Source organism: Nuphar pumila, chromosome 13, assembly GCF_984573655.1.
Source record: "Nuphar pumila chromosome 13, dmNupPumi1.hap1.1, whole genome shotgun sequence".
Lineage (NCBI taxonomy): Eukaryota > Viridiplantae > Streptophyta > Magnoliopsida > Nymphaeales > Nymphaeaceae > Nuphar > Nuphar pumila.
Window position 1 is genome coordinate 95,056,145 of NC_143261.1, and position 144,179 is coordinate 95,200,323.

General features: G+C 37.5%; 5 protein-coding genes and 2 pseudogenes across 10 annotated transcripts in view; 5 read left to right on the forward strand and 2 right to left on the reverse strand.

Moving 5' to 3' along the window:
* LOC149819290 (uncharacterized) overlaps positions 1-431 on the reverse strand; it is a 4,766-nt gene extending 4,335 nt beyond the window's left edge. For all 3 annotated transcript variants that reach the window (XR_016427228.1, XM_089984908.1, XM_089984907.1), the window contains exon 1: positions 1-431. This exon is cut by the window's left edge and continues 414 nt beyond it. The gene's annotated coding sequence lies outside the window, so the exon portion shown is untranslated.
* A 16,155-nt stretch (positions 432-16,586) lies between these two features.
* LOC149819291 (U1 small nuclear ribonucleoprotein 70 kDa-like) lies at positions 16,587-30,417 on the forward strand. Of its 3 annotated transcripts, XM_089983959.1 has the most exons (13): positions 16,598-16,708; positions 17,097-17,121; positions 17,207-17,343; positions 17,456-17,570; positions 17,970-18,049; positions 21,357-21,432; positions 21,537-21,601; positions 21,712-21,774; positions 22,484-22,565; positions 22,676-22,838; positions 29,194-29,268; positions 29,359-30,058; positions 30,141-30,417. In XM_089983959.1, exons 3-12 carry the CDS (start codon positions 17,245-17,247, stop codon positions 29,951-29,953), a joined length of 1,413 nt encoding a protein of 470 aa, XP_089840085.1. In that variant the 5' UTR covers positions 16,598-16,708; positions 17,097-17,121; positions 17,207-17,244; the 3' UTR covers positions 29,954-30,058; positions 30,141-30,417. The 3 variants fall into 3 exon arrangements, with proteins under 3 accessions (XP_089840083.1, XP_089840084.1, XP_089840085.1); XM_089983957.1 differs by having other exon boundaries at positions 16,587-16,708; positions 17,073-17,343; XM_089983958.1 differs by having other exon boundaries at positions 16,587-16,708; positions 17,097-17,343.
* A 15,437-nt stretch (positions 30,418-45,854) lies between these two features.
* Positions 45,855-73,716, forward strand: LOC149819292 (pleiotropic drug resistance protein 3-like). 2 transcript variants are annotated; one of them, XM_089983961.1, is made up of 24 exons: positions 45,855-46,216; positions 46,365-46,488; positions 47,303-47,388; positions 59,279-59,363; positions 59,446-59,605; positions 59,702-59,778; positions 59,888-59,941; positions 60,278-60,368; positions 61,073-61,374; positions 61,606-61,884; positions 62,604-62,917; positions 63,900-64,060; positions 64,405-64,508; positions 64,596-64,749; positions 64,996-65,113; positions 65,180-65,264; positions 65,464-65,796; positions 66,032-66,322; positions 66,426-66,509; positions 70,463-70,596; positions 70,842-71,069; positions 71,403-71,574; positions 71,708-71,962; positions 73,362-73,716. In XM_089983961.1, the coding sequence occupies exons 1-24, from the start codon at positions 45,855-45,857 to the stop codon at positions 73,626-73,628; spliced, it is 4,320 nt and encodes a 1,439-aa protein (XP_089840087.1). In that variant the 3' UTR covers positions 73,629-73,716. The 2 variants fall into 2 exon arrangements, with proteins under 2 accessions (XP_089840087.1, XP_089840086.1); XM_089983960.1 differs by having other exon boundaries at positions 64,996-65,264.
* A 14,766-nt stretch (positions 73,717-88,482) lies between these two features.
* On the forward strand, positions 88,483-120,560 carry LOC149819293 (uncharacterized). The gene is made up of 9 exons (XM_089985746.1): positions 88,483-88,643; positions 89,680-91,406; positions 113,605-114,289; positions 114,383-114,475; positions 116,506-116,697; positions 118,187-118,281; positions 119,743-119,842; positions 119,964-120,059; positions 120,158-120,560. The coding sequence occupies exons 1-9, from the start codon at positions 88,566-88,568 to the stop codon at positions 120,224-120,226; spliced, it is 3,135 nt and encodes a 1,044-aa protein (XP_089841872.1). The 5' UTR covers positions 88,483-88,565; the 3' UTR covers positions 120,227-120,560.
* Positions 120,561-122,853: 2,293 nt separating this feature from the next.
* LOC149819294 (carbamoyl phosphate synthase small chain, chloroplastic-like) lies at positions 122,854-131,701 on the forward strand (annotated as a pseudogene).
* LOC149819295 (glyceraldehyde-3-phosphate dehydrogenase GAPCP2, chloroplastic-like) lies at positions 131,540-134,194 on the reverse strand. Its single transcript, XM_089985747.1, has 4 exons — positions 134,056-134,194; positions 133,288-133,371; positions 132,719-132,808; positions 131,540-132,028 (listed from the first exon to the last, which is right to left on the reverse strand). Exons 1-4 carry the CDS (start codon positions 134,151-134,153, stop codon positions 131,971-131,973), a joined length of 330 nt encoding a protein of 109 aa, XP_089841873.1. The 5' UTR covers positions 134,154-134,194; the 3' UTR covers positions 131,540-131,970.
* Positions 134,195-134,379: 185 nt separating this feature from the next.
* LOC149819296 (riboflavin synthase pseudogene) lies at positions 134,380-135,223 on the forward strand (annotated as a pseudogene).
* The last annotated feature ends 8,956 nt before the right edge of the window (positions 135,224-144,179 follow it).

The window sequence follows — 144,179 nt, forward strand, 5'->3', positions numbered from 1 at the left end:
AACCCCAGAAATCGGAATGGGGAGGCGAAAATCGAAGTGGGTATCGAAGAATCGGCAGGAAGATGTGATCTTTCCGAAGAGCATCGCACAACTGGAAAGAGAATAGCGGTTTTTTTCCTTCCACAGAAAAGGGAAAGAGAAAACGGGAAAAAACAAGATGGTTTTAAAATTTTAATTTCTGGGTTTCGAAGATCTCGATCTAGCAAGATGTAATAATAGGCTATGAAAGACGAGTCCGTGTAGCTGAAGCCTATTGTTTACAGCAATTTGTATCCCCCTTATAATCGGAAATGCCCCGGATGGAGAACGGTGGGGACATGAAGGGCCCTAAGGCATCTTGGACTTGGGATCGGGGGAGTCTTCAGGTTCCAAGGTGAGAGACTCTGGAGGATCGTGAGCAATAGGCAAAGGCGACACCCTCGTCAGATGTGGTCGCACTGGGAAATCAACGGGAGTTACTTCTTTGAAGGTGATAACGCAGGATATTGATGCATACGGCTTTTAACTACTTCAGATTTGGGAATCGGTAGCATGGTATTTGGGTTGTACTAGGGACTATAAAATAGGCCCTTAGCTTGGCCTATATATGTGATGTAATGTATACATATATAATGTGTTATATACATAATATATATATATATATATATATGAAAATTTAGGATTTACTGAGGTAAAATTTTATTGTTTATTGAGGTAAAATACAAAAATATAAGATTTACCGAGGTAAATTGGATAAAAATTTTGAACCATTGAAAATTTAGGAACCTACCAGAATCCTTGTAATTCAAGGAATTGCAAATACCTCTATCTTTTTAAGAGGAGTTCAAATGAGTATTTTGAAGGAGTTGGAGTTGGCTGTTTCTCAGCCTAAAATATCTACTACCTCCAACTCCTCCCAAACAACAGCTAAATCGGTGAGATGAGTGCCACATAAGATAATCATCTATGATTACACTACAAATACTTCGGTAACATGCATTAAAGAATTTGGTGTTAAAATTGGAAAAATAGCTTGATGTTTAATCACCGCTTTTTTTTTTGGTTAGAGAATAAGATATGCATTTAAATGATAAAACGATACAGATTTGGTGAGTGATGAGGTATCATGCTTAGGCCGAGGGGCAGAAGAAAAAATAAAATATCCCCAAAAACAAAATAATTAAAAAATGTCAACAAAACAAAATGGCAACAGGTCTAGCAGATAATTCTGTTTGATTGATCCAAAGAATAGATTGGTCAGGCGACTTCCTACGTGCCCTGCAAGTGAGATCCCATCTTAGTTGCTCGAGGATGTGATCCGGGTTGCTGCTGATACTTACGAAAATACGATGGTTCTGCTCCATCCATACTAATTTTCAAGCCGACAAAACCACAAAAATACGATGGTTCTGCTCCATCCATACTAAAAATCTCATGAAATCACAGTCTCAAAAAATGTGTTGGGTCTATTTCTCGCTTCTATGGCATGGGGAACATCTTCTTAACAATTGAAAACCCAATTGCTTAAGTTTGATTTCTATTTTCATTTTTTCCTGCAGAATGATCTATCCTGTTAATGAACCTTGCAAAAGTAACCCACCTTCTTCCCATGGGCAGTCATTGCATTGTAGGTACTGATAATGTAGTGTCAAACGAGGATGTGAAAAAGACTCCATCCTTTGATTACATCCAAAGTAGTTGGTCAGTAGTTCTCTGTGTCAATGTCAAGGAGGAGCTAGCTAATTCATCAATGAGAAGGGTCCATTGTTGAAAGACATCATCAGTTGGATCTCTTCTTAATACTATCTCTCATTCATTGGTGGATGATGACAAGTTTTCATGCACTCTGCAATATTTTTACTAGCAGCATGGTATATAAGAAGATATGCCTCCTTTTGTGATCGCTCTCTCATCCATACATCATGCCAAAAGAGGGTGCTACTTCCATTAGCAACAATGATTTTCAGGAAACAACAAAACTCAATAACCATCATCCAACCCTTCCATATACCCAAACCCCAATTCCATCTTATACGTTTTCACCCCATTCCACTAAATCGTATTTTTTTTTGAAAATATTGTGGACAACCTTCCTTCCTTCCATTTTGTAAACAACCCACAACCATTTTGCAAGAAGGTGGTGCAGCCCAAGGCCACCAACATCCACACATTGCGCAATGACATCCCCAATGAACTAAAGTAGACCACCCTTTCATGTTGCCATTCCAAATAAAATTTTGAAACATGTACACCTAGTTGGTTGATAACTAATTTTAACCTTATGCCCTATAGTTTTGTGATAATCTTGAAACATGTGTCCACCAAAGAAATGGTTCAAAATCTACTAATGTCTTTCGCTTGTGGCTCTTTGGGTATGAGAATAAGGGCAGATCTACATACCCACGATGCCCGATATCTTTGCATTTGAGTAAAACTCTCGAAGCATTTGTAATAAGTCTTCTTTTATATATTCCTAATTGAATCTGAAAAAAATTCAATTGCAAAACCATCCAAGCTCAAGGATTTGCCAATCGGTAAGGACCAAACTGCGTTCTTAATATCCTCCAACTTGAAATGAGATTCCAAACCATTCCCACCAGCATCGCTAAGTCTCATGAAACCATACCCTGCCATGTCATTGGGTGTCAAAATGAAGGAACCAAAATAGTTTTTGAAATAATTGGAAGCCCCAAGAGTATTTCGTCGTATCGTCGTCCTTTAATCGTCAACCACAGTTGAGTTTTGAAGGCATAATTTCTTTTTGCTCAGCTTGTGGTTCAATTTATCATAAAGAAGGGGTCTGTCTTAAATACCATAATAAACCTTAAATGCAGACTAATAAGAGTAAGAATGATTGGTAGACGATACAACAAAAGATTTAGAAGCAGAGGGAGTCCCTTGTTGATCAACATAGAATATCCAATAGATTTCATGTGTTGGATAATGATGTGATCGATATCCATAATACAAAAGACAATGAAGAGCTAGACGGTGTTCAAGTAGAAGAGGAGGTTTTGCAGATAAACAATTGCAAGCAAAGGAGGCTATTTCACAACCAAACCAAGGTGACATGCCTTCAAACAAGAGTAAGAACGTGGAGATTACTGGTGACATAGGAGGCATAGGGGACCTGAGCAATGCCATGGAGTTGTCAGTTTTAGACATTAACAAGTTGGTCAGAGCTATGGTTATTTTTTTATAGTAATTCAAGTTTTAGGAAGCTAACTCCCGAATTTGTCATCTCATTTGGATTTAGGCATCAAAGTTGGAACTCTTGAATGTAAGTTTACTTTTCAAGCTTGAGCTCCCTCGCAAAAAAAGAGCTCCCTCGCAAAAAAAGAGAGCTCCCTCGCAAAAAGAGAGCTCCCTCGCAAAAAGAGGTTTTAATCAAGTGGGTAAGGTGTTGGTGATTTGTGTTTGACGTATATGGTTCAAATCTCACCAGTTATGCTTGCATTCCAATAATTTTTTAGCCCCAAAGGCGTTTGGCATAGTGGGATGGGGCCTAGGCCGCTAGGCAGGCGGTCTATGTTCAAATCTCATGGGTGTCACCTCTTGCACAAACCGAAGCATGGCGACTCCTTGGGGGCAAGGGGTAAGCCGACGTAGTTTTACGATGTCAGGTCAATGACTGTAAGTACGACAAGCAGAGCCAGTGTGACTAGGTTTTTTTTGGGGGCATTTTCTCTGTGTAAATAAAAAAATTTGAAGCTCCATCAAATGTAGGGAATGCCCAACAAGGAAATATTGATTTCATGTCCAACCATGCAATATTTATGAATAACATGTCCATAAATCGAGATCCGGTGGGCTGACCCAATCAATCTATTGAACTTGATGCTAACTCAATTTTGGAGCTTGTTGGAAACGAAGCTCACAAGTGAGGTATGAAAAAAAATCAAATGTGATTTCAAAAACTATCAATTCCTAGGCAATTTGGAATGGATATGGACATAACTTTTGGAATTTGGATCACATCTAGTGTGTTTGGATAGATGAAGATTAGGATTTTTGTGCTTGCAGCATTGCTCAATGGAATTTTATGGAACAAGATAGTGTATGGAAAGACAAACCTTGAGACTTTGCCTGATATGTAACTATTCTCTACTCATTATACTCTCCTATGGGTCTGACTAACCCCAACTTATGCAACCCATATTTTTAGAGGAATAGGATTCCTCCATTTATGGAATTCAATTCCTCTGGAAAAAACTGCAGTAGGAGCAAGTTTTGGTCAAATGGGAAGAGTTGAAACGGATATCATGATTCAAAATTTCAAGCAGGTTGGATGATTGGATCTAGAAAAACTTAGTAGGAGCCTCGTTGAAGTTGGTTTGGATGTCAGGACTTTGGAGCCCTCCAAAATTAAGAAAGGAAGGCAAGGCAAGAAAAATACAGTTTGGTTACATAACTCATATGGTAAAGGCATCTTGTGAATGTCACCAAGTTGATGAGTTTTTACAAGTTCGAAACTCATGGTCGACATCCCTTACTGCAAGGTCGAAGCTGGGTGTATTCTGCTGTGGGTAAGGAGACCTCAAGAGTTTTACCAACTGAAGACCACCATGTGTGGTCGGTGATAGAAAAGGCTTTCCCCTTATATTATGGTTTTTTTCTTTGGATTATCTAAACAAAAAATAACCATATTGTAGGACAAAAATGACACATTTCTTGAAAAGCCTTAAAAAAATTTAAATGTTTGTTGTCCAAATTCGCAAATACAAATATTTTTTGACCTTTTTAGCTTCACACCTATCATTTTCGATGTGAATTTCTTCCATATGTGAATTTCTTCTGTCTCCACCGAAAACTCCAACCTCGCAAATACCTGAGTTATTACGCATTAATAATTTACCAAATCCATATAAAATAAGTGCGAGCAAACTTTCTTTTAAACTAGAAACAACAAACATCACAAATACTTGAGTTACTTCACATAAAAAATTTCTAAATTCTCATAAAAAATCTGTGAAGTTTTTTTTTAACTCGAACCGCCAAACATCATAAATACTTGAGTTACCTCACATAAAAAATGTAATAACGTCGGATAAAAAAATCTATGTGTTTTTTTTTAACTCGAACTTACAAACATCACAAATACTTGAGTTATGTTGCATAAAAATGTAATAACATTGCATAAAAAATCTATAATTTTTTTTAACTCTAACCTGCAAACATCATAAATAATTGACATACCTCGCATAAAAAATGTAATAATGTTGCATAAAAAATTTGTGGATTTTTTTTTAACTTAAACTGTCAAACCTCACAAATACTTGTGTTACCTCTCATAAAAATGTAATAATGCCGCATAAAATATGTGCAAGCAAACTTTCTTTTAAACTCAAACCTTCAAACATCGCAAATACTTGAGTTACTTCACATAAAAATACATGAATTCATATAAAAAAATCTGTGAAATTTCTTTTAAACTCGAACTGAGAAACTACACAAATACCTAAGTTACTTCGCATACAAAATGAAATAATGTCATAAAAAATCTACGAATGTGTTTTAAATTTTAAAATGTGCATTTTTTCCTGCGTTTAAGATGTTGGTACCAGATCTAGATCAGGGTTATTTTTGCTTTGGGTTATTTTTGACCTGGTACCAACATCTTAAAAATTTTGTTTCTTTTTAAGAACAAAATCTAGGGTTCTTCGTGGTCCCCAACCTGAGGTCCCCAAAATATCCTATGCGCAATTTTTTAGTTTTTCTTATCTCTAATGACTTTTCTGGTGATTTCGATGAGGCTACATTATTCTTTCCATCGACTTCTCTTGTTAGATTGAAATGTGAGTTCTTTGTGGTCCCCAACCTATGGACCCCAAAATTCCTGCCTCACATATAGTTTAGGGGTTTTTTTTCTTGAAAGAATATAATATTTTTGTTTTGAAGATCTGTGTTTACTTTAAAGATGCTTTATCCATAAAAATTAATATTGTCGCTTCTTTGAAGATGCTTGTCTATTATTATATGATTTTTTATTTTTTTGTATATGTATTGAGGCTTGTGTTGACCGTGCATAAGGTGTTAATATGAGTAGTTGGTTTTGTAGAGTGGTTGTTGTATGCATTTTATTCTCAATAGATATCGTATATTTCATGTGTTAGTGTAGGTAGTTAAAATGACTTCAATATTTGCTAAAGTGTACTATCGTGTCATTGATGATCATAGTTGAAGATCTTTAGTGGTCCCAAAAACATTAGCTTTAATGAATTAGTGCCTAGGTTGTCTAAAAAATAGGATTGAGTGAAGAGTAAATCAGCCTTCGGTATATATATTCATTGTTCATAGGTGATGAAGCAAGATGAGTAGATGTTTTTGACGATGATGATGTAGAAATGATGTTATTTAGTGGTGTCGTTTACTTACTAGTTCGCATAGTGCAACAAGAAGTAGTTGAAAGGGATGTAGAATAATCTATCGAGGTCAATGTATTGTCCAACATCAAACTGTCCCAAATAATGAATGATGTTGATTAACCAAACATGCAATTGTCCCAAGTAATAAATGATAGTAATGTTGTACAAGTAGAGAACATGCAATTGTCCAAACTGATTATGAATATAGATGTTGGACCTGCAGACAATGAAGAACTTTCATAAACAGTTGAGGGTGTACATCAACAGAGGATCACTAGAGAGGACGTGGCACCACTTGGGCACCCTAGTTATATTGATTTGCATCCCAGCAATGGTGCACAAATGACTTCTAAGAAGCCCACACATTGTTATATTGTGTGAGTTTTGAGAGCATTGGTTGATCTTTAAAAATATTTTAGGTTTATATGCTAATGTTTAGGGTTTACCAGGTTCCCGATGGATATGTTCTCTTTCATGAAAGAGCAATTAGCATTCTTTGATGCAGAGGCATATCATTTGTATGAACAACTGCATCAGGAAAGACTTGACAATTGTAAACAATTTCAGTGGCTGTCAACAAAGTCCAATGATTGAGAAATTGCTTTCGACAAAAGGTTTAATGATGTTGGTCATTGCCATAAATTTTTAAAAGATCATGTGACGAGGAACAACTATAAAACAAAATTCAAGAAGCGCTACAATAATAAAGTAATTGTCGTATGCACACAAAAGAACCTGCAAACTAAAATTGATTGCACCTGGAGGATCAATTGTACTAAGGTGCGGGGAGCAATGTTCTTTCAAGTGAAGAAGTATCAAAGCGAGCATACATGCAGTGGATCATTGGGCAACCTAGTAGTGAAAAACATGTCTTCCAAGTGGGTTTCACATGTTATTCACAGACGATTGCACGATAAGCCGAAGATGACTCCAAGAGAAATCATGAATGCCATAAGTCATGAGGAATATGTGGAGCCTAGTTATAAACACGCATGGCGTCTACAAGAAGTAGGCAGGGTGGAGGTATATGGTTCATTTGAAGACTCTTTCATGATGCTTTTTGCCTATTGCTATCATTTAAAGATGATTAGCCGAGGATCGAAGGCGGTCATTGAGACTAATACACAAAATTGATTTATGTGCATGTTCTTATCTTTCTATCTATGTATTGATGGGTTTATTAAATAATTCCCTTCAGTTCTTCTGCTAGATGACACATTCTTAAAAGAAAAATGCATGAGTATATTGTTGTTGACCCATAATATTGATCCTTGTAGTCAAATATTTTTTGTTGCCTTTGCAGTTGTAGATAGGGAGTTGAAGGACTCATGGGCATGATTTTTGTCGCACGTAAAGTGATAAATAGATCACTACAATGTTGAGAACCCTAAAGCTAAACAATGGTTGACACTCATCTCAGATAGATACATAAGGCTACAATATGATATCCCCCTCGTATGACCTAATTGTCATGTTGGATATTGCATGAAGCACTTGACGAACAACTTTAAAACTGTTTTTGGTCTATCACTTGTACCACTTTGGTGGAGTTCAGCTAGAGCAACCACGACAACTTAGTGCATATGCTTTCTTGACAAGATCGATGAGCAATGTGGAGATACACACATATATGTTACAAAAGATGTTGCAAAGAAACATTGAGATAAGAGTGGGTTTCCAGCTAAAAGGTACGGGTGCTTAACCTCTAATGTAATAGAGAGTTTCAATGCGTGGTTTCTCATAATGTGTGACAAGCCCTTGATTCCTCTTATTGAAAAGCTTCATCTCATGTAGTTGAAACTTTATGAACAAATAAGGAATTTTTGTGGTGCCCAACGTAAAAAAAAAGCTTGAGAGAGGTAAGAAAGATGCACAAAGACTATGTGTGCAATAGTGCATTGCCTCGAGCACTGATATAAAGCTCACGATCAAGATTTTGGTTACGTTGTTAATCTCACGAGTCAAAAGTGCAGATGTAGAGAGTGGTAGGTTAGCGAGATTTCATGCAAACATGTGATCACACGTATTATGTACGAAGGCAACTAATCAAATGAATACTACAATAAATGGTACACTATTGATTCGTATCATGCTACTTATAATAGTTATCCAATCATGTTGATGGCAGATAATGTGCCTTTGAACCCTACTCCCCCTTACCACCAAATGTGGGTTCTAAACCAGGGTGCCCTAAGAAAAAGTTATGGATAACAGACAAGGATGTGGTGTCATAAAAGTGCAGTATTTTTTGTGAGCTTGGTCACAACAGGCGGAAACACATTAAATCATACATTTATTTGTTAGTTTATTATGCCATTTGTATTCATTAGTTTTCCTTTGCATTTATGTAGTCTTTGTTAATGAACAACTCTAATGTCTTATATGTTGTATGTATATCTTAGGTAGTTCACAATGAATACAAGGACAACAAAAGGAAAAGGGAGACATGACATACATCAACCCTATAAAGCCCCATCCTCAGCGCCAGCTGTTATGCTTAAGATACATGATATGCAGTGTGTGGAGGAGACTGGCAAGGATAAAAAAATTGATTTTGATGAAGAAACTTGGATGGAAAGTGATGTAAGTGTGAAGTTTGCACGTTTGCTCATTTGTTCTTTTGTATATATACTCATTTCAATATAACATATATGTACTACATATGTAGTATTTAACAAGATTCAAAAAAAGACTTCAAGTAAAACACAATCGCTTCACGAGAAAGGGAGAAAATATGCCAAAGACGATTTACCTTAATCCTTATTTCTTTGTGAGTAAGTGCAACCTTTTGTTTCTGTTGTAGTACTACTCAAAATAAAAATGCTAACTTGTCTATGTTGACCGGTCACAACAATTGCTCACAACTCCCATGCATGAGGGAACAATTACATGCTTGGACGATGAATCCTTGCTTTACATTTTGTTTGAAGTTGACAAGGTATCTCCAAACTGAAATTATGGGTGCCCAAGTTGTTTTTTAATCTTGATTTATTTTAAAGCTTTGATTTTCTGACAACTGATTGGGTTCTTTGGCAAATGGACCTGAAAGCAAAAATTTTTACACTATACAATTCACTTCACACTATAACTTGCACACTTGATAATGTCATCAACATAGTAAGTTATCATTACCTAGTTAACAATAATAAGATTGTTTTCTTGTACTCAGTAGGTTTAATGTTTTGTTATAGAGTCATTTTTATACAGGATTTATGAACTACGTCTATTTCACCAATTAGGCGGTCATACTTGCAGATGATATCCCTCAACAAGATAACAAGTACTTTGCTTATATGTTTATTAATTAAATTATTTTTTTTACATGTTGTTGACTTGGATTATAATTGTTACAAGAAAGATTGTGGTCTTTTTGTGATCGCCTATATGTCACTCTTAGGGCAGGGAACATGGGAGAATTTTACCCAAGTACGTGTTTAAATGTTTTGTTTATGATAAGCATCAAAAGGCTGATAGTTGTTTTTATAACGAACATAAACCCTTTTGTCAGGCTGATATCAGAAACGATAGAAAACAAATGATTGCTTACTACAAGCAAGTTATGAAATTTGAATCGCCGAAGTGGAAAAGGCAATGACCAAAGCAAAAAAGGCAATGAAAACTACAATAGCATAGTCAACCAGATCAAACACTGCTAAGTTATATTAAACCACAATAGCACAACCAATGGAAAATATAGGGCTATTAGAATCGCTAAAAGAATACACTCCGTTGGTGGCAAAGGTCGTACAAACAAAAGCTTTGCAGTTGGGAAAGGCAAAGGAAGTGCAAATTGATTTTATGATAGTAACATTCACACAAAAGAGAGCGACAATGTTCGAAACAAAAAAAAAAGCTACAACTAAGGAGGCAGATAATGACGAACCGTGGGGTGAATTTGATAATATTTTCAGATGAAGATATTGAGATGAATGTATGAATGTTATTTTATTTCTGGATGATGTTTTAAATTTAAATTTGACAGATTTTATGATAATTTTATGATTTTTTTAGACTCAAAACTCAAAACCTCATAAATACTTAAGTTACTTTACATAAAAAAAGGTGAAATTTGCATAAAAATATGTAAACTTTCTTTCAAACTCGAACCTCAAAACTTCACAAATATTAGAGTTACTTCGCATAAAAAACTGCAAAATTTCTTTTAGACTCGAACCTTAAAACCTTGCAAATACTTGAGTTATTTCACATAAAAAATACAATAACTTTGCATAAAAAAACTACAAAATTTCTTTTAGACTCAAATCTCAAAACCTCACAAATACTTGAGTTACTTTGCATAAAAAAATTATGAAATTTCTTTTAAACTCGTACCTCAAAACCTCGCAAATACTTGAGTTACTTTGCATAAAAAATATAAAAACTTTACATACAAAAATTATGAAATTTCTTTTAGACTCGAACCTCAAAACCTTGCAAATACTTAAGTTATTTTGCATGAAAAATGTAATAACTTTGCATAAATTATAAACTGCAAAATTTCTTTTAAACTCAAACTTCAAAATGATAGGTATGAGGTATCAATTATAACTTCATTTCAATGATTTACAAAACAATAAAAAACAAAAATCACTGCCCTAAATCTCTCAGTTGTACTTGTAGTCGCACATCTTGACGTAGTTTTCTATTATTGCAACTTAATGTTGTATAATGGCCAGAGATATTGCAGGAATTGTTTCCTTCAACATACTCATTTCGGTCTCCTTTGTAGCAAGTGTTTTCTTCAACAAACTCATTTCGGTCTCTTTTGCAGCAAGTGTATCCTTCAGTTGCCTGATCTCTATCAGTGCAAGAGCCAACTGAGTATCTACTCCACTTGCATTTTTATGATCGGTTAGACACACTCCTTCTCCTCCTCCTTGACTCTACTTTCGAAGGGACTGCCTGCATCATGATAAAAAGTTGTGTCTTCATCATCACTAACTATTATCAGTGAGGACAAGCAAATGTCTTGGCTGCCCTTGCACCAGTCTGCAAGTTCCAATTGGAATAGGGTGGGGTAATTCTTTGACTTATCCTTAATTATCTTAAGGACAACTTCGCTAACTGCACCAGGGCAATCTCTTCATTGATGAACATAGCCAAATTGCTAGACCACTCGATTGACTATTTGGCGATCCACTTTGTTTATGTTGTGCAACCAAATGTCCTTCCTTGCCATAGCATTTTCTTGCATAATGACATCTTGGTTCAACTCCTTCTCAACCACATCTTCATAGGGGCACCACTTTACCTATGTAATGAAGTTTCATTTATGGTTAGTCCAATATTGCATTACTTAAAAACACATATGACATGTTAATATATATATATATATATATATATATATATATATATATATATATATATATATATATATATATATATATATATATATATATATATATATATGGTCATCTTTTGCAATTTCTTGAAGTACTGGTCACAACCCATATGATGACGAGACTTCCTTCCATGAGGTGCATCTTCGTTGATATTTCATCTCCATATTGTGAGCCATGGAAATTTATTGACAAGCTGACCTCTCAGAGGCCTTCCAACAAATTTGTGCTCTCATAACCAAACCTACAAGAATTTATACAAGGATTAACACATAACAACACAATAAATTACATAAAAAATATAAAATATAACTAAATAACTAATATTTTAGCTTAAATCAACAATTTAAGTACAATGAAGGAGTAACTACCTCTAACAAGACCAGCATGCCAGTCAAGTTTACTTTTTCGACCTTCATGCTAGTCAAAAAGGTGTGCAAGCACTGCTGCTCTCATGCTTATTCATCGACGTGATTCAAGATTGCCACCAGATTAACATATGAACTATGGATCAACTTTCCACCATTGTCGATGAATAAGCATATACCGAAGAAGTAAAGAAATAATGCGCTTAGATCCTTCTTCTAGGTACTATTGGTTTTCCTTCTAGCACACGATAGTTTGTCCTTTTTTCTTCTCACCGTTGTGGGGTCATGGTAATTCATTAACCATGCTAACTTCAACCTTTCTCTTTCGAAGGCACCATTCGTCGCTTCTAAAATCATAGTAGCCAACTGCTTGTGATTTTCTCACCACTGACCACTCACTGGCACCCCGTGATACTTCAATTCGGTGATTTGTGTTACATCCTCCAACATGATGGTCATTTCTATATCTCCAAACCAAAAGATGTTGCTTTTTGGTTCTCAAAACTTTACCATGGCCTCTAAGAGGGATCAGTGATCTTCCATGGTGAGATCTTGAAGAAACTTCAAAAATGCATACCATCAAGTATTTTCTTCATGTCTTTCGGGAGAGCTTGAAACCACTTCGTGCTTGGAACCAATAGAAGCGGTGCATGTGGCTCATCATACCTTCTTCCACTCTTTGAGAAAATCATTGGAGCTTGTACTTTCTTCTCGATATCCCCCCCTTGCTGTAAGGTCTCTAGACCTTGATGAGCGGTCTTCTCTCCTTGTTGAGAAGCATCCTTCTGTTGCACAATTGCATCCAACCCCGACTGAAAAACATTCGATCATTGTGCAACTCGGTCCTTCCCTTGTTGAGGTTCATCCTCTACCCTTCTATCATCTACATTCATAACAAGAGGAAGAGGCAACTCAGGTATATCTCCAACAACCTTTGAGTGAGCGCATGTCTCAAACAAATGCTCCATCGCTGAGCCCCCCCCCCTCCTTGGATGCTTCAAAAATATAAGACATCATTGTGATAACTACCCCTTCATCCATTTTCTTGGCTAGTGTTTGTGGTTGCTTTTTACGGAGTATCAAAAATTTCAGCTTGCATTTTTCATGGTAAACGTCTGAAGACCTTTATTTTGACCACAATTGAGGCAAAAACGGTATGGGTGTCACCTCCTCCAAATTTAATAACGTTCACATACTTTATGGTACAATAATTAAAGGATAACATAGTTTATGGACACAATTATTAGTCACCATAACGCCAAAAAAAGATCATCAGTACTTCAAAAATAACTACCTGATTATTTTGGTGGGGACTACAAAGAAAACATTAGATTATGCAAGAATAATGCTAAAATGTGAGCCCTAGAATATGCAATGTCTTGGCTACTAGTATTTATATCACACAGAGGAGCCCAAGAATTGGTTTGAGTTTAAAAGACAGTTCATATACTTTTTATATGAATTGCATATATTTTTTTATGTGAAGTCATGTATTTGTGATGTTTTGAGATTCAAGTTTAAAAGAAAGTTTGTTCACACATATTTTATGCAAATTTAGTAAATTTTTTATATGAGATAACTCAACTATTTATCATGTTTGAAGCTTCGAGTTTAAAAGAAATTTTGAAGTTTTTTATGCGTATTTCTAATTTTTTTATGTGAAGTAACTCAAGTATTTACGCAGTTTGAAGTTTCGAGTTTGAAAGATATTTCACAGATTTTTTATGCGATGTTGTTACATTTTTTATCTGAAGTAACTTAGGTATTTGTGCAATTTGTTGGTTCATGTTTAAAAAAAAGTTTACAAATTTATTATGCGAATTTAGTAACTTTTTTATACAAAGTAACTCAAGTAGTTACGATATTTTGAGGTTCGAGTTTAAAAGAAAGTTCACATATTATCTATGTAAATTTAGTAAATCTTTTATGCGAAGTAACTCAAGTATTTGCGAAGTTTTGAAGTTCAAGTTTATAAGAAAATTCACTTTTTTTTAATGCAAGTTCGCGCATTTTTATGCAAATTTCATAAATTTTATTGATGAAGTAAATCACATATTAATAGCTTGCAATTAGGTTTGTAATTTTTTATGTATAAATTATGAAGTAAATCATGTATTAATATTTTGTATGCATAAACTGTGAATATTGTAGGTTTGCAATTTTTACCTTTTAATAGTTTATGTGAATAAAAAAATGACAGTAAATATAGTTTATAAATAGATCGAATTAACAGTGAATGAAAGTTACAATGAATAAAAAAATGACAGTGAATCAAATTTATAATGAATAAAAAAACACATTGAATCAAATTTACAATGAATAAAATTGATTCCATTTATTAACAAATGAACCTGCTCATACAGTCATTCATTCCATTAATTTGTCAATGTATCAAATTTATAATAAATCAATTTTATTTCATTCATTAACAAATGAACATGCTCAAACAATCATCCATTTTAATGACCTAGTGAAGTGATGTTATCTCCTTTGAACTTGCATCAACAAGTTTAGGAGAAGTTAAGTTTCCGTTGTCCTGTGACTTTTCTCATATAAAGTATGATTTCCATAGTACATTAGCATTAGATACTCCTCCAATTTTTAGAGCGAGTTGCTTTAAACTGTGTAGACGGTTTGCGGTGAAAAAAAAGTTAACCAAAAAGCACCAACACATTCCAGGCAAAAGCCTGGTTTGAGAATAACTGTAATGAGACTGACTGCTCAAACCAGCCCTTTGTTTGTAATGTGTTGATATTTTTTCGTTAACTTTCTTCTTCTTTTTCTTTCACTGCAGACCATCTATACAGTTCAAACCAGCTCACTCTGAAAATTGGGAGAGTATCTGATTAAACGCATTGTAGAAATCAATTTATGTATAAGAAGAGTCACAAGAGAACACAAGCTTAACTTCAAAACTTGTTGATGTAAGTTCAAAGGTGACAACAACACCTCACAAGGGCATCACTACCAGTATTTGACTACCGCCCTTCACTCCGACACACAGTAGCCTCTCCTTCACCTCCTCACAAACTTGTATACAGATGATGTCCAATTAGAGAGAGAACAATGAACATTCCAATCGATTCAATTTATTGTCTTATGTTAACATTGATAGCCCCCTCTTATAAGCCAAGGGAGGCTACATAAAAGCTTAATAAATTACAAAATATTTCGTAAATGAAATTGCAAAGTTTCAAGAGACTCAACCCTTATTTTGGTTAGGGCATTGAAATGGGAAGGTCGACCAGTCGACCTTATCTCCTTGTACACATCCACCTAGGGCATTAAAGATTCTTGTAAGAATATTTGATCTAGATCTGTTTGACGAACTTTATAACTTTTAAATTCGAACATCCGAACATCACAAATATTTAAGTTACTTCAAAAATAAAATGTAATAGCGTCACATAAAAAAATGCAAAATTTCGTTTAAACTCGAACTTTAAAATCTCAAAATACTTTAGTTACTTCATATTAAAATTTTCAAAAAACATGCATTTTTTTTAAACTCGAACTGACAAACTGCGTAAATACCCGAGTTACTTTGCATAAAAAAATTATGAAATTTCTTTTAAACTTGAACATCAAAACATCACATATAAAAGAAATTCACACAAAAAATGATAAGTGTGAGGACTAAAAAGGTCAAAAAAATAATAGTATTTACGATTTTAGACAACAAACATATTTAAAAAAATGTTAAGGCTTTTCAGGAAACATGTCATTTTGGTCCTACAGTTTGGTCATTTCTCGTTATCTAAAAGAAAGGGTTTACACTCGCATCAACTATAAATTGGACGTACAGGGTTAGACCCAACACACTCTGGCTTTGAACGATCCAGTCCAAGACCTTGTTCAGTTTGCTTATTTCATTGACCAGCTTTTGCTAGGGATGGCAGTGGACCGGGGGACAACAGGGCTCCGCCCCTCCTCGCCCCGTTTGGACTGGGGATGAAGGGCATGGAATGAGGATGGAGGCGGGGATGAAGGTTAAAATCTATCCCCGTGCGGGGATGGAGGAGGGGATGGACTTAAGCTTTTCCCCGCCCCGTCCCAATCCCCGCCTAACCCCACCCCGCCCCGCCCCCAATCCTTTAAGGGATGACTATGGACTAAGCGGAAACGGCCCCCGCCTCGCCTCGCCCCCGTTTGGACCGGGGATGGAGGTTCGGATTTTGAAACGGGGCGGGGGTGGAGACCTTGTCCCCCACCCTCACCCCCTCCCCGGTCCACTGCCATCCCTATTTCGCAGCAAGTTATCGACCCTAACTGGAACCAGGCTTCTATTCGAGTTGCGGTGTCATGCCAAGTCTGGATCCAAGTGGGTCCATCCCAAACCCAGCTTAGCCGGACACTTTGGCCGCTGCCATTTAGAAAAAGACTGGATCCTGGGTCCGGTGGAGTCCAGAAAAATACCAGGTTCCAGTTGAAATATGTGGGTCCTGTAAGGCTGTCGGGTCGGATATTGTAGATCCATCTTCAAGTTGGTCCGAGTCTAAACCTTATTTATTCAATATAACGATACGCAGGATTTTAACGACGTATTTCAACCACGCGGGACGCCCCCCTCTGGTTTCGATTTTGGGTTAGGGTTTTCCATCGATAGTTCGTCCAGGCGTCGCCGGTGCCGGAATCGCGACGGATCATCACTGGACCGGTCTCTCTCTCCTATATATATGAATGAATGTCTTTTTCTTCCTATCGTCGACTGAAATAGCGAATCGATTGCATGTACTATCCGGACTATTGTAGAAAATTCGTGGTTTTAGATGTGATTAGGCTTTTTCGAATTTTCGTTTGATGATGGTGCTCAGAATGGTATCACACGCGCATGTGAAAGTGATTCTTTGTTCTGTCTTTAGATTTGCATGATGAGATTTAGATTATATTGTCTCAGATTTTTTGTGGTTCTAATCGAGAGATTTGGAGGTTAGGTGCCAGTTATATATTTTCTTTTTCTTTTAAAAAATGATTTCCTTTTTGTTCTGATTTTTTTTTGGTTGTCTGATTTTTAAATTCAGAAATTTGGTTATTGATCAACTCAGGTCCTGTGTTTTGATACACACAAAGGTGATATGATCTCTCCTTGCAGCAGTCACGAGGAATAGTTGGCTGGGAAAGAATCGCCGTTTACTTGTTCTTTTTTTGGTATTAGACTGTCGTTTCCATTTCGAATATCTCTTCCTTCGGATCATGGGGGATTACAATGATGCCTTCATGCGAGGGAAGGATGCGGCGGTTCAGGCTCGGACCAAGGCGCAGAACCGTGCAACAGTATTGCAGCTGAAACTTGTACGTTGTTTTCAGCAAACCACAATCTTTTGCTGTTCCTTTTTCTCGTTGGTTGCTTTGTTTCTGTTCCTGAGGATTGATGATTCGTTGGCCTTTTCATGTGTGTTCATAGATCGGACAAAGTCATCCGACAGGCCTCACATCCAATCTTCTGAAGCTTTTCGAACCAAGGCCACCTTTGGAATATAAGCCACCGCCTGAGAAACGGAAATGCCCTCCATATTCAGGTAGCCTTATTTCGGGGTTTTAGGTTTGGAAATGATGGTTTGACATGAACATCTTTCTTTGCTTTTTATCTTCATCAAATCCTTCTATCATTCTTTTCTATTGCTGAATGATGGTTTGGTTAGTTCTTGTGCATTAAGCCACCATTATTTTGTTGTTGGTTTTGTTCCTCTTGTATAATCAGGAGTTGTTAGTCCTTTTTATTTCTTTGTTTATCACTTATTCAAAGATTCTAAAAAGAAAAATTTCTACTATGCTACTTGTTGATGAAGGTAATCTTGCTCTATTTCTTCTTTCTTTGGTTCTTTGTTTTCCTTTTTCTTCTCTTGTTGCGGTGAAATTTTATTACGGTATGTTGCTGTCACGTGGATGCTGAAACCACATTCTTTCTTCATTGTCAGGCATTGCACAATTCGTAAGTGAGTTTGCTAAACCAGGGGAACCCGAGTATGCCCCACCTGTGGTGAAAGCTGAAACACCAGTAAGACACTTTTCTTTCAGACCATGTCTTCTGTATCTGGTTAATTGCATAACTGGAACTTATGCTAAGTTGGTAATAGCTAATCTGGATGCTTGGTTGGTTCCTGTTTGTTTCTTGCTCTATTATTTGTCTGCTGGTGAGGAGGGTACATCGTGCATATATTTACAAGTCATTGTTCTCACGTGCTTCTAGAATTGGGTCATTACCAGTTTGTCTTTGGCATGGTTCTGCTTCCCTTTCTGAGCTTGTAATTAACTTCTATAATTATTATTATATAATGCATTCTTATTTTTTCCCTCCGAAATTTATATCACTGGTTAGCTGAAATTTTCTGTTTGTGTGTTGATTTGTTAGGTTGGTTGTGGTTTTGAGAAATTCTGCTGAAATGCACTTGAACCATCCGACACATCTCTATCTGTATTTGAGTGGCAAGAATTTGAGAAGTATGAGTTATTGTTTGTTTCTTTATGTTTTTTGCCTTTTTTTATTTTAACCTTCATCTTCACAACTGGGAACATGTAGACTACACACACATATTTGTTTACTTATTTTATTTTGCTTACTCATGATTTTTTCGATGTAAGCCTTTGATATCTTGCTGATGAATATAATAAACTTGTTAATAACGAATTGGAAAGTAAAGGTTGTCTCATAATTACCAAATGTGAAGAAAATGCAAATGCGATAAGTGTTCTTTTTACCATTGTATTCATTAGATGGCTTAGAAGATTTTATCTCGTCTTGATTTCAATGTATGCCATGGTTGTCATTCTTGGAACTCTTGAATTGGCCACACACCGACTCAGTCACTCTGTCAAGTATAAAAATATATTTTGTAAAACACATTTTTATGTAATATAATATAATATCATATATTATAAGAGCTGGCTGGCTCAGCTGAGTAAATGTCGTGACCGGTCAAGTTCGGTGCTAACCGAGTCAAGCTCATTTCCTAATTCGGTTTAGCTGCCGATGCAAGGCAATTCAGCCAAGTTACACATTGACTCACTGTGTTTTCCAACTATGATGTATGGACCACAAATTATGAAAATGGCCTATGATCTTCAGTGCATTTTTTTGACTGCTGTACTGGATATTGTGTTCTTGTTTTTTCCTATTGATTCAGTTTGGCTACTCTTGAAAACCAATTTGATAGGTATTAACAGAAACCTTGCAAATGAAGCAGTCAGAGGAAAGGTTGTAAGTATCATATCGTTACCTGTATCGGTCGGGGCCAAAGTAATACCGTATCGGATCGTATCATAAAATACCATAATATTTTAATAAAATATTATGGTATTTTATCATATCGTTATCATATCGTTACCTATTGATTCAGTTTGGCTACTCTTGAAAACCAATTTGATAGGTATTAACAGAAACCTTGCAAATGAAGCAGTCAGAGGAAAGGTTGTAAGTATCATATCGTTACCTGTATCGGTCGGGGCCAAAGTAATACCGTATCGGATCGTATCATAAAATACCATAATATTTTAATAAAAAATTTCCAAAAATTCAAAAAAACCAGAAAAAATTCTAAAAAAATCATATCACATGAAACAATGACGAATTTCACAAAATATGACAATAAAATCACATATGAAGCATTTATGTCTCCATGAGCTGCTATGAATGCTATGTTACCTGTCGACACGGGTACTGGTACCTGGACACGGCATTTTCCATGTCCTATATTATATTATATATTATATTTTCAATATATAATGTATTTTTTAGATGTATAATACATATTTTCAGTATATATTTTAGATATATGATATATATTTTTTAGTACATATTTAGCCATGTCCTCATACCCACATTTTTTGGAATTGCCGTGCCGCACCTGTACCCGTATGCTTTCCCGCACCTGTACCGAGGTGACATAGTATGAGTGTCATGCATATCTCATAAGAAAAATGTAAATTGTGAAATAATAAACAACACTAAGCTAACAAGTCGCAAGATCCATAACAGGGCATGTTGTTTTTTTTTAAGTTCAAACAAAAAATGAAGACTTCTTCTTTCAAGAAATCAAGCCTTAAATCACTCTCAAATTCTTTAGGAGTGAACACAAACTAACCTTAAGGAGTCTTCTTATCTATGTCACATAGGTGCGGGTGCGGCACTTTAAAAAAACTTGGGTGCGGGGGTGCAGGAGGTTTTATATATATATATTTATTTAATTTTATATTTTAATATATGCATATATAAAACTTATCCATAAAATAATCTCTCAATTAAAAAAATCTGTTTTTCACCAAAAACAATAAAAAATTTAAAAGTATTGCTTAATCAAATTTGGATTTATATACATTTGATACAAAAGTCCATTCCAATGCAGTTTTCACTTTTTTTATTAATGCATTTAATACAAAAGTTTGACCTACTCGGTTATCCCCATTTAATACAAAAGTACATTTAATACAACATCCAACCTACTCGTTTTTCCCCATTTAATATAGAAATTCATTCCAATGCAATTTTCACTTTTTCTATTAATGCATGACAAAACTCTATAGAAATTATAAAAGAATGTAATGGCTCAACTTTTTATGACAAAACTTTTTAAAAACAGTAAAAGAGTAAAAGAATGTACGTGGCTCAAAACATTTAATGTACAACGTTTCAAACTTTCAAAGCTTTGTATATGGGACAAAACTTTAAATAATTAGATTTGTTTATTTAGTGTAACTATTTTTGGACAAAAATAACCTTGGGTGCGGGTTGACCGCACCCAGGGTCACATTGACCGCACCTGCACCCACATCGCGTTGACGCGGGTGCAGCGACCTCTACGTCGAGTCCTTGTGACATAGCTTCTTATATATTTCAAAAAAAGAAAAAGAAAAAGAAACAAATTGAGTGCAACATAAAATGCACTAATTGCGTATCATAAGATACACCCTGTATCGGGGTGTACCGTACAATACACCCGATACAGGTACGATACACACCCGTACCTCGATATGAGTGTGTATCGTATCAATTTGGCCCAAAGTAATGATACGTATCGTACCGTATCAATACGGTATAATACTTACAATAGTTGTAAGAAGGATTTCATTTTGACAGAAGTCGCTAAAACTGAGTTGGATTTCATATTCATGTAACTAGGGATGTTTACCATGCCATTGAATCTCCTGTTTGTGTGCTACATGGCATTACCTGAAGCTGTTGGTCTTGTGGAAATCGGTTGTATGTATTGCATAAATGGCATGGTAAAAAATTGCATGCATCTAGGTAGACAAGCTGTAGCTTGTAATATTACGTCTAGACATTTAATGTCGACTTTCTTGTTGAATAGGCACAAAGAAGAGCAAGAATCCATAGACAGAGATTGGAAAAGGGCGCCCTAAAGGCTTCTACAGAGCTTCAAAAATGTAAATGGTGTACATTTGTTATATTTTTTCATGATGCTTTAACTTTAAGTAGACCTAACCCAACTGTGTATTTAACTTTTTTTTTCAATCTTCCTCTAATATAGATGATCCGTCGAAGGACCCCAATATCTCAGGCGATCCTTACAAGACATTGTTTGTGGCTAGGCTTGTAAGTTCTTTACTGCTGCTTGAAGTATTCATGTCACATTTTTTAACTTTTAACTTGTTTGTTAAATTTGAATATGCAATTTTAATTGTTCTTGTGTGTTTGCTATCCAGAGCTATGAGACGACTGAGCATCGTATCAAAAGGGAGTTTGAGGCCTATGGGCCAATTAAACGGGTAGGTATTATGAGCAATCCCGAGGGGCTCGGGTGTTTGCTCTTGACTTGGGTAAGAGGTTCAGCGAACATTCTTTCATTTTGGCCTTTTTAAAAGATCTAAATATTCTAAACCTTTCTCTCTATCTTCAAGCTTTGAAAAGAGACTACTCAACCATCTTCCCATTTTAAAATGTCTTCATGGTGGGTAAACATGCAAGGGGTAAGATAGAATAATTTTCCTTTTCTTTTGCCACTAATGGCATTGTGGGTGTGTTTAATCTCAGTTCCTCCTGCAAAATTCTATTTGATTTCCGAGGCCAATAGAAATCTGTTTCCACATCCAGAGGTATTATGGTATTGCTAGATTTCTTGTCATATTTCTTTTTGCTCTTTTAAGAAATATCCCTGGTAAGGGGGTGGTTATTTTGATCCACATCTGGTAAATCGATCACATGCCTCGATATTTCTTCCAACTCAATTACAATGATGGTGACACATCCTGCCTGGCGAAGCTGTACACCTTAAAAGGTGAGCACGGCTAGTGAGGCATAGTGCCTGTCTGCCGTGCCATTTAGGTCTTAGAGTTTTGAACATGTTTTAGGTTGTAAAAGTTAAAAGAATTTTAAATGGATGGAATTGCTTTGTTTTGTTATTTTCCTTTTTCCTTTACTCGTGTGTTTGATGAATAATTATGAATATTTTGATTTTGCTTGTCCTCACTGTCTCAGGTCCGTGTGGTTACTGACAAAGAGACGAACAAGCCTCGAGGCTATGGCTTCATTGAATATGCACACACTCGGGACATGAAAAGTATGTTATCATTAGGGGAAAATGGCCCCTCACCTTTACATATGTGGAAGAACAATGAAATCATCCACTAATGAGAAAATGGTGTGCTTACGAAACTTTTTGCTATGCAGCTGCATATAAACAAGCAGATGGGCGAAAAATTGATAATAGAAGAGTCCTTGTGGATGTAGAACGTGGTAGAACAGTTCCAAATTGGCGTCCTCGTAGACTTGGTGGAGGACTAGGGTCGACCAGAATTGGAGGTGAAGAGGTGAATCAGAAGTATTCTGGCAGGTGATGGTATTTCTGATCTTGTGCATGATTCAGTAAGGTTGTGTGGTGTACCTTGGTCTCAGATCTATGTCTTGTATCTTTCGTATGTCTAATGCTGATATCCAAGGTGAACAAATGCTGAATCTCAGATCCACCCCAAAGTAAGGGTTGGTCGAGATATGCGTGTAGCAGATGGCCCATGAACTGTTTTTTTAAGTTCTTGGACCTTTCTGCTGCATCTGTTAAATCGTTCATAAGATATTATGTCTATGCATGGGCTAAAAAAATTGCTTATAAGGAAGCTTCCTGTTGCAGTAGAATTGCTTCATAGCTGTAAATCATTGTTGTTGCATACATATGTAACAATCTTACTAGTTATCTGGGGAGGGCAGAACCGATGCAAAGCACATGCCACTACGGGGTTGAAACTTGAAAACATACATGAAATTTATTCTTGTGGCTTCATAATATTAAATATCAAGTATGAGGTGGGTTCATACTAATTTGAAATGTAATGTTTTGGATTGATAAATTATTATAATACGCTACTATTGGGATGACGTGATATACCATCGATATAAAAATCAAGCATATCATAGCATGTCAACCTATACTGTATGATAGTTGAGGTCTCTTGCAGGAATTTATTTTTTTTTTGCACACAGTTTTCTCTCTAGTTTTTTTAAAAAGCAAGGTTGTTTTCGCTCCAATTTTGCACAAAAATATGATAGAAATAGCCTCCATCCTTCCTAGATTTCTAGGATTTTTCTTGATTTGCCCTAATTCACCACAAATATGTCAAATTATTTGGGGAAGCTCAATCCATGCTACATTCTGACATTTAAACTTCAAAAATCTTGTGGGGAAGCTTGGTCCATGCTCGTCCTATGTCACCTGGGTATGGGTACGGAGGATATGACACGACAATTTAAAAAAATGAGGGTATGTATATATATATATAGATAGATAGATAGATAGATAGATAGATAGATAGAGAGAGAGAGAGAGAGAGAGAGAGAGAGAGAGAGAGAGAGAGAGAGAGAGAGAGAGAGAATCAAGGGTTTTGGGGGGTGGGGAGTTTTTTTTTTTTTGAGATTCGGGTACCAGGCGTACCTGCACTGCGCCTGATACCCATACCCGTGTTGACACTGGTACGACAGCTAAAGTGCTGGGTTTCTCACTTTTTCCTCTTTACAATAACAACAACAACTACGCCTTCATCCCAAAACAATTGGGGTCGGCGATATGAACCAAAAAAGAAAATCATTCTCGGTCTTCCACATAAATCCTTCTCCTTCAATCATTTTTATCCAATGCCATGTCCTCGGTGAGGTTCAAAGCATTCATATCCTTTCCTATCATCTCCATCCATGTCTTCCTAGGCCTACCTCAACCTCTTTTAACTAATATATTTTCCCATTTCTCCATCCTTCTAACTGGAGCATCATTAGGCCTTCACCGAATATGTCCAAACCACTGTAAACGATTCTCTCTCATCTTATTTTCAATGGGTGCAACGCCTACCTTCTTACCTATATCCTCGTTCTGAATCTTATCTTTTATTGTATTTCCACACATCCATCTAAGCATACACATCTGAGCTACACTCATTTTTTGAATATGATGTCTCTTGGCAGCCCAACATTCCGTACCATATAGTAAAGCGGGCCTAATAGTCATCCTATAAAACTTTGCCTTCAACCGCAATGGCATTCTACGATCGCACAACACTCCACTTGCACTTTTCCATTTCATCCACCCAACCTTTATCCTATGATTTACATCTCCATCAATTTCTCAATACTTTTGAATGATAGATCCCAAACTATGTCACATGGGTGTGGGTGCGGGGATTCGGCACTTCCAAAAAACCTGGGTGCGGGGGTGCGACAGGGGCAAAGATGTAATATATATATATATATATATATATATATATATATATATATATATATATATATATATATATATATATATAAGGGGGTCTTTGGGGTTCCCCCCGGCGCGGGTCCATTTCATAGGGCACCCACACTCTTCCCACATTCCCCCACCAAACAATAATTCTTTGTCGAAGAATACCTTACTGATGTAATCTCCTCCCCACCCCTACTGCTTTACCTTACTACTATTATTATATTATTCATGTCCCTTAATTTAATAATAACCAAGAGTCAAATTACTAAGAATAATTTTTTTTTTCCTTGTAATACTTTATACATAAAAGGTTAATGTTGGTCTTTCTGTAACTACATGAGAGGGCTAAGGGCTAAGGCCTAAGGGCTGTTTTGCATGTTTTTATGACAGTCTGCATCAAGTTGTGGAGGTGAAAGCGACCTTACAATGTGCTTTGGATGCTCGTCAATCATGAATGCGCCCTTGGGTCTCGAACCGTTCAAGTCAAATCCCTCATCCGTCCCACCTCCTCCTCGTCAACATAGAGCCCTTCACGGAAGGCCCTCGATTAAATGGTCACGTGAACATGATCACTATTTTGAAGGGGCTTTCAGTTGCCCATGTGACTGGGGGCCCACACCTCTGCAGAAACCATTATTATAAAACTCTTTGGGGTTTCCCACACACTTATTAGGGTGTCAGATTTATGTTGACGTATCTGCATTCGATTGAGAAGCTTGATGAAGAGTCGTCTTACGTGACGACGCACATTGGTTCCGTTAAGAAATTTTTTTTAAAATTCCGCAGCCCATTTCATAGGGCAAAATTTAAAAATAAAAATAAAAAAATAGACCAAAATGACTCTGGCTGCGTTGACCACACCCAGGGTCAGGTTGACCGCACCGGGTGCAGCACCCGCATCCGCGTCGCGTCGCGTCGACGCGGGTGCAACACATGTCTGACCAAATCCCTGTGACACAGATCCCAAATATTTGAAACAATCATCCACCGGTATTTCTTGCTCACCAAGCTTCACTACGCTCCCATCACTACTTCGTTGCTTACTAAACCGACATTCCATATATTCTGTCTTACTCTTACTCAACTTAAAACCTCTTGCTTCTAATGTCTGTCTCCATAATTCTAACTTAGCATTAACCCCAGCTCTAGACTCATCAATCAAAACAATATCATCAGCAAACAACATACACCACGGCACATTTTCTTGAATTGATCTCGTAAGCTCATCCATCACTATAGCAAATAGGAAAGGGCTTAAAGAAGATCCTTGATGTAACCCAACCGTTATAGGAAAATTTGTTGTCACCCCTCCACAAGTGTGAACATTGGTTACTACTCTTTCATACATATATTTAATTATACTAATGTACTTGAGAAAAACACATTTCTTCATCATTGTTCACTAGAGAACGTCCCTAGGTACTCTATTGTATGCCTTCTCCAAATCAATAAATATCATATGCAAATCTTTGTTCCTCTCTCTATATCTTTCAATAAGTTGTCTAAGAAGATATATAGCTTCCATAGTTGATCTTTCAGGCATAAAACCAAATCGATTCTCCGATATCATGACAACCTTCCTCAACCTAGACTCAATCACCCTCTCCAAAAGTTTCATAGTATGACTCATGAGTTTTATACCACGATAGTTTGTGCAATCTTGTATATCACCCTTATTCTTATATAGAGGCACCAAAGTACTCTTCCTCCACTCATTAGGCATCTTATTTGTTTGCCAAATCTTGTTAAAAAGATTTATCAACCATTCTAAACCTTTCTCTCCCAAGCATTTTCAAGCCTCGATAGGTATACCATCTGGGCCAACTGCCCTTTTTTATTTCATTTTCTTCAAAGCCTCTGCAATTTCTTTCTTTTGAATCTTATGCATGAAGTCACGATTCATCTCATGAAAAAGAATGGAGAAGTCTCCAAGATCCTGAGCATGACTTTCATTAAATAGCTTATCAAAATAATCTTTTCATCTCTCCTTAATCTCCTCATCTTTGACTAAAACCCTTTCTGTTTCATCTTTGATACATCTAACCATACATAGATCCCTCGATTTTCTATCTCTCATCTTTGCAAGCCTATAAATATCCTTCTCGCCCTCTTTGGTATCCAACTTGTCATAAACTTCCTTATATATCTTATCCTTTGCGTTTCGAACTACTTTTTTAGCTTCTTTCTTTGCTATCATATACTTCTCCAAATTCTCATTATCACGACTCTTAGATTTTTATGACACTCTCTTTTAACCTTAATAGCTAATTTGACATCCTCGTTCCACTATGATGTATCCTTACCTAGCGGTGCACCGCCTTTATACTCACCCAATACCTCCTTAGTCACCTTTCTCATGCCACCCACTATCTTATTCCACATTGATTCTGAATCCTCTTCGAGACACCAATCAGTTTCTTTAACTACCTGCTCTACAAACATTCTTTGTTTAGCTCCTTTTAGTGCCCCACCACTTAATTCTATGATCTATCCTATGTCTATCCCTTTTGCGGCATTGTCTAATTCTAAGATCTAAAATTAAGACTCTATGTTGTGTAGCTACACTTTCTCCTAGTATAACCTTACAATCGATGCAACAACCCTTATCTCTTTTTCTAAGTAGGAAAAAATCTATCTGACTCGTATTAACCCCACTTTTAAATGTTACTAGGTGAGGCTCTCTCTTCATAAACCAAGTGTTTGCTAAGATCATATCATAGGACAAACCAAAATCTAAAATCCTTTCTTCACTTTCGTTTCTTTCTCCTATACCATAGCCTCCATGGATACTCTCAAATCCATCCCTACTAATGCCTACATGTCCATTAAGGTCACCGCCGATGAAAAACTTTTCTCCATAAGATACCCATTGTCCTACTCCATCTAAATCTTTCCAAAATTGACGCTTAATAAAATCATCTAAACCTACTTGAGGTGCATAAACACTAATAATATTAATAATATCCGTACCTAATACTAATTTAATACGTAAAATCATATCACCCTTCCTACGGACCTCAACTACATTATCTATAAACTCACAACTCATAATAATCCCTGCTCCATTTCTATTCCTATTTATTCATCTATACCAAATCTTATATCCCAAAGGTTCTATCACTTTTGCTTTCTCACCTACTCATTTGGTCTCTTATAGACATAAAATATCAATCTTTCTCTTACACATAACATTTACTAACTCTACCAACTTACCAGTTGAAGACCCTATGTTCCAAGTGGCTAACCTAATTTTATGGTCTTGGACTAACTTCTTTACCCCCACCCGTCCAACAAAGTGAGGGAACCCTTGCCTATTTGACACCACACCCGGGCGCCGGTGTGACGCGTCGCTTCTGGGCGACGACTTAGCAACCCTTGCCCATTTATAACTGCCTCCGGGCCTATAGAGTACAGCGCGTCGCTTAGTAAGGAATGCCCCCAACGAAATTCTCAAATTGGTTCATATTCATAGGGTATGACTAAGTTTTTATGCTGGCTGTCACTGGCCTACCGCAACCCTCCTCCTTTTTCCGCTTTCCAAATGCAAAAATTGGCTGATAGATTATAACACTGGCAGCAATTTTTCATCATGCAAGATCCTATCAGGGGTGCGCTCTGACCTTTTATGTGATGATTCTGTCTAAAACCATGGGATTCCAGTTCAGAGGGTGACCTTGCATCGACTGGATGAATGTTGCTGCTAGCTAAGGGTGGGCAACGGGCCAGGCTCCGCTAAATGGAGCGTGCCGATTGGGTTGTTGACCAGGCTGGCCCGGTCAAAGCCCGACCTGTCAATTCTGGCCTTTAGCCCATTGGGTAAACCCCGACCCACACCCCACCCATGAGGCCTAAACGGGCTGGTCTGAATATATATATATATATACATAAAAGTTCACACACACATATATTCGGGATGGGCTGGGGCCAAGCCAGGGCCAAATTTATTGTCCCAGGCCGGGCCCATGGCGGGCTGTCCCAGGCCGGGCCCAGTGCTCACCTGTACTGCTAGCTTTCCTTTTTGGTCATTCATGAAATTTTGATTGGTTTTCCTAATTTAGGTTGATATTCTTAGTTGGATATCTAGTTCAGCCTGATATAGCCTGATATTGATTATAACTTGGACCTCTCTCTCTCTCTCTCTCTCTCGTGTTTGCTCACACACACACACATTGGTGCTGCAATTCCTAAAATCATGCATAATAATTCTTTGCATTAGACAGTTCTTTTTCATAATTTAGTATTTTTTCTGCTGCAATTTCTAAATAAATTTTTGTGTTATTCTTTTCTTAGCACATCCATAAAACTTCTTCGGCCTTTTTTTATATCTGGTTGATTCAATTCAGTAATTCAGTTTAGGCTTCTTCTTATGGAAATGATATTATGCTCGTTTGAGAGGAAGACAATGTACAATTTATTATTTGTGCACGTTGTTTGAGATGAGTATATAACTTGAGTTAATAAACAGGGAGCCTCAACAGATATCAGCCGGACCTCGGCCATCAGAGGAGCCCAGAGCTCGAGAAGATCGCCACTTGGATAGGTGAACCATGATTTCTTTTTACTTCTTGCAGTCGTTTTATTTTGTGATGATAATTGTATTTTGATTGCTAATGATTTCGAAAACAATCAGGGAGAGGGAAATGTCTCGTGAAAAAGGGAGGGATAGATTGCGAGAAAGGGAGAAGTCTCGTGAGCGCTCGCATGAGAGGGGTAGAGATCGTGATGTGAGGGAAGATAGGCATCTCAGAGATCGTGACCGTAGAGACAGGGAGCGAGAGAGGGATCGTGGCCGTGATCATGATCGTGAATGGGATCGTTCCCACCGTGGTCGTGACCATGACCGTGGACGTGATAGGGATAGGGATCAAGACCGAGTACATGATCGTGAGCGAGACCATGATCGTGGTCCTGAACGAGGACGCCATCGAGAGAGGGACAGGGAATATGAGCATGGTGAGCTTGATCCTGATTATGAGCGATCCAGGTCGAGGGAAAATGATTACGGGCAGCACACAGAGCCGGAGCATGCGTATGAGAGGGAGATGGAGCACAAGAATGTTGATCATGAACATGGACATGTCCTGCCTGTTGAGAGGTACGATCTTGTTGATAATGAGCGTGGGCGTGAACGCTATGAGCATGCTGAGCCTGGCCATGCTGATGCGCATTACGGCCATGATCATGATCATGATCATGAAAGATATGAGCAAGGGGAGTTAAAATAACATGAACGAGAGCGCTCTCGTGATATAGAACAAGAATACGACCTTGCTGACCGACCAGATTATGACTGCTAATTGGAAATTCTTTGGCATTTATGCTTGCTGTTGGTAAGTTCAATATCTCTGTTTCTCTCTGGCTGTGGCTCATGCTAAGTGTGTTCATCTTGTGCTTACGGTCTATTCGTTTCAGGTACATCAGAATGTACTTGACAACTGGTTCTGATAAAGAAGAGATGGTTATTTTTCTTTCTCTGGTTTGATCCATGTTTTGGAGGACGGAATGTGATAGGGGACTTCTATTACCTTTTTTAGGGTCATATGCGTACTGTCCGTTTTGACTGTTTATCTTGCGATACTGTATGTGTTGCTGTTGTCTACTTTCCTGCTGAACGGAAACATAATACATGTTGGCTATCATGATTTTTTTGGTCCTTGCTAATAATACTATGCAGGGATGGGAACATAAAGCCCATATGCGCTATTATGCTGTGGCCTGTGGGATATAAGTGAAAGTATTGATGATGACACGTGTATTTTTGGTTGTGTGTTGGGGGCGGTTATAGTCTTAAAGGGAAAAATCCCTGCCACCCACCAAGGGGGGGGGGGGGGGGGCTCCGCTTGTTTGGGAGGAGCTGTTAGTGCACGTTACCATGTGTTGGGACGTTGCAAGTTCAAAACCGGATGGTATGCTGTGTCACTGGTGGGGGTCTGCCTAATCCCCCTGCTTGCCTATAAAAAAAAATCTCTGCCACCTGTGGGTTTTGAACTTGTGTCGTCCGGTCAACTTGGTGAGATTTAAGCATATTGCATTGAGAAATTCTTACCGTAGCAGCTGGTAAGATTTCCATTTTTTACTTGTTATTTTAGTCTGTCATGCTATCCAAATTTCGTTCTGTTATTATTATTAATTTAAAAAAAAAATCACTGGTGACCTAGGAATTCTAAAATGTGAAACTAATCTTTGCTGTGTTTTATTGTTGCGTTTTCCAGTTACTATGCTGTGTGTGTGTGTGATGGCAAAGAGTTTCTTCTTAGGAACTGAAACTTTCGTGCAAGCTATTGGACAAGAATATACATACTAATTTATTAGCATTTAACAAACCAAGATGTTCAAGCATTAGGTAAGGATTGGAAGAAGGTGCAAACCATGGTACCAAGACAGAGCAAGAACATCTTTTTTGACTTAGGGTGCCTTTGATATTCGGAAAAAAAAAATAAAATTCTGGCCACATTTTGATCCAAAATGCCGTGAGCTCCGATGGAGATGTGCTCCGGCCATCAACTCCCGCCCCCATCCCATGGGTAAGTAGAGGCATGATGCCCGGGGGACTCCCTTCAGCAATCTCTATGTCTATCTTGGGCCATCATCGTGGGGGGCTCTGATCCTTCAGCGTCGGTGTCAAAGGCTGTAATGGTTCAGCATGGGGAATCTCTTTAATTAGATGTCCAGAGAGACCGTCATGAAGAGATGATTCCATTTGAATGGACGGCTCTGTCTGGATTCTTTGGAGGAAACTCACAGAAGCACAGAGTATCAGTTCACGTTATAAGAACTGCTTGTGTTGTGGAAATTTCCCTCGGTGAATGTCGTGTTTGTTTACCAAGGATTGTTTATGATGCGTTTTAGTAACATGGAGGACATGTCTCGTGTTCTCCCTGGGGGCCCATGAAAAGTGGCAGGCTGAATATTGGTGGCGCACCAATGGAACTGGACATGGAGTTGAAGCTTCAAATCGAGTTCCCCTTTAAATTGATGACTACACGCGGGCTTATCTGCGTAGTGCTGGACGAAAGATGTGTTTGAAGGCATTGTTGTGTATCTTCAGGGACATCTTCATATTGATGACTACACACGAGCCGTGGATCAATGTGCTTTTGCTAGAATTTGTGTGATGGTGTAGCTAAATTTCTCTCCCAAATCACATCGAGATTGCGATTTACAATCGGCGCACCTTTCAACAAGAAATTGTTTACAAATATAAGATTCAATTCTGTTCTCAGTGTGGGTCGACCAATCACCTAACCTCTAATTGTGTCCGGCTCATAAAGCAAATCTTGTGGCGGGTAATTTTCAATCGGACCAGTTTGTTTGTTGTGCCACGCAAAATGGGTTGGGTTGTCACCAATCTTCGTGATGCCCAGAGAGTCTAAAAATTGATTAAAATTCATCTGCACCTACATGAAAAGATGTTGAGCCCCGTCGTTCTGATACACTAGTTGTGACATTCCAGTCATTTAACACTAGCCAAGGAACTTCCACAAATGGTTTAGAAGCTTATTCCATAGGGAGCTACGGTCAAGATAGGAATTATGACCATAGATTATAGAGTTGATAAGTATGTTTTATCTTCCACCATTACTGATAGAGTTTGATCCGAACACCGCATCACGTCTACACGGATCTCTTGCGACTTCCATAAACATAATATGGCTCATTGGAGATGCTTCAAAATTTCCAACAATATTTTATATGGTGAAACTTAGTTTAATAGAATGAAGCCCCCCTTTAGAAATCTTTGTTTTGAGGAAGAAAGACGCATCTGGTTGATGGTGGCGAAGCACATCGGCAATGTGCCGCCGAGCCCAGCTCCTACCTAGGCCTCATACATTCCAACTCAATACTTTCAGAAGACTTGGAAGAAAAAACCTGATTCTTGGCAGTCACCTTGGCCTTTGTAGGAGCGGTTGACCCACTGTCACCATCTATGCTTGTTGTGAAGCTACTGTTCTACTTGGAATCCGCTTTGGAATTAGAGGTGGAAAGGAGGAGCACCCGTTGTCCTACGTTTTTGAAGATGCTTGGATCGGACAAGCTTCCCAACAGAAAGCTGTTCTCGATGAGAGATCTCCGATGGGTCGAAAGCATCCAGCTTGTATTTGGGACTAGAACAGGATGATTGTAGTCTTTGAACACAGAAAGAGTCGCCCTCTCCAGTCGGGGGAACGTTTTCCTTTTCGCCAGAGTTCATGGCTTTGAACAAGAAACTCGTTGGAGAGGGGTTCTGCAGTGAAGGGTCTTTGCAACACGGCTCCTCGTTGTGGCCATTTTGATCTGCAGACTTGGCTTGTTGGTCCACGTATTCTGGAGAGGAGTCTGATGTGTCAGACGAGTTCCCACGGTGGACAAAAACTGATTGGAGTGGCCTCGTAAGCTGTTAGGAAACTGCTTGAGCGCTTTCTGGTTACCAGTCACCGGAGGTCGGCCACATTCCGCCGTTTTTAGGCATCGCTAAAACTGATTGGAGTGGCCTCATAAGCTGTTAGGAAACTGCTTGAGTGCTTTCTCGTTACCAGTCGCCGGAGGTTGGCAACATTATGTAGGAGCAGAACAAAGGAGAAGATAGATTTTGTAGACAACCTTCTTCACGAGGGGTTATACTTCCTCAGGTTAGCTTCATTCAAGCAAGCTCTTGATTAAGCCCTCTCTCTTTAAATAAGAGAGAAACATGGGATGGAGATTTGCACAGCGTACGTGGGAGTTATCGATTTTCTCTCTAATCAGAGAAAATCGGCAAACATTTCACTGCTATGAGCTTATCCAAATGAAGTAAAGCCCTAGTTTAGGCAATTTCACACGTCAGAGAGACAGTGAGCTCACATCTCTCCTCAACACTTGAGACTCTTCATGAAACATGGAAAAGGTGATCACCTATAACCAACATCTTTCTGGCCATATGAAACTAATTATGATGCAGGATTTTACCTCTCACTATTGAAGTATTTTACTTGCATCAACATTCCTAGAATGAGTTATATACTTTAGTTTTTATTCCAACTATATGTTTTTATTAGACATATCTTAAAATCTCATACATGATACATGTTTTGAGAATATTTTCTCAGATATGCCCTTTGTCAAATGATCAACAATCATATCAGATGCAGGTAAGTAACTGACTTTGATTTCATTCAATTCAATTATATCATGAATATAATGGTACTTTACCATTATATGTTTACTTTTAAAATTGTTTGCTTTACTATTTATAAGAAAAATGTCATCCTGGTTATCACAATAAATATGGACTGACCCGTTGATTATATCCTGCTTCAAGTCATTAATGAAGTAGCTTATCCAAACGACAAATATAGCAGCTGCATTGCATGCAATATATTCTACTTTCTGAGTATACTGAGCTACACAATCTTGTTTCTTATAAGATCAGAAAACTGCTTCTCCTTCGAGGAGAAAAAACATATCCAAAAGTAGATTTACTATCATCTCTACTGCTTGCAAAGTCAACATCACAATACTCAGTTAATTCTAAAGTATCAACTTGAAAACATAATTTTAAGTTTATAATTCTTTTTAAATATTGAAACATTCTTTTTATTGTTTGTCAGTGAGGCCAACCAGGATTACTTTGGTAGTGATTAACGAGACCAATAACAAAGTTGATATCAGACATTGTGCAAAGCATAACATACATCAAGCTTCCAACAACTTGTGCATAAGGGTCATTCAATCTTTTTTGTCCATCATCAGGACTATCATTCTTACTCGGTTTGACACCTTTTACCACAGGTGTCCCAACATGCTTTGCTATCACTCATTTTAAATTTCTTGAGTATATGATTTATATACCTTTTTTGACTCAAGCTTAAAAGCTTTGAGTTCTTATCTCGAGTGATTTTAATTTCAAGAACATAAGATGCTCCTCTCATGTTTTTCATTTTGAACTGAGAATTCAACCATGACTTGATTTTGATAATTATCTTGTTGTCGTTTCTAGTCAAAAGAATATGATCTACATAAAGTAAGAGAATGACAAATTTACCCCCACTTTTTCAGACATAAACACAATGGTCAAATTTATTTGCTACAAACCTTAATGATGTAATTGCCTTATAAAACTTTAAGTACCACTGATGTGGTGATTTCTTGAGTCTGTATAGAGATTTTTTTAACCTATATACTTTATCTTCTTTGCCTTTTATTATATAGCCTTCAGGTTGATTCATGAATATAGTTTCTTTAAGCTCACCATTAAGAATGACAGTTTTAACATCCATTTGATGTAAATCTCGATCGTAGTAAGCTATAATAGCGAGTATTATCCAAATCAAGGTGAATTTTACAACAGGTGAATATGTGTCAACATAATCTAATCTTGTTTCTGAGAAAAATCTTTAGTAGCTAATTTTGTTTTAAATTTATCAATACTACCATCGGACTTGAATTTCTTCTTTAAAATCCATTTACATTCAATGACTTTTCTTTTTTCAGGTAAATCAGTCAATTCTCAGTCTGTTTTTCTCAATGGACTCAATTTTCTCATCCATGGCTTTTACCCAATCTGTTGACTCTCGTGAATTTATTGCTTCATTATATGACAAATTATCTTTCATGTCATCCATGTCTTAAGTGTAATACAGTTCTTCTAACAGATAGACATAATAGTCATCTAAGTAAGACGAAAGAGCTCTACACCTTTTGTGCCCAACCTGAGATTGATTAGAAGAAGATGGAGAGTTTGCAGGGGGTTCTTTATTACTTAAATGTTCTTGCAAGTCATCAGAGTCGTAATACACATCAAAAGATCATCTCTACTTATTTCAAAAATAATTTCTTTCATATTTTGATCTTCCATAAAGATATCTCTACTTTCGATTAAACTCTTATCTGGGTGGTAAAATTTATAACCTTTGGACTTTGGGATATCCAATAAAGATAAACCTTATAAATCTGGTATCAAGTTTATCTCTAGATCGCTCTATGACCTTTATATGAGTTACTGAACCCCATCTACGAAGGTGACTTAAACCAGGTTTTCTTTCAGCCATGATTCATAAGGTGTAGAGACAATAGCTTTACAATGAACACTATTTAAAACATATGTTACTGTATGCATTGCTTCTCCACAAAATACTTTGGTTTATAAAGCATTAGATAACATGCATCTAACCAGATCAAGGAGAGTCATATTAAATCTTTCAGTCATACCATTTTGTTGAGGTGTGCCAGGAGTTATAGTTTGATGTATGATCCTATTAACCTTGTAATATTCAAAAAATTCATTTGAGGTGTATTCTCCTCCTCGATCAGACAGTAAAACTTTAATTTTTCTACCAAGCTGGTTTTCAACTTCTTGACGATATTCTTTAAATTTGTCTAATGCTTCATACTTATAAGTTATAAGATATACATAACTGTATCTAGAAAAATTATCAATAAAAGATAAAAAATATTCCATTCCTTTATGAGTTTGAGTCCTGAAGGAACCACAAATATCAGAATGTATGATTTTTAATAATTCAAATGCTTTAATTACATTATGTAAAAAATATTTTCTTATCATTTTTCCATAAATATAAGGTTTACATCTATGAAATAAAGATTTATTAAAGTGAGGTATTAGATTTAATTCAATAAGTTTCTTCATTTTCTTTAAGTTAATGTGTCCAAGTCTTTGATGCTAGACATTTACATCTACATTAAAGACAATGTTAATATAAGCAGAAATCAAAAGAATTTTATTCATATCAGAATCATCAATTTTAAACAATCCATGATGTTGATCAAAAAACCCATCAAATAGCACTCAACCATGTTTCCTCATAGTAACTTTTCATGGTAGAAATCTAACTTCAAAATCCTTGGCAACCAAGGTTGGGATATATACTAAATTATATCTCATGGACGGTACAAACATGACATTAGACAATAATACATTATTTCTAGAAGTTTAAATGTGATAAGTCCCGACAGACATAACATTAGAGTAGGTGTTATTGCCCATGTACACTCGATGCTCACCAGACTTATACTCGACCATGTCCACCATTCCTTCCTTGCTCATTGCTATATGACATGTCACCGTAGAGTCTACTCACCATCCAGAAAGAGCATGGTCCACATAAGAGCATTCTGATATCACACAGATTATATCTCACCACTCCTTTTGCTGGCCATTCTTGTTGTTCCTATCATTGTTGTTGTTTGTCCGACTCAATTAATCCTTCTTGAAGTGTCTAAGTTTTCTACACTTGAAGTACTTGACTTGGGAGGCGGCTGCCTGCAGCTTGCGGAATGTTGGACCTTTCCTCTTATCAAATTCACCATTACCATTAAAAAAATTCTTCTTAAAATGCGAATGTCTAGCAGGGCTATAACTGTGGTTGGGAGTATCCTTCACGAAGTGTAATTTGCTTTTTCTATATTGTTACATATATTGCTGCTCAATTTTCAATTGAGCTGGAAGCTCGTCTAGGGTTAGATTTTTTGAGTTCAGTCTAAGAGTAGTTTGCACCATTTTCTATGAAGATGAGAGACTATACAGAATAGTGGATATATGCATACAGTCAGGGATTATATTCCCAACTATCGCTATGTCCTTTGCCATAACAAGCATTTTGTTCATATGATCAACAACGTTATCATTTTCTTACATCCAACACGAATTATATTGTTCTAGGGTTAGATTTTTTGAGTTCAGTCTAAGAGTAGTTTGCACCATTTTCTATGAAGATGAGAGACTATACAGAATAGTGGATATATGCATACAGTCAGGGATTATATTCCCAACTATCGCTATGTCCTTTGCCATAACAAGCATTTTGTTCATATGATCAACAACGTTATCATTTTCTTACATCCAACACGAATTATATTGTTCTAGGAGTAATTGTATGTGTTTCAGAAGTAGTATCATACTTCTTTGAAATGACATCAAACATATACATAGCTGTAAAGTAATATTCAAACACCCTAATAAGGTCGTCATTCGTATAGGTGAGCATGATGGTTTTAGCCAACATGTTTTTTTTATATTTTAGAAAAGTTGATTTGACCTCTTCGATAGCTTCAACACCAGGGTCCCTCATTTCAGTAGTGAGGGCATTCTCGATGCCCTCTAAAGTTAAAACAAGAGGAATTCTCCTCTTCCAAATATAGAAATTGATGTCATTAAGTTTATCAGTTTTGGCTAATTTGGTTGCACAAACCTTATCATTTTTTTAAATTTAGATATTTTAATATGGCAAAGCATGATAAATATAAGTTCAACATTCAACATGTATATTAATAAGAGAATATTATCCATAAACTCATAAAATATAACTTTCATAATCAGCAAATTCATGAACAACTAATTGATAATTTCATTTAAGTACCAAAAAAATATACAATAATCAATTTCTTGATTTTCAAAGAAAATTGGCAAATCTGCACATTCTGAGCACTTTTCTGTAATTTAAAAAATAAATAAAGAGGAGTACTGCTAAAAATAATATTATCCAAAAGAAAAATCAGGACTTGAAAAAAGGGGTTTTCTAAAAAAATAAAAAACCTAAGCTTGTTCAAGATAATATTTTAGAGTTTAGGGCCCTTTCTGGAATTACGAAAAAAATGAGGACCTTTTTGCAATTTAGGAATACAGTGGTCAAAAGCAATAAAGTGTAGGGGTAGTACAATAAATTTATTATAAAAGGACATAATAGACAATAAATTAAAAGGTAGGGTCAAACAAGTAATTTAATTATGCGGGGCCTGGTTATACCGAAAAACACCAGAGTTAAGTAGTAATTTCACCAGGCAGGGACTTGACTAAAATTATCGACAAAGACTAGGGGCGCAGTCATAATTCCACTTGGTAAACCGTATAAAAGATCTGAAGATTCGAGAAATGCTAGAAGTTTCTAAAAGAAGCTTCTGGTAGTTCGGTGCATTAAAAAAAAACTCATTCGGCGAGGATGATGCTGATCCAGTCTGATCGGCCTGCTAGATGGGTGTCTGAAGGAAAAAAATGAGTTTTTAGATGGCAAGAGCAATGAAGTTTGATCTGCCAGTTGGATCGTCGAAAAACAAAATTTTCAGACAAGGAGTACGTTGTTCGATCTGTCGGTTGGATAGCTGGAAAAAATAGACGGGCGATGGTGGCGAGAGAGAAAAAAAATGCAGGTATATTTTGTATGTTTTTTTTTTTGTTTTTATTGTAGTGAGGTTGCTGGATGCCGACGACCTCCTGCAAAGTATTTCCCGGTGAAGAGAGGGGCCACTAGTTACTGGCGACCCTCTAAAAAAAAAATCTCAGTTTGAGCAAAAAAAAAAATCAGATTTTTTTTTCTTTCTTCCCCTTGACGTAGGCCCCGATTCGGGGCCTGTGTTCTCCTTCTTCCATTTTTTTTGTTTCTTTTAAGGATAGGGGTCGCCTGATTTTTGGCAACCCACTGTATTTTTCCTTTTTTTATTTTTGATATTTTTTTTATTTTTCGAGGTCGCTTGATGTTGGCGACCTAAAAAATAGAAAAGAGAGGTTGCTGGTTACTCACTACCCTCAAAAATCTTTTGTTTGAAAAAGAAAAACTTTCGGTTTTTTTTGTTTCTTCCTCCTCCCTTTTATGTATTGAGGTTACCTGATGCCGGTGACCTTAAAAAGAATTGACTCTTTGAAAAACTAATGCAGATCCCATATGGGTTCTGTGATTTTTTTTATTTAACAGTAAAGTAAAAAAAAATGATTGAGAGTTCTACTTGCAGGGTTTTTTCTCAAAATTGAAGAAAAATATTGCTTTCACTGTCACGGGCAGACCTAAGTTGAAGGTCTGTTGCCTCTTTTTAAATGTAGAGGCAGAGGTTGCCGAAATCTGGTGACCAGACTAATATATTAGATGAACAAAAACACTAACTTCTGTTTTCTGTTTCGATATCCTGTGTTCGCCTGACAAACGATGAACAATGGCTGCAAGTGGTGAACCTCGGTGACCGACCAATTTAGATGCATGCAGCAATGAAGCGAACGTATCTCTGCACGCAACAAGAACTTGGCTTTGATACCACTATAGGAGAGATGATCCAGATGTGTGCCAATGCAGATGAACAAGACATGTCTGTCTAACCCCAGCTTGCTTATCAAAAGAATGCCCAGCACATGCTCTCAAACTGCTAGAAAACAAGACCGCTCCAAGGGATTGACATACTCAAGATCAATTCGTCGTTGTATCCTTGCAGATATTTTTCTTTCTAGCCACAAAATTACTAATACCCCTATACCCATATGAGCCCATAGACATTGTTTGAGGATTCCGATCTGAAAAAGGAATTGATAGCCTGTGCGATTAACTTCTTCTATAATGATATTTATACTATCTAGTATTAATTTGAATAGAAAATCCAAAAAACCATATTTTCATTGTGCTTGGATGACCCAAAACCTTAAAAACTAGGTTTTAGATTTTCAAAATTAAAAAAATTAAAAAAGTTAATGACTTGCCATTTTCAGGCCAGCCACCAACTGCAAAATGGTTAGCTATTACTGCATGCATCAAGCAACACCAGTTCAACCATTTTCCTGTTGGTGGCTGGCCAAAAAATGGCTAAACAACCAATTATTAAAAAGCAAAAAAATGAAAATAAGAAAAAAATTTATTCAGTCAGCCACTGACCGAAAAATGGCTGGCTAGCACATCCCAGTGAGGTGGGTACTGGTTTGGCCATTTTCTGACTGATGATTGGCAGAAAATGGTTAGAAAATGAAAAAACTAAAAATTATATAAATGAAAAAAATAGCCAGCCACTCACTGGAACATGGACAGACTGGTACCACCCAGCTAGGTGGGTCCCAGTTCAGCCATTTTAAGGCTGATGGTCAGCCAAAAAATGGTTGCAAAGTAAAATAATAATAAAAATTATAAATAAAAAATTGGCCAGACATTTTCCAACTAGCCATTGATTGGAAAATGGCCAGACTGGTACTGCCTAGCGAGGTGGGTACCAGTCCGATCATTTTCCGGTCTACCATCGACCAAAAAATGGTCAAAAAGTGCAAAAAATTAAAAAGACAAAAATTGAAAAATAAATTGGTCGGCCATTTTCTGATCTGCCACTAACCGAAAAATGGCGGGATTGATACCGTCCAATGAGGTGGCTACCAATTCAATCAGGCCATTTAACGGCTGGTGGCTGGCCGAAAAATGGTTGAAAAGTAAAAAAAAAGGAAACATTGAAAAAATTGGCCAGCCATTTTTAAGCCACTGATCGGAAAATGGATGGACTGATATCACTTTGCGAGGGGGGTAGCAGCCCGGTCATTTTCTGGTCAGTGGCTGGCCAAAAGATGGCCGGATGTTAGTTTTTTTTTCCAAAATAAAAAGAAAAAATACAGCCGATCACTGGCCAAAAAATTGTCAGGTGGTGTTACGGCAGTTGGCTGGCACCATCCCAGACATTTTCTGATTGGAAATAACCGAACATAGGAAGTTGTTGAAGAGGTGGTGTGGAAGGGGCAGTGGAGTGGGAGGTCCCTTCCCTCTCTTGCCCAATAAACCAAGTTTTTGATTTAAAAAACAAAGTGGGACCTAATTTTACAAAACCTGTTTTTTTTCACAAACCAGGTTTTGTAAACCCAGTTTGTTTCACCCAAACATTGCACAAACTAGGTTTTAACTCATATTAACCAGGTTTTGAGTGTCACCCAAACATTTGCACAAACAATTTTTATAGGTTTTTTTCATGGGTAGTTCAAAATCAACATCCAACAATTGTCAGATACTTAATCTATTTAATAGATTTTTTTTAAATATTTACATGGATAAACCTGCTCTCAAGATCAGAGACCTAATTAACTGCGCTGCATAGTGACAAATATCGCGAGATTTACAAAAAATCTTGCATTTTTTTCACAAAAATTATTCTAAAATCTTAAAACAGCAATTTTTTCATTTGTGGCAATATCTCACAAAAATATAGCGAGATTTTGTAAATCTCACAAAATATCGGCACAATGTTTTCCACAAGTAAATCACCTTTTTCTTTGACAAAGTTGCAAACCATGTTTTTTTTTTGCAAATAGGTTTGAGAGCAAAAGGCTTTCTCAACCGAGCCAAGCTCTAATCCCTCTTCTTCTTCCCTCAAGTTTTCAGCCCTCTTCTTCCTCCCTGAGGTTTCGAGCATGATGGAGTTCCGACCTCAAGAATCTAACGGTGACTCTCTCTCTCTCTCTCTCAAGTGAAAAACACTAGTGTGGATGGTAGGCTCTCAACTTCACTGGCCTTTGCCAGATCATTCACAGGAGGATCTTGATTGAGGATGACAATTTGACCAGACATTATATCCTGGCAACTCAATAGACCATGTTGTTTGAGGTTGAGGAACTCAATTTGAGGCTTGAAGGCCATTACGGTCCACTAAATCTTGAGGTTGAGGACTCAATTTGAGGTCTCAACTCTAGTGCTTAACATTCAAACATCTAATAAGAAGTGTTGATACATCTAATAACTATTTGATCATTAATTGTACATGATAAAATCCTCAAGCAACATCTAATAACTATTAAGATTCAAATGAGCACAATGTCTTATTTGTAGGATTTTTTTGTTGGACATGCTAAAATCATAAATTGTACATGCTAAAAGAACATCTTTCGTTTTTGTGTTTGATAAAATATTTTATTTTTTATTTTTACATATAAAATTAATTATGTAATTACTTTATTTTTATTTGATTTTTTCTAAATGTTTTTAGATTTTTTGAGAAATTATTTGATTTTTTATATTTTCCCAAGATATAAAAAAATCAATTCTTTAACTGTTTTGAAAGTGTAATGACATAAAATATTCGTGAAAATAAATTCTTTAACTGCCTAATGCTTTGTGTCTTGAAATTTTTATGCATACATGACAAAGATGTTTGTGGGTAGCATCACTGTAAACCCTCACGAGACCTTACTCATCCACTGGGGTAACCCAGGGGTTTAAAGAGCTTGTTGCATATGATAAATGCAACCGTGATTCCTATGAAAATGAGTTAGGTTTCTATTTTGGTTAGTTGTTATTTTTGCTTTTTGCTTCGGTTTGCTCGAGGACTAGCAAATGATAAGCATGAGAGAATTTGATCATGCATGTATTTTATATTTTATTCATCTTATTTATGCATGATCCAAAGAAAAATTACATCAAAAACCTATTTTTATTGTTAGTTTTTAGAAAATGTATTGAAATGAAAATTATCAAAAAATTGCCAATTTCAAAGCTTGCACTACATTTTTTAGTGTTTTATTTAAATTAAGAGTTTTTAATTTGTAGTTTAATTAGATTAGAAGAGTAGTTACTAATTTTAATTAGTTTAGAAAAAAACTCTTTTGAAAAACACGGTTTTGAGGAAGACTTGTTTTGGAGTTTCTGAATTTTTTTTGGACTTCCATAGAAAAACATGTTTTGACCTAATTTTTTATTATAAATAAAATTTTTTCAGCAAACCACCATATTTTTCTTCTTGAGATCTATGCCCCTCTTCTCTCTCCTCTCTACATCTTCTTCTCCTTCTTTCCTTTTCTCTTCTCAAGCAGGTTCTCTTCCTCGCTCTTCCTTCTTCTTTCTTCTAAACTCCGTCGTTGCCAGTGTTTCTCGCCCTCATCGTCGGAGAGAGATTGGAGCTGCGTATGATTGCAACGGAAAGACCACCTTCTTCTTCTCAACCCATCCGTCTGAAGCGAATCTTATGATTTGCTTCTTCTTCTTCTTCGTTTTATCATAGTTTTAGATTTTGCATATTATAAATCATAGCATTGCATGCAGTTTTATTTGATCCTTGCATATTCTGCATATCTAGTTTAGTTTAGTTTTCTTGTATTTAAAAACTTAAAAAAATAGAAAATCATAAAATAATGATTTTTCTCGATTTATGTGCCAATAGAGAATCATTTTTTTAGTTGTTAATCTTGTTTCATGATAGTTGTTGCTGTTTTCTTAAATTTAGTTAGTTTCAAAAATTAGTTTAATTAAATTGAGATTAGATTTAATAATATTAGCCAATTAGAGTTTCTTGTTTTAGTTTCATTTTTTTTAAATAGTATATTATTAGATCTTGTTTTTATGTATGCATTGATTTTCCTTAGGTAAGTTTATATTGAGATTAGATCATGTTTTCATGTTAGTCCTGTAGATTTGATTGCTTTCATTATGTTAGTTTTTACTTGAGTTATTGTCAACATAGATAATCAATAGTTAAAGTAAAGTAGATTAATTAGATTTTATATTTCAGCCAATTTTAGTAGAGCATGTTAGTTGCTGTTTGTTTTCAGTATTTATATTATTTTAATTTCAGCATGTACGTCTGGTAGTTTAGTTTAGAAAATAATGTTTAATCATACTTGCAGTTTTTAATTAGAGGCATTATCTCTAGCCAATTTTTGGTTCTCTCTTTATTATCATTTTTTTTATTAATTAGCGTAGGATATTTTGCTTAGGGTAGTTTTTGATTAATTCTATTTAGTTTAGTCCATATTCAATCCACGTTATGTACTTTTGATTCACTTTTGATTTATCATGCATTCTTAAATAGCCAATTTTTGCTTTTCTATTTCATTTAGTCATTGATTAGTTTAGTTTAAATTTTTTATTTCAGTATTTATTTATTAATTCTGAAAATCCGTACAACATGTTTCATTGTATGTCATTTGGCTGTTAGTTAGTTTTTCCTCTTGCATTTAGTTTAGTAACGAGTTTTAATTAATTTATGTTAGTCGATTAGCATTGTCTGTTAGCTACTTATCTTGCGTTAATTCTTGTTAATTTTTATTACTTGTTGATACTAGATTAATTAATTAGTTAGTTTGTCATATTAGGCTGATTGCTTTCTTGATCTTTTGGTTTAATTAGTTTCTTGATTTCTTGAATAAAGTCATAGTTCAGCTAGTCTCACGTAAGGGTGAGCCAAGATCAAGCTCTGCTTGGCTAAATACGAACACGAGCGGAGCCACGAGCTCAATCCATTCCCTGTTTGTTTCACTCCGCTCGTTTACCAGCCCTAATCTCTAATATAAATATAAAAACAAAATTAAATTCAATTGTCCCCCACGCAAACTTTGTGATTTCAAAAAATCTATTGCTTTCTTCCTACATAAGAATTTCCACAGTAACACCGTCGTGATGGCAGTGCCCTTTTATCTCACTAAACAAATATTGAATTAGCCAAAAGTCAAGGGTTTCCGAATCCCATTTAGGTGTCAACTGACCCAACTCTACCCCTTTATATATTTTCAGTCAACGCTTCTAAACGGCTATTTATTACAAATAAAATGAGTTAAGATTATATTTTTTCATCAAGCAAAAAAAAACATTTTTGTATTTGGTGTAGGTTGAGAACAGGTCCAGAGAATTCATTAGAAAGGCACTGGATGGTCATGGTGGCCCATGTAAGTGTAACATTGTTACCAAACACTGTTCATGAATAGAGTGCAGATCAGGTCATATTGTATATAAACGGATTCCCCGGGTATATATAATAACCGATCATCAGTTATATTCAATCCTCACCGCACATTTCACTTGATGGAGATGCGTGCGGGCCCCCAGTCTCATGCTTTCTAAGTGAGGTGAATGGTTTTCAAGTGAGATGTACGGTGAGGATTCTATATAACTGATGATCGGTTAAATACAATATGACTTGATTTGCTCTCTCATAAGAGCATGAGTGACAATGTGCCAGGTAGTGGGATTGGTATCACGGGGGCTCGGCTTGTCTGGTAGAAGCAGCTAGGGCACTTTACCTTGTGTTGGGAAGTTGCAGGTTCGAAACCCAATGTTATAGTTCTATAACTGGTAGGGGTCTGCCCAACCCCAGCTTGCCTTATTAAAAAAAGGTAGTGGGTTTGGATTCTGCTCTTCCTTTTTTTGTTTCAAGAAAGTATCCAACTTCAAATTATAACATATATATATATATATATATATATATATATATATATATATATATATATATATATATATATATATATATATATATATATTATGCAGCAACATTTCCAATAAAGAAAATAGGAGCATATTGCTTTGCTTCATTAAGTAATAAGGTTGCCTACATGTTAACGTGTGACGCCATGCCTTACACTAGCAATGTGGAACTTATAGGATATTTCTCTCCCGTCAGTGTTCTTCCTTGCAAGCTTGTAAGCTCTTTTGACGTTTCAGCATGGCCCAATTAGTTGAATCTCTGCGGAACGAATTGGCGGAGATTGGCGGGAGTTTGCGTTCATCTTTTAGGGGAAGCGCTGCGAGTTTTCGGAGCGAATCAAATGTGAATTCAATAAGAGGGGATGATGAGGATGAAGAATTGTATTGGGCAGCGATGGAGAGGCTGCCTACTTTCGATCGGCTGCGAACGTCGGTGTTTGATGCCAAGAACGATGATCTTGGAGACACTCAAGGGAAGAGGCTGGTGGATGTTACAAAGCTGGGAGCACTGGAAAGACGCTTGTTTATTGAGAAACTGATCGAGGATATACAAGAAGATAACCAAAGGCTGTTATGGAAGCTGAGACAAAGATTAGACAGGTATCTGATGTTTCCCATGACTATGAACTATGGCTAGACTCCATATATGCCTTTAGAATATATCATACATGTATTTTGTTTGTAAAGTTTTGATGCTTTTGCTATATGTTTTGGGGTTAGTCATTTGATTTTGCTTTGCTTCTGGCAGAGTTGGTGTGAAGCTACCAACTATAGAAGTGAGGTATAAGAATCTTTGTGTGGATGCCAAATGTGAAGTGGTCGATGGGAAGTCTCTACCAACATTGTGGAATGCAGCCACAAGCATTTTATCTGTAAGTTCAGATGTCAAAAGCTTATCTGCAGAAACATTTTTTCTATATTTCCATAATATTTCCGAATCTCTGCATGAATAAATGGAAATTTATAGGTTACTTCTCAAAAAAAAAAAAGGTGTAGGTTACTTCTCAAAAAAAAAAAAAGTATATGTTGCCATCAAAACCTCAAAAGGTAGGAAGCATTCTGACACTGTTGGAATTCATGAACTTGATCACTTTTTATGTAATCTCCACATCTCAGTGCTACTCTCGCTTAAGCATGTTAATTTAACTTTGAAGTTATACCCAAGTTGGTAGGAAAACTTGTGATAATGCTGAAATTCATGCACTTGATAATTTTTCACATAATCTCTACATCTCAGTAATACTCTCACCTAAGCATGATTAATGAGAGAGAGAGAGAGAGAGATTTCCTGTAATTTAAGATAATGCACTACAAACTCGAGCATCGACCTGCACCAGGAGAGTTTCAAAAAGTTGAGGGTGCCCAATAGCAACTCTCTGCATTGAATTCTTTAGAGAAATGCCATGTGGGACATCCAAGGATCCACCAGATCTCCATTTAAACACCAAGTAAACTTGACAGATTTAGAAAAAGATTGTATCCTTTTAGGACGGCAATGAACACGTAATTTCCAAGGTACCATCGTTTTTCATGTGGCTCCCTGTTTCCATGGTATTCGCTGAAGGGAACGCATGATCATCCTCTATATAATTTTGTTTGTGCATTAGAGAATTCCAAAGAGTTGACTTTTGAGTTTAAGAAAAAATATATATAACAATCCAACAAGCTATCGGCCGTTGGTTTCAGGGTTTGCTAAGACTTCCTGGTTTCAAGTCCACACGAGCACAAGTTAGCATCATCAAGGATGTCAGCGGCACCATCAAGCCATCCAGGTAATTAATTATACTCACAATAAAAATAATAAATGGTGATCAGCACTAGCCACAAGGTCAAGGGGTAATCCGTCTCTTCGAAGCCGTTCATCCATCGATGAACAGCATCCCAAATACCGTTGATGGATTTACTCAAAGGAATCATCTTATAAGTTGGAGAGGGTTTCTGCCATCAGGCAGGCACTCAGGGTTCAACTCCTAACCTCTTCGATAAACCTCTAAAGAAACCCCTGACTGTAATCTCCGTCGTGTTTGAAAGGGAGGGTGGTTGTATCCCTGACCTGATCCGCACTCTTAGGTAATATTATAAGCTAATCTTCTTAGATATAATAAGATTTGATGCAATCAGGTCAAACTCAGTTAGTTATACCAATGTTTTCATAATCGGTTTCTAAACAAAAATTTGTTTCCAAAAAGATTCAGAAAATTGGCTTGAAACGATTCTAGTCCAATCGTTTTGAATCAGTCTATTTAGAAATTTTAATTTAAAAAATAAAAAACCATATAATTTATCTAAAAAAGGAAAATGTAAAAACAAAGCAAATAATAGCTGTAAGGTCCCATCAAGAATTGAAATGAAGTGCAATCACATTGCACAAATGTAAAACTGCTGCACCTGTTGCACAGTCTGCCGGGCATAAGGCCCAACAGGATAGCGAGGGTGATCAGAGGTGCAACGGCACATTGCATTTGTATAATGTGATTACAACTAATCCTGGCACTCGGTAACCAATATGATAGCAAACAAACATCATAGATTTCACCCAAAACAAAAAAAAGATTCTTATTTTCATTCGAACCAGTGAAGTGCCAATTCGGACTAATTTTGATAAGATAGGGTTATACACGCACATACATATATACATACATACATACAGGGAGAATCAGGTAAAACCCTGTTTTACAGGTTATTGTAAAAAAAACACCATGTGAGGCGGAGACATGACTAGGGATGATAGTGGATCAGGGCGGAGGTGGGGAACAAGGTCTCCGTCCCCGCGTGCCCTATCTCAAAATTCTGCCCTCCATCCTCGCCTTTAACCTCACACAGGTTTTGATTTTAACCTTCATCCCTGTTTCATGTCCTCCATATCCAGTTTAAACCGGGAGAGGCGGGGTCAGTTTCTTCCCAGTCCACTGTCATTCCTAAAAATATTTTAGTTGTTTTATTAATGGAGATCAGGAACGGGGCAGGATAAGTTCATCCCCATCTCCATCCTTGCACGGGTTTTGATTTTAACTTTAATCTCCATTTCATATCCTTCATCATGGGTCCAAACGGGGCGAGGCATGGCGGGCCCCATTTTCCTCTGGTCCACTGCCAACCCTGGACATGACGTGTGCAGCTGTGCTTGGATGAAAAAAAAATCAAAATTGACAGATTTCATGTCCGGTGTTGCAATTTAAAAATAACCTGACCAATCAGGTTTTACTTATCCCTAGGCCAAACTTGTTGCATTGGTGCCTTAGTTAGACGTGTTATATCTGTAATTAGATGGTTTCATGGTGCATATAGTTCATAATGTTTCCAATTTTTTAAGTCTTCCAAGAATTCTTTATTTGTCCATGAAAAATGAAATTTCTTGCCCCCACTTGAACGTTTACAATTTTTAAGTTAGATGCCATCTTTTACTTATAAATTATTAAGATTTAGTTAATAGGCAAATCTAGTTCAGCTTTCCAACTAATTCCAACGGGGCCGAAACAAGGTCTCCACCCCTGCCCCATCTCAAAATTCTGACCTTCATCCCATACGGGACTGGATTTTAACCTCCATTTTCACCTCTATCCTTGTTTCATGTTCTCCATCCTCAGTTCAAACGGGACGAGGGAACTCTGTTTTCCCTCGGTCCATTGCCATCCCTAAAGAAGGATTGGGGATGGGGCGGAGCGGGGCAAGGCATGGATCAGGAATAGGCAGGAGAAAGCGTAAGTCCATCCCCGCCTCCGTTCCGCACGGCTGTTGATTTTAACTTTAGCATTTTGATATAAGGGAAACTTTAGTTTTGAGCCAGGTTAAGAATTAAGATATCTTGCTTTGTATCACCCATTGAAACATCCTGACAAAATAACGGCAAGGAAAATGATTGCCTCACATTGTCAGAAAAATCGTCATTACTTTGAATTTCCTCTGATTTCTTCATGAGAAATTTGTATGCCATAACAATCCTGATTAAAGGGCAAGAATTCAAAATCTCACCTCTTTTCAATATATGAGTTTATCATGATATATATGATCAAGATATTCGTTTTTGCATTTTCACATGCCTTTTCTTTATTTTCATTTGATATTTGAGTGTATATATATGAACGGATATTTCTCTGATATTTTCTCGTAAGTAAAATTTTTTAATTGCACGGGAGATTTTTTTTCCTATCCAAAATGTGCAATAAATTTTTTTTAGGTCGTCATGTGAAAAAAAAATGCCATCATTTGGTGAGTTGTATTTGTTCTTCTCCAAATACCTCAGCCCCTTCTGATGTTTCCTGCATAATCCAAGCATATCACACATGGCAAAAATAGGAGATTTTTTGCCTCGAGATTCACAACCTATAAAAGTGCTATTTAATAATAGTATTCATCATAGTGACAAATATCGCAAGATTTATGAAAATCTTGCGATAATATTGCCTGAAAGTTTAAAACAGTAAACATAAATACCACAATTTAAACATGATATTTATGTTTTAAATGGCTATTTATCATAAAACTTCCGTGTATTTTTTTTTAATAATTTTTATTAATATTTTCTTATAAATTTTTTTGTATTTTCTAATTATTTTTTTTATTGCCAAGATTTTGCTAAAAAATGCGAGAAAAATTTCAATTTCTCACGAGTTTTTGAAAAAAAATATTTTGCCAAAAAAAAAAAAACGTTTTTGTCACTATGGCATTCATAACCATAATAATAGGATCTTCATTCAGTTGAGAGCTTTGCATTCACACCCAAAATTGAATCCAAATCAAACTCAAGCTGATAGATTTCTGAATATCTCATTGGTCATATTCAATAATGCCTACATAGCTGATAATATCCAGATTCTGCATTAGCTTTTTCACAATGAACTTAAAGATTAAGTTGGATTTGGTGATGTTTGCAGAGAACTGAATTCAACCTACTTACAATTCTACCTTCATATGAGCGTAAAATGAATCAAATTACTGCTTGAGAATGATTGAGCATTACGTCTCACTAAGCCTCAAGGCTTATATTTTTCAAGAACGACTCGGTGAAGTGCAAAACAAATTGTTGTCTTTTTAAAATATGATCACAGCAGTATGCAAATATGAAATTGAATTCCTCTTGTCAAATTTAGAGCATTTATGATGGGTGTTGGGCGCTCGCCGTTTGTTATACTCTTCTTTGCATCACACCTCCATCATGTGACACGATGCCATATAGATATGACACGTGTCATTGGCACCAGCACGTCAGATGCTGTTTATTTTTTTTAATGGTGTTAAATTTTTTTAAGACAAATGAAGTACACTAACCTTGATTTCATAATTTTCTTTTTCAAAATCAATTTAGAAGATGTGAGATGCATGTTTCAAATATCGTCCTCCTTCTTCATGATAAGGAGAAGCAAAGGCAAGTTCGACTTTTGTAGCTAGAAAACCACTATCAAGAAAATTTGAATTCAAAATCTAAACTCATAGCAAAATAATATGTCATACAATTCAGATCAAGAGCGCGTATAAATACTTATGCAGTCAATAATGAAAATTTAACATAAGACAAATTAAGTGTGATTTTTGTGAAGAGACTCAATCTCTTCTTCCATAGCAACTAGCCACTTATCAACATCTCTACAAGATATAGCTTCTGAAAATTTTAAAGTCTCATCAGCATCAATTGTCTCCTCTGCAATAGATAATGCATAAGCAACCATGTCTACATAGCCATATCTCAAAGGTGGTCTAGTCTCTCTTCTTTGTCTATCACGAGCAAGAGAATATTGTTGTACTTGTGGAATTTCCTCCACTTGTTGTGTATCAGGCACCTGAATGTGCTCTTGTTGAGAAGATCTCTGATGTGAACTTGTAGACTCAAAATTCACCTGCTCTGCAATACCACCTGGAGAACTTCCATTCTGTGGGACATATATCTCTTTCTTTGGATGTAAGACTACAAACTCATCAAAAGTAACATTCCTCTCATTCATAAATTTAGGTGACTTCGGGTCAGGAAACCAAAATCTATATCCTTTGACTCCTGAAGTATAACCAAGGAATATACACTCCTTTGCCCTCGGTTCTAATTTTTCATCATTCACATAGACATAAGTTGGGCAACCAAAAACTTTTAAACCAGAATAGTCTGAAGGATTACCTGACCATATTTCTTCTAGAGTTTTAAAGTTGATGGTGGAGGTTGAAGATAAGTTCACCAAGTAACAGGTTGTGGACACTGCTTCTGCCCAAAAGTCCTTGCTCAGACTTGCATTTGATAGCATACAACAGGATCTCTCTAAAAGAGTTCTGTCCATTCTTTCCGCAACTCCATTTTGTTGTGGAGTGTGTCTTACTGTACGATGCCCGGCAATGCCTTCAATTTTACAATACTCATCAAATTCTGTGGAGCAAAATTCTAGACCATTATCTGTCCTCAGCCTCTTAATTTTTTTCCCTGTTTGTTTTTCAATCAAAATCTTCCACTGCTTAAAATGCTTAAACACTCCAACTTTATGTTTAAGCATAAACACCCAAACTTTTCTATAATAGTCATCAATGAAAGTTAGAAAATATCATGCACCACCTTTTGATGGAACAGAAGAGGGACCCCAAAGATCTGAGTCAATATAATCCAGAGTAGCCTTGGTTCCTGTGTATTGCTTACTTGAAGCTAACCTTTTTCTGCTTCCCAAAAATGCAATGCTCACATAACTCTACTTTTCCAGTACTCTGTCCACAAAGCAAGCCTCTCTTGCTCAATAGGGTCATTCCCTTCTTGCTCATATGTCCCAACCACATGTGCCATAACTTGGTCACATCTTCATTTGACATAAAGGTAGATGCAACAACAACTGTTCCAGTAACAGTAGTGCCTAATAGGGTGTATAATCCACCAGATCTTTTTCCTTTCATCACAACAAGGGATCCTTGGCTGATTTTTATGACTCTACCTTCAGTTGAATGTATGCATCCATTTGAATCAAGGGTGCCTAAGGAAATGAGATTTTTCTTTAAATCAGAAACATGTCTGACCTCTGTCAATGTCCTCACAATACCATCAAACATCTTGATTCAGATTGAACCAATCCCAACTTTCTTGCATGGAGCATCATTTCCCATCAAGACAACTCCACTATTAATAGACTCATATGTGGAGAAAAATTCTCTACTAGGAGTCATATGATATGAACAACAAAAGTCTAAGATCCAATCATCCTTGGATCAAATGACCTGTACAGACAGAACATAATAATCAATATCTTCTTTGGCAACACTAGCCTCTGTTGAATTTTCATCTTTATTAGGCTCATTTTCATCCTTTTGATGCTTCCTGTTGAGTTTCCAACAATTAGCATTTATATGTCCCTTTTATGATAGTAATTATGTACCTTGGTTCTATTTTTGGATTTAGATCTAAATTTCCCACGATTTTCCCCAGGTGGGTTTCTCACTTTGGGTCGTCCTCTAGCAACAAGACCCTCAGATTGTTATTCACCAATCAAATCCCTATCCATCAACTCTTTCAAAAACAAAGATGATTTTACATCTTCAACCGAGATAGAATCTCTTCCATATAACAGAGTTACTCGAAAGTGCTTATATGATGGTGGTAAAGAACAAAGCAATAACAAAGCTTGGTCTTCATCGTCAATTTTCACATCAATATTTTCTAAATCTAGTAATATAGAATTAAATTCATCAAGATGTAATTTAATTGATGTACCTTATGCCATCCTTAACATGAAAAGGTGTTGCTTGAGATGTAGCTTGCTAGTGAGAGACTTGGTCATATACAACGACTCCAGTTTCAGCCATATATAGTGCAGTCGTTGTCTTCTCATGAATGACCTCCGACAAAACTTCATTAGACAAGCTTAATTGAATCACAACCTTTTCATCGAGCTCTTGTTTTTTATTTGCAGACATAGTGTTTGACATTTTCTCTTTTCTGAGTAGTGTCTTTTGCAGCCCCTTATGGGTCAAGAGAGCTTTCATCTTGACCTGCCATATGCTGAAGCTGATGCTCTGATCGAACTTCTTGATTTCAAATTTTGTAGACATCTTATGCCACCAATGTTAGAGTACACCCAACCTGGCTCTGATACCAGTTTGTTAGGAATAATCGATATAGGGTGCTGATGCTACAACAGAAACACAAAAAAATGCACCACAAAATTGCCAAAGCTAAAGAAAAAATTACAACACTCTAGATCTTAACGTGGTTCGGCAGGTAACGAGCCTTCCTACATCCACGAGCGAAAACAAGCAAATTCCACTATATTTCAAAATTAAGAAGACCAATACACGACACTCTCAGCAAACCAGAGAATAAAAAAATGTAAGCAACTAGAAAATGGAGGTGGCTACAAAACCCACTACGCAAGGAAGTGGAGGCAGTTACAAGCCCCACCTTCTAATGGGTTGACCAAAACAACCCCAACAATTATGTCTAAGCCAATCTACATATTCAAAATTAAGATCATCTCATCTTTTTTTGAACTTTGATGGAGCAGGTCTGCTACCATCAATAAATCCCATGAGATCAAAAGAGATCAATATGGGTGTGAACTGGGATTCTCAGATTAAATAATTTTCAGCATTGAGTTTGATCGATAGTAGATGATGCAGGGTATTTGAAAGTAAGTATAGGTTGAAAAGCACTCATACCAGAAGAGCCATTGAGGCTGGTAGATCCTGAACTTGCCATTGATCTTGAAGATTTAATATAGAGCCGGATGCTGAATAAGATCCAGTTAAGCGGTGATCAAGTCAGGTAGGCTGCAAACTGACTTCAACAGAGAGAGAGATAGACGAACACATGCTAAACACAGAGCTCAGAGAATTCTCGATAGCTCTGATACCATAAAAGTTGATCAGGATCGAAACACACTAACAAGATTATACAAAGAATTATGTGGTTCTGTCTGATGTTTGGACCTACATCCACAAAACTCACTCTCAAGAATTTTCTCTCTTAAGAGAGGAGTCGATATTCATTCATATAAATAGATGTACACCAGAATACAAGGCAAAAGCTCAATGATTTTTCTCTTGCCTATTTTGGAGGATTTTGTTACAATTAGGTAACATTAGGTAAACTTCCATTTGATTTACGATAACCTTCTCCATGATAGTTCTTATCTTGAGATTGCTTAGAAGCTTCATTTCCTAATGCTAAGATTCCCAAATCTCCTTGGTCATTTATCATCAGAGTAATCCTTATCTCTTCTTCTTCTAACAAACCTTACATTTATATGTTTTAAAAATGGGTTCCCAGTTTTGGATCATGAAACTTGATTCCAGGCTTTCAAATCTGACTATTGCACAACGATCCTGATTGGTTGGATGGACTACATGGCACCATCTGATTGGTTGAGAATGTCATGATTGATTTCTATTAGCATGTGTCACCCTGCTTAGAAGCCAAGAAACCTAAAACTAACTAAGGTAAGGTTTATCCCAAAGGTTGAGGTTCCTTGAATCTAAACAGGTCTTTTAGAGGGATCTGCTCATGAAATGCAGAGAAGGTTGGGATAAGGACTAGGGCTATCATGACATTTGGGGTAGTAGACAGGCAAAACTTTTTGCCAATAGCAGACGACAAATAGTTTTTGTCGTCCCCATTAGCAAATGACAAAACATTTTGCCATCCCCAATAGCAAATGGCAAAACTTTTTGTCATCCCTAACCAAAATTAAGGAAAATCTATTATTTTGAGTGTTTTGGACATTGTTGGTGGGCTTTACCTAACATCCTATGGGTTATGTCTAACTTTTAGGTTTTTTCTTAAGCTAAGGTGGGAAATGACCTAAATTTTTGTAACTTTTGCCGAAGAACCTGATAAAATGTATTTTTTCAAATATTAGCATTGGGCATCGTAAAAAATTTGAAGCAGGTTATATGTTCCCCCCCCCTCCCCCCCGAACAGGGGAGTTAGCTACATCTCATGTTCGGGGGTCCCAAAGAGCACCACGTATGTAAGCATGTGCATCTCGTATCCCCATGTTTGTCAGCATTAATTAGCGTTGGAGTTTGATGCGATTGCAAAGACTTAAGTACCCTCTCCTCCATTGGTGCCAAAAAAAATGACGATTCTTGAAAAGGAGTGGTTGTAAAGACTTAAGTGCCCCAAAGATGATTATTTAAGACCCAGTCTCTGCACTGCAGGATTATCCGAGAAAGAAATCTCCTCTGGAGGAGGCCATGAACATCAACCCTCTCTCTCTCCCTTCTCTTTCTGCTTCTATGCACATCTAGCAGAAGATCCTACATTGCTCCATCCAGCACCGACTGACCTGCACATTGATTATTGTGGAGCCTGATTCAGAGTTTTTACCCTTACAGGAGGAGGGTTTGGGGGCTCCTTCCAGCGTGGGTAACATCATTCAACTAAATGAGTTGTAGATCCTGATTCAGAGTTTTTACCCTTACAGGAGAGGGGTTTAGGGGCTCCTCCCAACGTGGGTAGCATCATTCAACTTGAAGAGTTGTAGAGTCTGATTCAGAGTTTTTACCCTTACAGAAAGGGGGGTCTGAGGGCTCCTCCCAGCGTGGGTAGCATCATTCAACTTGAAGAGTTGTGGAGTTTGATTCAGAGTTTTTACCCTTACATAAGGGGGGTTTGAGAGCTCCTCCCAGCATGGGTAGCATCATTCAACTTGATGAGTTGTAGAGCTTGATTTAGAGTTTTTGCCCTTATAGGAGGAGGGTTTGGGGGCTCCTCCCAACGTGGATAGCATCGTTCAATTTGATTCGTTGTGGAGCCTGATTCAGAGTTTTTGCCCTTACAGGAGGGGGGTTTGTGGGCTCCTCCCAGCGTGGGTAGCATCGTTCAACTTGATTCGTTGTGGAGTCTGATTTAGAGTTTTTACCCTTACAGGAGGGGGTCCGGGGGCTCCCCCCGGCACGAGTCCCAGGTGTTGTGGTCAAAAAATACATAATGTGTCATGGTGAAAAAAACATATGTTTGTTCCAAGCAAGGTTAGAAGAAATCAATGGAAAATTCAACAAGGAGCATGCCAGAATCAAGATGTGGATGTCAAGCGAGAATGGTGTTGTGCAACTCAAATAACATAGAATAATAGGGGTCTGGTTTTTAGTTAAAATGGGAAATGAAATGACAATAGAAATCATTGAAAATTTACAGGAATAAACTAGACTCAATAACGAAGACACCACTTTTTACGAATTTGGAATATGACCTCCGGTTAGGGAGATATGGCCCTGACAAGTTGGTCCTAATTCGGGTCGCGATTTATAGCGATTTGCTTACTGAATAACACTACAAATCACTATAGTGATTTGTGGAAGACATTACAAATCATTATAGTGAGATCCAACAACACTATAAATCGTTGTGGGGCTCGTTGGAGACCTAAAAACACTATAAATCGCTATAGTGATTTGCGGAAGACACTACAAATCGTTGTTGAAAAGCCGGATAACACTATAAATCGTTGTGGGGCTCGTAGAAGACCCGAAAACACTACAAATCGCTGTAGAAAAGCCAGATAATACTATAAATCGATGTTGGAAGGCCCAAAAAAAATTGGTTCGGAGGGCGCTGCCCCCCGAGCCCCCGCCAGGGGCGGCCCCCCGCCCGCTGACCGCTCAGCGGGATCCGCGCCAGGGGGGAGCCCCCGGACCCCCCTCCTGTAAGGGCAAAAACTCTAAATCAGGCTCCACAACTCATCAAGTTGAATGATGTTACCCACGCTGAGAGGATCCCCCAAACCCCTTCTTGTAAGGGCAAAAACTATGAATCAGGCTCCACAACGAATCAAGTTGAACGATTCTACAGTCAGTATGCAGGTTAGTCGGTATTTGATGGAGCAATGTAGGATCGTCTGTTGGATGTGCACAGAAGTAGAGAGAGAAGGGAGAGAGAGTGAGAGGGTTGATGTTCATGTCCTTCACCAAAGAGAACTCTTTGCCTCCCTTGATTTCTTCTCTAGAGAGAGAGAGAGAGAAGGGTTTTACAGTGTTTTACGGAGAAAGAAGAAGAAGACTTTGAAGAATCAACATCATCCTCGACTTTCTGGATGGAGGACATGTTTCTCCTTTTTTTGAACTGTTTGTTTTTTCTTTTTTGAATGAAGGGCATTTTTGTCATTTTCTCAAACCATCGCTTTATGAGAAGAATAGCAAGAAAGGGTACTGAAGTCTTTGCAACCACACCAGACTCCAACGCTAAGTGATGTCAACATACACGGGAATACGAGCCCCATGTGCTTGTATACGTGGTGCTCATTCAGACCCCCGAACACAGACGTGGGATTCAGTGAATCATCGGGGGAGAACATACACCACCCTCTCTAAAAAATTATATGTCTACAGATGATAAGGAATCCTTGCAGAAGAGAGGAAAACCCTAGATGGGACTCCGCAACCACCCTGCCTTATGTGACCCACCTCTGAAAGCAACAAACACACATGTCCGCCAATGAGGTTTGATCCAGTGTCTTCATCTCAGCACCCGCTCAACAACCCTGCTGACCACGCAGGCCAACCCCGCAGTGGTTGATGCTGTGGAATTTAGAATCACCTTGATCCTGCCTTACATTGTTACACGTCACGTCAAGTACAGTGGGAGAAGCACTAATCCTTGACATTTTATAAGGAGGGCAGATGAGGTCATATTATATATAGACTTCACATTACATGCTGCATGGCAGGCAGGCATGCAGCAACATGTCTGACAGCCACTCATCTTTACATTTTTTGAGATAGATGTGGTGTTCACCCCGAGAAATGCTGAGACGCCCAACAAAAGTGGAGCTGCAGCACCGCTGCATAAAAAATGACCTCATATAAATAACTGATCCATTAGTTATGTTCAATCTACATGGAAAATCTGACGATAGAGACTTGTTTGTCCACACTGTCACATTTCCCAAGTGAGATGTGGGGCGGGATTAAATATAACAAATGATCAGTCATGTACAATGCCACTTGATTCGCCCTCTTTTATATGGCTAAGTCATAGCAAATTCACGTGAAATTCAAGTATAAGCATAGTCACAATTCACAAATCTCATTCTTCAAAAATACTGAGGAAAAACCTCACAATGTTTTGAAAAATGTTAGTTTTTCTCACAAACTCTTGGAAATGTATAAGTAAACATAAAAATGTATATATATATATATATATATATATATATATATATATATATATATATATATACAGCATAAAATCTATGCAAAAGTGCTTCGTGGCATTAATATCTGGTTAAAAACATGACATTTTCAAAATAAATCATATTTTAAATATATCACATTTTGTATAATATCATGATAACATCAATGATATTTTCAAAATATCGATAATATTTTATGACTATAAGCAACCATTATCCAATATCTTGAAGATGTTAGTATGACATAATAAAACACAAATACATCAGTAAATATCGTGATATTTTCAAAATATTCCGATAACAATAATCATTGCATTATTATTGTGATATTTTAAGTGTTTTAATTTTAAAAGCTATTTTCCCTCTTGTTTCCTTTTATATCTTAAAAACTAATCTTTTTCAAGATTTGCCAAAACCTATACAGTTTTTCCCCCAGATTTGTTAACAATGTATAATATATAGAGATTTTGGTCTGCTGCGATATATCCTAGACCAGTATATGTAATTAGGTGTACAACTGCATAGGTTCCAAGCCTCACCGTCTCTGTCATAATGGCCAATCTTTTTTCATATGCAGGTTGACACTTCTGCTGGGCCCACCTGGGTGTGGAAAGACAACCTTATTATTGTCACTTGCAGGAAAACTTGATCATTCTTTAAAGGTCTATCTTTATTATGCCTTTTTTTTTTAATATTTGTGTTTGTATTTCATGATCTATCTAAAACACGTTGGTTTTATTGCAGTTGAATGGTGAGATTACCTACAATGGGTATGGCTTAGATGAATTTGTTCCTCAAAAGACATCAGTTTATATAAGCCAATATGATTTGCACATTCCTGAGATGACTGTGAGAGAAACTCTTGATTTCTCAGCAAGATGTCAGGGAGTTGGCAGCAAACCTCGTAAAAATACATCCTTCTCCTTAAAATACTAAAAGATGCTTTATGTAATATAATGTGCATTGTGATCTAGGACTACATGATGTTTTAATTGTGTAGAGATGATGATGGAACTTGGTGAAAAGGAGAAGCAAGCTGGGATAGTACCTGATCATGATATAGATATGTATATGAAGGTCTTGATATTTTTGTATTTTCTTTTCAAGTTTCTCTTTGGTTGAGCTTATTTCATTTATCCTTGACTACCTTTTAGTTTGTTGATTGCCCACATCTTAAATTTGGCAGGCAACTTCAATTGAGGGCTTGAAGAGAAGCCTTCAGACGGATTACATCATGAAGGTGCCTCCCTACCTTAGTGAACCAAGATAATATGTCAAATGATTTTGTCATCTTTTATGTCACAATGACCAAAGACCAGATGACATGAGTTGGTAGACTATAGCTTAATTTGGCTTGAACGTGTTGATCTGAACCTCCTTAATTGGTTCAGCATTTAGTCATAATCTGTTAATTGAGCAGGATAATCTGCCTCAACCTGAGTCTAAGTGTTTTATAAGAAAGTGCATTGACCAACCAGACATGCATGCACGTGTTTGCACACACACAACAGAGGGCCTGTTTTGAGTACAGAATGAAGGAAATGACTTTTAATTGTGTTTGATCTTGATTTGCCAGATACTTGGACTGGACATATGCTCTGATACCATTGTGGGCGATGCCATGAGAAGAGGCATCTCAGGTGGACAGAAGAAAAGGTTAACGACGGGTATATTGCAAACATAGAGCTGTTCCGACTCCTTTTCTTTTTCCTGTTTTCTTGATTACTATTGCAATAATCTAGGTCAAAGTTTGCCAACTTGGCGACTCGATCTAGGAGGCCAACAACTTGAACTGAATGCAATTCCAGAGTTGCACATTTATTGCAATTTAGATCAGACTTGGCTTGAACAAAGCCCGCAGGGATTGTTCTAAGTTGGCCAAGTTGACTGAGTTCTAACTGAGCTGCATTAAGTCCTGACTAAAAGTGGCCACTGTGACAGTGCTTTATTTTAACTACATGGAAATCAGCTGACCTGAACTCAGTCAACTCAAGCCAGATTGAGTGTAGCCACTGCAAATTTAGCAAATGCTGTGGGTTCTCATTCCTATAGCTTGGCGCATCGCTCTGGTGTCAATCTATCCAGGTGAATCCAAAATCCAAATATTCAAGTATATATAGGATCCACATACAAAGATGCAGACTCAGTATACAGGTACAGATGAAGACTATAACAAAGTTCATCATGTTAGAACATACAAATCACAGTCCGATTTTATCTCTCATGACTCCCAACCTGGGTTTAAGTTGCATAAACTCAAAATATATAGTATGTTAACTCCCTACAGAATCTCTTCTCTTGTTTCACAGAAACTTGAGTTGCTGTTTGCTTGAAAAATGTCTCATGCATTTCATTTCTTTGGGTGTTCTAGGAGAGATGATTGTTGGCCCCACAAAGACCCTCTTCATGGATGAGATATCAACTGGTTTGGACAGCTCCACAACCTTTCAGATAGTTAGATACCTTCAACAATTTGTACACATTACAGATGCCACAGTACTGATCTCACTGCTTCAACCAGCACCTGAGACGTTTGATCTCTTTGATGACATCTTATTGATGGCAGAAGGCAAGATTGTTTACCATGGTCCTCGAACTCTGGCCCTTCCATTCTTTGAGGATTGTGGTTTCAAGTGCCCAGAAAGAAAAGGTGCTGCTGACTTCCTGCAGGAGGTATGTACAGTTGCTCTTTCTCTCATGCATGTAAAAGCACTAGAACGGTGTGCACATTTTGTAGTTCTCTTCCTTTCTGCACCAACAAATTTTTGGCTTATTTTTGCATGTTGACCAAAAATATCTGTTGTTGAATTGTGCTATTTTTTCTACAAGATTACAAGTACGATCATGATAAACAAAATGTGGCTCATCTTGACTTGAATTATAAGCTTTTGTGCACATATTCAGGTGATATCTAGGAAGGACCAAGCACAGTACTGGTGCAGAACAGAACCTTATAGTTACATTACAGTAGACCAATTTGTGGAGAAATTCAAGGCTTCTGATGTTGGCAAAAAGCTGTCGGAGAAGCTTCTAGAGCCATTTGATCATTCACAAAGCCATAAAGATGCAGTATCCTTTAGTATCTACTCTCTAAGCAAATGGGAACTGCTGAAGGCTTGCATGGCCAGAGAGGTGCTCTTGATGAAGAGGAATTCATTTGTTTACATCTTTAAATCAGTTCAGGTACACAGGCATTCTATAAAACTTGTAGTGATATGGGAATGATTAAATTTAATTTTCAGTCAAATCCAAATAGAGCGAGCACTGAGCCAGTGGTGAATGAGCCAACTTGGCAACGACGAATTCAATTTGCTCTAGTGGCAACTTGGATTGAAGATCCTACACATTTACTTGAAATAAGGATCTTACAAGTTCAAGTAAATAAAACACATTAAGTTGGAGTTGATTGAAATGGATCCTGATCACTATGATATTACTGAACCTGTGCATCTGATAAACCAGGTGTCTTGGTCACCGAGTCTGTGCAGAAATGCATTGAGTCAGCTGTGACTCAGTAGTCTCTCCAGAAACTCCTAAACTGGAACTTGGCATCACTAGTTCTGGACAGTGTGATGTTGATCCACATTAGTTTTGATAGTACCCAGCTTTGCCTCAAATGCTCCGCCTTCAGTTTGAGCAACTTCTGCAAATGATTGCTTTTGTATTCACAGTGAACTGGTATGTTGAAGTCTATAGTGGGATATCCTCCATGTGTCTCTCATGAAAATGCACTAAAATGAGTGCTGCAACTCTGGTCAGATACTAGTTGAAATGATTCAGCTCAATGCCGAGCAAATCAAGTTAGATGATATATGATGTAACTAAAATTCTAAATCAGAACCCTGGAAAGGCCCATGATTTTAAATTTTGGAACTAATCAATTACTCTTTTTCTTCATGCAGCTTGTCATCATAGCATTCATCACCATGACTGTATTTTTGCGCACAAGGATGCATGTCAACTTAGCCAGTGCAAATTACCTGATGGGTTCCATGTTTTATGCTCTCATCATACTCATCGTCAACGGTTTCCCAGAGTTGGCAATGATAGTTTCCAGGCTCCCAGTGTTCTACAAGCAAAGAGATTTTTTCTTTTATCCTGCTTGGGCATACACGCTGCCTTCTGCCATACTGAAGATTCCACACTCACTCGTTGAGTCTTTTGTTTGGACAGTTCTCACCTATTATGCCATCGGATACAGTCCAGAAATAGGAAGGTGATTAGTGGCTTTTCCCACATTCTTCATTTGGAAAAGTATGCTAGCATGGAGGATCTAGCATGGTTATATCATTCTCAGTCCCAATAACAGCACCCATCTTATAATGGATAATGCTCTTAAAATGGCAATAGTTGCAAGTTGTTGGTGTGCATGGCCTTGTTGAGCACCCCAGCAAAAAATGTTCCTGTGCCTGACTAGTCTACATGATCCATTTGTGAAGTGTGGAGGCTCCATAACCAAGCTCTGTCCTTGCGCATTCTGACAAGATTAGCTCACAGCATTCAATAGACTGGTAGCTCAAGGCAAGTCAGGGCCCAATCATACCAAGTGGGTTTTGACTGTGATTCAAATATTTGGACATCATCACCCTACCCAGGTTGGAGAGAGAGAAATAAGGGTTCTGGTGATGGACATGAGCAATTCAGACTAGGAAGCTGACAATCTCAGGCAATCTGAACAAACTTGATCCATATCAATGGGGAATTAAAAATCATTAGCCTCCCACTAACACAACTTGGAAAAGAGAGTTGAGCCACAGAGAACTTATTTCAACTATGTAAACATGACATGAGTCAATAGGAGCTAGATGGACCATATGCAATCTGAGTCACTTAGGCCAAGTTTGTGAGGTCTGCACCAAGATGTGGCAGGAAGACTGACTAGTCTAATCTAGCTGATGACCATTTTCTTACTTCAAATTCAGCCAATTGGATTGTCATGTGCAGCCATTTAGATTTGATCAATAACAGTACAAATCTCAAGCAGTCTCCATTTCAAAATATGGGCTTGCTGAATTGGGATGAAATAGCACCAATTCATTTTTAATCAACATAGTACTACAACTTGTCATCATTCAAGCAGCTGTTTAATTGGCGATCAATGGCAATAACTTGCTTGGAACACACAAAAGTCACAGATTGAGTCCTACTGCACACTTGCAACCTTATTTAGAAAATTTATCTTAAATTGTTGTGTGCAGGTTTTTCTCTCAGTTCCTGCTTCTCTTTGCTGTGCATCAAATGGCAGCTGCCCTGTTCCGCTTTCTAGCCTCCATCACCAAAACAATCGTAGCTTCAGCCATGGCTGGCAGTTTCACGATGCTAGCATCCCTCATGTTTGGAGGCTTCGTTATTCCAAGGTGTAAGTATTCCATTTCCTCTGCATTCTAGTTCATGACCCCCAATTTTGTAAACCAAAAAATAATCTTTAAATTGAGTTATTCAGATAGGCACCAAAGGGTCAAGAATCACCTGCATGCATGGCTTAATCTGTACCAGTGTACGAACAGAACTTAGTGAAGAACCAAACTAGTTTACATGTAATATTGACTTTCTCCTGCAACTACAGAAACATGTACTCCCTAGAGTAGAATCAGCCAAGTCACTGACATATCTAGATCCAAAGAGTCCAAGTTGTGCCAGGTAGTCCAACATCTGGATTTGAAATATACTCACATATGCTAACATGCATGTTTTCTACCACAGCATCCATGCCAGTTTGGTTGAAGTGGGGATTTTGGGTGTCTCCAATGGCGTATGCTGAGATAGGAATTTCTGTAAACGAATTCCTTGCTCCAAGGTGGAGAAAGGTGAGCTGTTAAGCACTCCAAAGCTTCAATTCTGTCTCTTTAAAGTGATTAATCAGCTCTAAGCTCTCTCTATGATTCTTCTCACAGATTTCTGTTGGAAACACAAGCATTGGACATCAAACTTTGTTAAACAGAGGACTTGATTTCCCAGGATATTTTTACTGGATATCAGTGGGGGCTCTGTTTGGTTTCACTATACTACTGAATATTGGCTTTACCATGGCCTTGACATTTTTGAAGCGTAAGTTAACATTACATTAGTGTCTTGGTTTAGGGTCAGATGGGTAACGACGTCCAGTCAACTAAATAAATAGTGCTGCATAATTATCCAATCTAATGCATACTGATAGCTATTGGCAAACTGACCTAAAATGTTCAAGCATCCGGTGTAATGGTCAATAACTAAAATGGGTGCATTGATGCTTGCTAATCACTTTTGCAAATAACTTATCTGGTATCTCTTTATCAACTATCACTACATATCCAGCTCCTGGCATGTCCCGCGCAATTATTTCCAAAGAAAGGCTTTCACAACTACAAGGGAAGGAAGAGATTAGTCATCATAGTAACATTCAAGAACACAAAAAGAGAGGTGAGGATAGACTATCTCAATTCAAGTTTTTTTCCCCTGTTGTGTATTTGACCAATTCTATGTTGGAACAAACCATAACGGATCTTACAGACAAAATGCTGTTGCCCTTCAAACCACTGCCCGTAGCATTTCAAGATGTTCAGTACTTTGTTGATACCCCTCAGGTAATCTCCATCGGAAAAGCCATGGTAGTTTTCCTTTATAACTAATCGGCTAACAGAATGAAAAAATGATAATTCAACTCAGGCTCCATCAACTAAGTCAACTTTAAGTTGCAGCCTAGAGTCACATGAACTAAGCAGAATTTTACTTGCATGCTGATATAGGATGAGATTGCTTACATTGGCATGTACCATGTGATAGGAAATGAAAAAGCAAGGTGTGACAGATAAGAAACTCCAGCTGCTTAGAAACATAACTGGTGTATTCAGGCCTGGTATTCTTACAGCATTGATGGGTGTCAGTGGAGCAGGGAAGACAACTCTCATGGATGTTCTTTCTGGAAGGAAAACTGGGGGCTATGTTGAGGGACACATAAGAATCGGAGGGTACCCTAAGGTTCAGGAGACATTTGCTAGGATATCTGGTTACTGTGAACAGACTGACATTCATTCTCCACAGATTACTGTTGAAGAATCAGTTATGTACTCAGCATGGTTGAGATTAGGCCCTGAAATTGATCAAAATACTAAAAAGGTAAGGCAATCTTTCTCTCTCTAAGTTATTTGAACATCCAAAACCCCTTCAAAATTGTCCCATAAAAGTTACTTTTTAGTTATTTGGTCATCTAAAAAGTCTATCTCACAGCTTCAATTTCAGTGATGTGATACAAGAAATGGACAGAATATGACCACTATTTAGAGATATTTTGCAAAAGAATACCAAAAGAAAGAAACTTTCTAATAGCTTTCATTGTCACGCGACTACACAGGCATTTATAAGTGAAGTACTGGAAACCATTGAACTTGATGAAATCAAAGATGCATTGGTTGGAATATCTGGTGTAAGTGGACTCTCAACAGAGCAACGCAAGCGGTTAACAATTGCAGTTGAGCTTGTTGCAAATCCGTCAATAATATTCTTGGATGAACCCACATCAGGTCTAGATGCAAGGGCAGCCGCAATTGTCATGCGTGCTGTGAAGAATGTCGTTGTCACTGGAAGAACAGTCGTTTGCACAATCCACCAGCCGAGTATTGACATATTTGAGTCCTTTGATGAGGTAAACAAGATACTCATCGCCTAACTTTAGCATATAATATCGTCGTCCACATAATGCATGATTTCATGGTGTAACCCAAAACCTTCCCCCGCCTTCTTTGCAGTTGATGTTGATGGAAAGGGGTGGTCAGATAATCTATGCTGGACCATTGGGCAGGCACTCAAGTAGTGTGATTGAATATTTTGAGGTAAGGCACCTACTACATACATATTTGTAAATTACCCTACGGCATGCATGAGCAAGTTTTCCTTAGCTGCATCTACTGTGATATTTGATTAAATTGGCACACATTATTTTAAATTTAATTGGATGTTCATCAAGATACACAAATGTATCCATTGAAGATGGCCAGAGAAGGTTCTATTAAATTCTAGAGGACTTTTTAACTCCTTTTGTGCCCTGAACAATACTGCATATAGCATGTATAATTCCGTCTTTCATCAACCAAACCATTCCTAGTGCACCTGTGATTCGCCTGTAGTGAATTAGGCCAGGTTGTCACAAAGATTTGTGGACATAATCATCAGTGATCAAGTCAATTGAACCACAAAGAATCATTTTCAAGTCCCTGTCTACTCCTTACATGGGTTGATATTGATTCAGCAAGACAACATTCCTAACACTAAAAACATCATAAAAATCAAGCATTTAGAATGCATCTGTACGGTCAGATTTAAGGAAAAATACTAAAAAAAAACCCTTTGAAAGCCCGGTTAACACGGCGGTTAGCTAGAAAAGTGGTTAGCAGCTACCACCCTCTCTCTCTCTCTCTCTCTCTCTCTCTCTCTCTCTCTCTCTCTCTCTCTCTCTCTCTCTCTCTCTCTCTCTCTCTCTCTCTCTCTCTCTCTTGCCGCTGATTTCATTGCCAATTTATTCTTTGATTTTAATGTCAAATTAAAAATTGAGTTATTCACCATTAAACAACAACTAATTAAAAAATGAAAAGTTAAGAAATCACAAGGATTTAATATATAAGCATAAAAAATAAGTGACTTAAAAATAAAAATGGCAAGTAATGTAATATATAAAAAAATGATAAGTGATTTAAGAAAAAAAACTATAGACGGTTTGGAAAAATAGAAAAATGGAAATTAATTAAAAAACATAAATTAAATGGTTTTAAAATGGTCAAATTTTTAGAAATTAAATGTGGCAAGTGACTTCAAATATTAGAAAATAATTAATACTTCAAAAATTAAAAATTGAATTGCTTGCCATTAAATGGCAAATCATTTCAAATATTAACAAAATGACAAGTAATATAAAAAAAAACAGTTAAAGCGGCCACTAATTTAAAATGTCAAAAAATTTAATCAAAAATTAAATTACTTGTTAAATGAAAAGTGATCTTTCAATTAAAGTGGCCACTAATTTAAAATGTCAGTAATTAACTTGTTAAATGAAAAGCAATCTAAAATCTAAAAATAGAAATAATAAGCATTTTAAAATATTAAAAATAATAAACAATTGAAATAGTAATTGAATGTTTTGCCATTAAATGACAATTTATTTGAATATTAAAATTTTAAAAGCATAAAGTTATAAAAATTTTAAAAATGATAAATCATTTGTACATTAAAAATTAAATTACCTTTCCTTATATGAAACCATTTATACACTGAAAATTAAATCACCTTTCCTTAAATGATAGGAAATCTATCAAAAAATGAAAAGTAACTCCAACATTAAAGAACTAAATTTCTTGCCTCTAAAAGACAATGTTTTAAAGAATAAAAATTTTGAAAATTGCCAATGATGTAAAAAAAATTAAATTGAAAATAATTTATAAATTAAATTACTTGCCATTAGGTATGAAAAAACTATAAATAAATAAAAAATTAAGTGATGTCAAATATTAAAAGGATGCCAATTTTTAAAAAATTTAAAAATTGAATTAATATTAAAAATTAAACTCTCAATATTGGGCATCCATTATAAGAGAAATGGTGCTCACTAATTTAAAAATTAAAAATTGAACAAATTGCAATTAAATGCAAGTGACTTAAAATATAAAAAATTGAACTATGAATATTGAGCATATGTCAATTAAATGCCAGTGCACGCACACGCTGCTAGTATATATAAAAGATACAATTGAGTGCAGAGTTCGCAAGAGGAATGATGAGAGTTCAACCTACAGTAGAAAAGCAAAATCAGAAACCATAAAGATACGACGAGAAAACAGTGAAGTTGAAGGAGAAACAATGAAAAATGGGTCATCCCTAAGCAAAATGTGTGGCAGGTTTGAAGTTATTGGGTTTGGTAGCAGGAGTCCTGACTTTTTTTTGCCTTATTACACTTTTTTTTTTCTATTCATATATGTAATGTCTTCATACTTTTGGTCTATATTAATGATTGATAATATGATATTCAGACTGAAAAAGGTAGGATGTAGAACAGCATAGCATATAGAGCAAGTTTTATGTAATTTTTGTGGTCATATATGTATTTACTCCACTAGCATTATTTTCATGACGATTCTATTAATCTTTGATTTGGAGTGCCTTGAGACACTTTTTTCTTTTCACCTTTTCTGGAATTTTTACATGCATAAATGACTAATTTTTACAATAGATTTCTATCAAATTTTTATTGCTAAAATGTGTTAATATGATATTCTATGTGATGAATAGTGCTTTTGTACTTCTTCGAATGTATTCACAACTGGTTAGTACCTGAGAGTGGCAATGTAAATTACATGAGAGTGGCGTTGTAAATTAGCCTTTAAATGTTTGAGCATATTATGATGAACTCCCATCTTTTGACAAGGACATCGCCCATACACGAAACACCTGCATCTTTTGCAAAGTCTATAAGATGTCTGCAAAAATCTCATTTATTGACACCTCTGTAGCAACCTCAACTGTTGGCTGAAGCACTTGAAAATCACGCATCTATATTGGTGGAAATTTGTGGTCGTCTAGGCTGATTTCTTCTCTTAAAAGCATTTAGGTCTTGTGTCTTTCACCAAGCACCTTATTAGTCTATAACCTGGTGTACCAGCAAACCTGGTGGAGATCTTTTATTGGCAATAAATTGTTCATGGTTGTGGTCAATGTTGTTTCTAATTATTTATCTTATCTCACCCTCGATTGTTGTTTTTCTTTCTATTTTAACAAGAGAAAATCCCTGTTCAAAGGGTAAGAGAGGGTCATGCTCGACCATATTGTCCACTCCCCAAGCAGTTAAAACTGAAAGAGCAATGAACAGGATGATAAACTCGATTCTCACTCTCTTGTCCACCGAGAGGATCGAGTATTCTATTTATAAGCATAACAGTTTACAATGTTTAGAATACACAGTTTTAGAAATATCGACTAACATGATTAGATAGAATAACAAAACAACAAATGATAGCGGTTATCATTTTTGATAACTCTATCAAAAACGATAATATCGGATACACGGTTTTCTCACAATACTCCTGATTAAATCCGACTTATTGTAACTTCATTTGATATGTCTTTCTGAACTTCATTTGATTTATCCAAAACTTGTTTGGCGCATTTGGTTTCTGAGAAACCATTATCGTCAGGGGATGTAACCGTCCGGGCATTATCCTTATCAAAAACCTGCTGCTCGATCTTGGTTCCCATTGTGGTGATTCAATCTTTTCACCCATTTGACGTGTGACATTTTATCATTTTTTAGCATAATGAAACATGGAATTTAATCTCATACAATAGTACTTGATAAATTACATATTTACTGGGTGAAATTAAATGACTTTCTTCTGCGGAACTGGTCAGCATCTGGACATCAACATCAGAGAGCCCCATATTAGTTTAGTTTGTAGTGGTAATATGCTCTTACTGCATCCAGTAGCCAGGAGCATGAAGATTCATATACTTTAGATATATTCATCGATATGATATATGCATTCTTTTTATCCCAATAATTCCATCATATTTCCGTGCACTTGTGCACAGGCACTTTGCTAGTATTGAAGTAATGTCACTAAAAACTGGTGTTTTACAAATATTTGCTAGCATTATTCTCCACAAGAACTTGTGGATATTCTTTTGCATGACATATATCGGTCCTAGAAACATGGTAAATGTAGCCTCCATCTACAGTCTACACCATTCTAAAGATACATCAATGTACAGCTTAGACTAACATAAGGACATGGATCTGCAGGGGATTTCTGGCGTTCCAAAGATCAAAGATAATTACAATCCTGCAACATGGATGCTAGAAGTTACTTCTACATCAATACAAAGACAGATTAATGTTGACTTTGCTCAACTTTACAAAGAATCATCTCTCTTTCAGTAAGTAATATATACCACATTCAATATGAACCCGTCTTTGAAACCAAGTTGTACCATTAGAACTCAGATCATTTCACTTGCTTAACCTATTTACAGGACATTTGTTTTGAAAAATCTGAAGCATCTAAACTCTTTTCTTTGTTGCTTTTATCCTTTTCTTTTTTTTAACTCTTGGCATGCATCTCTTAACACATCCAGCTATCATGTAGCTCTTGGATCCTCATGTTTATGTTGTTTTCTGTCAGGAACAATATGGATCTAGTCAAACAACTAAGTACACCATCCCCTGGTTCTAGTGACTTGAACTTCCCAAGTACATTTCCACAAAATTGGTGGGGACAGTTTTCAGCATGCTTGTGGAAGCAGTACCTCTCATATTGGAGGAGTCCTTCATATAATTTGGTCCGCTTAACCTTTATAACCATCACTTCCGTGATTCTTGGTGCACTCTTTTGGAAACATGGACAAAAAATGTAAGCAATTCACCATCCTCATCATCACCAAACCTTATTCCAACTGCACAGGGTTGGCTTTATGAGTAATATTTCTCCATTCCTTCTTATCTAGAACTACAATTTTGATCACCTTATAGAAAATATAAGAAATGCATAGAGGCAACATACAAACGCATGTGTAATATACACATGCCCAATAAACTATAGATAGATATCCTTGACCAAAATAAATTTCTGAAATTTTCAGTAATAAAATGCCACTGTTGATCACTATGTTCATAATAGAAGGCTTAAATGCTTCTATAACATTTTTCCTCTAAAATTTTTACTGTTTTTTTTTCATTTTTACAGAGATACACAGCAGAGTTTGTTCACCATACTGGGGGCAATGTTCGTTGGAACAGTCTTCATAGGAATAAACAACTGCTCAACAGTTCTTCCCTTCATAGCAACTGAACGTGTTGTTGTATATCGAGAAGTATTTGCTGGGATGTACTCTTCCATTGCCTATGCAATTGCACAGGTAAGAAAACATGCAAACATAACTTTTGTTGTTCAAGCTCCACCGTCTATGCACAATGGATAATGAAAATGGTAACAGAACTGTTCCAACCATTGCTAACAAATTGAATTACACTCTTGTCTTGTAAATGCAGGTTGTGATTGAGATTCCATATATATTCATCCAAGCAGTCATCTTTGGTATTATTACATACCCTGCAGTGGGATATTATGCATCAGCCTATAAGATCTTTTGGTATATTTTTACCATGTTCTGCACAATCCTATACTACAATTACCTTGGAATGTTTATGGTGTCACTAACTCCAAATGTTCAAGTTGCTGCAATTCTGTCGTCTGTTTTCTACACAATACTGAGTCTCTTTTCGGGATTCCTGATTCCTGGGCCGGTAAGTTTTCTTGGTTTGAGAGGTAATGAGCTATATGAAGTCTTATAAAGCTAAAAAGATGATCAGTCAACCAAGTTGGTTCAGAGACAATGAGTATGATACTTGGGTACTAAGAACTTTGATAAAAGGTTTAAAATAGAAAAATTCAGGGACTCGCATTGAAACAGCTTGTGCAAAGTCAGAGACATCAGCTGGTGAACCAACTTGGTTAAGTTGGTATTGAACAAACCAGCTTGGATGTGAAGCTATCTGCTTTCACTCTGTCATGGGATACTTAACAAAGATGAAGGCTCGAGATGACCTGCTCTTCAGCAGCTCAGAGATATCACAAAGTGCACTTCTCTTGAGCTTATCCAATAACTTTTTCCAAATCAAACACATCAAACAACCGTTTAACTTCGTAAAAGCAGAACCAAGCAAGTAATGTGCTAAAAATACTCATGCTCCACTTGTAAAATGTTAAATATGTAATTGGAAAAAAACTCACCAAGGTGCCTCTGGTTTCAATAGTGAAACACGTTTGACTGAACCACCAAAGTCCCTAGTTCAAGTTGAACCACATCTTGACCAAACTGAATTTCCAATCACTGGTTGATAAAGTACATGCATCAGTGGTTCAAAAACCAAAACTGGAAAAACCCAACATATGAAACCCATCAACATTGTGAAGAAAAACTAGCAAGTCCTGTAACTACAATGATCAAACTTTCTCTTTACTATTCCACGTGTCATTGTAACTTGTAACAAGAATCATCAAATGCATCCTTTTCATAAAATAGTGTGAATTATCATCAAAATGAGCAGGGACATGGTGGCATATGCTTTCTACCGAAAAAGTTACCTGTGAAACTTGATGCATGTCAACGCAGAGTAGCAAACATGGCGCATCTGCAGTGTGTTTTCATATCACTTTAGGACCTTTGGTCCTCTCTAATTTTCCTCAATCTGCATTCTCAGCGGTAACTCTCACTTAGACTGCTATTGATAAAGTAAACACCAATGTTGTCAGAATCGGTTTCTGAACCGAATCTATTTTCGAAAAGGTCAGAGAATTGGCCCATTCAGGATTGAATCGAATCAGGCTGAATCGGTCAATTAAATCTTTTCAAAATCCAGAAAATAAAAAAATACAAAAAAAAAGCCAATTCAGCACCCGTTCTGCCGAATTGGGGTTGAATCGGCCGATTTGATTCAATTCTGATAACATTGGTATGCACAACAAATAACAAGTCCAACCATATTAGTCAAGACCAGCATGAAGTATCTTGAACAAAAGGATCTTATTTACCCCAGAAATAAATGACAGGCATGCACATGATTGTTCCCTCGAATTGAATGACACTTTAGCTACCATTTGAAAGGTGATTTCAATGACACCATTGTTTGTTATCTCATGCAGCAAATACCAAAGTGGTGGGTTTGGATGTACTGGATCACCCCTACCAACTGGACTCTGCGTGCACTCTTTACTTCACAATACGGAGACATAAAAGAAGTGATAGAAGTATTCGGGGAGCAGAAATCCATCAGCTCCTTCCTCAAAGATTACTTCGGCTTTAGACATGATCAACTGGGTGCAGTTGCGGTTGTTCTTCTTGCCTACCCTCTTCTTTTTGCTGCTCTGTTTGCCTACTGTATATCGAAGCTGAATTTTCAGCGAAGATAAAACTTTCATGTTATTTCTTACGTCAGATGATGGCTTCCAGGTCCTTGAACAGGGAGCTGTTAATTTTTTTTTTATGTGTCCGGGAAAGCTAAAGGCTGATAACAATATTATTATTATTATTATTATTATTATTATTATTATTATTATTATTATTGGCATACTTTTTCTGACGAGTTAAAATTGGGACCTACTTAATGTGATTCTTTTTTGTTTCTTGTATTGTTTTTTTTTTCATGGCTAAGCCTATTGTACTTACGGTGGCTTTTCCGATGGTGTAACCCCATGGTGCACCCCTTACCCTTAAAGAGTTGTCCAATTTAGGCTGAGCAAAGAAGAAGCAAACACTTGATCTTTGACTTTTGTCCATTGCCCTCATTAATTCAAGGAGTTTGACACTTATGGGAATAAAACACTAACCACTCGTTTAATGGAAGGCTCATTTCACTGCACCCAAACCCCTTGGGCTGTTTTCTATATTAACCTTTGAAAAAAAAATACTCATTCATCCTCACACTCACAAAATTACTATTATAATTTGATCTATGAATAAACTGTGTTATATCAGAAAAGTCAGAAAAACATGACACCCATTTTTGTAATTAAGGGCAAAAATGTTCTCTCTCAACGATGAATAAACCATCATGATTGAGTGGGACTACCATGTAGTAAAACCCTTGGAGAGAACGGAGGGAAGATGAGGTGCAAATGTAATTAATTGCACACTATGCACCTTATCACCCTTCTTCATTGCGTGAGCCCTATGTTGTATATGTGTCAGTGCGTCCTGTTTGATTCGGATCCTGGTAGAATCAGACTGCGACCAATTTTTGGGTATAGTACGGGGTTAAGATTCGGGTCTAATCGACCAGCAGACCCAATAAGAACTACATGAACTAAACATGATAAAATAATATTTTTTATTACATTGAAAAATTGCGGGTCTTAATGAGAACTTGGGTCAAGCTCAAGTCTGACATAAAATTTTACAAACTATACCCGGGTTCATGTATTAGTTGGACCTTTTAGTCTGGACCCAAGTCTTAATTGGGTCATCTTATTTGTCACCATACCCGAACCTTAAAAGGTTTAGTCCAGGTGGGGTCCAGGTAAACCTGACCCATTGACACCCCCTAGTTGTATTCCAAAAATGAGGGTGATCAGCTGCTGTTGCACTTTTGGAAATGACAAAGATGCTAAAAAGGTAATGCGAGAGACTTTTTTGCTGTGAGAGTTTTTCTAAAAAATGCACTTTTTGATAGAAAATGTTCTTTCGTGGAAGGGGTGGAAGGATGTTTCTTACCAAGTTTTATATTATCTACTACCCGTCTAATCACATCTCACCGCCACCCACCATCACCACCACCCTCATTCTCTTATCTCTCATTTTTTCACATTTTTCTATTTTGTTTTTCTCATGCTAGACAGACTTTTTTGAGAAACTTATCAAAAACTTTCCTAAGCAAAACTTGTTTTTCCTATGAAAGTCTTCTCTGACAAGGGGCAAAACTAAGTTTTGAAAAAAAAATTAGGTTATGCTTAAAACCCTGCTTTTTGCAAGCCTGGTTTGTTGTTTGGAAAACTTGTTTTTTCAAGTTCTTATTATAAAAATACTCAAAAAAGTTAAAAAACACAGCCATTTATCAACGACAAATGGTCCAACTGGCATCAACCAAGGCCACTCCACCGGTGTGAGACCGACCATTTTCTGGCCGATAGATGTCGAAAAATGGTTGGGCATCAAAGAAAACCCCCATAAAAAAAGATGACTGGCCATTTTCTGACCATCTATTAAAATATGATAATGAGGAAAAAATATCAATATATACAAACAGGTTTACGTGGTTCAATCACAATGGACCTACATCCATGACAGAAGGCAACATAGTAAGCTTTTCTTTCTCTTATTATTTCTTCACCATGTACATGAGACATAAATATAAGAAAGTGAAAACACGATAAGGCAAGATACAAAGGATGAGGAGGTATCCAAAAATATAGCAACTGCCCCAACAAATAATGATAAAAATCTGCACTAAAATTTGCAAGATCATCTCCCAATCTGTTGAGGCATATGTCAAGCTTATCGTGATAATTAGCTGCCTTATGAAAATATTTTCATCGCTCCCCCCTCAAGTGGGGTGTATATGTTAAAACATCATCACTTGCTTACAAGGTCATTAAAATGTTTATGTTAGACTCTCTTTGTGAAACCATCGGCCAATTGATATGAATTCTGAATATATGGTGTGCAAAGGACCCCATTTTAAACTTTCTCTAACATAGTGGCAATCAGTTTCAATATGCTTGGCTCTTTTATGAAAATCTGAGTTTGCTGCAATATTAATGACAGCTTGATTGTCACAATACATTGGTATGAAATTCTCAACTTTGAAGCTAATGTCTTTCAAACGAGATTTGATCCATGTTAATTCACTAATCGTTGTTGCCATAGCCCGATACTCTGTCTCTGCACTTGACCTAGCAACAAGACTTTGCTTTTTACTTTTCCATAAAACTAGGTTACCTCCGACGAACACACAATATTCAGTGGTGAATTTTTGGTCCAAACTTCCTGCTCAGTCTGCATCCGAGTAGCCTTTTATGTCAGTATTTTCATTTCTTTTATATCATATGCCTTGTCCAAGAGATCCTTTCAGATATCTAAGGATCCGATCTACAACTCTCATATGTATCTATTTAGGAGCATGCATATGTTGACTAACCAAGTTTACATCATAAGTAAGATCAGGCCGAGTAACAGTCAAATAAATAAGTTTTTCCACAAGTCTTTGATATCCTTCAATATCAGTCATAACTTCTTCCATAGAACCATCAAGTTTCTCATGAGATTCAATAGGAGTAGCTGCAGGTTTGAATCTTATTTTTTCAGTTTCGATAGGAAGATCCATGACATACTTCTTTTGACAAAGAAATAAACCCTTTTTTTAATGGGCTATTTCGATACCTAAGAAATATTGTAATCACCTAAGATCTTTGACATCAAATGAACCTTGCAAAAAACTTTTTGTTTTGTCAATGCTACTTTGATCATTGCTAGTGACAATTATGTCATCCACATAAATAAGAATAATAATAATTTTTTCACCATCACTTTTCTTAAACAAGACGCTATCAACATAACTTCTCACAAAACCTTCTTTTTCAAGCTCCTAACTGAGTTTATGATGCCAAGCTCAAGAAGATTGTTTTAACCCATAAATAGACTTTTTAAGCTTACAGACAAGATTTAGGTTCGCTTTTTTAGGATGTTCAAAAGGTAAATTCATATATACTTCCTCATTAAGATCACCTTGCAGAAAGGCATTTTTGACATCTAATTGAAATAAGGGTCATTCAAAGTTGCAAGCAATACTAAGAAAAGTCCTGACAGTATTCATCTTTGCTACTGAGGCAAAGGTTTCTTCATAGTCAAGCCCTTTAATTTGAGTATAACCTTTAGCCACTAAATGGGTCTTATGTCTCTCTATAATCCTGTTACTTTTGTACTTGATTTTGTATACCTATCGGCAACCCACCGCTCATTTTCCCTTAAGGAGAGGGGTAATTTCTTAGGTTTTATTTTTATGCAAGGCGTCAAGTTCCTCTTGCATGGCTCAAATCCACTGTGTTTGAGTTTTTGCCGCTTGGAATAAAGTAGGCTCTCTTTGGGCTTCAATGTGACCAAGAAAAGCGACCAATTCCTTAAAAACATGATTATAAGACAAATATTTTTCAATAGGATGAGCAGTGGCAGCATATGTAACAAAATCATTAAGCCGACTTGGTAGACGGCTGACCCTTTGAGACCTCCTCCACATAGGAGGATTTTGTAAAATTTCACCAATATTGGTAACAACTTCAGTTTGGCTCAAGCTTTCATTGTTGCATGAAGCACTTTCATCAATATGAGGTATGGCGACAAGATCATCATACCAAGATATATTAGGAAGCACTATCTCCCCCTCACATGTATTCTCCTTATATTCATCATAAAAAAGGCTTTGCTTTCATCGAATACTACATCCCGAGAGATATAGAGTTTATCATCTTTCAGATCATAGCACTGATATCCTTTCTTGACTGAAGAATATCCAAGAAAAACATACTTAGTCGCTCTATGACTAAGTTTATCAATTCCTTTAATTCTGACATACACAGTACAACAAAAAATCTTAAAATGCTCAACGCCAATTCCTTTCCTTTTAAGAATTTCAAGGAGAGATTTTCCTCCAAGTTGTTTACTAGAAAGGCAATTAATAGTATAGCATGTAGTTAAAATAGCATTATTCAAAAAAAAAATTGGCACTTTCATTTGGAAAAGAAGAGACCTTATAACCTCAAGAAGATATCGATTCTTGCGCTCAACAACTTCATTTTGCTGAGGAGTACTAGTGCAGGTAAATTGATGATCCATCCCAATTTCTTTTTCAAAACTTTCAAACAATGAGTTCTTGTATTCAGTTTCATTGTCGGATCTAAGGACCTTGATTCTTTTATCAAATTGAGTCTCAATAAATTTGTAGAACTCGCAAAACTTAGTAAACACCTCATCTTTTGATGAGTCCACCGGGGCAGGTCCCCACACGTCTGTATGTACAAGATCAAAAAAATTAGTAGCATGATTTTCATAAATAAGAAACGACGGTCTAGTCAACTTAGCATATTGACAAATTTCACATTCATGTGAATTAAAGCATAAACCAGGCAAAAGAGTTCTTAACGTGAGACTAAAGGGACGTCCCAACCTCATATACCAAAGCTGACTTTTATTTTTAGGTTAAACCATCAAGGCAATCTCCTTCTTATCTAGAATATAGAGTCCTTTAGACATCCTTCATTCACCAATCATCCCAAGTCCTCAAACATTACACTAGTTGGAGTGAAAATAGCTCTGCAATCTAATTCTTAAGTAATCTTGGACACTGACAAAAGGTTAGTGGATAGCTGCGACATATATAAGACTTTTGAATTTTTTGAGTTTTCTATAAAACATGTTTCACTAATTCCGTCTACTCTAATGAATGATCCATTAGCGGTGGTGACTTCTTTTTTATAATCCAAGTCTTTGTAATTAGCCAAATCACCCTTTGTATTGGTCATATGTTCACTAGCCCCAGAATCAACAATCCACAAATCAAATTTTGAATAAGGCAGAATTTTACCTGAAGTGTTTGAGGTGTTGGCTGATGCGGCAACAACATTGGCCATGTGATTGTAACTCTAGATTAACTCGGTAAGTTTGTCGATGAGATAGTGTGTTTCAAAAGGATTGGCCTGAGCGACTTTGGCAGAGGTTGTGTCCTTTGGTTTTTCATGCTTTGGTACGCTCGGTTTGCCATGCAAGAACGAACATCTCTCCTTGGTATGTCTCTCCTTTTTGCAGTGTGGGCAAAATCTTTTGGTTATGTTTCTACAAACGTTTTGCTCACTACTTTTGGACATGGAGGTTGAGACGGTAGCAAAAGCAACTTTGTTATTCTGTTCACTACTAGATTTACCATCTTTTATAGGGTTCATCACTTTCTTACGAGTTTCTTCTCTCATAATAATGGAGTAAACATTGTTCAGAGGAGGGAGTTCGGTGTCCATCAAAATTTGACTACATAAATTCTCATATTCAGAATCGAGGCCAGCAAGGAGTTAAAATATTTTTTCTTGCTCTCTTATTTTTTGAAAAGATATCTGATTCATGGAAGTACGAGTGTAAGAGTCCAATTCGTCCCATATCGCTCTCATTTTACCAAGATACTCACAGAAGGGTTGATTCTTCATTTTCTTATTTCTTTGAATGCTTTGAGAGAGTTGATATATACAGGCTATATCATATTGCTCGCTATATAACTCTCGTGCTGCCTTCCACATTTGTTCGGTAGTTTCAAAGAAAAGAAAACCCTCAGTAATTTTTGGCTCCATTGAATTGAGTAGCCAAGACATAACTAAATCATTGTTAGATTTTCACTCTTTATATTTAGGATCACCATGATTTGGCTTAGATGGATCACCTGTAACATATTCAAGCTTTGATTTTTCGCTTAGATAGAGCATGGCATCCTTGGATCATGAGGCATAGTTTGTTCCATTCAACAACAATGATGTTATCTTGTGTGAAGGACTTGTAGATTCTTGAACAACAATGGAGGTTGTGCCACCACCAGTTGGTGTTGACCCAGTTCCACCATTATTATCATATCTATTAGCCATAAGGACACACAAAAAAAATATCAGCAGAGCACCAGAAGACCAATATCAACAGAACACCTACTTTGATACCATGTTAAAATATGATAATAAGAAAAGAATATCAACACGAACAAGTTTACATGGTTCAGTCACAATGGACCTACATCCACGATAGAAGGCAACACAGTAGGCTTTTCTTTCTCTTATTATTTCTTCACCATGTACATGAGATATAAATATAATAAAGTAAAAATATGACAAGGCAAGATACAAAGGATGAATATGTATAAAAAAATATAACAACTACCCCAACAAATAATGCTAAAAATCTGCACTAAAATTTGCAAGATCATCTCCCAATCTGTTGAGGCATATGTCGAGCTTATCGTGATAACTGGCTGCCTTATGAAAATATTTCCATCACCTTGGCATTGCCAATGTCGGTTGGTGCCATCCCGGCCATTTTTCTGCAAAACGGCCAAGCGTCGAAGAAAAAAAACAATAAAAACCCATGGTCATTTTCCAATTAGTTTTTTTCTTTTGGCAAAAAAAAAAAAGAAATTTTTTATAGCCACAACCAGTCGTAAAATGGACAACATGGTACCGTCCTAGCTGGTCAGTACCATGCGGATCATTTTCCGGTCGATTGCTTGCCGGAAATGGTCGGAATATTGCCTGATCAAAAAAGGCCCCAAAAAAGAAAACGTTGAGGTGGAGCAGCGCCTCCTACCCCCGATAAACTGGGTTTTCAAACCCAGTTGAAACTATGTTTTGAGCAGATTTTTCAAAAAAATAGGTATTTTTTTGAAAACTTGGTTTGCAAATATGTAGGTTTTGGCATCCCAAAGTTTTCATGGGTGTCATTCACTCACATTGCACCTGATCCTCCATTGAGTGAACCTGCTGTTGCTCTATGACTAAGAAGCTGGCGACCCATAATGGCTCTGCCTTCTTGACTAGTGACCATGGATTTGTCACCTGGTATGGGATGATCACGGTTTCAAACTCATGGGGACATCACTTGCCACAAAGCCAAAGTTGAGTGTATTTTCTGGTTACTAGGAAGTTTTTTTTTAAAGGCAAGATGAGGTTAAGCAGACCCCACCAGTTACCGTTCAATCGTACCACCGGGGTTTTGAACCTGCAAAGTCCGACCACAAAGAGACCTGCACTGACAGCTCCTATCAACTAGGCTTAAACTCAACTGGACAAAATCTCTGGTCAGGTCGGGCCAACAAGCTAATGATCTGGCCCACGGGCTTCTTATATGAGTAATGCGCTCATCCCGCCTACCTTTTTGTGGGTTTTTTCTCACATCTAACACCATAGATGTGATCTATAGGTTTTGTTTATTGAGAACAGGTTTTTGGATCACCTGAGCCTAACCTGTATACAGTTTTTTTCGATAATCCAAAATCAATGGCTATGAAGGTACCAGTTTTTCTAGGCTCATAAAATCATATTTTTCGTTAAAAAAACATCATCTAAGAATCGATTCACACTAAATCAAGTATGATAAACACATCTAATGGTTCATATCTATCATAAAACACTTCAAAACTATGGGGCAGAATGAAAAATAGGGCCTAACATGTCCAGTTCTCTCTCTCTCTCCCTATATATATATATATATATATATATATATATATATATATATATATATATATAATGGGCTCCTCTTGCCCACCTTCTCATTCTGCACCCTCAAAAAGGTTCATTTTTTGGTTTTTTCGTACCAGTTTTTTTTTACTCATAAAATCATGTTTTTTCATCGAAAAAACATGATCCAAAAGTCGATTCACACTAAATCGAGCAAGCTAAACACATCTAACGGCTATCATAAAAATACTCCAAAACTATGGAGCATAATGGGGCAGAACAAAAAATGGGGCTTGTTGAGTTATCTCTCTCTCTATATATAAAGAGAGCCCGAAAGAGGATCAACATTATCACTCATGAAGATCAACAAAATGTTGAACCCATGAATCGAACAAAATAGAAAACAAAAACTAAAATATAGAAAAATAAAAGCTAAAGAAAAAAAAAACTAGAGCCAACTAGCAACAAACAACAAAGCCAAGCTCAACCAGAATCCGTTGGATTAGAAAAAACCACCGATGAGTGAACGTTGTTTAGACAAAATGAGAGGTCTCTAAGATGCATACGTAGAATCGCATATACATCGACCAAGATTTTATGGACAAGATTATTAAGGATGACCTGAATTTGACGGAAAGTAGCATCATTGCGTGCCATCCAAAATCGTGAATATAAGATGATTGGAATATTCAGTGAATATATATAAAGAGAGAGAAAGAGTAAAGTATGCTATTCAAAAATTGGATTCATCTTGAGTTCTACTTATGTTGTATTTTTTAAAATTTACATTTAAAAACATATGAATCGAAAGAAATAATTGTAAAAATCGTGAATATAAGATGATTTATAACCCAGCCCAAATTACGCCCATGGGCCAAATGGGTGGGCTATAGACTTTGTACTATACTTGGGCCTAAGCCCGACCTGGTTGGTCAATGGGTCAAGTTTGACCTAGCCCGGCCTGTCAACTGTCCATCAAGCTCGTCCACTAACCGGGTCGGGCCAGCCTGACCCACCCGTTATCCATACCTAACAATAACAGGTTTCCCGTCCCTAATTTTTTAGCAACCCAAAGGTCTAGTCATTGAAGGACTCCATCATTCCCACCACTGAAGGCCAAGGACAGAATCCCTCTGCCACATGGGGCGGCTGTTGTTGTGATAGGGGTCCCTAACCCAGCTTGCCTTTCTAAAAAATAAGGACTGCATCATTAATTGTAGAATGAACTGTTTTTTTTAATTGAAGTCGATAAGAATAATTCGTTATAAGAAGAGTGAACATACGTCACAGTGACACATTATTTAGAATGTGTGTCATGGGTGACGTAGTGTTTGATTGCACATATAGGACTGTCTAGAGTAGTCCTATTTGAACATTGCTGGTCATGCGCATAGTTGTACTGAACATGCTCAGTTTTTGTAAATGTCCCGGGAGAGAAGGATGGAACGTTGCAGGACACTTAAAAAATGTCCCGCTAGATAGTGTCGACTGTTCGCCGTTCCAGGCATTTCGACTGTTCGCCGTTAGTGTCGACTCCGTAAGGATACGAACAACAATGATCCGCAGACGTTGTCGGATGTGCAATCAAACCATGCTGACATGATTTTGACACGCATAAGACATTATTTTAATACATGTCATGTTTTGTAATATTTTTAATAAGTTTTGAATACAATTATATTTTGTTTTTAATTATAAAAAATAAATAAATATATATATATATATATATATATATATATATGATAAAGGTGCTGGGGGACCTACTCCTAATTATTAGAAGCTTTAGATTTTCAAATTTTTAAAACTTATAATATATAAACATTATTGGGTAGAAAACAAGTCTTCATGTGATTATTAGCAAATGTCTTTTAAGACCTTTATGTTTGTCAATCCCGTGAAACAAAATGCAGGAAGCCTACCATTAATTCATCATGGACGCTTGTAGGGAATTCAGCGTTCTCCTCAGTCGATCGACACCCCACAATAAGCCCAGGCCTTAGGTTGATGGTGAGCAGGACTCTTCCACGATATCAGAATGTGAATTTCTTTTGGTAGGACAATTGCTACAAATAACTCATCAATCTTCGTAGCCTCTTAACCTCTTTATATAATGAGATAATAAGGCAGTTACGTGAATATGGTATCTATACCCCATTATGTGGTCACTAATGTGACCCACTAATGATTGTCAAACCGGGTCACATTGTAGGGTAGACCCTTAACCCATAATGTCCAATATTCTCCCACTTGACCCATTGACACCAAAAGTGTACTAAATCGAGGTGTATATTGTTATCTCGATTTAATTTTTCATGTGGGTTTACATGCCACCCTTTATCGCAAGGATGAAACATATGAGTCATGGATATGAACACTCCTTTATGAAATGTCATATTCCCATATACTACACTACAATTTACCTTCAGTGCTTAGGCATGTAGAAAATTACCTTTATGAATAGGTTGGTCTCTCACATATTCTATTGGTCCTTTAATATTGTTATTCTGTTACTCTTTCTAACTCATATGAGAGATTCTTTATGCAAAATCAACAATAATACAAAACCTTAAAGAATCAAAAACATAAACGCAAATATGATCACATAATGTATTGTCATACATCAGAAGGAATCAAAAAGACCCATCCCCTTTACATGTTGATAATACAATCCCGGTGCTAGCCCTTTAGTAAGGGGATCCACAGTCATTTCCTTTGTCTCAATTGTATCAATACATACTATATGATTCTCAGTCCTTTCTTTAACAACAAAATATTTTAACTCCATGTGTCGACACAATGTTGAGCTCTTGTTGTTATTTGAAAAGGACACAACTGCTTCATTATCACAAAAGATCTTTAATGGTCTCTCAATAGAGTCCACAATACCAAGACCTATAATAAAGTTTCTTATTTAAATGGTTTGTGATGAAGTCTCATACAGAGCAATAAATTCTGCCTCTATAGTATGAGCAGCAGTGGTAAACTACTTTCCACTTCTTCATGAGACAACACCACCCGCTAGAAGGAAAATGTATCAAGTAGTGGATTTTCTACTGTCAATACACCCTTCTAAGTCTGCATTAGAGAATCCAATGACCTCTAGGTGGTCAGCTTTTCTGTAGGTCAACATATAATCTTTTGTTCCTTGTAAATAGCGCATAACCTTCTTCATTGCTTTCCAATGCACAATGTCTGGATTTGACTAATATCTACTAAGCATTTCTACAGCAAATGCTATATCAGGTCGAGTGCAGGTCTGCGCGTACTGCAAACTCTCAACTGTTGAAGCATATAGGACATCTATCTGAGCCTTCGCAATATCTTCCTGAGGATAGTCCTTTAAGCTCAATTTATCCTCTTTCACTATAGGTGATGAACAAGGAGAACAATTCTCCATCCCATATCTTTTAAGAACCTTATGGATATAGGATTTCTGAGAAAGGCCATGGACACTCTTAGTTCTGTTACGATGGATCTTGATTCCAAGGACATAAGTGGCCTCACCCATGTATTTCATATCAAAATGAGAGGAAAAAAAAATCTTTTGTTTCATGTAATAGACTCAAATCATTAGTTGTAAGAAGAATATCGTCAACATATAAAACCAAAATTATGAACTTACTCCTACTAGTCTTAGTGTAAATACACTGATCAATAATGTTTTCAGTGAATCCAAAGTTTATTATTACCCGATTGAACTTTTTATACCACTGGCGGGAGGCCTGACGGATCTTGATTCCAAGGACATAAGTTGCCTCACCCATGTATTTCATATCAAAATGAGAAGAAAGAAAATCTTTTGTTTTATGTAATAGACTCAAATCATTAGTTGCAAGAAGAATATCGTCAACATATAAAACCAAAATTATGAACTTACTCCTACTAGTCTTAATGTAAATACACTGATCAATAATGATTTCAGTGAATCCAAAGTTTATTATTACTCGATTGAACTTCTTATACCACTGGCGGGAGGCCTGTTTAAGTCCATAAATTGACTTATTCAATTTGCAAACTAAGTTATTCGAGTCATCTATAATGAAACTAGGAGGTTATTGCATGTATACCTCCATATCCAGATCCCCATTCAGGAAGACAGTTTTCACATCCATCTGATACAACTCTAAATCAAAATGAGCTACGAGAGCTATGATTATTCTTAATGATTCCTTAGTTGAGACAAGAGAAAAAGTCTCATTATAATCAATGCCTTCTATCTGTGTGAAACCTTTTACAACAAGCCTAGCCTTATACATATCTACATGACCTTTAAAGTCTGTTTTGGTTTTATAAACCCATTTACAACCAACATGTCTAACTTCAATAGGTAAAAGTCCAAGATCCCACACTTGGTTCTTTGCCATAGAGTCAAGCTCTTCTTTCATAACATTAATTCAATGTGTTGATCTTTCACTTTCAATGACTTCTGCAAATGTGAACAGATCTTCATCAATGTCTATGAAATCATTTGACTCTTGTAAATACACCACATAGTCCGGATGGATAACAAATTTCCTGATTCTGGTGGATCTCTATACAGGTGCTACAGGTGGTTCAAAATGAGCCTATGTATCCTATTGTTGTTGTATATCATCATCAACAACTGGATCTAATTGGGATTGATAGTCATTGACTGGACTTTCTCTTACACTATTTGAAGGAACAATGATAAAGAAAATCAGGTCTTTATCCTTAGCAGGTGTGAAACCTGCATTTTCTCAAAATCAATATTTTGAGATACATCTATCTCAACAGAATCATTTTCAAGAAATCGTGCTTTATCTGTTTCCACTATTTGTGGTGCATGAGATGGACAATAAAACCTAAAGCCTTTCGATCTTTCTGAATATCCAATGAAGAAACCACTAGTTGTCCTAGGATCAAAAGCTTTTATATGTGGGTTATACAATTCAGCTTCTGCTAGATATTCTCATATGCACATATATGACAAAGAAGGTTTTCTACCTTTCCATAACTCGTAAGGAGTCTTTTGATAAACCTTCGTAGGAACCTTATTCAGAATATGCACTGCAGTCCTAAGAGCTTCACCCCACAAGGTCAAATGAAGGTTTGAAGGTGTAACCATAGTGACAAATATCGTGAGATTTATGAAAATCTCACGATAATATCGTGAGAAATTTCCTGAAAGTTTAAAATGGCATTTTTTCAAGAGATTTTCAAAATATCGTGAGATTTATGAAAAAACATAAATACTGCTGTTTAAATGTGATATTTACGTTTTAAATGGCTATTTAACCATATATTTTTATTTTTAACTAAATTTTATTAATATTTTCTTATAAAAATATTTTTTATATTTTAAATTTTTTTTTATTGCCAAGATTTTGCAAAAAAATGCGAGATTTATGATTTTTTTTTATTTCTTGCAAGTTTTTTGAAAAATGAGATTTTGCTGTAAAAAAACTTTTGTCACTATGGGTGTAACAACCAACTTGGATGGTTTCTCAGTCTACAGGTGTAACTTGGTCAGGTATACCCGAACTGCTTATATCCGGCTCAACCCGATTTTAGTAGACCCATGAGTTTGAGTCGAGTTCAAAATATAGAAGGTAGTAAAAATGGGTTGAGTATTTGGCATTATAAATCAAGGCTTGAGCCTGCTTGGACCCAACCCATGTTTTATATCCAACCCAAATGGTTTCACATAATGTAAAACCGAACAGACCCAAACCTAAACCAGTTATGCACTCGAAACTCGTTTTATAATTGAACTGAACTGAACCGAACAGAACCCATTTTGTTTCCTAACTGACCCAAACCTGAAACGATTATGTACTCAAACCCCTTAACGGATAGAACCAAACCCAATGAAACCCAACTCACTATAGAAGTTAATAAGCTTTTCATTTGTTAATTAACACATAATCTTCTTGATGAATAGCTGATTCCATTAATTTACATATATTTTTTGTTACTGGGTAATTAGGTTTGGACTACCAATCATATCAAGACCCAATTTGAAACCCAGATCATAACCTAATCCATTAACCAATACAGGTCTACACTTTTCAGCCATACCCTAACCTGAAACTGGAACCAAATAAAAATGGGTCGGATATGGGTCTAATTCTTATACTGGTTTAAAATAGGTTCATTGAAGATGGGGTCGGATTATACCAACCCAACACATACCCGAACCTGTCAATTCATATGAGTCTATAAATTTTCAGCCATACCCAGACCTAAACTAGATTTAGATTGGGTAGGGTTTGAGTCTAACTTTTAGACCCGAGTCAAAATCGAGTCTGATAGGACCCGAACCGACCCAGTTACACCCCTAGAAGCCATATTGCCAACCTTACCATGATAACACACATAAAACCGTACCGGAATTGGTTGCATTCATTAAGATCTGAACCCGTCTTGATTGCACACTCTATCTTTTATATATATATATATATATATATATATACAAGAAAAAAATACTGAATTTGGATAGGATATTCGACTGAAGATGACCCTTTTCACACCTGTTGCATAGGTACCTATCCACTTACTAGGTATATGCCCGATCCATTTCATGCTTAAATCAGTAAAGACCAGACTCGGTTCACATCCAGAACCATTCCTGATTTTAAATTTTGTATTGGTTCAGGTTTGTGTCTGACACTTAGATCGGTTAAAAATATGACCGGCCTGGTTGATACATGGACATGATAGGCCACACAGGTCTACAATTTTAATCATACCCAAAACCGAACCGTTACCCAATATCAAACCCGGTTCGAGTTCAAGTATAGATCCAATTGAATCTGGTGTTGAAACCTTACTTGAACTGACCCAGTTACACCCCAGCCCTATGCAAGTTCAGATACACATTGGTTCTCGACCCTGATCCGGTACCAACTAGAGAGAGAGAGAGAGAGAGAGAGAGAGAGAGAGAGAGAGAGAGCTGATGCTGTGTTAGTTTCACCGCCCCGGTCCAACCAGAATCCATGTGGTCCGGACCATGGACCCAGATCCGACTCAAGGGGTTGGCTGGATGGACCTTTTACAAAATGTCAGGGGTATATCCGTCATCGAGAGTCGCAATGTTTTACGTGGCCACCGTTGCGTTGGGGTTTGCCGAAGAAGGGAGGAGGAGGGGAGGGGAGGGGACGGCGGTGGATCGGCGGCAGTGGCGGCCTCCGGTGGTGCATGGCTCTCTCCCTCTTGGATTCCACATCCAAGCTCCTCCAGCAATTGGATCTCCTCGATCGTGACTCCCTCCCTAGGGTTAGGGTTTCCTTTCCTTTTGATTGGATTTTCCATTCCTTGTTCTTTTTTCTCGGCATTTTACTTATGCGTATCAACTGTTTGATGGGAATTATTTGTTTTATCTGCGATGGATTTTGTGCGTTGCTTCGTTCTTCGCCGTTGTTGAATGGGAAAACTTTTCTTTGGGATATCTTAATCTGTCTGCTCTTAATATTTGTTTAGGGAAGGAAGTGTTTGATTGGTTTCTTGTGAATTAGTTTTTTCTTTTTCTGGATTGTTAGGTTTTCTTGGTATCGCGTGTGATTTTTTTTGTTTGTTTGTTTCTGCGTCGATCATCGCAGATTACACGTTTTTGTTAATCTTACTTTTTATATTTGTACAAATACTTTTTCTGCATGCACTTGTGGCATAGGGGAATGAATGATATTTGATTCTGTTTTATTACTAGAAGGAGTTAATTAATTGCTCAAGATGTTAAATTCTTGTTCCACAAAGTTTGTGTATATGCTAAGTGTGACAATTAGAACACAAGGCATGTTTCCTCCTCTTTTTTTTCGTGAAGTTTTTTCTGTTTTGTTAAATATTATTTTTAAGGTTGAACCATCTTCTTGTTATTCCTTGATTGGAATTTTACTTCGAAGAAAAGTCACTAAGGGGAATGAATGATATTTGATTCTGTTTTATTACTGGAAGGAGTTAATTAATTTCTCAAGATGTTAAATTCTTGTTCCACAAAGTTGTGTATATGCTAAGTGTGACAATTAGAACACAAGGCATGTTTTCCTCTTCTTCTTTTTTTCGTGAAGTTTTTTTCTGTTTTGTTAAATATTATTTTTAAGGTTGAACCATCTTCTTGTTGTTCCTTGATTGGAATTTTACTTTGAAGATACGTCACTAAGAGGGTGTTTTGAACTTTTAATGCATCCATTCATCGGAGAAGCCAGGATAAACTGACATGAAGCATTGTGGTGCACAATGCAGCATACCAAGCTATCACACTTTTTGTGTTCGTCGGATTTTAATGTGGATGCTTGATTTTTGCGGTTCTATGCAGAACATGGAAGGTGAAGCTGTGGACGAGTCAATTGTTATTCCAGATACTCCTGATAGATTGAGCCGAGAGAGGATTAATCAAGGAAACATAAGTTGTGTGTTTGAAGAAGCGCATGATATCCAGGGTGTCCGTCAAAGGGATGATAAGACTCCCATGGAGAAATTCGAGAAGGAAGTTAGATTAAGTGTTAATCCTAATGTAGAAAATGCCAGTTCTTTTTTATTTTCCAAAGAGTTACCTCGTCGTAGGAGGAGCAGTTGGAGGTCGAATGCCAATGGGAAATGCTGGACTTCTGTCGCATTGGGAGGGGGACGGGGATCTTCTCTTGCTCAACAGACAAGGGGCATTAGATTTGCTCGTATGGTGGGTTCTTCTAGCGAGTTTGATGATAATGGTGTTCTTAATGCTATGGCAGATAATCTTGAGGCAGATTCTCTGGCTCACCATGCATGTGCTTCAGATGATTCTAATAAGTTGGATCTTACTTTTCCAACTTCTGAATCAGCTCGGGATGATAATTTGTTTGGCAGGAATAGCGTACATGAGAGGTCTGCCACAGAAAATGGCGCTGAATTTTGTTCTCAAACTCAGCACAATGGTGGCAGGACTTTTAACAGAAGAGGGAGGCTTTCCTTGCATCGAAAGAATATTTCAGAAGTTGATACAAGTCCTGTGTCACTTCCTGGGCCATCTCAAGGACAGACTGATTTGCCACCAGTTGTGCCAAGTGCCTCTCTTAATTCTGGTATATCTCGTTTCCATCAAGTTCAAAGTCCAGGAGCTGGCTCCTCTTTGTGGGGAGGTTATTCTGTTGATAGAACTAAACTGCCTGGTGATTCCTTTGATGATACTATACAACACCAACTGGATAACGTCTTGTCTTCTGACAGCAAGTCTGAAACTCTCAGCAAAGGAGAGGTGGTCGAATTATCCAGTGCAGGCCTTCGCAGGAAAAATCCTTCTACTGTTAAATATTCTGCTATAAACAGAGGAAGATCATCTCTTGGTAAATGCAATTTTAGTACCTCGAAGAAAGTATCTTCTGGCTTTTCATCGGATTTTACTTTTAAAGAAAATGACAAAAATGTTGGTACTTCTGCACTGTATGAATTTTCTGGAAAACCTGGTACTAAACGTGTCTCTGATCAAGTTGATAATCCCAGAAGAAAGGGAAAAATAGAATTAGAGTCAGTTTACAATGTTAACTCAACAAGAGATGCACAAGCTAAAAAACATCAACTCACTGGTGAGATGGGCCATTTTGATTATAGATTGGATCATAATGCACCTAAAGGGGCAAAGGATGAAAAACAAGATGGTGTTGCCAGACATAGCGATCATCAGCACACCAATATCAGCAGGAGAAGTGACAATGATGTTCAAGAAATTGGACCACATGGTGAGTCTCTTCTTCAACCAAGGCTTACTGAAGTATGTTCTTTGCAGTCTATTCCTGTTCCAAGACAGACACGTGGCAGAAGGCTGGTACGGAACGGATGCATCTCCCCTCTTAACATAGCACGTATGAATAAAGTTTCCAATGAGGGCAACAAAAAAGTCATGGATAGCAAACAAGGTGGTTCTGGAGAATTGAATGTCTCTGAAAATGCTGTTGTCAACCAGAGTTCTGAACACCAGAAGGTTGACAAAAAGAAAGGGAAAGAGGTAGTGTTTGACAATGTGGTGGCTGATGTGTCTTCTGCTTCCCAAAAGCATTCATCAGGGAGGTAATTGTCTAGTCTTCATAATTCTGCAAGATGTCACTTTTTTCTGCTTATGTGGCTAATGTTACAATTTTTTTTTGTGTGTGTGCATGCATGTGCGTGTATGTGTGTGGGGGGCATGGAATGCATCCCTAGGACCCTTTTTTTGTTAGATACCATCGGGTCCCCTCAAAAAATCATAGTTGCAGGTGTTTATTCCTTAATTTGAATCTTTTATCATCAAGTTTATTGCAAAGTACGAAATGAGCCATTGGTTTTTAGTCTCTAAAAACACATCTGAACATGAAAAATACCTAAAAGCAAAAAAACCTGCAACTATGACTTTTTGAAGGGATCTAATGAAAAAGCCTTCCTAAGGAATGCCTCCACACACACACACACATACACTCCTGTTTGTTAGCCATTGGTATTGCTTTTTGTCACTGCACACATATATGATGCAAAAAATAGAGCTTAGGACGATATATGTAGGGGTGGCAATCGGGTCGGGTTGGCGGGTCAGCATACCTCAACCCGAACCCGACCCGTTTATTAAACGGGTAACCCGACACGACCCGCCAACCCGCTTAATAAACTGGTTGGGTCGGGTAAACGGGTTGGGGGGTCAGCGGGTTGGCGGGTCGGGTTGGTGGGTTGAACCGCCCGCCTAACCCGTTTATTAAACGGGTCAGCCGGGTTGGCATACCCCTAACACGAACCCAACCCGTTTAATAAACGGGTTAGGCGGGTCGACCCGTTTATTAAACGGGTTCGTTTTTGCCCAACCCGAACCCGCCTAAGAGGCGGGTTGGCGGGTCATGTCAGGTTTTGCCACCCCTAGATATATGTTCATCTGAAAGCTTTATACACACTTACACAGTTATTTCTTGTTGCTAGGTCGTCGCCCAGAAGCGACGCGTCACACCGGCGCCCGGGTGTGGTGTCAAATAGGCAAGGGTTCCCTCACTTTGTTGGACGGGTGGGGGTAAAGAAGTTAGTCCAAGACCATAAAATTAGGTTAGCCACTTGGAACATAGGGTCTTTAACTGGTAAGTTGGTAGAGTTAGTAGATGTTATGTGTAGGAGAAAGATTGATATTTTATGTCTTCAAGAGACCAAATGGGTAGGTGAGAAAGCTAAAGTGATAGAACCTTGGGGATATAAGATTTGGTATACAGGAATAAATAGGAATAGGAATGGAGTAGGGATTGTTATGAGTCGTCAGTTTATAGATAATGTAGTTGAGGTCCGTAGGAAGGGTGATAGAATTTTACTTATTAAATTAGTATTAGGTACGGATATTATTAATATTATTAGTGTTTATGCACCTTAAGTAGGTTTAGATGATTCCATTAAGCATCAATTTTGGGAAGATTTAGATGGAGTAGTACAAGAGACATCTTATGGAGAAAAGCTTTTCATCGGCGGTGACCTTAATGGACATGTAGGCATTAGTAGGGATGGATTTGAGAATATCCATGGAGGCTATGGTATAGGAGAAAGAAATGAAAGTGGAGAAAGGATTTTAGATTTTTGTTTGTCCTATGATATGATCTTAGCAAACACTTGGTTTAGGAAGAGGGAGTCTCACCTAGTAACATTTAAAAGTGGGGTTAATACGAGTCAGATAGATTTTTTCCTACTTAGAAAGAGAGATAGGGGTTGTTGCATCGATTGTAAGGTTATACCAGGAGAAAGTGTAGCTACACAACATAGAGTCTTAATTTTAGATCTTAGAATTAGACAATGCCGCAAAAGGGATAGACATAGGATAGATCCTAGAATTAAGTGGTGGGCACTGAAAGGAGCTAAACAAGGAATGTTTGTAGAGCAGGTAGTTAAGGAAGTTGATTGGTGTCTCGAGGAGGATTCAGAATCAATGTGGAATAAGATAGCGGGTGGTATGAGAAAAGTAGCTAAGGAGGTATTGGGTGAGTCTAAAGGCGGTGCACCACTAGGTAAGGATACATCATGGTGGAACGAGGATGTCAAATTAGCTATTAAGGTTAAAAGAGAGTGTTATAGAAATCTAAGTAAGAGTCGTGATAATGAGAATTTGGAGAAGTATATGATAGCAAAGAAGGAAGCTAAAAAAGTTGTTCGAAACGCGAGGGCTAAGGTATATAAGGAGGTTTATGACAAGTTGGATACCAAAGAAGGCGAGAAGGATATTTATAGGCTTGCAAAGATGAGAGATAGGAAATCGAAGGATTTGGGTATGGTTAGATGTATCAAAGATGAAACGCAAAGGGTTTTAGTCAAAGATGAGGAGATTAAGGAGAGATGGAAAGATTATTTTGATAAGCTATTTAATGATAGTCATGCTCAAGATCTTGGAGACTTCTCCATTCCTTTTCATGAGATAAATCGTGACTTCATGCGCAGGATTCAAAAGAAAGAAATTGCAGAGGCTTTGAAGAAAATGAAATCTAGAAGGGCAGTTGGCCCAGATGGTATACCTATCGAGGCTTGGAAATGCTTGGGAGAGAAAGGTTTAGAATGGTTGACAAATCTTTTTAACTTGATTTGGCGAACAAATAAGATGCCTAATGAGTGGAGGAAGAGTACTTTGGTGCCTTTATATAAGAATAAGGGTGATATACAAGATTGCACAAACTATCGTGGTATAAAACTCATGAGTCACACTATGAAACTTTGGGAGAGGGTGATTGAGTCTAGGTTGAGGAAGGTTGTCATGATATCGGAGAATCAATTTGGTTTTATGCCTGGAAGATCAACTATGGAAGCTATACATCTTCTTAGACAACTTATTGAAAGATATAGAGAGAGGAACAAAGATTTGCATATGGTTTTTATTGATTTAGAGAAGGCATACGATAGAGTACCTAGGGACGTTCTCTGGTGGACAATGATGAAGAAAGGTGTTTCTCTCAAGTACATTAGTATAATTAAAGATATGTATGAAGGAGTAGTAACCAATGTCCGCACTTGTGGAGGGGTGACAACCAATTTCCCGATAACGGTTGGGTTACATCAAGGATCTGCTTTAAGCCCTTTCCTATTTGCGATAGTGATGGATGAGCTTACGAGATCAATTCAAGAAAATGTACCGTGGTGTATGTTGTTTGCTGATGATATTGTTTTGATTGATGAGTCTAGAGCTGGGGTTAATGCTAAGTTAGAATTATGGAGACAGACATTGGAAGCTAGAGGTTTTAAGTTGAGTAAGAGTAAGACTGAATATATGGAATGTCGGTTTAGTAAGCAACGAAGTAGTGATGGGAGTGTAGTGAAGCTTGGTGAGCAAGATATACCGGTGAATGATTATTTCAAATATTTGGGATCCATCATTCAAAAGTATGGAGAAATTGATGGAGATGTAAATCATAGGATAAAGTTTGGGTGGATGAAATGGAAAAGTGCTACTGGAGTGCTGTGCGATCGTAGAATGCCATTGCGGTTGAAGGGAAAGTTTTATAGGACGACTATTAGACCCGCTTTACTATATGGTACGGAATGTTGGGCTGCCAAGAGACATCATATTCAAAAAATGAGTGTAGCTGAGATGCGGATGCTTAGATGGATGTGTGGAAATACAATAAAAGATAAGATTCGGAACGAAGAGATACGTAAGAAGGTAGGTGTTGCACCCATTGAAAATAAGATGCGAGAGAATCGTTTACGGTGGTTTGGACATATTCGGCGAAGGCCTAATGATGCTCCAGTTAGAAGGTTGGAGAAATGGGAAAATATATTAGTTAAAAGAGGTCGGGGTAGGCCTAGGAAGACTTGGATGGAGATGATAGGAAAGGATATGAATGCTTTGAACCTCACCGAGGACATGGCGTTGGATAGAAATGATTGGAGGAAAAGGATTCATGTGGAAGACCCAAAATGAATTTCTTTTTTGGTTCATATCGCTGACCCCAATTGTTTTGGGATGAAGGCGTAGTTGTTGTTGTTGTTGAAGAAATAAGAATGAACCATTTTTCTTTAGAAGAGTTGTTAAGACAAAATATCCTTTTAATTTAGTTAGTACATTGCTGCAACCCATGTACACTTTCAAGTTTCAACATGTTTGAGGATGTCATTGTGGTGGGATTTGTACAACAAGATGTAACACTACATGTTTGTATAGTTCTGTGTTCTATTCTTAAAGGATGGGTGCTTTGCCACTCGTTGAACTAGTTTAAATAAGTAAAATGTGAAATTGTTGCTCGCCTAAAGAAAAGGAGAACCATGAAGGTAATGGAATCATTTTACCCAAACATTTTTAGTTTTTGTTTCCTAATATTAATTAAAAAGAATTATAGTTCTGAGTTTTCTATATATGTATCTTTTACAAAAAGTTAAAAAAACATTGGAAAGTATTATGAAGATATACATTGTATGGGGATAAGTGCTGCATAAGTAGATAAACAGAATATAGTCCTTGATAACTTATTGTTATATGTATCAGTGTCAGGAATGAGCTTGGGTTGGATGCCTGACCAACTGATTATCATTTAGCTAGATTTATTAATTCTGCATAAATTGGCCTGATCTAGCATGGATTTTGTGAATAGTTCCATTGTAAGCTGAAATTGGTTGGTCATATGAGTTGAATTTCTGCCTAGAGTTTGGATCCATTGAGGAGGGGTTATGCGTTTTCACAGATCTAACTTGATCTAGCAGCATTTACGTCTCTTTTTACCCTAAACTATCTTGGGGACTAGAAAATGTAATCACATATAGTTTTTTTTCAATTTCATTTAATTGGAAGCAATTTATAGATTAGTGGATGGAAATGATATATTGCCATATTGGTGGTTCTTTGAAGCATTTGGTGTATTTCATGTCCTTTTTTCATACTTCATGAGTGGTTCATTTTTTTATTAGGGGGCCTTAGATTCCTCTCTTGGAGATTCTGGAGTCATTTGTGTTACTAACCCTTTTTCTACCCCATCCAGGACCCGAACCTGCCCAGCTGGAGTCCTGCCCAACCGGGGATTACACAGAAGAGAAGAGAAGAGAGAGAGAGAGAGAGAGAGAGAGAGAGAGAGAGAGAGAGAGAGAGAGAGAGAGAGAGAGAGAGAGAGAGAGTCTTCGAGGACTCTCCAAGAGTGGGATGCCTTTCCTGGAATCCCCTTTCCCCAGGACTCTTCCCGAGTGGTACGCCCCTTGGAGAATCCCACTTTCTTTAGGACTCCCAGTTACCTTAGGACTCTCTGAGAGAGTGGGACACCCCACTGTTATCCCATCCAGGGAGGGACTGTGTGTCACAAAATGAAGATAAAAATAATCCGTTAGAAGTAAAAATTTTCAAATATCTAATAATACGCATTATGGTACTCATGTGTACAAAGGTAGGAGAGTGCTGAAATTGACTGGCTGTGTGAACTGCATGTGCTATGTCTGGTCTGATAATAGTCAAGTATGTCAATACTCCAATCATCTGCCGATATGGAGTAGGATCTTCCAGGAACTCTCCATTATCAAGTTTCATCTTTGCATTTATCACCTTAGGAATATCTACTCTTTTATCATCAATAATTCCAAAATTGTCAATAGTTTCAATTGTAAATTTTGATTAAGACATTTGATACTCTCTAAGGGAATATGCAACCTCAATCCCTAAGAAAAATTTAAGAAAACCAAGGTCAATCATTTCAAAACTTTGTTTGAGAATAAATTTAACTTGATCTACTCTCTGTTCATCTGTTCCAGTTACGATCATATCATCAACATAAAGTAATAAAATAACAATACCTGCAACGGAATTCTTAACCAACAAAGTGGTGTTAGTATAATAGGAAGTATATCCAAGCTTAAGCTTAACAGAACTAAAACGATCATATCAAGCTCTTGGAGTTTGTTTAAGACCATACAAAGCTTTTCTAAGGCGTATAACTTTTCCCTTAGGAACATTATATCCAAGGGGTGGATCCACATATACTTCTTATAAATCACCATTTAAAAATGCATTCTTAACATCTATTTGATAAATTGGTCACTTCCTAACAGAGGCTATGGTTATGAGAATTCAAACAGTAGTCATTCGTGCTTAAGGAGCAAAAATTTCATCATAGCCAATTCCATATTCTTGAGCATATCCTTTGGCGACTAATCTCGCTTTATGTCTTTCTAGAGATCCATCACTTTTTGTTTTAACTTTAAATACCCACCTACGTCCTATTGATTTCTTATTGGTTGGTATGTTAGATAACTCCCAAGCTTGAGATTTCTTTAATGCTCTAATTTCTTCATTCATAGCATTTTGCCATTCAGGATAGTCTTTTGCTTGATTATATATGGAAGGTTCAAAGTATGAATTTTTTTTTGCTAAACAAGCTCTATAATGATGTTCAAATGATTCATATGGCACAAATCTATCTGATATTCTACGTGGTCTTTCTAAGTGCGTAGTTCCATTGTTTTCTATGTTTGAATATTTTTTCAAGGCACCTAGTTGTTCATTATCTTTTCTTCTTTAATATTGAATGACATTTGGATGATCCTAGGATTCATTATATTGAATATCAGTTTGAGATTCATTTACAAGTTATCTCATTAATGTCTTCATTTTGTGTGACATTGTTTTCAAGGAAAATTTCTAAAACATTGTATTCATTTTCATCTTTTTGTGTGGTAATATCAAAACCATTTTCTTGTTCTAAAAATATGATATTTTTAGAAATATATAACTTATTATTTTTAATATCATAACACTTAAACCCTTTTTGGCTTTCTCCATATCCTAAAAATATACATGGAATAACTTTTGGAGATAATTTTTCATTCTTACGAGTGAGTACACATCATCTATAGCCAAAGACCCTTAGTCTAGGACAATGTTATTAAAAGCGCGCCTCAAGGCGCAAAAAGCGCGCCTCAAGGCGCAAAAAGCGCGCCTCAAGGCGCAAAAAGCGCGCCTCGCCTCAAGGCGAGGGCCTTTGTGCCTTGAGGCGCAAGCATAAAGCGCAAATGCCCCAAGGCGTGCGCCTCATACGCCTTGAGGCGCACGCCTCGGGGCGAGGCGCGCCTCAAGGTGAGGCGTATACGCCTCAGATTTTTAATAACAGGGTCCGATAAATAAAAAATTCTGGCAAGTTTGATCGCCTACCCAAAGCCGGTGATCTTCGACAAGTCTGCGACGAGATAAATGGCAACCGACAAGTCTGCGACGAGATAAATGACTATCAGACTGCTGATGGGAAGACTACCCATTTGTATATAAATGGCAACCGTTTAGAGGATCCAGTGCAGGAACAATGGGGACGAGGAGAGCCAGTCCACGGTTGTCATCTCCGGCTGTCGCGGCGATGGCGATTCTGTCGGTCGTGGAAGCGGCGTTGCCCAAGGCGAGCGACGACAGGAGGGAGGTGAAAATTGCTGCACCTGTTGCTGTTTTCAAGTTGGTGGAGCTGGTTAAGGACTTGGGGAGGCTTTGGAGGGAGAGAGTTAGCCGACGACAACAATGGGGCTGGGAACCTGAGCTCTACTCGGGCCAGTTCAGACCGACAGCTGCAGCTGGGCTCGTCCAGAAGACCCTCCGGAGAGGGAGGTATGGCGGAAGGGCGGAGAAGGCACCCGAGCTCGGGGGCCTCCGCCCAGCCTCCTTCTGCCTGGCCGATGGCATCGGCAGGTTTGCTGCTGCTGGCGCCGCCGGGGGGTGGGGGAGGGGACAGAGAAGAAAACAGAAGATGAAAAGGAAAGGACGGGGACTCACCGGAGTCCGACGGGTGGCGATGCACGAAGGAGAGGCGATGAGCAGAGAGAGAGAGGCGGTGAGGAAGAACCCCGGTAAGGGGTTTTTTCTAGAAAAAAAAATCGGGGGTCCGGTGGGTGCTGGATCCGGGTTGGGTTAAAGAACCCCAAAGCTTTCCCTGTGCCACAGGATTTGCTCATGAGACCTATGTCCAAAAATTTTTCACCTTAGCCTCTGCCAGTTTGCTCCCTAAGGTGTGAAAATGTCTACATAAGTTTAAGCCAAGAGTTTTACATGTAGATATGGAAACAGATATCGGATTTGCTCCGTATCCAATTAAGTGTATATTTGGTAGAAAGTTTCGATCCAATTCTCAAGAGAATCAAGAGAATCTGATAATGTAAGTTCATATCTCCATGTCTGGTAATAATTTGTCAGATTGGATTATGGATCCAACTTTGCACCATATCCATTTGAACCCCTAGAATCATTGGTCAGGCACGTGTGGACCGGACTTGAGCAGCACTCGACTTGGAATGACTGTTAACCAGATCCAACTACCGATTGAAACATACGTGATACTGAGTCTGGACTATCTGGGGCCTTGGGGAGCCCAATATTGTTGGTCGATATGTATCGTATCTACAGAAAATCACTATACATCACCCTGAATCAGCTATTTTTTAATAAATATAAAAAATATGAAAATTCAAAATTTTCATATTTTAAATATTATTTTAATAGTTTTAACACATGTCATGTTCTGTTTGACGCATAATATTTTTTATTATCTTTTGGCTGATACAAAATGACTCCCGAGATTTTGCCGTTTTTAACTTTTGTCATTATGCATTGTGGGAGCTATAATGGATACTGACTTCTATTTTTGGGGTTCTTTAAAGGAATGAAGTGTTGGTGTAGGAAAGATGCATCATGTTTTTCATGCATATTATTTTGTCACCAGTGAAATTATTGATTTTACGATGGTTGTTGCTTTATCAATAAAGCAATTTTTATTTATTTATAATTTTAAATATTTTTTATAGTTTTTTTTATTTATTTTTTTAATTTTTTTTGAGGCGTACGCTTTATGCCTCGAGGCTTACGCCTCGCCTCAGATTTTGGTGGAGCGCCTCGCTACGCCTCAACGCTTTTCACAACACTGGTCTAGGATAATCAGGTGGGACATTATAATATTTTCTATTGTGTAAAATTTTTAATTTTTGAGGAGGGCAACCTATTTATAAGGTATATTGCAGTAAGAGTTGCTACTGCCCAAAAATATTTGAGAATAATCTTAGATATTATAAGAGTTCTAATGGTTTCTATTATATGCTAATGCTTTCTTTCGACTAAACCATTTTGTTGTAGCGTATTAGCACATGACCTTTGATGAAGTATTCCATTTTCTCTTACATATTGCTGAAAGTCATTAGACATGTATCCCCCCTTGAATCAAAACAAAAAATAGATATATTGGCCTTCAAAAGATTTGTCACTAATGAAAATTTTTAAAATTCTCAAACACTTTTAATTAATTTTTGAGAAAATATATCCAAGTATAACGGGAGTAATCATCCACAAAAATAGCATAATAAATGTATCTTCCCTTGCAACAGGGGCATGGCCTCAAACATCAGACTGGATTAATTCAAGAGGTTTAGAAGTAGAAAAAGACCTCTCTTGATATGAAAGTGATTTCATTTTAGCAAGAATACAATCAATTCATGAGATTTGTTCATTACAAAAAGTCCTCGGATGAAAATCATGAATAATTTATACATACTAGGATGCCTTGGTCTTTGATGCCACAAAATTTTATCAATTTTTTGAACATTAAGAAAAAAAGTCTCGATAGGGATTTTCATCTGATCCATATAATACAAGTCTCCTTCTCTATGCCCTTCCCCAATCTGCTTCCCGGACTGAAGATCCTATATTAAGCATTGGTTAGAAGTGAATGAGACTATATTCATGATCAGTGATTTGAGAAACATAAAGCAAATTTAAATTTAGTTTTAGAATAAATCTTATTTGTAGAATATTAAAACTAGAACATTTTTCAAAATTTTCAATTCCACTAATATCAAGAGAGGTTTCATTAGCAGTAAAAATATTTATTTTACTAGTAGAGTTACTATAATTAAAAAGTATAGATTCATCATACGTCATATGAAATAAAGCACCTAAGTCTAAAAGTCAAGGAGCCATACTTAAGAGTAGAAGAGGATGAGACGGTGGCACCGGTCACGGATTGTCCTTTGAGTAGAAGTTGCAATGCCTCCACAAGTTAAGAAAGAGACATATTTGAAATTGATTTGTTTGAAGAGTCTTGGTCAACTTATGAAGTACCAACCTAAGCAACCTTTTTTTCATCTTTGTTCTTGAATTCCAGACAAAAAGGTTTAATATGTCCCGGTTCCCCACAATTGTGGTAAAAATATCTCATTTTTTCCTTCCATCCCCTTTGCCTTCATACACACGATTCTTCTCATAGTTGTTGTTCTTATAAAAGTGTTGGGGTTTGTATGTATGAGTGTTGGCCCTTGATTTTGACACCGCCAACACATTGTCCTTAGCTTCTTTTGCTTCATTTTGAGACCTTAATCTAGTCTCTTCCATGCAAACTTGAGCTAAAACCTCTTGGATAAGAGGAAGCTCATCTTGTCTTGTATGAATAATATTGCTTATCATTTGTTCAAACTCAGGCCTCAAACTTCTCATAAATTAGAAAAATTGTTCGTTATTTATTTGCTTCTTTCTAAGTTGAGCATCATTGGGAGTTTCCTAAATCGGCTCCAACTTAGCAACTTGATCCCAAAACTTTTTTAAAGAGACAAAATACTCTAACACTTTTTTCCCCTTGTTTACAATTGTGAATCTTATCTTGAAGCTCCCATCTAAATGCAATATCACATTGAGTATATGTTAGTTTAATAAAGAGCCATGCCTCATTGACTCTTTCAAATTCTAAGATAGTGTCACATGTATCTTCATTCATGCTTCCTATGAATAGAAAAAATACCTTAGCATGGGAATCCTTTGAAAACTTCTTCCTTAATGATTTCATTTTTTTTAAATATTTTTTATGAAAGTAATTTGTGGTTCTATTGCGGAATCATCAACATACTCCCACAATCCTTTTCTAACAAAAATTCTTTTAATGGCGGTAGTCCATAAATTGTAGTTCTTTTTATCAAATTTGATTGGGACTACTGTCATGACTTCTTTATCGGCCATGAAACCAAAGAATATAAAGTAAGAGAGAAGAGAGAGGAAAAATACATGCTTAAACCACTATGAACTCCTTTTGAAGCATCAATGTCTCTATATATTCACGTGAAGACCAATATTAAAAAGTTGGTAGGCACACTTTCCAAGGCAAGGCCCGATCTTCACGCCACTTCAAAAATGCTTGTGAAAGAGTTGAATATCTCTAAGGAGTCAAACTTGCTTTGATACCATGCTATGAACGGATGTATACACTTTGGTGAGCCACTTATGGGCAATAGAACACTTTGAGAATGTGATCTCTTATGGGTCAATACAAGAACACACAAGAATAAGCCACTCATGAGATGAGAACACTTATAGAAATATCAAATATTATTACGGAATAACCCTTAGAAAAACTTAATACAAATGAGAAGGGGCAAACCCCTTTATATACAAGTGAAGGCATATAGAGAGCCGTTGAGACCTACCCAACGACTAGAATTCTAGCCGTTGGGTAGGGTCCAATGACTCCCTACCAAAAACCCCATCAAGGCTGGGATATGTTACAATAAACTAAATAAATAAAAATAAGAAAATAAAAAATATAAAGACTTATTTCTGTCGTATATATAAAAAGACCAAAATACCCCCAAACTATAAATATACAGAAATGTGTAAACATACATATATGTTTACATTTAACACTATGGATATACACTTGATCTTAATCTTCTTTTTTGTTCTATAAATAGGCATGTATAGTTCATTTATTTTTTAATGAGATTTATTGAGTTCAACCTCTAAGTTTCATTCTCGTTCTTGTGTGTGGTGCCCCCTAAAGGAAAGATTCTGCTCCCTCAATCGCCCGTCCATCTCCATCCATCGTCACTTAGTCGGCAACCAATTTCTCCCTTCCAGCCAATGCATTTGCCTTTTGCCTCGATCCCAGTGCCCACCAGGTTAGACATCCATCTCCCTCTCCCTGTCGGATTCTTTCTCTAGACGTGTCCTTGACCTAAGACATGCCCAAGCCTTCTTTTTGCCCCCCATAGTTTCCCGATGGTTGTGTCCAACTCGGCCACATGCCTGCTACAGCATGTCTGACTCTAACCCAAGCCCTCCGCAACCTTTTGTGCTGCAACTGTTGTTGCACCCTCGCTTCCATCGCCGCACCCCTTGTTGCTACAATAGCTACCTCGTGATTGCCTCAAAACCAGCCCTACTTTAGCCACATAGACCTTGCTCCTTTACGAGTTTGGATCCACGCTCCGCTAGGCTAGACTGATAGAACCGATCCATCTAGGAGTCGGGTTCTATAATTTGGTATCAGAGCATCCTCCTTGGGACCCTTGCAACCTTCTCAGTTTTCGTGCAGTGACCCCGGGAACCACGTCTTCTCTCCGTTTGCTTTTTGGATGCTGCAACAAGGGTCCACGCCCTTCCCGCCTCCATTCAGGTACGATTCAATGCACATATTAAATTTTGAGTATTTTTTTTCAAATCTGTAGCGTCATATTTTTATCGTGTGGAGTGTTAGGTCAGCCCTATGTCGATGTAGCCTGAATCCAGAAGATTTGCCCGAAACATCTTTGGGTTTTCGTAGAGTCGGGCGACAATCCCGATGACTTCATAGTCATGTGGCCGATTTTTCCTAGTCGTACCAAGTCGGATATGTATCTCGGTTCAGTGTAGAAACTTTTGGGAGGGCCTGACCAACCAAGGTGATCGATCGTTATGCCTGGGATGTTTTTGTCTTGTGTGTGGGAGCCCCACATCCACTGGGCTATGTGCGTACTCGATGCAACCAATACTTTTCTGTGACTCCAATTCATATCAAGATCCTACGCATTAAGGTCCCACACCCTTCTTGTTTCCACAATCTGGAAACCCGCAACATGACGAGGTCCCAAGAGTTAGTTGAGGAACTCCTTATCACATTTGATGCCTAGACCGTCAAGGTGGACGACCAAACCGCCGACTTGAGTCAAAACGTGAATACTCTCAGAGGTGTTTTGATAGCGCTCAACGGGGAAGTGGACGAGCGTTACCAGCAGTTCATCACTATTGTAGTAGATATCCGACACGATCATCACAGAGAACCCAACTCGGGCGGCCAGTCATCGGGTTCCTTAAATAGATCCTATCAGGCTCGACAACCTAGGTTGGAGTTTCCTAAGTTTGTCGGAGACAACCCCACAAGTTGGATATTTCGGGCTGAGCAATACTTAGATTGCCAGGATGCCTGATGAGGACCAGGTGACCTTTGCCTCGATTTCCCTCGAGGAAGATGTGGTTGGTATCCTAGTTGAGAATACCTACTTGGGAGGGCTTTTCTCGAGCCCTAGTGATACGATTTGGTCCCTCTACACCAATCACCATATCTCGTTGTCCAAGATTCGCTAACATGGCAACATTATCAACTACCAGGCAGAGTTCGAGAGGTTGAGTAACCATGTCACCGGATGGTCCCAAGAGTCGTTGATTGAGACTTTTATCGTGGGCCTCAGACCAGACCTACAGATCGAGGTTCAGATTGTGAGACCTTTATCACTAATGCAAACTTTTGAATTGGCACGAGTGGTCGTGGAGAAACTATTACGGATAAACTTGCGTTGGACCCGACTAGGTGAGACATCCATTCAAAGTAACACGTTCCAAGGAAGCACGACCTCTAGCAGGACTGTATCCCTACCCGTGCAGGATACCACTCCCATGTCTTCAGAAAAGGCCACAAATTGCTCTATACAGTCGGTACAGGTGCCGAAAGTGCGCCCCAAGATTCAGGTTAAGCGACTCTCCCGCAAACTGATGTCAGAGCATCGTAAGAAAAGCCTTTGCTATAACGATGATGAGGTATGAGAACCAAGCCACAAGTGCAAGTTCCTGATCATGTACTTGTGCGAGAGCGAGGCTGAGGAAGAGATCATTAACACCAAATTGATGGATTCAGTAGAGGACGCTTCAGAGATATCGTACCACATTAGCCGATGTGGAGGTGCCCCCCTGACGATGAGGATATCAGGTATAATCGATCAATTGGTGATTTCAGTGTTGATTGATACCGGTTCGACACACAACTTCGTGTGTGTGCAAACGACTAAGATGGCCAAGTGCTCAACCACCCCTCAACAACCTTTTGAGGTAGTAGTTGGGAACGGGATCCAACTCAAATGCAACGCCCTCTGCCCTAGAGTTCGACTGAAGATCTAGAGGACCATCCTGACTACAAACACGTTTGTACTGCCAATTAAGGGTGTGGACATACTCTTGGGAATGCAGTGACTCTAGACCTTGGGTTCTCTTCGATGGAACTTCAAGGACATAAGTTTGATTACGGAGGCCACCAGGTTTCAATTTGAGCTCCTTCTAGGACACCTTCCTCTCTTGCCGAGTCTAAACAACTCGCCAAGGTTGTTCGAGTGGGTGTCTCTAAGATGTTTTTGATGGTGGCAGCAGATGGGGTACCCACAACCTCTACAAAGACGCCGACTGACCTGGAGGCCTTCCTGTAGGAGCTAGGCACAATGTTTGATGAGCCCAAGGGCCTACTGCCCTCTCGGTCACATGACCATGCGATCCCGATAGAGCTTGGGGCCAAGCCAGCTAATGTTGGGCCCTACATATTATTGAAAGTATATATAATATAAAGTAGTATAAACATGTGTAAAGTAAGTTTATAAAGTTATTATGTAAATACCCTATAGTAAAAGGGGTATATTTGTCTTTTATATTTTCTTTTGATGTACTGTAAAGGGGGTCAACCCTTTTTAATATGTAGGTGAGTTCTCTCACATAATAGAAACATAATGAAATAAGTTAGAGTCTTCTCTCATTTTTCTCTTTTTCTTGTTCTTGCATCTTCATCTTCGTGTTTTAACATGGTATCAGAGCCACTTAGGGAACAAGGGATTGCTGATTAAAGAGGTTGGTGAAGCAGACGATTCATTCTGGGTCACCTCGGTTTGCGTGCTCAAGTGCTAATATCAGAATCAGCTCTGAGTTTTTTATCGATTAAAGTGTGGATTTGTTAGCCCTCATTTTTAGAAGATTTTCTAAGCAGAAATCTTGGCAATCTGCTAAGTGGCTGACTTTTTATTGATTTTTCTGTGATTTCTGGATATTGAGGTATTGCATGTCCAAATTTGGGATTTCTGTTCATTGTGATTCAATCGGTGGGTGTTTGGGTCTTGGATGAGTCCTATTTTGGTCGTTTTGGTATATGCTAGTAGTCAGATGTGATTTGGATAGATATTATTCACATTTGGCTGAGATTTTGTGATGATCGTGAAGGGTTACTACAAGCGGTAACCTGGATTTGGGTTGGTGCTGTTATCAACATTGAGAGATAAGTGCAGCTGAGTGTATTGGTTGTCTGAATATCATTGTATATGATATTTGTGGTAGTGTGGTTATGATATACACAGTTTGGCTGTGAATCTGCTGACAGTAACATGGATTTACCTGGATTTGGCTTGGTGCTTGTATCGACTTTGGGATAAGTGCAGCTAAGTGGGTGGCCTGAATATCATTGTGTATGATATTTGTGGTAGTGTGGTTGTGATATACACAGTTTGGCTTTGAATCTGCTGTGGTTTTTGCTATGATTGTTGCTTATTTTTTATACTGAGTGTGAGTATTCATGCTTATGTGAAGGTGAGTGTGAATTTTTTTGGTGTTATCGTCTGTTGGTTTTTTGGTTATATTCTGCATATTTTTCCTGATATTCTATTTGTGTGCAGGGACATTAAGTATTGTGGTTTAGGGGTTGTGTGAACTATGGAGAAAGAGGGAATTCAAATTATTCTAGTGAAGTTGAATAAAAGAGGTGGGAGTAGGTCTAGAGGACGAGAAAAGATGGGATTTGCTGGAAGAGGTGACCTTAGTTCTGTTCATTGTCACCATTGCAAGGGCTTTGGTCATATGAAAAATTATTGTCCTATTCTCAAGACAAAGAGAGGTAGTGCATCTGTAGTTTCCATCGAGGGTGGGAGAGTAATGCCCAAGGATGAGCAGTCAGTTGGTTCTTCATTAGTTGGTAGTGAAGTGATGAGTAGTGGGTAGCTTCAGAGATTGAAACATGTTCAGCAGGAGATTCAACATCAGATCCAGCAATTACGACTTCTTGCTTAGTCAGCCATTGACCCTTCTTTATCTGCCACTCCTGCCTCCTCTGATTCTGCTCTCTTAGGTATTTCAGGTCTTTCCTCTGGTTGGCTGATAGACTTTGGAGTTTCATGCCATATGATACCTCATGAGTTTGTCCTTGTTGACTGTCATTCCTGCAGTGACATCTTTCGCACTATAGATGATTCGTCTATGTCTGTTTCTAAAGTAGGTTCAATTACTTGTGATTCTTATCCTGATAGTAAATTTAATCATTCTCAAGTTTATCATGTTTCTTCTCTTATTATAAAACTTATTTTTATGGGTCAAATTATCAAGCTTAACTGTAATGCTATCTTCTGCTCAGTTGGTTGTGTTGCCTGATCAATTGTCAGGGAAGAAGATTGGGATTAGCCATATAAGAGGAGATCCATATTATCTGAATTGGATGATATGAGGGAGTGGAAGGAAGTTGGAACTGGATATGAAGCTTTAGTTTTGGATGAGTCTGTTTTGTAGCACCAGAGACTGAGGCATATTTTTAGCTCTAGATTGCAAAGTTTAGTGTCTTTAAGAAGTTTTGGAAAATCCAAGCTAGTTGTGTCAAATCATGTTAAAGTTTGTGTGAGTTGTAGATTATCTAAAAGTCATGCCTTGCCATTCAAGTCTAGTGATAAGGGAATCAAAAAGTCTTTTTGACTTGGTACATTCAGATGTATAAGGTCTTTCTCCTCTTGTGTCATAAGGGGGATTTGTGACTTTTATAGATGATTGTATAAGGTTTACATTGATACGTTTTATGAAAAATATAAGTGATCTTTTTTGAAAATTTTAAGAGCTTTTATGCCATATTCACAGCCAATATTAAAACTCTGCGTACAGACTCTGGGGATGAATATGTTAGCTATGTGTTTGAAAATTTTCTACAAGAGAGGTGTGGTTCACCAAAACTTTTGTTCTTACACTCCTGAGCAAAATAGTGTAGCTGAGAGAAAAAACCGACATATCTTGAAAACAAGAAGAGCTCTTATGTTTGGTAGAGAAGTACCCAAAGTGTTTTGGGCAGATGCGGTTCAACTGAGCATTTATCAGATAAATCTCATGTCTTTTAGAGTACTTAAACACATATCCTCCTTTCAGAAACTGTATAAAAAGGTTCTAAACTATGATATGTTAAAGATATTTGGTTGTGTATGTTTTGTTTTGCTAGCTGTCAGATATAGAGTCAAGTTATCTCCTAAAGCTGTAAAACATTGCTTTCTTGGTTTTGCTGAGGGTCAAAAAAGATACAAGTGCTATGATCTAGTTGAAAATAGAGCCTGGGTATCCAGGCATGTTTTTCAGGAGAACGTGCTATACTTTAGTTAGTATAGAGAAAAGTTAGAAAATGAAACTGACTTATCCTTTTTGGTTCTTTTTGAAGAAAGGAAATGTGGGAGAGAGAGAACGGAGAGTCAAGGGGCGCAAGTTCTGGCTAGAGAAGATAGGTTTGGTCAGACCTACTGAAGGAGACGTGAAGGTGTGATTGAAATTCTATTTTTTGATCAAGTGAAAGAGCAGGAAAGTGAAGAGGCCAATCTTGATTTCATTTCTACGACAATTGATCCAGGACAACAACAAAACTCAGAGTTATCATCTTATTCTTCTTCTGTGTCTTCTCAAGTACGTAAAAGTTTTAGACCTTCTATACTTTTGTCTTGTTTTGTGTCTTATGAGTCTTTTACTTCTCATCATCATACTTTCTTAGCCTTAATTCATTCCTATGTTGAGCTTGAGTCTTATGCAGAGGCAATAGGAAAGGAGAAATGATAAAAAGCCATGGTTGATGAAATGAATGTACTTGAAAAAATGCAGGCATGGGAACTAGTAAAACCTCTTCTAAAAGAAAAATATCATTAACACTAAATGGGTGTATAAGGTAAAGACAAAGGCAGATGGGTTAGTGAAGAGGTATAAAGCCAGATTGGTAGCTAAGGGGTACAATAAGTGTTTTGGAATTGATTTTGCAGAAACTTTTGCCCCTATAGCTCATATGACCACAATTCGTACACTTCTAGCCGTGGCTGCAGTTCAACAGTGGGATCTTTGGCAGTTGGATGCTAAGAATATATTTTTTAATGGAGATTTGCAAGAGGAAGTGTATATGTAACTACCACAAGGATACTCAGATTCAGAAGGTAGAGTTTGCAGACTTCACAAAACTCTATATGAACTCATACAAGCACCTCGAGCTTGGTTTGAGAAATTCAGTTCGGCAGTGAAATCACTTGGCTTTGAGCAGAGTCACCATGATCCTGCTTTGTTTGTTTCTTTCTTTGCAGTTGGGAGATGTATATTGTTTCTTTATGTTGACGATATGATACTCACAAGAGATGGCATAAAGAAGGTTGAAGAAACAAAAAAAAGTGCCTAACATGTTTGAGTTGAAAGACTTGGGGCGCTTGAAGTACTTTCTTGGTCTTGAGATAACGTATTCTTCAAGGGGACTGTACTTGTCTCAATATAAATATGCTACAGATTTGGTGTGAAAGCAATATTAAATGATGATTCAAAAGGAGTAAATTCTTCCATAGAGGCTAATTTGGAGATGAAGGTTACAGATGGAGTAGAGCTAAAAGATCCTGTTGTATATAGGCAATTAGTTGGGAGGCTCAGGGGCGTAGCTAGGGGGGGGCAGGACTGGGCTGTAGCCCAGTCCTGCCTCCCCAAACAGTTAATTTTTTTTTTTTAAAAGCCCAGTCCTAGCCATTTTTTATTTTATCTCAAAATTTTTTTTTTCAGGGGCGCTGCCCCCGAACCCCAGACCATCACGCAAATAAATTTTTTTTCTACAACCTTGTTTGCCCCCCCTCACATGAATCCTAGCTACGCCCCTGGGGAGGCTCATATATTTGACTATATCCAGGCCAGATATAACATATGCAGTCCATATAGTTAATTAGTTTATGAGTGCCACTAGATTGGTTCATTTGGCAGCTGTACTTAGGATCATCAGGTATGCTAGAGACTCTATGTACTATGGCATGTTTTTCTTGTCTTCATATGCCAAAGAGTTGAGAGCTTTTTATGATGCTGATTTTGGAGGGTCCACTAGAGATCGAATTTCCACTATAGGGTTTTGTCTTTCTTGGAATCTCCTTAATCTCGTGGAAGAGCAAGAAGTAGCAAATAGTTGTTTTGTCCACTGCAGAAGTTGAATACAGAGTGATGACTCAAGTTGTAATTGAGATTATTTGGATACGATTACTATTGAAGAAATTAGGAATTCCATGTGATAAGAAAACTCTGTTATATTGTGACAATATGAGTGCTATTTATATTGCCAAAAATCCAGAATTTCATGAGCAGACTAAGCTCATTGAAATAAATTTTCATTATATAAGAAGGGCTTATAAAGATGAGATTATAGCTTTGGAGCATGCCAGCTCAAGAAATCAGATAACTGTTTACAAAACGTCTTCCCCTTTTGCATTTCAGTTCTTTCCTTTCCAAACTTGGAATGATTCCCTTACATCATTCCAAGTTTAAAGGGGAGTATTGAAAGTATATGTAATATAAAGTAGTATAAACCAGAATTACCAGAAGCTTCTTAGGTACGTGGGAAGCTCGCTTCAGAAGCGTGATACTTCTCGCTTCCGAAACTTCATGGGAATCTCGATTCCCCCACGCTTTTTATATGCTTCCCACACTCATGGTTTATGCTTCCTATATGTTTTTCTCACATTTTTTTTCATGTTTTTCATGTATTTTCTCTCACGCTTTCACTCACTTTCCATGTACTTTCTTTAAATTAGTAACCATTATTGTTAGATTTTAACAAAAATTTAACTCTTTTTATTGAAAAATCATGAAATATAAAAATGATCAATTTTATTTTAATTTTTATTTGTTTCTTGTTTGATTCCTATTCAATTACCATATTGCTTCATTTTTTAAATATTTTCCTTTTAAATTGATACTTCACTTCCCGCTTCCTATAAATTTTAAAATGCTTCGCTTCTCGCTTCCCGCATCGCTTCCTGCTTCCGCTTCTCGCTTCTCGCTTCCGCTTCTCGCTTCCGCTTCTCGCTTCCGCTTCTCGCTTCCGCTTCCTAGTTTGACAACCTTAGTATAAACATGTGTAAAGTAAGTTTATAAAGTTATTATGTACATACCCTATAGTAAATGGGGTATGCTTGTCTTTTATCTTTTCTTTTGATGTGCTTTAAAGGGGGTCGACCCCTTTTAATATGTAAGTGAGTTCTCTTACAAAATGGAAACATAATGAAATATGTTGGGGGCTTCTCTCATTCTTCTTGTTCTTGCATCTTCATCTTCATCTTCATGTTTTAACACAAATATGCACACGCTCATAAGTTGGAGATTGAACGGCCAGTGAAAGAGATTCTCTTGGCACGTGGGAAAACCACGCGCCTAGTGTTTGACCTTGGAAGTAACATGGATCGGTTGTTGCAATAGTTTCCTAAGAGCTCTCGCTTTAAGGATAAGGCTTGTTTGAAAGGGGTGGATTATTACAAACCCTTTTTCTGCCCCGTAAAGGAGCCAGACCGGCCCAACTGGGGATCGCGCAGAAGAGAGAGAGAGAGAGAGAGAGAGAGAGAGAGAGAGAGAGAGAGAGAGAGAGAGAGAGAGAGAGAGAGAGAGAGAGAGTCTTCCAGGACTCTCCAAGAGTGGGATGCCCTTCTTGAAATCCCACCCCCGCAAGGACTCTTCGAGAGTGGAATTCCCCTGGAGAATCTCACTTCCTCCAGGACTCCCACTTATCCCAAGACTCTCTAAGAGAGTAGGATGCCCCACTTGGAATCCCATCCAGGGAGGGGCTGTGGATACTTTTTCTTAATCTCCCTTTTTGTTCTATAAATAGACATGTATAGTTCCTTTATTCTTTAATGAGATTTATTGAGTTCATCCTCTGACTTTCATTTTGGTTCTTGTGTGTGAGTGCCTCGAGGAAAATTTTTTCTCTCTTAATCCCCGTCCATCTTCGTCTAGTCGGCAACAAATTTCTCCCTTCAAGCCAACGCCTTCGCCTTTTGCCTCGATCCCTGCACCCACCAAATTAGACATTTGTCTCCCTCTCCCTGCTGAATTCCCTCTCTGGACATGTTCCTGCCTTGAGACACACCCATGCCTTCCCCCCCCCGCAGTTTCCCTGTGGCCATGTCCAACCCGGTGACACGCCTACTGGAGTGTGTCCGACTCTGACCCAGACACGCTGCTGCTGTTGCACCCTCGCCTCCACCACCGCACCCTTGCTGCTGCTACCCCATGACAGCCTCAGAACCAGCTCTGCCTCAGTCGCATAGACCTTGCTCCTTCCTGAGCTTGGATCCGTGCTTCGCTAGGCTGGACCGATAGAACCGATCCATCTAGGAGTCGGGTTCTATCAATTTGTGTTTGTCAAACTTTCTCCACTGCAATATGTTGGCTTTCTGATTATACTTTGTTGTTTCTCCTGGATTTCATCCGAAGATTATAGTCTTATGTCTATACTTGTATCTCCCCTCATGTCAATTGAGATTACTGTTTGTGGATCTCCTGCCTGCAGTTAACTAATAACATGATGGAGGCCTTCTATTCCCCAAAAAATTTTAGACTCAGGTTTAGGTTTGTTATAGCAAACTACTTATTCATTTGACTCCAGCAACAAAGATCAAATTAAGAGCACAAGACTCCATCTACTGGATTGCTCTTTTCGTGCCATTCATGATACAACAACAACAACAACAACAACAACAACAATAACAACAACAACAACGCCTTCATCCCAAAACAATTGGGGTCGGCGATATGAACCAAAAAAGAAAATCATTCTGGGTCTTCCACATGAATCCTTCTCCTCCAATCATTTCTATCCAATGCCATGTCCTCGGTGAGGTTCAAAGCATCCATATCCTTTCCTATCATCTCCATCCAAGACTCTCTAGCATTTTTAAGCCATTCATGATCTTTTATATATTTTTGCATATTGCATGCTGTAACTTTAGACCTTTAGCATTTTTAAGCTTGTTGATCTTGAAATCAATTGGTAATGTTCTTTTGAAATCTTTGGTTGTTTACTATTGGTTTATAAATATGTTGCTCTTAGGGTGAGCTTGTCCAGCTTGCTTCTGTTGTGACTTGTGTGGTACCATGTTCTCTTTTCTTGGTGGTTACCATTTGCACTTTTTGGCAGCTTTGTTTTGCTTTATACCATTTCCGTTCTTTAACATTTCAGTAACTGCTGGTTTTAATTGTTCACACGTCTTTTTGCAGAAAGGATATAGCTTTTCTCCAAGAGCCTGCAGATGGTTGGCATTCGTGTGGCACTCATGATGGGTTTGTTGAGGATTTATGGGATTGGGGCAGCGCTGATTGCTTGTCAAATGCAGTATCTCTGGCTTCACCTCATGAAGAAAAGGATGAAGTCTTCTTGGGTCCATTGGATCATGTTAAAGAAAACATACCTACTGGAAGGGATAATTTAAACAGTGAAGCACATTTTAATCTTGGATCTGATTTGCCTCCGGTTCCGGCCACCACCACTGTGTTGTCTGACACTCAGCTAGATAATGAAAGAAAAAGTCGAGGGGGACGAATGTTGATGAAAAGACAACGAAAGTCTCCTTCATTAGCTAATAATGATCAGCATGGTGAAGGCTCTAGTACAAACTATGTTGGCTCAGAAGTTGCATACCTGCAATCATGTAGGCAGCCATCACATGTTTCTTCCTCAAGAAGATCTCGCAACCGTCAACCCTGTAGCATCTTCGAAAATGTTATAGAAATTGATGATTCATCTTCACCAAGAATAAAAAGTTGCAGCAGAACAGCAAATGCGAATTGCAGAATCGAAGATGATGGTAGTGAAAGAGCAAAACAAATGGAGGCAGATGAGTTGTTGGCAAGGCAACTTCAGGAACAATTTTACCAAGAAATACCAGGGGTTGGCAGCAACGAGGTCTGTATGTGTCTGATTGATTGTGTAGACTAAATGTGATTAATTATCATACCTCAATTTTGACAAGCTGTGTGATGGTTTCATTGGTTGCAGATTGATGCCAGCATTGCATGGACATTGCAAGAAGAGGAGAATGCTCCTAATGCTCCATCCACATCATTCTTCAATCAGGATCAACCATATCATGTGAGTTGGTTCATTTTCCCAGGCTTGATGAATGCTCTTCTTTCAAATAAAATCTAATTGGTGTTTCATTATCTTTATAATGTCTAGCATGGATTTTCTATTTTTTGCTTTCAGAAATCGCATTTGGTGCATGTAAAATGAAGGGCATGTTATCAGCATCTTTTTACAGAGATAGTGCTAGTCATCATGAATACAATGAGCTTTCCTTTTCAAAATGCATTATTTTGTTGTGACTTGAAAGTGTTTCATGTTTTAATGCACTTGGCTATCTTGCTTCAGGGAATGTGCTCTAACATTGAGTTTCTTTGCACATTGAGCTGCGATTTTGACCACTCACAAACACATGGATGCGCAGATGCCCACATTCACAGAACATAGACATTCATTAGATAGGAATCCGAAGATGAAGAGGTGTTTTGAGAATTATCATGTTGTATTTTTTATACTTCAAAATTCTGATATTTTGAAAGTGTCATAACATTGTTCCTTTAAAATCATCTTCCAATGAAATGATAAATATCCTTTAAAATAACATTTCTGATCCATCCAATTTAATGAAATAAGGAGCTCAATTTGGCTGTTTTATTTATTATTTTGGCTATTGCTATTTTTCTCAAATCCATGCACCGTCTCCAAAGGGTTATATTCTCTAGCTCATCCAATGAGGGTGCCTCTCGTATGCGGTGACATAAAACTAGGTCGATGAATGTATGGATTGTGTAAGCCTGTTTGGTTCAGTTGAGGACTTATAATACTGTTAATCAAAGTGGGTGGTGGCTTCTGTGGCCGATAAATGTCTTCTTTTTACCCCTGGTATCTACATCATTTTATTTAGGGTTTTGCAGAAACTGACCCAGTTCTTTTAAAAATTTCAGATTAATAGCCAAGTTTTGGCATATTTCAGAATTCTGTTGGTCATTCCATTTCATTTCCACTGTTAACTGACATTACTTTATTCCCATTTAACGCTAATGATGGTAATAAAATAATCTAGATGACCAAATTTGCCCTTATTGGTTTTTGATATGAATTCTCGCTCGCTCAAAACTCTCTCTCATATATGCATCGCACGTCTTCTATCCACCATTATTAGCACCACACCATCACCGTCATCATGATTGTGAATTTCTACTGGATCCTAAAGAATAAGGAGGAATTGGGACCGAATGCAGCCAATTAATGCAAAGAAAATGGTAAAATAGTAATGGAAACCATCAATTTTAACCAATGTTAAGGAATATCGAGCATTACAAATTGGGATGTGGAAGAACTTACATGACATGTAGTAAAGCAGAAAAACTAGAAGACAAATTGCTATACTTGTCACTATACACCATAAGAACAGCGAGGAATGAGGAAATTCTGTTGTCATCTTGATAGAAAGGGTGAAACTGTCAAATTGCTAACTTTTAATGGAAAATCATTTTCGGGTATGAAGCAATGGTGTTTAAAATGGAATTGGAGTATTCTTTTAGTTAACAATGAAAACAAATGGGTATGCTTTTGAAACATGCAAAAAGTTGGTATTGGATTCAAAGTATTCCAAAAGACCAGGTGTATTTTTGCAAATAGCCCTTTTTGTACTATCTTTATGGATATTTGTGCTTTGGAAATTTTAGCCATTGTCTATATTTCTTGGATTTTCAGATGGATTATCCTTACATTAATTTTCTTTTTGGCAATTTTTTTCTATTTTATGTATTTCATGAAGTCTTTGACCTTTTTAAGAATACAGTGGTGTAGCCCGTTATGTACTGTTTTCTGCTTCTTACAAATGGTTTGTACAGAACAGGGTGCGTCATTTTACTTATAAATATGTCGTTTTTTTGCTTTACTTGTTGTCAACTGGGCTGTAGAGCATAGTATTTCTGTCTCACAACATTGTGAAATTATTGACTTGGATTTGGATATCAACTTTGTTGCTTGGGTAAACAAATCATTCTGTCAATGTTTTTCTTATGGTGTTCTTGTGTAAATTCAGCTTTTCCAGTTAGACCATTATTTATAGCTTGTGCATTTATTTCTTACAGAGAGTCTCAACCGCCACAAACTTTGATAGGCCTTTCCTGCTGCGGTCTTCTGATAATTCTTCAGTTTGGTCTAGGAACCATTCTGTCACTAACTCCTCAAGGTTGGCCCAGTTGAGGAGAAGCATTCATTATCGTTCTACCCCACATTCTAGAAGAAGACTTCATTTTCCCTCCAGTATGCCTTTGGAGACGGTAATGTTCTTTTATTAGTTTCTCATAAATCTCATTATTAAAATGAAGTTAATTTCTGAATGACTGTTTTTAACTGCGTATACATCAAAAGCTTTTCTTTTTTCTTTCTGTGTATTTTATGCACATTCCATTCTGTACACAAGCACCATATAGACCCATAACATTGTGGAAATGCAAATGCTAAAGAGATAGTGAAGAAAATAATGCATATAATCAGGAGCTAGGTGTATCTTCTGCATGTACATGCACGTGTTAATGTTCACATCTAAGTTTCTACTTTGGTATGCTTTGTGTTGGTAAGTATATGACCTGGGAGGTTAACAGTCAGTCTTTAGTCATTTCCTTTGTGTATAACTCAGAAAAAGAACACTATTGTGAGCAATGCTTTGTTAAGGCACTGTTAAATATAATTGAAAGTAATTTATATGTTAACAAAAGGAAGTTTTTTTTAACTTTAAACTAGTTATACTATTGTTAGCAGTGTTCAACTAATTGATATGACCAAAACACTCTTAAAAGCAATTTTTTTTTAAAGTACGTTGTTATTTCTAGGAATAGTCACAAATACTTGAAAAAATAACGATAAATAAAAAAGCCAATATATAAACTATTAAATGCAATATATTTAAAATATTGCATAATTTAATATCTCGTGATTTTATCCTCTTTTTTTTTACAAAAAACACGGTAAAATGCTTGATGGGGTCAAGTTTGACATGAAGGGCATTTTTGGCAAATGACTCAATGCCCACCAAGCTTTCACAGTTTTCCATAATTAGAAAAAAATTCAAAATGAAGGGCTTTTTGGTCAATAGAAACAAAACCTGCCCCTTTTCACAATTCCCAATGAAATGACCATTCTATATGGGACTAAAAATTTGTACCAATAACATTTAACATAACACTTTGTCACCAACTCAATATGATAAAGGAAAAGGTATCTTAATACGTCACATTTATGATCACACTGGTGGATCTCTTTTATAAATTTTATTGTCTTACAAGTTTTTTCAATCTTTTTTATTTATTTCCAGACTATAGAATACTGAGATTTTCCTGAGTTTTTTTTTTGAGTTTATTTCACGATTTTCACTTGTAAAAAAAATCCCGAGAATAAGATTTGTGACTATGCTGTTAGGATATAGTGAGTCTGTTTTGGAAGGAAAAAAGTGAAATGTATATTTCCAAAAGTGGCACAGCGTACTTCGGAATATGAATCTGAAAAGTGAAAGTATTGACCCCAAAAATTTAACTATATATTTTAAAAAAATGACATCGCTTTCAAGAGTGTTTTGATTATTTCAATCAGTTAGGCACAACTAATATTAATCTAACTGGTTTAAATTTTGATGAACCCATAAAGGAAAAACTAAAGAAAGAAAAAATAAGAGTAAAACTTTCATCATATATATATGCATCTTATTTACCATGCAGATTTTCTGCATTTTATTTTGTTTTCTCCCAAGGTTGAATCCTTCTTTTTGTGTAGAGAATTCAATTACTGGAAGCATTGGATAGTATAGTTGGTGAAGATGGAAGTTTCACAGCTGATGGGTTCTTCAGAACTGAACGAGACTTTAATGAGTAAGCTTTCTTTACCGTTAAGAGATGTTTTAAGCTTTAGCTACAATTGTATTGTATATTTTTCTGTCCACCATCCTTAGCATGCCTCTATGAGGGGGATAATAAAGTAGAAGATGCAGCATAAAAGATGTTCATATTTTTGGTGAGGTGGGTGGGGTGTTGGTATTTACAGGTGTAAATGGATCAGATTCAGTTGTGTATGGGTCTGATCGTTGTTGGATTCATCCAATCAGATTTGGTTGACATTTTTCTGTCAGATCTACGTTTGGATCTGGATCAAATTTGATCTGTTTGAACTTTTGCATGTTAAAACTTGTTTCCATCATATTTCCCCTGATCCATTATTACTATATAGAATTCAGATACAGATTATACTCTACTTCATTAGAACTTGCATCTATTGCTTACAATTTGAATAGACATTCAGATAGACGACGAACCAGACTGTCCAATCTGTTTGCTTCCCTATTGGCATTGTTGTGTTCACTTTGTCCAGGTTCTCTTTGAAGCATATAAAATTAATGTTCCATCTTTGGTGCTAGCAAGTATGCAGGTGAAACCATAGGCAGAAAAATAACAATATCTACGTTATATGTACTTCACTTAGCGTGCAAATATTGATTTGACCTCATAAGTAGGATCAGCACCCAATATCATGTTGCCAGCGGAATCACAACTACATATTTCTTTCAGGGAATATCCTAATTGTTCAAAGCAACCAGGCTAGAAAATAACAATAGCAATGTTACATGTGCACTTTCATGCATATCCTGTGTCAAAATGACACAAACCCAAACGTACCATGGCACTACGTGGACAATCAAACCTTTGTTGGACATGGTCAGCACTATTTGTAACATCATCAATGTTTCATTTATGACGTTGAGCATTTATTTTGTTTCTACTTGATTTTATCCATAAATTGTCAGGACATGACTATATCTGTATTTCTAAATAATATTGACTTAGTAACTTGCAATTGGCCGATAGGAAACACTATCCCCCTGTTTGGGTGACACCCAAAACCGGGTCTCTAACCTGGGTTTGGGTGGAAACCTAGTTGCGACACTAACATTGGGTTTCTGTTTGGATGCCAAAAACTAGTTTGTCAAAACATCTGCCTTTCACAACAAAACCCAGTTTATCGGGCTGGCTATTTTCCAGCCATCTTCCGGCTAGAAAATGACCAGGCTGGCACTGGCCGGCACCAGCCCTGCATTGGTTTTCAAATGGCACATATTGGTTCTTTCTATAGGGTCTAAGTTCTTCACCTGCTTTTAATTTCTAGCTGTTTTACACGTTGGTGCTGGATTTTTGGTTTATGCTACAACTTCAATTTGTTCTGATTTGTCTAACTTTTGTCTTTTTTGCGTGGTCTCTCTTGCTCTAGTGATGATTTTGTTACTTAGAATGGAAATTAGTTGGACGAAGTTCTGATTTTGGTTGGTTGGTTCTGTATAGAAATGATTATGAAATGTTACTGGCTCTTGATAATAACAATGATCACCACACTGGTGCATCTGCTGAACAGATCAATCGACTGCCCCTTTCACAGATTCAGGTAGTTATCAAATCCCTTTTTTTTACAAGCTGGCAGTTAAATACCTAAAATATGCATTTAGGAACTTCCTCCTTGGAGTTGGATTATTTTTTTCCATTATCTTTCTTCTTTCCTGGTGAAGGACAATTATGAAGAAGCATGTGCTGTCTGCCTAGAAACACCATCTACTGGAGATCATATTCGTCATCTGCCATGCCTACATAAATTTCACAAAGATGTAAGATCTCTTTTTCTTCTGCGTTCTTTTCATCCTCTTTGTGTGTGATACACATGCTTTCAAATGTTAATAATTCTTATATTCATGTGTGATGACAGTGCATCGATCCGTGGCTTAGACGGCGGCCATCGTGTCCCATATGCAAGTTATCCATCAGTGGGTATTAATAATATTGGCTATAAGTCTAAAGATCGTTCTTTAGCTTTTTGGGGCAGTTTGGTTCATGCGATCTTGATCTGGGATTAATTCACCACCAGTTCTTTAATAAGAACAAATTGACTTGAGCTTTCTGTTATTTTTGTATCGCTGCAATGTATTCAGCTGGTAAATATATATTTATTGTGTATATTTAAAAGAAAATATGAAACAAGAAAGCCAGCTTTTGCTATTTTCAACAAAAGTCTCATCTGTTTATCCTGAGACCGTCTGTTGATGGCTTAGTTGTTGGGAGTTAGTCCTAAAGTGACTCTCAGCTGTTTAGTGGAATTTTACAATTGAGTATGTCTTCATTTTTCTTGAATATCATTGCATTTTCACATGTTTTACTTCCTGCCGAGTTGTGCACCCCGACTAGAAAAACTCACCTGATGGTCCTGTTGGTTCTTCACCTTAAGGAGGGATATCTCATAATCTGCCAGCATCGGAATCATGGTACCTGCACCTGAACTCGTCCTTCACAATTCCTCGGGCATTGTTCTCTGAGAATTGTGATTGAAGGCATAATAATCATTTACAAATCATGATTAATTGGAATCTGTGATTAATTGGCAAGTTGCAAATCAAAGATTTTAACAACAAAAGAAATTGAAACATAAAATATTAGTCTAATTTAAGAATGATACTTATTGTTTTTTTTTAAAGGCAAGTTGGGGTTAGTCTGACCCCCACCAGGTACAGAACATACCATTGGGTTTTGAACTGCAATGTCCCAACACATGGTGACGTGCAGTAACAGCTCCTACCCCGTTGGTAATGATACAATGATTTGCGGTTTATTGGGTTGCAATAAATTGTTGACAAACCAATATTGGGTGTACCTATTGTTTGCAATACAATTAGATCAGCTCTTTGTAGATAACCTTGGGATTTGCTATCCCAAGTAAGATCCGTTCAGGATCACTAGATCCTCTTCTATCAGATAGGAAGGGGCTGTTGCACAAAATGTACTTTTAAGTAATTACTCTATAGTTCTTATATCTATCTATATAAAGAGAAAATCATGTAAGGGGGTTCTTATTTGTCCAAATGGTACTTTGAACTTGAAACGAGCACGAAGAAATTAACGATGTTGCATATATTTGTGCCAAATCCGACAAATTTGCAAATTTTTTTTTGAAAGGCAAGCTGGGGTTAGTCAGACCTTACCAGTTATTATTCAATCGTATCACTGGGTTTTGAACCTGCAATGTCCACTGACAGCTCCTACCAACCCCGTTGGTGACACACACACACACACACACACACACACACACATATATATATATATATATATATATATATTGAGAGAGAGAGCGAGAGAGAGAGAGTTTTGGACCATTCAAAGATCCTTGTGGCTTGGCACCTTGGTACACAACCAACTGGGAGTGGCTAGAGCCTTATGGTCATAGCTTTGCCTCAAAAAATGAACAAATACAAGAACTTCCAGGTGATATTCAGGAAAAAGAAGAGAGATATAAGAAAACATTGGGTTACAAGAAAGCCTCAAATCAAATATGACTGAAAATCAACTCTGTTGATAAAACGGAGAAATTAATAAAAGTTTATTAGAAGGAACCCATGTAAAAAGCAACTGAAAATCCCTTATATATATATATATTTGGTGTTTATGGTCACACCGTGTAGAAGTCCTGCGTTTTTTGAAAGGATGAAAACCCTGCCCACAACTATAAGAACACCTTAAATTGAGCCTAGTTGTCCGGCTATGTTACAAGGATACTCCATTTTAACTGAGGTTTTGTATCTTTTTATATACAATTCATATTGAAAACTTCATGAAAATGGCCGTATCCGCAGTTGTATCCATGTGACATAATTGTCCGGTCTTTTGTATATGTTCTCCTACCTAATAGCCTTAACTGCTGGCCTTGCTCGTGCATATTAAACAAGCATTCTGTTTTTTAACTCGGTTGTTTCAAACTAAACGTTATATTGTCATCTTGGAATTTGGTAGGAGTTTCCCTAAAAAAAAATTGATAAGAGTTTGTGTTGTGTGATTTGGATCATTGAATCTTTCGGGTTTATTGGACTTGACCTCTTCCAGTCATCCAAAAAGAAGAGCGAGCCACGTCTGAGCTAAGCTTGGAGATCAAGTATATTGATTACTGTACCTATATAATTCTAACGAGTCTCAGTAGTTTGTTTGGGCTGTTTCATTGTGGGATCCAACTGAAACGTTCCCCACAAAATATCTCTAAAGGAGCTGAGGCAGTAGCAGTACTAGGGCTGTTTGGCCTCGGCGCGTTAATGTTCAGGACTGGCTTGAGCTCGTCTTTATAGAGCCCAGCTTGAGCACGCGAAAAACCTGAGTCAGAGGAGTTGAGCTCAAGCTGGCTCTTAAATAATTAAAATGTATATATATATATATATATATATATATATATATATATATATATATATATATATATATATATATATATATATATATATATATATATATATATATATATATATATATATATATATATATATATATTAGTTTCAATGGTAACAATTATGACTTGTTGGTTGCAAGCATACTACAATACTATCCATCTTAATATAAATGGTACATAAATTAATTTATACACCTATCTAAATGAACTTGTGCCAGCAGAGTCAAATACTCTGTGTTTATGCTCGATTTCACCCTCCGATTCAGGACCAAGAAGGGGAGAATCAGAAGGGCGGTCGTTTGCTCTTCTGTTTCTCTCTCTTCGGACTTGCTCATCTCAGGTAACCCTGATGGTCTTCCAATGATCCCTTTTTTATCCGTTTCCATAAAAGATTCGGATCTTCGTGGACCATCTTCGACAAAACCCATGCTCTATGAATTCTTATAGCAAATTATCATCTTTTTTGTTTTGCAGTGCCTCAAACTGGCGATGTACATAATCTCTTGAGGAATATCTAGTCAGTAAGAATATCATGGGCATATGTGAGATATGGTTCCTTGTGCTTAGAATCCTTTCTTTTGTTCCGTAAGATGTGTTTCATCTCTTTATTGAACAATCATAATCATTGGATTACAACCTTTGGAGGCTTAGAACATTACGTTTGGCTTGTGCCGAGCAAGTGTGTAAGTTGAGCCTGGAGCAGCTTTTGCTTGTGAGGTTTGGTGAGTCATCCTAGCTGTGTAGCGAACGTGTTGTGCCAAGTAAAAGTGTAAGTTGAGCCTCAGGCAGCTTTTGCTTGGGGTTTGGTGAGTCGCCCGAGCTGCATAGCGAGCGCGTTAAAGCAGTTTTGGTAGCTTAATAGGCTTATGCGATTTCCGCAAGTTGTGTAAGACGGCGTGGCCTTATGAGTAGGCTGAGCCATTTCTAGCTCCTCAGCATCTGAACTTGGTTAATTTGACTTTCTAGTTGAGCCTCCTATCCTAGTTTTGATGGTTTGAAGCATATAATCTCTGAAAATTGTCATTACTTTGTTTTTATAGGATTCTGACCATGATGACTTTGTTTACCTGCTTGCTTGGTGGCAAACAGATGATGTGGATACTCATGCAATCACACGCAGACTCAGACAAGATGGAAGTCTTAAAGGAGTGATCAGTACAGAAGAATCTAAAACTGATAAAGAACTATTGGAGATGACTCATAAATGGAATATTGTTGGTAAGCTTTGGACTCCTATTGAAATGATATACAATACCGTGAATTATTTACTGGATTCAAACTCCTATTGAAATAATATAATACCCTGAATTATTTGCTGGATTCACAGAGCTATGTTGACTGACGTTCTATTTTTTCTTACGTCGTCTATACCCTTACCTCATGCAGTGCTTTTGTGTTTGAACAAGTACGTGTACTGAATTTATATAGCTATATTCTCTGTACATGGTTGGATACATACAGTTGAGTTTTTCTCATCTCTAAGACTGGCTGGAGATAGATACACTTTTTTTCTGGTTTTATGCCCATTTCACCATATACTGTTGAAAGGAGATGATGTTCCTGTAACTATTTAACTAACTGTGACACTAAAAAAATTAAGACCCTGACAGATATGGCCTCCCATATGTTTTTAGCTGTATCACAAGGATACTCCATTTTGACTCCCATTTTGCATCCCTTTATATACTAATTTCTAGATCATAGTTGAAACTTCATAAAAATTGACCTTATCCCCATATCCATATGTGACAGGTTTGTAGACTATTTTTCAGCATACTGTCCTTGAATATTATTTTTATTTATATATTTATCCTAGACTTATGATCAGGTTGATGAAGCCAAAAGAAAGATTGTATGTATCGTATCGTAACCCGTATCAGTCAGGCCAAAAATAAGATACACATTGTATTGTATCGTAAAAAAGCATAAATTTTGGAAAAAATTGTAAAATTCTAAAAAAATCATAAAAAATAGAAAAAATAGCAAAAAATTATAAACAAATCATAACACAAAAAAATAAAATGAATTTGCTGTATTGAAAGGAATGCAAGCATTATGAAACCATCTCTCAACCACGACATTCGCCAGCTTGACTAAATACTGAGAAGTCATAGAAATACGAATGTCGGACTGCACCCCAAGGGCAGTCCTAAGGGGTGAAAAGCTCCTAATAGAGCCTGCAGCTCTACCTCCCTTTGAGAAACTCCCTATTCTTCCTCTTTCTCCTCTTCTTTTGGTACCCGCGACACTATTACTGGCACCACCAACCACACCCTTTCCCTTGTTGCAATTTTTTTTTACTTCTGATGCTATGTTAGGATCAGAAGTAGGGAGCTCTTCTTTATCATGCACATCCTCCCATAGCTCTACATACCCCATTGCTGCTTCATTCATCTATTTCTCTTGTTTTTTGTCTCTCATGATAGCTAGTAATTGCTGGCATTGTGATTTTACGACATTCAAGAAATTCCTTGACATGGTGCAACATTCTGTCGTGTCTCTACTAAATAATGCTTCGAACTGAGAGATACTACTCGAAAAAACTGTATGGCAATAAGAGCACTTGATTTTTAATCAGGTTTCACTCATTGCACGAGGTGCCCAATTGCCATGTCAGACCATTTGAAGTCATCTTCCTCCAAAAGAACTCAATAAAAGTAAGAAATAAGGTTATTTTTTACTTTAACCCACTTTTTTGGGTGAAAATTTTGTGAAAATTCACTCTTGACGAAATCATGAAATCCCTCTCCCTAACGTAAAAATTGGCCTTCAAAATAGTCTCACGACTCCTAGGGTGCATGGGAAGCTCTCTAGTATGTTCTATATGAATGAGGGTTTCGGCCCTCAAAAGCCCTTTAAAACCCAAAAACTTAAAACCTTGATTTTTCTCTTTTTAAAGTCCACCAAATACGAGTCGTACAATACCATACAATACAATATCATACGGCCTTGTATCATACTATACATACGATACACATATGATACACACTCATATCAAGATACATGTGTGTATCGTATGATACACTAAGATACATACAACATTGGCCAAAAGCTAGACCTTGGTTTGACTCAACTAATTGATTCAAATCCTATGGATGAAATAGGTTTTCTTTCTTTTATTTGTGTTTTCCTCTTGAAAGGACTCTAATTCTGGAAATATGTGGATGTTTGTATAGAGCTAATAACTTGATCATCAAGTTGTAGACACCCCAATTTTGACCAATCATTGTCCTATGAATTTTGTTCAAATGTTTGGTTTCTCAAAATACTGATGTCTTTAGTCTAAAACTATCGGATCTACTTCAAATGCATTTTAGGCTTAAAAACTGATGTTTTCAAGCTTTACATTCAAAAGCGAAGTTGAAGAAGACACCATAAGCTTTCAACACACCAAAAATCACCTCAAACTGATATCAGGATCAAAAGTAATGACCAAAACAAGGTTTTTTAACCCGTTTGGATCCAATTCTAAATCTAAATCTAAATCTATCCCAGGTGGTCACCCAAACTCACTTGTCGTCCGTACATTTTTGTCTATACTCACTTGTCATCTTTACTATTTGGTTTTGAACCCTACTTGTGGTTGCAAGTTTTGATCTGGGCCCAAATTGTCGTTTGAACTGAATGGATCTGGATAAGATCCAGTTCAATTGTTGCCCTTTCTATTTGGATCTGGATAAGATCCAAACCAGGTTGTCATCTAGAATAGTTGGATCCAGATCTGATCTAGTCTAGGTTGTTGCCCGTGCTGTTTGGATCTAGATGGGATCTAGGCCGAGTTGTCACCCATACAGTACAGGCTGTTGTTCTAGGGAACAATTCCAGATTGGATCTGGATCGTTTCGCTAGAATGACAACCTAGGTTGTCACCCTTACTGGAATGACAGCCTAAGGTTGCCTAAGCTAAATAAGTGTCATTTGGACCCAAAACCTGCCATTCTAGGTGTTTATTTTTCACGTTCTTGGTGTCGTAGGAAAGCTTAGTCGTCATACTTTCTCTATTCTTTTTCGTGTGAACTCAGATTCTTGCTTGAAGGTGCCTAAAATAGCACGAAAAGCCAGAAAAACACACAAAAAACTGTGCTATTTTTCCTAATAGTTTCTGCTATTTGGCCTGTATCTCAGCTTCTGTTCATTGTTTGCCTGTGTTTTATACCTTGTTGGAAAGCTGAGGTCCAGCCCTTTCTATGCTCTTTTGGGTGTTTTTCCAAGATCCGTCATTTTATACCCGTTTTCTACATCCAAAGACAGAGCAGAAATTTGTCCCCTGTTTTTCTTTTGATAGAACAATCTGTCTTTCCGACTCTCTTATCTCAGTGATCCCTTGACAGAATCCAGCGATTCTTGTCTTGTTGGAAAGTTAAGACAACTTTTTTTGTCTCTTTTGCTATTTTTTCTGCTTCTGCTTTGAGGTAGGTGTTTCTCTATCTTTTCTGATGCGGATAGGCATCCGGTTGCCTGTATTTTCTAGTTTTTAAGTGCGTAAACATGGGCATATCTCTGTCCTTGTTTGCCATTTTCTGACAAGCATGGTGGTGTTGAAAATATGTGGGAGTTGGCTTTCTCTATTCATTTGGCGACTTTGTCAGAATCTGTCCATATTTGGTGTGAAACGAGAACGAATTACTGTCAGTTTCTGGACTGTAGATTTTTTCATATTCCACATCAAAAACATCCCAAGATGCTTTAAGCACAGCATATCATTTAAAACACCCTAAAATGCTCATATGTGAATTTCTAGATAGGTGTCCTTCTAGGAGGGATACTTATGTCTTAATTACAAAATAATGGATAAGATGTAGGTATGCATACTTTATTTTTGTTGGCTCGAAGCAAAGGAATTAAAAGTTTATCTTATATTGAACTACCATGTTGGGTAAAGCTTTATATCCCATCTTTAGGCTTATGTGATTTTTTAAAAGAAAAGTAGCATATGGTATGCAGGTATCGATTTGATAACTCCATATGAATGTGTTGAGAAGACAGAGGCAGCTTGGGAGTTCAACAATGATGGGAGCTGTTCAGAGAAATTTCATGTTGGTACTATAACACTATAACTTTGTATTTTATTGTACTTGGAACTAGGTCTACAGTGGATTACTGACATTTCTTGCCCTTGTCCTTTATTTGTAATTTGTGTACCATGGAAGGTTGTTGTCTATGATTTTGGGATCAAATATAACATTTTGAGGCTCCTGGCATCATGTCGGTGTAAAATCACAGTAGTCCCTTCAAAATGGCCTGCTACAGAGACACTTAAAATGAAGCCAGATGGGGGTTCTCTTCAGCAATGGTCCAGGTGATCCATCAGCTGGTCCTTATGCCGTTAAAACAGTAAAAGAGATCATTGGCAAGGCTCCTGTGTTTGGCATATGCATGGGGTCACCAGTTGCTCGTCCAGGCTCTCAGTGGTAAAACATTTAAAATGAAATTTGGTCATCATGGGGGAAATCATCCACCTTCAAAGTGGGAGGGTTGATATCAGTGCTCAGGTAATAAATTGTCTGAATTGCATTGCTCAAAGCTCTTTAACAAATTATGATTTAGTACATTGTGACATCAAATCCCCACTTGCTCGTTGGAGCTGTGGCTATGATGCATTTTTTTAAACCACTTGCTGTACTCAATTGTCTGAAGTGCAGCTTTTCAACAAATTATGATTTAGTATATTATCAAATCAAATCCCTGTTTGTCTACTTTGCTGTTGGCTTTTGTTCTTTTAGGAAGTTGCATGCGCACCTTTTAGATGGTATTACTCCACTAAAGTGTGTATGTTTGTCCCAGCTAAGAGGGTCCAGCAAGTGGTCTCTGAGTAGGTGATTCATGCGCTTATGTGTGTGTGTGTCTAGATGTTTCCATGAACTGTCCTTCGGTTACTAACCCAAGTACTGAGTAGTTTTTTCACTGCACTAATGACTCACTACATCTCTAGCAGAACCACAACTATGCGGTTGTTCCTGAATCTCTTCCAGATGTGGAAGTGACACGCATCAACTTGAATGATGGAAGCTGTGTGGGATTTGCTTTTCCCCTTGTTGAAAATTATGTCCCTTCAGTATCATCCGGAGGCATCACCTGGCCCCCATGATTCAGATCCCAGTAAGTTCTCCTCATTGCTTATTTACTGTCACAAAGATGCTCCAACTTTCCCGTGTAGTGTCCCCTTGATACTATTTTTAATAGAAAATTGCACAAAAAATGGCATGCCCCACGTCCCTTTAGCCGTGTCCTTGTGACATGGCTTATGTAGTTCAATATATCATATTCAGTTTTGACATTTTAAAGGATCCTGCTTTTTCATAGAGTTGATGAAACTAAACAAATCTGCTGGGGTATAAGGCGTTCCGGGCATCAGTGGCTATTTATTGTTGCATACTGTCCCTGTGGAAGGAAGCTTTGATGATTCATATGGGGAAGTATGTAAACATTATGTTAACATGATGTTCTTCTGCGTGGAATGATCGCAAGAGCTGCGTTGGAAAGGAGACCACATTAAAAGGAGTGGATTTAAACGTCCTTTCAAGGATGTCAAATCCACTGATTTGGTCACCTCTATCATCACCCCTCTCAACACTGGTTCCCAAACAGAGCTTTAGTTGCATTTAGTAAGCCAAAACCATGAGGATATGGTTTTGATTTTTTTGCTACTGAATCCAAAAATATCTTATTTTGATGGATATCCAAATCCATTTATATGTAAAAGATCAGATCCGTTATGAGCTTTTCACCATTTGAATCCTAATCCAAATTAGAATTCGTTTAGCGAACATTCTATTGTAAAGTGAACTGTTTACATCCCTACATGCTTGTAAGCAACCTTTTCTCCTCTAATTAAAGTATTAGGACTGGGCCTACTTGGGCAGGTTCCATTGGCTATCCTGATCCACAAGATAAAGATGGACTTGAGTCTGGTTGTAAGTTTATAAACCAGACCCAAGTCCAACTGAGATTTGATTAAGAACCGAAATTTTTATAAGATAGTCAAAAAATACATATTTTTACCAGGTATGATTGTTTCTATCTGAACCGCAACCCAGATCTTGTCCTGCCTGGTTCAGGTCCTCTCACAGATCCAAGCCTATGAAAGTGTTCATAATATTTGTATAAACCCAAGGGGTCATGTCTTCTTAGAAATAGAGATGTCAATGGGTCGGGTCAGGGTTGACCCAGACCCACCCATAAAGTATTAACGGGGCCTGGGTTCTATCAGGTTACAAAAATAAAATCGCATATCTGGACCCACATAATTTGCACGCGCGTCCACACACACACACACACACACACACACACATTATATATATCTACATGCCTGACCCTTTTTTGTGCCTACCGAACTTGGATAGGGGTTTTCAGGTTGTTTTTTTAAAATCTGATCCTATAGAGATGTGTTCTGCATGATCCATTTACTAGAAAATCACACTTGGATCATGTTTTTTTGAGAAAAAAATGATTTTTTAAGCATTGATTATTTTTTGAAATTGTAAACTGTTGATTTTTTAATCTTATAAAAGCTTTAGTGTTGGAATCGGATGATCCAAAAGTTGATTCCCACAAAATCAAGCATGTAGATCACGTATGCATGGTCAGATTTTTAGAAAAAAATAGAAATAATCTTTTCAAAGCTCGTTAGGCATGTGGTAGGCACAAAAAGCGTAGACACCTACCCCCTTCTCTCTCTCTCTCTCTCTCTCTCTCTATATATATATATATATATATATATATATATATATATATATATATATATATTACTCAGGTTGGGTTGGGTACCCATAAGAAAATCATGACCCAAACCTGGACCTCATATTGTTAGCGTTGGATTCGGTGGACCTGAATATTATTGGGGTCGGCATTTTCCCTGCTCATACCCAGAAAATTGGATCGGGTACCCAATACAAAGTAAGCCCGTTGACAGCCCTACTTAGAAAGGATATCCGGTAGGCCAAGCCCAATAAAAATTTTGTGAAAATTCTGGTTAAAACTAAATCATGGCACACTCCATCGTTCTTTGTGCGTGTAAACTTTGTCCCTATAAAAGGGAACGCATCGCTAAAGTCGAAGTAGGGTTAGCTACCTTAGTTTGGTGCAAATTTGATGTGATTTGTTTAATTTAAAAAAGATTACAAAATCATGCCTAAAGTTTATTACAAACATACACCATCTTTCAAGAATTTACACCGGGTTAATAAAATAATTCTCAAACAACCATCTCCTTCAACTGAGGCAAGTTTATCATTGTCAATCATGTTTAAAATAATGAAATTGCCCTCTTCTTTTTTACCATTTTATCACAAACAAAATAATGGTACGAATACTAATGAGAAGACATTAATTTTTGTTGGAACTTGCATCTCAATAATAATGGTACGAATACTGAGTGTCAAGTTGAACATATTTGTTGGAACTTGTTCGACTTGGCAAATGAGAAGTCATCCTGTAAAGTAAATTGTGGATGCAGCACATTTGTCAGAGGAAAAAAATTACCAGTATTATTTATATTTGAGGTGAGTAAAATTTTGGTTTAACAAGTTGATATTTCAGTTTCTAAAATGGTTAAAGTTTCAAATTTTAAAAAATGAAAAAAGAAAAACTGGTACAAGAGAGTGAAAACAAAATTAAGGGTGAATTCAGTTATTTCTTCCACTGAAATTAGGAGAAGTCTCTCTCTCTCTCTCTCTCTCTCTCTCTCTCTCTCTCTCTCTCTCGTTAATCAAAGATAAATTAAAGAAAAATTTACTCAAACAATCCTCGTTTTACTTCGTTGACATATGTTTTCACTTCCAAACCTCAATTTGGACAAGTGAAACAGGAGCTTCTGGAACATTATTTGCAAAAGCTACCAATTCGGGATTGACTGGGGCACCATTGCACAAACAAAGTTTAAGAAACTGCTGGTTCAACCGTTACTTTATTAGGTTAAATGAAAAGATCGAGAACAATCAAACAGAAAACAGAAGCACATACCCCTACACCAATCTTGAAGTGTGCTTCATAAACAGCGACATGTTTACGGGTGCCACCAGCAGAGTGTGGAGTGTCTTTCATTCTCAATAGCATATCGTTGGTAGTTCCGACGACTTGCATTCTTTTATTTGAGAGAGAGAGCTCATTCACAATGACAAGAAACTACACGAAAAAGATGGAAGCCAACTGAAGAAGAATCCTCCAGTAACAACATGCCAATTCTATTTCCGTTATTTGAAACCTGTGTTTCGCAGAAAAATACTTACACTGATTCCCTGTGTTTTTTCACTAAGAGCGACCAAAATTGCATCTGGAAAAACCCTTCTTCCTCAGCAATCTAAGTCCATATATGCAAAGGCTCAGTTCCTCGACGAAGAGACCAAGGCCATGTGCTCAATCAGATCAACAACTCGGTTGCTGAAATTAAATAAGAAAAAAACATTTAGATGGCAAAAGAAATTCTTTGAATCCTTGCAAGATAAGCAACAGCATATCACTGACGATAGACAACAGATTGATCTGCAGTCTTCTCTTTTGAAACTGTAAGTCCTTGCCTTTTCATACTAAAAGCCATTCACATAGAGCCACCAAGAAACGAGAACTTTTGTACATAGGTACTGTTTGGAGAGTGGATGAGAAACGGGAAAATTGTTGAGCACCATCCTTGATAAGGACCACACTGGTTACACAAAACCAAGCCCTTGCTCAGATTTTTCTTTTTTCAATCTGACAATTGTTTCTAGGGTGTGTTTTCCGATCTATCTTGAATCCAAGAATAGTGAAAAAGGAGAGGAATGCAACCGTGGAAACAGATGAATGACTGTTCATGTAAGAATGTGAATCCTTGTTACCACCTATTCACATAGTAACAGGAGATAATAATTCACAAAGATTCGTGCTCGTGAATCCTACTTCTGCCATGCCACAAACAACTGATTGTCTCACAAGTAAAATAGGAACCCTTCAGTAAAAGAGGAGCCCTTTTTACCGAGAACACCTTGATGAATAATTTTGTAGATGTCAGGATACAACATCTGATTTAGAATTTATACAATCATGGTTCAATTCAAAGAAAACCAAGTATATCGAGGAATGCGAGAACTGTACCTGTAACCCCACTCATTGTCATACCACGAGACAAGCTTCATGAATGATGCACTTAATCCAATCCCTGCCTTTGCATCAAAGATGCTTGATCTGAAAACAATATTAACATATTAAACAAAGATTTTTCCCATCTAACAAGCTTATACAATGACTGCACACAAACAGAAAGTGCATCCACAACCTTTACAGGTTACCCCAGTCAACAATAGATTGTCATCATTTTGGGATGGTTTTTGTCTGACAATCGTTGTCATTACACTACTATAATAAATAAAGAAAGGAAGCCGACTGCAGATATCTAACTCTAAGGGCATGTTTGCGTGCCACAGAAAATGAAGGCTTTCCACAGAAATGCACGAGGCCCCACAACCTCCTGTTGAAACACAGGGTTCTCTTTCAGTGAAGAAAGAGACCTGTGCTTCAACGGGAGCCCCTTCTTTTCAGCAGAAACGAAGTCCAATGGGGGTGGGTCAGACTTCGTTTCTGTGGAGAGAGACTCTGCATGGAGACTCTTTTGGTGGCACACAAACATGCCCTAAATAAAGGCTAATATGCTATTAAATAGTTACCTTGAGTCACCTACAAAATCATTGGAGACAACATCCTCATCCGTGTAACCAAGAATGCCTCTGAGGGGACCTTCTGAAGCAGCCCTGGATTGTCACAGTTCATTAGCATAGAGGCATTGCTACAGAATTTGCTACATTCTGAATGTACAAAAGGTAATGGGTGATTTAGCATTTCCTAAACATTTTAATCTAGATAATTTGCAACATACTGAACACACAAATCATCCATGAAATTGAAAGAAGCCAAAATGTCACAGGTGTTTTAGCATTTTCTAAACACACCATCTTAAATCAGAAGTAGTACATACCAAATAGGAAGTTTGACAATTGAAATAACACCTTGAGCCATTTAATAAAACTAAATGTGGCATAGATACAATGATAAGGAAATGTCTTTATTAGAAATAAAATGTCGCAGATGTTTTAGCATTTTCTAAACATATTATTTTAACTCAGAAGTAGCACATACTAAATAGGAAGTTTGACAATTGAAATAACACCTTGAGCCATTTAATCAATCTAAAAATGGCATAGATACGACAAGGAAATGTCTTTTACTAGAAACACAAAGTAAATTTGTTATTTTAGAAAATATAAAATGCACAACATTTAAGAGATAATCATTCATTGCTCGTGCAATAATTTCACCAGTAACATACAGATCCATGAGTGCATATGTGCTTTCGTTGTATGATTTTGGTGGTTCTATGTGCATTCTTGGGTAAGAAAGCAGAAAGATAAATGAGAAAACAAATCAGAATGACTCACTTTATTGCTGCTTTTACGTCTTCGTATGATGCAGGTCTCTCCAATCGACAGGTAAGATCCACAACAGAGACATTGGGGGTAGGCACACGGAAGGCCATGCCCGTAAGTCTCCCATTGAGCTGAGGAAGCACTTTCCCCACAGCCTGACAAAGCCAACAAAGCAAAAGTATTAAAAAATATGATCTGCAACAGAAAGACCAGCATTAACTTCACGAGTAACCAACCAAGAACACAGAAATCGTTGTTCACATCATATTCAAAAAATTATTTTTCCACCTCAAGACTTATTAATGTAAAATTGCATAAATACACTCAGTAAACTAGATGCAATTACAGGAATATAGGAATTTCCAGATACAAGTAGGTAGCAAAAGTGCAGTTCACGGCCATCCAACCAAGAACACAGAAATCGTTTCTCTCCATACTAACCCCATTTGTGCCAAAGCGCATCGCCCATCCATCAATCCGCCTTCTCCCAACCTCAAGAAACAGCAGCAACAGAAACATAAGAAGAAGAAGAAGAGGGCACATGACGACGGTGGTGAGGTGCCTGTTCACGGGCATCGTGGAGGAGATGGGGTGCGTCGAGGCGCTCGGGCCCTCGCGGTCGGGGGGATTCGACATGAGGATCGCGGCGAAGGTGGTGGTGGAGGACGCCAAGCTCGGCGACAACATTGTCGTCAATGGTGCCTGCCTCACCGTCACGGCCTTCTCCCCGCTGGCTTCACCGTCGGCCTCTCGTCGGAGATGCTGCGCAGGACCTCCCTCGTCGAGCTCTCCCCCGGCTCGGCCGTCAACCTCGAGCGCGCCCTCCTCCCTTCCTTCAGGATGGGCGGCCATTTCGTCCAGGGCCACGTCGACGGTACCGACAAGATCGTCGCCATGGAGGCCGAGGGAGACTACCTGTGGGTGAAGGTCAGGGCGGTGCGCGACATCCTGCAGTACATCATCCCCAAGGGGTTTATCGCCGTCGACGGGACGAGCTTGACGGTGGTGAAGGTGTTCGACGATGAGGAGTGCTTCAATTTCATGCTGGTCGCCTACACGCAACAGAAGGTGGTGATTCCCTTGAAGAAGGTGGGGGCAGAAGGTGAATTTGGAGGTCGATATTCTCGGCAAATACGTTGAGCGCCTTCTGAACAATAGTGAGATCAAACATTCATCTTGATCAAGGTGAATTCTTTTTTGCTCATTTTGAAGTTAAAGAGATGCTAGAAGTTTTGCTTTCGATCCATACTTTTTTTTTCGTCCATGGTGTAACAGTTGGGAATTTGTTGATGAATCGTGGGTTTAATGTATGTCTAGAGATTTTGATAATGTCTTGGATTCTATCGATACCTTTTAAGGGTTTTTCTTTCGATTCATGCTTCAATTCGTGGCTTATGTTGCAACTATTGGGATTTGATGATGGCTGTGACAATTTGTTTTGATTCGTCATTGGTCTTATTGCTGATTAAATTCTTATTTGTAAATTGTAATTGAATCTTCAGTGATACTCTGTTCGTGAGAACTGTATGTTGGTGTGCATTTGAGAAAATCCTATTGTATTTCAGCACACTGATGTGAAGTAGATTTTCATCTTTGATCACTCTTTTGGAAATGCATGAGGATTTGGTAGTTATCAGAATCGCAGAAATTGCAAAGCAAGAAGTCCTGAAATAGGTCTTGAAGGAGATTGCTTTGTGTTCTATTAATTACTTTCCTGTTCATTTCCTTTATTTAGTTTACCACCCTAAGGGCTTGTCCTGCTAACTGTTTGAATTTTTTGTGATGAAAAAAGATCTCTTACCTGGATGCAGTCTTTTCAAATCTCAGCTTCGGTTTAATTATTTTGCACCTTATGAATCGATTGCTGAACTCAATAGCTAGTTTCGATCTTGATTTCAACTTTTTTCTCTTTCTTTGAAATAATACCCATATGAGATGATAGCAAAAGAGGTTTGAAATTGTTTTACCCTCATGTGCATCCTCTTCTCCTTTATTGTTCAATTTTCAGGGATTATGTGATGGTTGGTTAGCAAGATCGATTGAAATTGTTCCTTTTGTTTTCAGAGCCCCGTGCATTGACTTCTAGTGTTGTTATTTCTGCTGTTAAAGAAGCTACTAGGCAATGCACCTCTTGAAGCATCGGGTGTTCACGTTGAAGGCATCTAGAAATTGTTTCGTATATTTTTTTAGGACTTCAAAAACTTTAAGTTGATTAGAATCTTGAGCAGCTGCTGGAATATGTTGTTCACATGAGTTATATCTCAAGTTGAAAAGAAATACTCTCATACTAAATTATTGAGTCATGTATTTGTTCTACGTCTTAAGAAAAATAGTGGCGGAAGATCAACAGTCATCAAGATTCAAGAGGCTGAATTAGAAGATGCATACAGAATTTTCACTGATTTATCGGCTTTGGGTTACCTGAATGGGCATCATTGTCAATTTCTGTAATGCAGTCCTTCAGACTCCTGGGCTTCTGCTTGGATAATCAGCATTAGTTTTCACTTTTCCCTTCGTAACTCTAGTTTTGTTCCCAAAATCACTTTCTGTAACAGAATTTGCTTGTCTTTTCCAGAGTAAGTGAAATCTGGAAGCAGTACCTTGCTAAAATCTCCAAAATGGGTTCCCTTGATTGTTAAAATATAGTTACCTGTTATTATATATATATATATATATATATATATATAACTATATATATCAGTTATATATATGTATATATATATATATATATATTTATATAGATAAGGGTATTTTAATCTTTTAACAGTTGCAATAAGGACAGCCTAGTAGGGATGTTATGTAATTTTTGTTTTTTATGTTTTATGAAATATAGCTGTTGGGACAACCCAACTAGCTGTTGTTGGTTCCCACCTACTTGAGTGTTTGAGGCACCTTCAGCGGAAACATGAAAGTAACCATCACTTTGATCTTTCATATTTCATATGTCATGATTGGATATGGTTTGGAAATTAATATTCTTGATACTTTATAAATCTACATTACGTGCACCAATTCACACCTTATGTTTGTTGTCAAGTTACAGCTTATTATGAAGATGCATTATTAACTAAGACTATTATTATGCATGAGTATTCATTTAAAATTATTGAGCATGAGTACATTATTAAGGCATTTCATGCAATTTAAGGTTTGTTTCATTTTCTAGAACTATTCAAAGAGATATTATGAAGATGAATGATAGTGAAAGGGAAAGTTAAAGACATTTTCCAGTGCAAATACTGAACACATTTTCCTTACAGGAGGGGGGGGGGGTATGGGGTTTCCCTCCGGCGCGGGTCCCGTTGTGCGGTCAGCGGGCGGGGGTCCGGGGGGCCGTGCCCCTCCCGGACCAATTTTTTTCTTGGGCTTATGTTTGAGACCTGGTTTCTTATGGATCATACCCATTTTTTTACTAGCAGCTTAGTTAAAACTGCGTAAAAAAACCCTAATATTTGGTCAAATGAAGACTTTGACCCTCATTTGATTAAAAAAATCAAGGCGTGTACACCTCTACTTGAGGCGCACCTCACCTCGAGGCGTGCACCTCAAGGCGTATGAGGCCCATGCCTCGAGGCACTTTTTTTATTTTTATTTTTTTAAAATTTTGCGATGGATTAACGACGGATAATATCCATCGCTAATATTCAACGATAAATTTTTGATGGTTTGCGACAGTTTATATTCCGTCGCTAATTCTGTCGCTATTTTAGCGACAAAATTAGCGACGGAATATAAACCGTTGCAAACCCAAATCAGTGCTTATTTAGTGACGGACTCGCGATGGACATGATCTGTCACTAATCCGTAACAAATTAGTGATGAAAGTAGCGACAGCTAAGTTCTGTCGCTATTTAGCGACCAGAATTATGCGATGGATGATATTCATTGTTAATCTGTCATCATTCCGTCGCTAAACAGTTTAGTGACGGATTAGCGATGAATATCATCCGTCGCTAATCCACGTTTTTCTTGTAGTGTATCTTTAAACACACAAATTGGTTGAAGATGGGTGTTACGAACTGTCGCTGTTGATCACATGCAATCAAACGGCGATGGTTGATCATTTTTTTGTGCTATCCAGAAATTTAGTGGCGGTCTTGACCGCCACTGAATGTCTGAGCAGAAAAATGACTTTTAGCAGCTGTACAAAACGGCTGCTAAAAGTCATTGTTTGAAAAAATAGGAATGCACGGCATAGTGCCACACGTTCGAAGATGTTCGAAGAAAAAACCCGTTTGAAGATACGGGTTTTCTTTTATATATATAACAAAAAGTCTATGCGAGACTAGCTGAGCCAAGCATCTTAGAGAAGATCTTTTCACCTACAGTTTTTGACGTTATGATTCATATAATTTTTTTTCTTTTTGTGTTTTGTTCCAATGATATACATGCATTTAACTTTTTGATGTTACAAAAGAATGTATTATTTTACCTAAGAATGCTTAGTTTTCTTTGAGGTATTGTTGTTGATATGCATGCATTGATAATATTGCTAACTTGGTTTTGTATTATATACAGATGGCTCTTTGACGTGTGTCTTCGCAAGCATCCACCACTCAAGAATCTAAAATAAATAATGTATGAACCATATGTGTATAGATTACAACGGGGTCTCTTCTTGTCTGGTAGGAGCAGCTAGTGCACGTCACCTTGTGTTGGGACCGTGCAGGTTCAAAACCCAATGGTATAGTTGTATAACATGTAGGGTCTGCCTAACCCCAGCTTTCCCTTAATGTATATATATATATATATATATATATATATATATATACCACCTCGCATTGGTAAGCAGGTTGTGTCAAGCTGAAGGCCCAGGATCGAATCCCTCTTTTTACATGGGACGGCTGTTGTTCTGGTAGGGGTCCACCTAACCCCAGCTTGCCTTTAAAAAAAATGTGTATAAAATATTTTTTTTTATGATATAAATTAAATTACTTGTGAATGTATAATTTTCATAATTCAAGACACGAGGAGACCGAGAACGAACTCGTGTTCTAATCTATTGTGAGCTTGCACCCAGGATCGAAGATCCATGTTGCGATAAATAAGCATGGCCAACCAATAGATCAGGATGCACAGTTCTTGAGTACATTTATGAGGGACTATGGCACAAAATCCTGAGCAATTACCACTTCAATATTTTCATTGGAGAATGATGCCTCAAATTTACAAGGATGATGTTTGGTATTCTATTTTGGTACTTGATCTATTTTTCTTTTCTATCCGTTTAGAATATAAATATAACTTTCTTTACGTGTATTGTAGGCACTCCCGAGTATATAAGAGGTTGGGTGGTGAAAGAATATGCAAGATGTTGGAAGAACTTTAGGTATATGATACAACACACATGATCGCTTGAAAGCCTGTTTTTTTAAAGCTAAAAATTTGTCATTAAGGATGTCAACGGATTAGATTCTATCCGATCCAATTCAATTTCATTTAGTTACACTTGGTAAGTCAAAACCATATCCAATTATAAATGGATGCAGATATAGTTTTAAACTTTTTGTTACCAAATCCAACCAATATCCGAATTTGATGGATATCCAAATTAATCTGATTTGGTATGAGCTTTTTAATATCCAATTATCCGAACCTGTTTAGCCAACATCCGATTAGGCGCAGATGGTATAAGACACATCCTATCCGAATCCAAACCGTTAACATCCCTATGTGCTATGGTCCAGAGTCTAGACTCTAGAGGCCATGACTTTACCGAGAGTGCGATTGGTGGGTCAGTTTAACTTTAGGGTTTTACCACCCAAGGTGGAGCCCAAAATGGCTCGATCAAGGATGGGTTCTTAGTTATCTAAAAAAAGAAGTTATATTTCTAAGTCCATCTGATTCTAGCAAAAGAAATTTGGTTTTAATAATATTTAAACATTTAACTTGGGATGAACCTAATGCTGGATCACTCAACTAGCAAGGCTGTCAGTATCGGTATTGGCCCTGAATCGTTTGGCAAACGATTCAGGTGAATCGCCCCCATACGGATTCTCAAGGGAATCGTTCTGAATTGGGTAAAAGATATTTCGTGCCAATCAGAACGTGACACATGATAAAACCATTAAAATCATACTAAAATAATATTTAAAAAAATAATTTTAAGTATTTATATATATATATATATTAAAAAATAGCCGATTCAGGTTTGTATCGTATTGAGTTGCGCCGATACTGACAACATTAAGGCTTCAGGGCCATGTTTCAAGCTTCCATTCCCCAGCAAATTTTTTTTAGAAGGCAAGCTAGGGTTAGACGGACACCTACCAGAACAACAGCCTCCCCATGTGACAGTGGGATTCGATCCTGGGCGTTCAGCTTGACACATTTCCCCAGCTCTATTAAGGCAGAAGCAGCCTTCTACTCCTTATTGTCACTCCACGTGAGAAACTATAAGTTCTTTCGAGCGGAAACCTCATTGATTAAGAAACGAAGATAGATCGAAGGAATAGAGCATGGGCTCGAGCTTGAATAAGCATGGGCTCGAGCAGCGGTACAATCGTCACAATAGAGCATGTCCATGTGCAAATTTTCTGCTGCTTCATTTAGTTTGAGATTAAAGTTTAAGCTTTAAGCCATTTTAGATTAGTCAATCTGACTCCAAACGTTTGTGATCTCCTCTCCCACTGCGTTCTTTCAACAGATTCCACCATGCAAAGCTGTTTCTTTTTAGGTTTGCATGTGTTAAAAATGGTGCTCATTGTTTCTTGTTATCTATCGCGTATGGATACAGATACAAATCATATAAAATAGGTAAATATCCAATTCAAATCCAGAATGAACGCGTTTGGCATAGTGGGATGAGGCCTAGTTCGCTAGGTAGGCGGTCTAGGTTCAAATCTCGTAGGCATCAGTCATTGCACAAAGCCAAAGCAGGGTGACTCCCTGAGAATAAGAGGTATATACGCCCATAGAGTTTTATGCTGCCAGGACAGTGATCATAAGAAATACATGCAAGTTGTTTTTTTTTTTTTTTAAAAGTACGGCACGCAAAGCCATCACGGCTAGGACTCTGTTCCCAAGGGTGGTTTCTCTGTTTGAATATCAGAAAAAAAAATCCAGAACGGACTCTTTCATCCAGACTTCTTGTGCTCATTTAATTAATTCATTGATTATTGATTTATGAACAATTTACAGAAAGACACCTAACTTATCATCTATTTGCAAAAGGGTACCTGATGTTTCAATTATTACATTTAACTGCCAACTTTTAAAAGTTATGTTTCAAAAACATGCTGGGTTCTAAAATCAGTCACTCACTCTTTGACTTTATAAAATAAAAAGACCAAAACACCCTCATTTATAAAACCAACTATAGAGAGTGGTGGTGGCACTACAAGAAAAATGTTAATTAACGACGAAAATTTGTGATGAATTTTTTTCATCATAAATTTGCGACAGATTAACTAGAAAAAACTTTCATCGTGAATTCGTTGCTAAGTAGCGATGGATTAGCGATGCAAAACTGTTATCGCTAATCTGTCGCTACTTAGCGACGAAATAGCGATTTCAAATTTTCGTCGCTAACTGTCAATACAAAAAAGCAAATTAGCGACGGATTTAGCGAGAGAATTTTTCCCTCGCTAATCCGTCGTTAATTTTCGATTTAAACCGCCCATCAAGAGCGCAAAATTTTTCCTCTCTCCTTGTTCGAAATTTAAACCGATTGAGTGATTTAAAATGACTTTCGAAGGAATGATATCGGAGGACGACGACAAGGCAGAGCGTTCGGTTGCTAGAGGACGGTGACGCCGAAGAGCGCGTCGGCTCACAGAGGACGGCGATGAGGCAGAGCGACCAGTTGCTGGAGGACGGCAACGCCGAAGAGCGCATCGGTTCACGGAGGACGACGACGAGGTAGAGCGTCCGATTGCTGGAGGACGGCGACGCCGGAGAGCGCGTCGGTTCACGGAGGACGGCGATGAGGTAGAGCGTCCGGTTGCTGGAGGACGGCAACGTTGAAGAGCGCACCGGTTCACGGAGGACGGCGATGAGGTAGAGCGTCCGGTTGCTGGAGGACGACAACGTCGAAGAGCGCACCTGTTCATGGAGGACGGCGATGAGGTAGAGCGTCCAGTTGCTGTAGGACGACAACGTCGAAGAGCGCACCGATTCACGAAGGACGACGATGAAGCAGAGCGTCCGATTGCTGGAAGACGGCGACGCCGAAGAGCACGTCGATTCACGGAGGACGGTGATGCTGAAGAGCAAACCGGTTCATGAAGGACGACATTGCAGATATCGAAGGACGAGCAGTCCCTTTGCAATGCCTGTCGGGTGCGGTACAAGTCCAACTTATTGCTGCAGGAATACCGCCCGACAGAGAGCAAATTTTTTTTTTTTTAAATTTAGCGATGGAAACGACAAATAATTTTGGCGCTAATTAACGAGCAAAAATTTGCGATAGACGATATTCAGCGCTAAACAGTTTAGCGATGGATTAGTGATGGATATTGTCCATCACTAATCAACAATTTTCTTGTAGTGGATGTGTCGGGTGTCGGGTGTCGGGTGTCGGGTGTCGGGGGGAATTCGATGGTAAGGCTGAAGATGAAGGTGGTGGTGGCTGTGAGGCACGTCATCATTCCCCTCTTCTCTCTCTCTGTCTTACAGGTGGTTTAAGAAATGAGGGCATTATGATATTTTTTTCATTAATTAAGCCAAGGTCCTGACCTTAGGACCAAGCGTATCTTTGAAATATAATTTTGAAAAGGTGGTTAAATGTAATAATTGATATGTCAGGAACCAATTTGTAAATAAGTGACCAGTTAGGTCCCTTTTTGTAAATTGTTCTTAATTTATTTTTTTGGTACTATGGGCAATACATTACTATCCAGGCTCAAACAGGGGCCTTTAGTCCGGACCAATTAATTGGCCAGGCCTGTTGGGCCCTATGTTATTTTTAGATCGACTGGGCCTGGTTACCTTATCAGACCAGGTTGAGCCTGACCCATCTAGAACCAGGTAGCTGACAGTAAGGGTGTCAATGGGTCAGGTTTGACCTGGACCTGACCCGTACCAAACCCTATAGGGTTGTGGTATGGCAATAAATGAGGTTTGAAGGGTTCGATTAATATATAGGGTTGGGTATGGTTTGTTAAATTTTATACCAGACTAGGGTCCGACCCGAGTTTTTATTAAGATCAACAAATTTTCAATGTAAAAAAAAATAAAAGAAATTTATTTTATCCGCTATGGTTCGGGTCTGGTTCATGTAATCCTTATAAAATCCGGGTATGTTTTTTCTTATAGTGAGTCCGATTGAACCCGGGTTCAGACTTGGTACCATCATCTCAAATCAGGCCTGGGTTTAGTTTCACCTTGGTCTGAACCAAACTGGACCCCTCGACACCCCTATCTGACAGCCTCATGTTCACCCCTAACTACTATTATGTAGTGTGTGAAATCATCTTAAAACCGATGTGAATCAGCTCAAATTTTCCATTTTGTCAAAGTAAGAGTAATGGGTCGGTGTTAAACCCATTTGGTGCTAATCTGTGTGCTAAATAGGGTTTTCAGGCCTTTTTTCATTTTATTTTTAAATTTTGACCGTACAGATGTGATCTATGTACTTGACTTTATAGGGTTCAGATCTTGAAAAGTTTGATTCCAACACACCGGTGGGTTTTTATAAAGTTCAAAAAATCAACCGTCCAAAATCTTTGTAAATTTTTGAGGCACCAAACATCATTTTTTTCATCAAAAACACATGATTCAGGTGTGAATTCTTAGTAAATGGACCATTCCCAATACATTTATAGGGCTGAAACTAAGTAAAAAGCAACGAGAAAACTGAAAAACCCATTTAGCATGAGGTTTAGCACCAAATGGGTTGAGCACGGACCCATTTTAGGTCAAAGGAATATCTTATGTAACAGCTTCATTAGCCAAAGAAAAATTGGATGGCTGCAAAATCATGCCTAGTTCAAAATTATCAGGCAATTTTCAACTTTTTTTTAGATAATTGAAGAAAATCATTGCTAGCTCACTAGTGTAAAGCCCAAGGGGGGTTGGCGTAGTGAGGTGCGGCCTTGGCTGCTAGATGGCCGGACAAGGTTTGATTTGTTGGGGTATGCTCCTCCTTAGCCACTAGCCTGCACAGGAACATGAAAAATACACAACAAAAACTGTGT

Coding starts and splice junctions, on each gene's coding strand:
- LOC149819292 (XM_089983960.1), top strand. CDS start 45,855: ATGGCCCAATTAGTTGAATCTCTGCGGAACGAATTGGCGGAGATTGGC. Junction 60,369..61,072: donor GAAGAAAAGGTTAACGACGG/GTATATTGCAAA, acceptor TGGGTGTTCTAG/GAGAGATGATTGTTGGCCCC. Junction 64,750..64,995: donor GGCCTTGACATTTTTGAAGC/GTAAGTTAACAT, acceptor CTACATATCCAG/CTCCTGGCATGTCCCGCGCA.
- LOC149819295 (XM_089985747.1), bottom strand. CDS start 134,153: ATGGCCTTCCGTGTGCCTACCCCCAATGTCTCTGTTGTGGATCTTACC. Junction 132,809..133,287: donor GATTTTGTAGGTGACTCAAG/GTAACTATTTAA, acceptor TATTGTTTTCAG/ATCAAGCATCTTTGATGCAA. Junction 132,029..132,718: donor GACAATGAGTGGGGTTACAG/GTACAGTTCTCG, acceptor ATTTAATTTCAG/CAACCGAGTTGTTGATCTGA.
- LOC149819293 (XM_089985746.1), top strand. CDS start 88,566: ATGGCTCTCTCCCTCTTGGATTCCACATCCAAGCTCCTCCAGCAATTG. Junction 88,644..89,679: donor ATCGTGACTCCCTCCCTAGG/GTTAGGGTTTCC, acceptor GGTTCTATGCAG/AACATGGAAGGTGAAGCTGT. Junction 116,698..118,186: donor CCAGTATGCCTTTGGAGACG/GTAATGTTCTTT, acceptor CTTTTTGTGTAG/AGAATTCAATTACTGGAAGC.
- LOC149819291 (XM_089983957.1), top strand. CDS start 17,245: ATGGGGGATTACAATGATGCCTTCATGCGAGGGAAGGATGCGGCGGTT. Junction 21,433..21,536: donor TTCTACAGAGCTTCAAAAAT/GTAAATGGTGTA, acceptor CCTCTAATATAG/ATGATCCGTCGAAGGACCCC. Junction 29,269..29,358: donor GAAGATCGCCACTTGGATAG/GTGAACCATGAT, acceptor GAAAACAATCAG/GGAGAGGGAAATGTCTCGTG.